The 112,086-nt window shown below is 43.6% G+C and overlaps 1 protein-coding gene across 1 annotated transcript; it reads right to left on the bottom strand.

Moving 5' to 3' along the window:
• Positions 1-7,362: 7,362 nt before the first annotated feature.
• On the bottom strand, positions 7,363-103,941 carry LOC106611164 (protein Daple). The gene is given in 33 exon segments (XM_014211076.2): positions 7,363-9,949; positions 17,487-17,722; positions 17,943-18,011; positions 18,172-18,237; positions 19,499-19,708; positions 23,444-23,721; positions 24,497-24,586; positions 24,676-24,821; positions 25,099-25,285; positions 25,904-26,047; positions 28,686-28,963; positions 29,260-29,421; positions 30,118-30,303; positions 30,503-30,644; positions 39,440-39,567; positions 41,452-41,691; positions 41,823-42,362; positions 42,526-42,801; positions 42,956-43,093; positions 43,478-43,659; positions 43,970-44,114; positions 44,343-44,489; positions 45,264-45,422; positions 45,893-45,974; positions 46,185-46,327; positions 46,330-46,380; positions 46,578-46,718; positions 47,137-47,220; positions 48,904-48,962; positions 52,141-52,210; positions 93,260-93,368; positions 99,119-99,219; positions 103,521-103,941. Coding segments are annotated over 33 exon segments (6,027 nt in total). The 5' UTR covers positions 103,581-103,941; the 3' UTR covers positions 7,363-8,971.
• Between the last annotated feature and the right edge of the window lie 8,145 nt (positions 103,942-112,086).

Raw genomic sequence — 112,086 nt, 5'->3', positions numbered from 1 at the left:
AAAAGATTTGGCATGGGTCCCCAGAGCTTCAAACAGTTCTACAGCTGCACCATCGAGAGCATCCTGACCGGCTGCATCACCGCCTGGTATGGCAACTGCTCTGTATCTGACTAAGGCGCTACAGAGGGTAGTGCGTACAGCCCAGTACATCACTCGGGCCAAGCTTCCTGCCATCCAGGACCTATATAATAGGCCGTGTCAGAGGAAAGCCCATAAAATTGTCAGAGACTGCAGTCACCCAAGTCATAGACTGTTTTCTCTGCTACCGCACGGCAAGCAGTACCAGAGCGCAAAGTCTAGGACCAAAAGGCTCCTTAACAGCTTCTACACCCAAGCCATAACACTGCTGAAAAATTAATAAAATGGCCAACGAACAATTACATTGACACCCCTCTTTGTTTTGTACACTGCTGCTACTCGCTGTTTATTATCTATGCATTGTCACTTCACCCCTATCTACATTTACATTTTAGTCATTTAGCAGATGCTCTTATCCAGAGCGACTTACAGTAGTGAATGCATACATTTCATTTCGCATTTTTTTTTTTTTTTTTTACATATACAAATTACCTCTAACCTGTATCCCCGCACACTGACTCAGTACCGGTACCCCCTGTATATAGCCACGTTATTGTTATGTTGTTGTGTTACTTTAGTTTATTTGGTAAATATTTTCTTAACTCTTCTTGAACTGCACTGTTGGTTAAGGGCTTGTAAGTAAGCATTTCACGGTAAGGTCTACACTTGTTGTATTTGACGCATGTGACAAATAAAGTTTGATTTGATCACCATAGCTTCTCTATTTCTGCTGTGTGTGTTTTGTGTTCCCCCACAACTCCAGGCCTCCAATTAGAGTGATTTTCCTGTGAGGGACATCAGAAGGACTGAGGAGATCAGGGAACAGTTTTCCCCACTTTCTCTGACTAGGGCTATGTCCTGATTTGCCAACCATCTCCTGAAGTGTGCACTTGCACACTTTCTTGCATTAATTTCGCAATGGAGGAAACTGCCTCCTGACAATTCTTACACCAATGCCATGCAAGTGCACACTTCAAGAGAAGGGTGGAGAATTCAGACATAGCCTAGCCCTCCACAACAGGCCTCCACAACAGGCCTGCAGGACAGAGAAGAGATCAAGATAACATCGTCCCAGTCATGACTTCACAGCCATATGCTCTTTTGTAAAAAAATAAATAATTTACCTCAATGATAAGCCTATTGAAATCAAATAAAATTATACCTGTGTAGTAACGTTGTAATTACACGAGTAACATTGTAAAAACATTCATTGTGTGACCATGATTAAAATACAGGGCATTGCTCTGTTCAGGCATGATGAATCCCACACACTAGCTCATGTGACTTGCCTAGAGCTTTTGCTGTTCTATGTGAAATTACCTCTGGTTCATCACACAGACAGACACAGCCAGGTGAGGTCTGCGCTCTACTAGCTGGAACTTAATAAAACCCATGTACTACATGGATATCGATTGGCCAGGCCTTGCTACCAGGTGACTAGTGAGCCTGCCAACAGCCCTATGCATGTAACCTTGGCAACCTAAACTGAAACTATGGAGGCTGTATATCAGAAATACAAGACAGTCAATACAAAGGGAAGACAGCACGGTGACCATGGAAACAGGGCAAGCATGATAGTCAAGAATGTAGTGATGAAATATTAAAATGCGTCATTACCCTCACAGGTCCTTCCTACTTTGTGATAATATCCCATAATGAAAATATCCAGAGTTACTCTGCTCTTACCTTTGTTCTCATAACATGTCTGAATGGGCCCATCTGCAGATGGAGATATAAGTCAACACAAAACCATAAACCATCACCACTGATACTGATGAGTGTAGGAAGCGGTGTGTTCAGTAGGCATCAAATGTTTTGAAGCAGAGTGAAAAAGGGCGGTACTAACTGCAATTATCAAATTACAAACACACGTTTGTTTTTTGATGTAAAATGCTTAATGGTCCAATGCAGAACATTAGCTACTGATTGATATTGGATTAGGATTTCTAGTATGAATATGTTAGATCAATAACAGAATCCCCCTGTCCTTTCTGCAGGATGTGGCTGGCATTATGTTATGGTCATAAAGACGACTGTGTAGGTCAGAGACTCTTGAAAGACTGGACAATCTGACATTTCTTCCCATAAATATTTTTCCTTAAAATCAACATTTGAAATATATATTTTTTACAGACCAAAGTACCAGCTATCACACCATGTAACACCACAACCTCATTCTTTACTTTTTTCATCAAGTGCAACTAACTGGATTTCTCTCAACTCCGTCAGACCACATAAAATGCATTTCATTTGTACAATTATTGCCCAACAAGTGTTTAAAGGCCTTGTTTGTTTAATTCTAACAGATTATTTAAATATGTAATACAAATCTCCAAATGTATTTTTGTTTTATAGCACTATTAAATGCTACAGGGTATGTTTTTCTAGACTTAGAAAACAAAACACTTAAAGCAAGCATTATACCTTAGGTCTAGCACATCAAATACTTCAATAGTTTAAGCATCTGAATAGTACTTTATTTTTCCAGAATATTGACCCCCTCCAACCACCCCCCAAAAAAAGACATCTATACAAAAATAGGGAAAATTATTCATTTGATGATCCCTAATAACCATTATTAGAACTTTCAGCACTCTGAATGAGTTGATGTTAGACAAAAATCTGACAGTTGATGTCTTACAGTGTTGACAAATAAAAAATGTCTTTATTCAAATCGTATACAAAGTAGCGATTGTTTTTCCTCAGTTGCTTTATAACTCTAGAACCTAATTTACATTTTAGTCATTTAGCAGATGCTCTTATCCAGAGCGACTTACAGTAGTGAATGCATACATTTCATTTCATACATTTGTTTTCCTGTGCTGGCCCCCCGTGGGAATCGAACCCACAACCCTGGCGTTGCAAACACCATGCTCTACAAACTGAGCTACAGGGAAGACTAATTAAATGTGGCAGTGGGGATTGCAATAATTGTTTAAATCAATCAAAAGTACAGAACTTTACAGACCATGGGTTGTCTTGTTGCACTAAACTCAGCAAAAAGAAACGTCCTCTCACTGTCAACTGCGTTTATTTTCAGCAAACTTAACATGTGTAAATATTTGTATGAACATAAGATTCAACAACTGAGACATAAACTGAACAAGTTCCACAGACATTGACTAACAGAAATGGAATAATGTGTCCCTGAACAAAGGGGGGGGTTCGGGTTCAAAATCAAAAGTAACAGTATCTGGTGTGGCCACCAGCTGCATTAAGTACTGCAGTGCATCTCCTCCTCATGGACTGCACCAGATTTGCCAGTTCTTGCTGTGAGATGTTACCCCACTCTTCCACCAAGGCACCTGCAATATCCCTAACATTTCTGAGGGGAATGGCCCTAGCCCTCACCCTCCGATCCAACAGGTCCCAGACATGCTCAATGGAATTGAGATCCGGGCTCTTCGCTGGCCATGGCAGAACACTGACATTCCTGTCTTGCAGGAAATCACGCACAGAATGAACAGTATGGCTGGTGGCATTGTCATGCTAGAGGGTCATGTCAGGATGAGCCTGCAGGAAGGGTACCACATGAGGGAGGAGGATGTCTTCCCTGTAACGCACAGCGTTGAGATTGCCTGTAATGACAACAAGCTCAGTCCAATAATGCTGTGACACACCGCCCCAGACCATGACGGACCCTCCACCTCCAAATCGATTCCGCTCCAGAGTACAGGCCTCAGTGTAACGCTCATTCCTTCGACAATAAACGCGAATCCGACCATCACCCCTGGTGAGACAAAACCGCGACTCGTCAGTGAAGAGCACTTTTTGCCAGTGCTGTCTGGTCCAGCGACGGTGAGTTTGTGCCCATATGCGACGTTGCTGCCGGTGATGTCTGGTGAGGACCTGCCTTACAACAGGCCTACAAGCCCTCAGTCCAGCCTCTCTCAGTCTATTGCGGACAGTCTGAGCACTGATGGAAGGAGTGTGCGTTCCTGGTGTAACTCGGGCAGATGTTGTTGCCATCTTGTACCTGTACCGCAGGTGTGATGTTCAGATGTACCGATCCAGTACAGGTGATGTTACACATGGTCTGCCACTGCGAGGACAATCAGCTGTCTGTCCTGTCTCCCTGTAGAGCTGTCTTAGGCGTCTCACAGTACGGACATTGCAATTTATTGCCCTGACCACATCTGCAGTCCTCATGCCTCCTTGCAGCATGCTTAAGGCACGTTCACGTAGATGAGTAGGGACCCTGGGCATCTTTCTTTTGGTGTTTTTCAGAGTCAGTAGAAAGGCCTCTTTAGTGTCCTAAGTTTTCATAACTGTGACCTTAATTGCCTACTGTCTGTAAGCTGTTAGTGTCTTAACGACTGTTCCACAGGTGCATGTTCATTAATTGTTTATGGTTAATTCATTGTTTACACTTTACAATGAAGATCTTTGAGTTGCCCAAATTTTGGAATCTCAGTTTTGAAATAAATATTCTTTGAATTCAGATAGGGCTATTGCAAGAAACTACATAAGATCCTTTTTCAGTTAATATCCATTTGGATAGTTTGAAATTGGGATCCTTTGCTCCGGACAATGTCATTTCCAGTCAGAGAGCCGATATGGAATTGAATAAGTATTTTGAAAATTCCCAGAACAAATATTTTTCCTTATAACAACATGTCGTCGGTAAATGTAAATTTTAATCTCAAATAATGCAAAAAAAATCTATAATAAGGTTTCCCTGCCGGACAAGGAGTGTCCTGACTTTCAAGAACCACCAAGGTGCATATCATAACTTTCTCCATCAGAATCCCCCCCCTTTTGTGTGAATGCCCACACACTCGATTCTTCATTGCTGCGACTTGCTTGAAGGGGGGGGATTCTTGCAGGGGGGAACTTTTCGGCACAATAAAGACTGCAGACCACAAACATCACAGCACAATTAGCAGCAATCAGACGTTAGAGGTAATGTCTAACTGAAAGCACTCCTGTGCTGTGAGTCAGCCATGAGTATAGAGATCCAATTCATTTCAGTTTAATTTCAGCAGTATCTAATCGGCTTTCCAAAGAGCCACTTGCTTGAGGCAAGTGTGTGTTTGTGTGTGTGTCAGTGACTAAATCCAAACCAGTTCATAGCTCAATGCCAGTCAACCTATTCAGTCATAGACCAATCATTCATAGACCAATGCACCAGAGACGAAGACTGGTACCCTGAGGGCATTACTTGGCCCACTAAGAAAAACTCCAAGTGACTGGGGGACCACAAAAAGAATGCATTGCCACATTGACTTGTGCTCTTAGTTTGACTTCCTACTTCTTGTCCTAAACGCCCATAGAATAATTATTCCAGCATACTCACTTGCAGAGGTATTGGACAATGACAGCTTGGACAGTGTAATATTTTAAAAGCTAGAAAAAATTATATTACTCACTTAACAATATAGACAAACCTTTCCAAACCTTGCACCTGTTATCGCATTGGTCTTCAAGCTGAAATCTGTCCACAATATATATAGTCTGGCTAAATACTGTCCACAACACAGCATTCTGTTTTGTAATAAGATAATTGCATTAGAAGAAGCTAAAATTGGATACATACATGTATTCTATAATATACACAATGTAGACTACTTCCCTCAGACAACCACCACTGGAAAGCCTATTGTACAATTGCAATAGCACAGCATTTAGGAATTATTTGCAAAGATGGTCATTTCAAACAATAGTTTTAAAAACCAATTAGAGCTACCAAGGCTTAGCCTATACAAAAAAAATACATAGAATGAGTCTGTGGGGCAATGGACTAGGTTTAGAAGATATAGTTGACTAAATAAAGCACGTGTTACAAAATAAAGCACGTGTTTGCATTATTATAAATATAGGATAAATCAAATAAAAATAAGTTTACCTTATCCGCTCCCCTTCTAATTGGCTGCGCGCGCGCTGTCTGATGGTGAGTCCATAGGTTTCTCCGTAGCAACTCGGTCAGTGCTCTGAAGAAAGAATCGCTAATTATTTTACTAATCCGAAAGTAACGCTGCTGTACCACACACGAGTGCCACTGAAGAACGTCAGAGACAAGCGGTCCCAAGGTGTTCCCTTCAGCGCCACAGAGCAGTTTCCCGAGAAATGTGTGGTAGGTGAGACAAATATATATCAAAACCACACTTTCATGATAAGAATGCTCGTTGCGCCAGTGCAGGACATCTTGAACTGCATCTATCATCATGTGAGTGAATTCCCTGTCCTCCTCCTTCCAGTAAACTACACTCCTACTGTGTGTCTATTCATGCGATAAATGCTGGGACTGACACTCTAATAATATTTTAACTTGCATCAGTTGCATGGTGTGGGTAATACCATCACATATTACCCTGACTATTGTCACACAGTAACATAAATCGGCCTACAAAGACAGGCAGGAGAAACTATATTTTACAAAACATTATTTAAAAAGGTTTCAATTGTTTTTGGACAAAAAAGGTCTATGCATCTTCATTAAGCTATGAAAACAAATCAAAAACATTTGCAATATTTAAATTTCAGTATCTTTGCACGTTTGTAGGTCTGTCATAACTAGTCATTTTTTAGTAGTGTTTGGTCACGATTATCAAACTCCAATCTCTAACCTACTGTACAATATACACAGGAAGTACCAGTCGGACAAAACAGTTGGTGATGGAACACCTATTGTGCATAGAAAAGAGAGGAAAGAAAGGAGGATACCTAGTCAGTTGCACAACTGAATGCATTCACCCGAAATGTGTCTTCCACATTTAACTCTGAATCAGAGCGGTGCGGGGGGCTGCCTTAATCGACATCCATGTCATCAGCGCCCGGGGAGCAGTTGTTGTTGGTGGTTAACTGCCTTGCTCAAGGGCAGAACGGTAGATTTTTCCACCTTGCCCGCTCAGGGATTCAAACCAGCAACCTTCCGGTTACTGGCTCAACGCTCTTAACTGCTAGGCTACCTGCCTAGGCCTGTGTGTGATCCACAGCAAACAGCTGATATTTCTCTTGGGAATGCCAATCATGCCAACCTTTGATCAATCTGTTTGGTATCTGAAAAGAACAAGTTGAAGGGAGATTTGAGTGCCAAATATTTTCATGCTCTACTACATAAATGTTTACATATCTTACAGTATATACAGTTGAAGTCAGAAGTTTACATACACCTTAGCCAAATTAGGCAAATACATTTAAACTCAGTTTTTCACAATTCCTGACATTAATCCTAGTAAAAATTCCCTGTCTTAGGTCAGTTAGGATCACCACTTTATTTTAAGAATGTGAAATATCAGAATAATAGTAGAGTGATTTATTTCAGCTTTTATTTCTTTCATCACATTCCCAGTGGGTCAGAAGTTTACATACACTCAATTAGTATTCCGTAGCATTGCCTTTATATTGTTTAACTTGGGTCAACCATTTCAGGTAGCCTTCCACAAGCTTCCCACAATAAATTGGGTGAAAACGCATCAATACTTTAAGAGAATGAGAGGTTGTACACAATTCAAAATGACACCACCCTTAGTGAACCACACACTCAACTTCACAACAAACTCATTTAGGTGAGAAGATAAAAACACAAACAAGCAGACATAGTTTTGTCATTGGAGTGGAACATAATAAAGACATTGAGTCTTACTGACATTTTAGAGCTGGGTAGCAGTGTAAAGAAATATATACAAAACGTAATAATTCCAACCCTATCAATAATTCTAAACTAAAAAGACAATCCTTTAATAGCCTCTTGTCGATAATGTCACCGATTAGTTTTCTGTAATAAAAATGTTTCCAGTGTTCAGACACGTCTACTTATTCATCCTTGTCTTATAGTGCTCTTCGGATTGGATTGGGAAAATAAGATTTATTTTCTGCACATACAAGACATCACACCGACAGTGTTCTATTGTATAGGGATCCGTTTTCTGGGGGCATTAATGGTGGTTAGTCATGGAGAACATTATACATTTCATTTTTTAATTCTTCAACCTGACCAGTGTCTCTGAAACTCTCATTCATCCTTCTTAATTTCTCTCTCTGTCCATCATCACCATTATGTCAATCAGCTCCAAATCGCTGTCTTTCTTCATCTTAAACTCACTCAATCCTTTCCTCCAGAAATGGTCCCCTCTTGCTACAAAAAGCCCTGCTTTGTCTCTCTTCATGAGTTGGTCAGTCTGGTGTTCCCTCCCTCTATGGTATATCTGGCTGTTTCGTCCTGCCTCGCGTACACAAAAACAGATATGGGATGAATTACATGCTCCCCACAAGCCAGTTTCACTTTGAGAAGAGATATACGAAAAAGCCCATAGTTTGGGTCACCCACAGACGCAACAGAAAACAGCATGTTCAAAGTGGGAGCGGACCCATTTCCAGTAATGTGTCACTGAGGCTGTGTTGAGATAAACAAATCTGTCCTCAAGCTCCTAAAGATGGAGGACAGACGGTACCATGCAATTACTCTAGGAGTGGTCTTTCTCTCCTTCCACAAAATGTTAGTTTTTCAGATTCAGAATAGAACTCATTGGACAGGGCCAGACCCACTGTGCTGTGCATAGAGCAACCAGTGTTGTCCAATAGAAAAAAATAATAGAAAAATACATTCGTTGCTCTCTAGTGCTTTTGCCTTCCTCAAAGCATTCCTGTACACGTTAATGTAACTGCGGCACTGGCAGTCCCAAGTACCATGCCCACGTGTTGGTCATGCAAATCAAACCAACCATATGTTGCCAGCTGGGTACAGCGCCCTGTGGTGTGGTGGTCTCTTTGGGGTAGAATTTCCTTTATGAAGCTTTAAAAGCAGCTAGGAAGTTTCAAATGGTCAGAAACAGAAAGGACGTGGTCCAGTACAGTGAGGACCAGCCTAGCGGTGCCAGACCAGGCATCCTGTGGTTTAGCAGGAAGAAAAGATGTTGTACAGTACTGAGGCCTGCCACTACAATAACGGCTCCTAGACACAGCCGTACTCATACCACACAGTCTGAGGGTCGTTGTTGGGGTCTGGGGAGGCGGAGGTGCTCCTGGGGTGCTCCTCTGTGCTGCAGCTCAGCCCCCCTCCTCCTTCCCCCACCTCTGGTTTCTTCAGCAGCGGGCAGTCAGCCTGTAGCCTAGCATCCCCCTCCTGTGGCTCCTCCAGCCTCAGAGCCGGCGCTGCCCTCAACATGGCAACCTCCCCACAGTGGTTCTTCTGGTGGGTGGGCTGTCCTTGCGGCTGCAGTCCGGCGCTGGGGCTGTTGTTCCTGGGGGTGGAGCCTGGTGTTGTTCTCCCTCCGTAGCACTTGGGCTGCAGTGACAGGGAGGAGGAGTGGTGCTGGGGAGGGGCCAGGCTGAGAGGTTCCTCTTTGGGTGGAGCCAGAGACAGTTTGCGGGGGTCTATGTCCAAGGGTCCTGCTAACCTGGCAGACTGGGGGCGCTCCCTGGCCGTGGCTCCAGCCCCAGGCCTCCTGACCACCCCATCCCCACCACCTCGGCTGGGCGAGCCTCCTGCCTCCATGTCTGGCCGGTAGCTACCTGGACCATTGGAGCGCAGCAGGTCAGCGGAGGCCAGGCTGAAGTTCCGAGACAAACTGCTGCTGCCCAGACCACCTCCACAGGGTTCAAAGGGTCCCAGGGGTAAAGGCCGCCCCCCTGTCCCTAACCCGTTGCTGGTCCGGTTGGGTAGGGTCTGTGAGTGGGACTGGGGCATGGAGGTGGATCCCTCTTGTAGCCCGACGCTGGGCTTGACACACTGGCCTGGTTTGGAGGTCCTGCCTGGCCCCTCGCCAGACCGGTGGAGGTCTGTGTCTCTCTTCACAGTGGGCGTAACATAGCTGGTGGGGGTCTTGGCTCCATCTCTCAGAGGAGAGTGCCGACAAAGGGTGGATCGCTCTCTCTGTTCTAATGGGTTGAAGTAGTTCGCCACCAGATTTTCCCGACTGCCTGACTGCACCTGAGGGGAGGGAGAAGGGAGACAGAAACAGTATGTAGACAGATTCATCAAGGAAATAACCCCTCATCACCCAGGGAGGGAATCCATCCAGAGCTATAACTCTCCATGCTCAAATTCCTGGATTACTGTACAGACAACATCAGACTGATCCAATCAGTGTTTATTTAAAATGGTGTCTGTTAAACAGCATTAAAGATTCCCCGGCTCACTGCTCGCAGGGCTAACAGCCAATGAGACGATAAGAAAACTAATATAAGAAATCCTTTTATAAACAAAGTGAAGTATTGATTTGGTCTCACCTACCTGCACCATTAAGAATACAGGGACTGTGAGGTAACACTACTGCTCAGGTATCAATCAATACAGCACTTTGGGATGTTGGTGAATGGGAGTGTTTAGGCATCAACAGGGCTCAATCAAATTTAGTTAAGTGTCTTAATTGGTTAGTCAGGATCAGAGGGGCACAAAACAATCAGATTGGTCTATGCATTCAGAGAGATAGAAAGAGAGCAAGGCGTTAATCTCTTTCTCAAGGGGCTTTATTGGCATGGGAAATGTTTACATTGCCAAAGCAAGTGAAATAGATAAACAAAACTGAAATAAACAATAAAAATGAACAGTAAACATTACTCACAAAAGTTCCAAAAGAATAAAGACATTTCAAATGTCATATTATGTCTATATACAGTGTTGTAACGATGTGCAAATACAGTACCAGTCAAACGTTTGGACACATCTACTCATTCAAGGGTTTTTCTTTGTTTAAGAAAAATTCTACATTGTAGAATAATAGTGAAGACATGAAATAACACCTATGGAATCATGTAGTAACCAAAAAAGGTGTTCAACAAATACAACTATATTTTATATTTGAGATTCTTCAAAGTAGCCACCCTTTGCCTCGATGACATCTTTGCACACTCTTGGCACTCAACCAGCTTCACCTGGAATGCTTTTCCAACAGTCTTGAAGGAGTTTCCACATATGCTGAGCACTTGTTGGCTGCTTTTCCTTCACTCTGCTGTCCAACTCATCCCAAACCATCTCAATTGGGTTGAGGTTGGGTGATTGTGGAGGCCAGGTCATCTGATGCAGCACTCCATCGCTCTCCTTCTTGATCAAATAGCCCTTACACAGCCTGGAGGCATATCGCTGCAGAATGCTGTGGTAGCCATGCTGGTTAAGTGTGCCTTGAATTCTAAATATATCACAGACAACACCATCACACCTCCTCCATGCTTCACGGTGGCAATCACACACGCAGAGATCATCCGTTCACCTACTCTGCTTCTCATAAAGACACGGCAGTTGGAACCAAAAATCTCAAATTTGGACTCATTAGACCAAAGAAAAGTTTTCCACTGGTCAAATGTCCATTGCTCGTGTTTCTTTGCCCAAGCAAGTCTCTTCTTATTATTGGTATCCTTTAGTAGTGGTTTCTTTACAGCAATCCAACCATGAAGGCCTCTGAACAGTTGATGTTGAGATGGGTCTGTTACTTGAACTCTGAAGCATTTATTTGGGCTGCAATTTCTGAGGCCGGTAACTCTAATGAACTTATCCTCTGCAGCAGAGGTAACTCTGGGTCTTCCACTCCTGTGGCGGTCCTAATGAGAGCCAGTTACATCATAGCGCTTGATAGTTTCTTAAAGTGCAGTTGCAAAAACTTTCTAAGTCCTTGAAATTTTCCAGATTGACTGACCTTCATGTCTTAAAGTAATGATGTCCTGTCATTTCTGTCAATCAGCAACAACGAGCTTCAGCTGTGCCTGATTGGGAGCCACACACGGCCCAAAACAAAGAAATACAAAAACAAGGAAAAAATAACATAGAATGCCCAATGTAACACCCTGGCCTAACCAAAATACAAAACAAAAACCCCTCTCTATGGCCAGGGCGTTACAGTACCCCCCCCGGACTCCGGCCGCAAAACCTGACACTGAAGGGGAGGGTACGGGTGGGCCTTCTTACGGCGGCGGCTCAGGTGCGGGACGTGGCCTCTGTTCCACCCTTGGCGTCGCCCTAGGTGGCGCACCTGGCCGCGCCGAAGGTCTGGTGGGCGGCCCTGGCTGCGCCCGGCTGGTGGGCTCTGGCACCCCAATGGTGGAACAAGCTCCCTCACGACGCCAGGACAGCGGAGTCAATCACCACCTTCCGGAGTCACCTGAAACCCCACCTCTTTAAGGAATACCTGGGATAGGATAAAGTAATCCTTCTAACCCCCCCTTAAAGATTTAGATGCACTATTGTAAAGTGGTTGTTCCACTGGATATTATAAGGTGAATGCACCAATTTGTAAGTCGCTCTGGATAAGAGCGTCTGCTAAATTACGTAAATGTAAATGTGGGCGGCGATGGCTACACCCGGCTGGCGGGCGGCGATGGCTGCGCCCGGCTGGCGGGCAACCCTGGCTGCGCTGGCCCAGGATTCACCAGGCTGGGGAGACAAAGGAGGCCTGGCCCTGGGCGCAGGCACAGGACTCACCAGGCTGGGGAGACATGAAGGAGGCCTGGCCCCGGGCGCAGGCACAGGACTAACCAGGCTGGCGGGCGGCTCTGGCGGCTCCGGACAGGCGGGCGACTCTGGCAGCGCTGGCCCAGGATTCACCAAGCTGGGGAGACATGGAGGCGGCCCTGGGAGCAGGCACAGGACTCACCAGGCTGGGGGGCGGCTCTGGCGGCTCCGGGCAGGCGGGCGGCTCTGGCGGCTCCGGACAGGCGGGCGGCTCTGGCGGCTCCGGACAGGCGGGTGGCTCTGGCGGCCCCGGACAGGCGGGCGGCTCTGGCGGCTCCTGACAGGCGGGCGGCTCTGGCGGCTCCTGACTGGCGGGCGGCTCCTGGCTGGCGGGCGGCTCCTGGCTGGCGGGCGGCTCCTGGCGGCTCCTGGCTGGCGGACGGCTCTGGCGGCTCCTGGCTGGCGGACGGCTCTGGCGGCTCCTGGCTGGCGGACGGCTCTGGCGGCTCCTGGCTGGCGGACGGCTCTGGCGGCTCCTGGCTGGCGGACGGCTCTGGCGGCTCCTGGCTGGCGGACGGCTCTGGCGGCTCCTGGCTGGCGGGCGGCTCTGGAGTGTCGAGGCTGGGCTGATGCACTAGAAGCTTGATGCGTGGGGCTGGTACTGGACGTGCCAGCCTGGAGACACGCACCTCAGGGCTAGTACGTGGAGTGGGAAACACTGGACCGTAGAGGCGTACTGGTGGTCTCGAGCGCAGGACTGGTATCACCCGTACTGGCTGGATGCCCACTTTCCCCTGGCACATGCGGGGCGCTGGTACTGTGCATACCGGCCTGAAAATACCCGGCCTTGCCACAGCACCCATCACCCCAAAGCACGGGACCTGTCCAGTATGTCTCTGCCCAAAAAGGGTACGGGGAGCTGGCCTGGGGCTCCATTCACGCCCAGCCAAACTACCCTTGTGCCACCCCCAAAAAAATTATTGGGGCTGCCTCTCAGACTCCCTTAACTCCTCCTTAGCCCTGGAAATGCTTATCCTTAGTTCTGTCCATGTCTCACGATAGTCCATCCGTTGCTTCCTCCTCCGCTGCTTGGTCCATTTTTGGTGGGTAATTCTGTAAGGGTTGTCGTCGGAAGAAGACCAAGGTGCAGCAGAGGATGTGATCATCATTAGAATTTTAATAGAACAACGTGAACACTATACAAAAAACAAGAAAACTGACAGCCAAAACAGTCCTGTCAGGTGCAAACACTAACAGAAACAATTACCCACAAAACCCAAAGGAAAAACATGCTCCTTATGTGTGACTCCCAATCAGCAACAACGAGTTTCAGCTGTGCCTGATTGGGAGCCACACACGGCCCAAAACAAAGAAATACAAAAACAAGGAAAAAATAACAGAACGCCCACCCAATGTAACACCCTGGCCTAACCAAAACAAAGAACAAAAACCCCTCTCTATGGCCAGGGCGTTACAGGTTCGAAATAATCCATAGTTATATTGATATAGCTCCGTTTTGTTCGTGTGTTCAGGTAACTATGCGAAGGGTGACACGCGAGCGCATTTCGTGACAATTTTTTTAAAATATTCCATTACCGTATTTCGAAGCATGTCAAACGCTGTTTAAAATATTTTTTTATGCGATTTTTCTCGTAAAATAGCGATAATATTCCAACCGGGCGACATTGTATTCGTTCAAAGAGAGAAAGAAAAACATGGAGAATTCACATGAACGCGCATCTCCAGTGTCACTGTTCTCAGCCTGACCAGTAACAAACAGAGCTGCTGTACTTAGCCAGGAGACTGGAGAGACATCATTCCACTTTCTGGCGCCTTCTGAGAGCCAATGGAAGCCTTAGAAAATGTCACGTTACAGCAGAGATGCTGTATTTTTGATAGAGATGCCAATGAAGGACAACAAATTGTCAGACAGGGCACTTCCTGTATGGAATCTTCTCAGGTTTTGGCCTGCCATATGAGTTCTGTTATACTCACAGACACCATTCAAACAGTTTTAGAAATTTTAGAGTGTTTTCTATCCAAATCTACTAATTATATATATGCATATTCTCATTTCTGGGCAAGAGTAGTAACCAGTTTAAAATCGGGTACGTTTTTTTATCCGGCCGTGCAAATACTGCCCCCTAGCCCCAACAGGTTAATTGAGCTGTTCTTGCATTAATATGGACTTGGTCTTTTACCAAATAGGCCCATCTTCTGTATACCACCCCTACCTTGTCACAACACAACTGATTGGCTCAAACGCATTCAGGAAAGACATTCCACAAATTAACTTTTAACAAGGCACACCTGTTAATTGAAATGCATTCCAGGACTACCTCATGACGCTGGTTGAGAGAATGACAAGAGTGTGCAAAGCTGTCAAGGCAAAGGGCGGCTATTTTGATTTGTTTAACACTTTTTTTGGTTACTACATGATTCCATATGTGCTATTTCATAGTTGTGATGTCTTCACTATTATTCTACAATGTAGATAATAGTAAAAAAAAAAATGTAATGAGTAAGTGTGTCTAAACTTTTGACTGGTAATATAGTTAAAGTACAAAAGGGAAAATCAATAAATATGGGTTGTATTTACAATGGTGTTTGTTCTTAACTGGTTGCCCTTTACTTGTGGCAACAGGTCAAATCTTGCTGCTGTAATTGCACACTGTGGTATTTCACCCAATAGATATGGGAGTTTATCAAAATTGGATTTGTTTTTGAATTCTTTGTGGGTCTGTGTAATCTTAGGGAAATGTGTGTCTAATATGGTCATATATTTGGCAGGAGGTTAGGATTTGCAGCTCAGTTTCCACCTCATTTTGTGGGCAGTGTGCACACAGCCGGTCTCCTCTTGAGAGCCAGGTCTGCCTACTGCGGCCTTTCTCAATAGCAAGGCTATGCTCACTGAGTCTATACATAGTCAAAGGTTTCCTTAATTTTGGGTCAGTCAGTGGTTAGGTATTCTGCTACTGTGTACTCTCTGTTTAGGGCCAAATAGCATTCTACTTTGCGCAGATTTTTTGTTAATTCTTTCCAATGTGTCAAGTAATTATCTTTTTGTTTTCTCATTATTTGGTTGGGTCTAAATGTGTTGCTGTCCTGGGGCTCTGTGGAGTTTTTTTGTGTACAGAGCCCGAGGACCAGCTTGCTTAGGGGACTCTTCTCCAGGTTAATCTCTCTGTAGGTGATGGCTTTGTTACGGGAGGTTTGGAAATCGCTTCCTTTTAGGTGGTTGTAGAATTTAATGGTTATTTTCTGGATTTTGATCATTAGTGGGCATTGGCCCAACTCTGCTCTTCATGCATTATTTGATGTTTTATGTTGTACACAGAGGATATTTTTTGCGGAATTCTGCAGGCAGTCTCAATTTGGTGTTTGTCCCAATTTGTGAATTCTTGGTTGGTGAGCGAACACCAGACCTCACAACCATAATGGGCAATGGGTTCCATAACGGATTAAAGTATTTTTAGCCAGATCCTAATTGGTATGTCAAATTTGATGTTTCTTTTGATGGCATAGAAGTATTGTTTTAGTGATTCACCATAGTGAAAGCGTAGGCACAGGTTCAGGGTCTAAGTTTTTGGTTGGATAAGTTTCAATTTCTTTTAGGTTTTTGCATTCGTCACAAACCATTTGTCATTGTTAATTTTCTTAGGTTGTCTGCTTGACATTTTTAGATTTAATAGGGAAGCTGAGAGATCAAATATACTGGTTTAGGCTTTCTACTGTTCTAAGTTTACACCTTCACTATTACAGTAAAACATTTTGTCCAGGAAGTTGTCTAAAAGGGATTGAATGTGTTGTTGCCTAATTGTTTTTTGGTACGTTTCCACACTACTTTCCTTCCATCTATACCATTTAATATTATTCAGTTCCTATGGCTTTGATGAGTATTGCTCTGTTCAAGTAGACTGTGATTTTGCTGTGATCTGATAGAGGTGCCAGTGAACTGACTGAACACACAGTCTCTGGGTTGAGGTCAGTGATAAAGTAGTCTACGGTACTACTGCCAAGAGATGAGCTATAGGTGTACCTACCGTAGGAATCCCCTCGAAGCCTACCATTAACTATGCACATAACCAGCGTGCGACAGAGCCTCAGGAGTTGTTGATTATGTTGTCGTAGTTGTGCCTAGGGGGGCATATGGGGGAGGGAATGATGTCACCTCCAGGTAGGTGTTTGTCCCCCTGTGTGCTGAGGGTGTCAGGTTCTTGTCCAGTTCTAGCATTTAGGTCGCCACAGACTAGTACATGTCCCTGGGCCTGGAAATGATTGGATTTCCCCCTCTAGGATGGAGAAGATCTCTTCGTTGAAGTATGGGCATTCTAGTAGAGTATTTCTCTCTGTTGAGATCATTTCCTTTTGAATTTTTTGCCAAATTTAAAATGTTCCTGTTTAGATTAATTTAATAGAGTTAGGTCTGCTCTATACAAAATTAGCATACCCCTGAGTCCCTTCCCTGTTTCACACCTGGTAGTTTTGGTGGATGGGACTACTACCTCAGGCCTTGGATATTCTAGGATGAGAGCTCTCGCTCTCTCAAAAACGTGCTTTACATAGTATCACTCACCACATAACTAGACCTTACCTTATATCTGAAACTGGGGACTTAAGAGAGAAACCTGTTCAGTATTCCTCATTTGCAGATGTAAAAAACAAACTTAGTTCAGACCATTCATATTTTAGAGGCTCTTTTTGGGAGATAGTTAAATAATTCAGCCAACCTAGACTAAATGATTTCACATCATAATTTAAAACATGAGAATTGGTCATAAGAAGCCACAACGCCTTCATCCATTTCCGTATGACACGGTATGCTTATAGTGGCTGGTGAAATTTAACAACCCAGAATATGTGTCAAATAAAACTACTGGCTATATCCACAACGCCATTCATGCCAAACCCCCCATACATCACTTTAAGGCATAGTATGTGCCAGATCTTCCAGTTGTTGATGAATATGTTTAACCATACTAAGTTAGTACCCCCACATCCCAAACCCTTCATCCATCTCCCCATGACACATTATCTCTCTATGCTTACAGTGGTTGGCACGTGTGTGTGTGTCAATGCTTACAGTGGGTGGTGACAGGGTGTTGCTCTCTTCCAGGAACTCTTCCAAGGTGACCATCTCGCTGCCAGGGGAGGAGGTCCGGTGGCGGCCAGTCCTCTGGACCGGGGTGTGGGCGTGTGTGCCGTAAGGGACAATGGCGCTCCAGGGGAGGGTCAGGGAGTGGGACACATCGTGACTAAGGCCCACTACGTCATCACTGGACAGACTGGCAGAACGGTCCTGCAGGTGCTCCAGGGAATCTGGATGGACAGAGGGAGGTAGAGATAGACAACTGCTGAAAATGACTTCATTAAGTCCGTAGTTGGGGATAGTACCAAAAAGCAGGCTAAAATAGCGGTTGGAGATATGCTTAGTGTAACATCAAGTCTGGTATAGAAAGAAAAGATTGTTAAAAATTGTAAAAATCTATTGAATAGGTACTTTGCAGGGTTTACAGATAGGAATAGATGCTGGTTGTACCTTTGCAGTTGACAGGGGAGTTGCTGCTGGAGGTGTTGCGACTGAGCTCAGCAGAGCCTGGTCGATAACCTGCAGAGAAAGAGATGGAGGGGACTACATTTTCACTATGGCTCAGAGAGGTAAGGGAGAGAAAGAATGAATAAGAAAAAAGAGTGAGCAAGAATGAAAGAAACCTAGTGAGAGGGACACAGAGCCGTCTGAACATGTATTGAACATCCTTGTTCTTTACCTGCGTTTCCATGGACAAAATGAGTATCAGGGGAGTGAACCCGAGAATCGTCCTCATATATTAAACCTGCAGAGGACACAGACAGGAAAGGGGGAAGTGAGAGTTACTCATTCACGTCATCACACATTTATAGAGCAATAAAGTTACATGTTATGAGTCATTGGTCTTAACAGACGTTTCCCCACAACAGTACCACATCATTGCACCAACGTCTCTTATTAACTGTTCCTGTCCCACTTTACAACTGAAAGTGCACACTGAAAGGTCTGGAGTGTATAGGGCGATTAAGGGTAATCTCCAAGCTGTAGGAAAAAAAAAAACGGATTTACACACAGTAGGAAGTGAGCCGCCTGTATTTCAAGTATAGCTCATAAATTTAAAGATTTTCATATTACATGAGCATAACCATAAGCTTATGTCTCTCCACACGCTTCAACCCTAAATGACATCCTATAGATAGTCGACTTAGTATCTACATACTGAATCCAAATGTTGCTCCTGTATAATATCATGTAGAAACTGGCTCTGCAAGATGATGTAGCCTAAAACCACAAGGCTCCTTCCTGTAAGTGTTTGTGTATCTATTCCCCAGTTGATGGGACAAGGTTCTGAGATTCGACCAGAAGGTTTCAAGCAAAGTAAACAAACTTTCCATTAGACCGCGACTGTGATTATTGACTGAGGACAGCAGAATTATTCCATTAGAAAGCACTGAACACTGATTGTCAGCCAGAATTTCAGCACTGTGTAAACAATGCATTCTGGGGGATTAGGGATTTAAGTCACCTGTTTGGTGTTATTCTAGAACACTAGCTAGGTTTCTATCCAATTGGCGACAGATTGTCATGCAAATATTTAAAAAAGATGCGCATTTCCCCACCAAAGGGGTTTCCATCAAACTGACTTGTTACAGATAAAATGCTGTGCGTAAATACGTAGTGCACATAAAAATCACCTGTGTGATAAAGTTTCCATGTACTGAATAACATTCATTTAACCCTTATTTTACCAGGTAAATTGACAGAACACATTCTCATTTACAGCAACAACCTGGGTAATGGTTACAGAGGAGAAGGGGGATTAAAGCAGAAGTTCAATGTGTTCCCATCGCATTTTCAACTCTCGCAATGGTTTTGTCACAAAATTGGATGCAGTAAAATTGCAAACTTGCCCAATCTGCCACAAAACTGTGGATGGAAACCTGGTTAATGACTTTAAGTAGAGACAGAAGCAAATTTGTTTCATGACATAGAAAGGACATACTGCGGGCCTATACTATGTCATGGTCATTGAAGATGGCAGTGCATGGGCATTGGGCCCACTGTACCTTTGGGCCTGCATCCAGGCCTGGAGCTGGAGTTGGGTGTCAGGCCTGAGGTGGAGGGGTGGTTGGCAGGGGTGGAGTGAGCAGCAGCCCCCCCTAGCTCCACACCTCTCCGTCTGGCGTACAGCTCCTCAGTGCCATTCACACCCTCACTGCTGCCCCCTGAAGCACGGAACCACTCCCTGCCTCTGGACACTCCACTGTCGTTTAGTGCTAGGGAAACAATGACAGAGCAGTTAGTATCTATGATGGTACCACATCCTTCCAAACAAACCCCATTCTGGACACAGCAGACGCAGGTGAGCTGGAGGCTGCTGGACAGTGGACACAGTTAGGGCAAGTGGACTATACATTTGTTAAAGCAGAGAAGGGTTACCGTCAGCAAAAGCTTTCTAAGGGAACAAGTTGACTCCTGGCCTTTGGCGTATTTACTACGGCACAATGCTATACAGTAGTCTCAATTACCACTTCTTCAGTCACAGACCTTTCCAAATGACAAGGTATATACGCCAATGGTTTCCAGAGGCATTTTGGACCTACCAATGTTGCTATCCGATTATAGTCATAATGAAAGTATAATAGGCTAAATCCAATTTTAGTTATTCAGGCTGAACCTTGGCCTGCTGAGACAGAATAGAACACAGACAGTTCTAATTCAACAGGAAGTGAAGGCAGTTTCCTGTCTGATTAGATCTTAGAAGAGAGAGAAAGATCACCAACTACTTCTCTGATAGAGTTCAGTGTGTCAAATCGGAGGGCCTGTTGTCCGGACCTCTGGCAGTCTCTATGGGGGTGCCACAGGGTTCAATTCTCGGGCCGACTCTTTTCTCTGTATATATCAATGATGTTGCTCTTGCTGCTGGTGATTCTCTGATCCACCTCTACGCAGACGACACCATTCTGGATACTTCTGGCCCTTCTTTGGACGCTGTGTTAACTAACCTCCAGACGAGCTTCAATGCCATACAACACTCCTTCTGTGGCCTCCAATTGCTCTTAAATGCAAGTAAAACTAAATGCATGCTCTTCAACCGGTCGCTGCCGACACCTGCCCACCCGTCCAGCATCACTACTCTGGACGGTTCTGACTTAGAATATGTGGACAACTACAAATATCTAGATGTCTGGTTAGACTGTAAACTCTCCTTCCAGACTCACATTAAGCATCTCCAATCCAAAATTTCACAACAAAGCATCATTCACTCATGCTGCCAAACATACCCTCGTAAAACTGACCATCCTACCGATCCTTGACTTCGGCGATGTCATTTTCAAAATAGCCTCCAACACTCTACTCAACAAATTGGATGCAGTCTATCACAGTGCCATCCATTTTGTCACTAAAGCCCCATATACTAACCACCACTGCGACCTGTACGCTCTCATTGGCTGGCCCTCGCTTCATACTCGTCGCCAAACCCACTGGCTCCAGGTCATCTACAAGTCTCTGCTAGGTAAAGCCCCGCCTTAGCTCACAGGTCGCCATAGCAGCACCCACCCGTAGCACGCACTCCAGCAGGTATATCTCAGTAGTCACCCCCAAAGCCAACTCCTCCTTTGGCCGTCTTTCCTTCCAGTTCTCTGCTGCCAATGATTGGAACGAACTTCAAAAATCACTGAAGCTGGAGACTCATATCTCCCTCACTAGCTTTAAGCACCAGCTGTCAGAGCAGCTCACAAATCACTGCACCTGTACATAGCCCATCTGCAAATAGCCCTACCAACTAACTCATCCCCATACTGTATTTATTTATCTTGCTCCTTTGCACCCCAGTATCTCTACTTGCACATTCATCTTCTGCACATCAATCACTCCAGTGTCTAATTGGTATATTGTAATTACTTTGCCACCATGGCCTATTTATTGCCTTACCTCCCTTATATTACCTCATTTGCACACACTATATAGATTTTCTTCAACTGTATTATTGACTATGTTTTGTTTATTCCATGTTTAACTCTGTGTTGTTGTTTTTGTCGCACTGCTTTGCTTTATCTTGGCCAGGTCGCAGTTGTAAATGAGAACTTGTTCTCAACTGGCCTACCTGGTTAAATGAAGGTGAAATAAAAAAAGAGTGTGTGTTGATACACTAAACAGACAGCAATGTCTCAGTCAGTAGGGTGTCTGGTAGGCTACTGGCTGGCCAAAGCCTTTGATTCCCTTCCCTGCTCCCTCGCTCCCTCAGTCAAGCATGGGATTGGTCATTGATGCAAAGCGTACCGTGTTTAGTAGTCGCAGACATCAATAGATCCAATAGAACAGTTATTCTGTATTTTAGCACAGCCATCGTCATTAAGGTGGGCTGAGCGAGGGGATAACAAGAATGGTGTGGAGGGAAAAGAGATGGATGGTGAGTGTAAAAAAGCATGGCAGAGTGACAGACACACAGCACACAAGAGTACAGGATATGGAATAAAGGAAGCTGTGAGATTGTGGTGTTTGGGTGTGAGACAAGGAGAGTATAGTGCTAGCTGGAGGCAGTCATTATCAGCAATGCAACACAGGCTAACGCTTAACATGGAACAACGTGGCACAGAGAGCATGTGTACACAGGCAACCTAAACACTCAATCACTCCCTAAGTGGTATTTATATCACTCCTGGGGGGGAAAAGCAGAAATCCTTTGAATAGCAGTAAATATTGCAGATTTCAGATTGCCTCCAAGTAATTCTCCTCTCAACATTCCTCCATCCATGTGGAACATGGAATTGATACTGGCTGCCAGACTAAGAGACAGAGCAAACAGATGAACTGCCTTTATTGGGATGGTAGGCATCGCTCTTCACAGTTACATTTTAGTCATTTAGCAGACGCTCTTATCCAGAGCGACTTACAGTAGTGAATGCATACATTTCATATTTTTTTTTAAAAAAGTATTCCGTACTGGTCCCCCGTGGGAATCGAACCCACAACCCTGGCGTTGCAAACACCATGCTCTACCAACTGAGCCACACGGGACCTTTACATGATTAACCTAAACATATCAGGTGACATACAGATATCTCATTCTCACAGAAGTAGGCAAAGCTGCTGGCTGGCTGCAGTGAGGGGGGGCTCCAATCCAAAACAAGGCTACTTACTGCAGGGTCTACCCAGAGTGGAGTGCCTGGTGTGAGGCTGGAGGCCTCAAACTAGCCTGTACAGTGTGTGTGTGAGTGAGAGAGACAGTGTATGTTGTGATGGGAGGAAAGCTTGATAAGTGTGTACATGTGTGCATTAAGATGTCTGTTTTCTGTAAGGAAATAATGACAGAGGGCCAAAAAGTAAAGATGTTACAGATAAAAGAAGGGGGTAAATAAAGAGGAATGAGTGAAGATGGTGGTGTTATTAAGAGGAATGAATGAAGATGGTGGTGTTAGAACTGTCCGATGATGAGTGGGAGGGGCTCGGTGGTACAGGTGGGGATGTCAGAGGAGGACCAGAAGCGAAGGCGTCTAGAGCGAGAACGTTATGAGGGAGGCGTCTTGGGAACCTTCTCCTGGCTCCTAGTCCTCAGAAAGCCAAACCGCTTAGCTGCAGTGACAGGGGGTACTGCTGGCAGGGCTCGGGCAAGGAATGGGGGTACTGAACAGGAGGGGGTTATGTTTTACATACATACAATGACAAAGAGAAGAGGGAGAAAGAGTGAGTGAAAGTAGTTAACTGCATGTATTATATAAATGAACAGGGCCTGAAATTGCCCAACAAAGTTGACGAGACAAAGTATTAAAATGTTTAGTCATGCAATAGATCCCCATTGAACTAGTAGAGAATGAAGAACAGACATTAAAAAAAAACAAAGGCAAGATGAGTTTGAGGGGGAAGACATTTTAGATTTTGCGTAGCTAGTTTACAGCTACCTCTTGTGGAAAAAAAGAGGACTTGTAGAACTGTAGGGCCAGGACAACTTCCATTATTCAGGGATAGAACTACCCTGGATGAGTAGACATCCCCTCTGTCTGTCTTACCTCTGCTGGAGTATGTGGGGGTGAGGGCAGGGAAGTGTCCCTGTCCATGGTGGTTCTCCTCCAGAGAGTGGTTCCGTACAGAGTCCAGGCTGAGGCAGGACTGGCGGGGGGGCAGTGGAGGGGGAGGCGTGGGGGGAGGGACGTCAGGGAAGTCCAAGGTGGGAGGTTCGGGCAGGGGAATGTCAGGGGCGCTCCGCACCCTCTCCCTGGAGCTGTCCTGTCTGTTCTTGGGCTTGATGAGTTTGGCCAGAGCCTTGGCCCCGGCCCAATGGTTCCTCCTGACAGACACAAAGGAAATCACAGTTACACTCAGACATCCATCTAACTTCAGCCCATAGGTCACAATGGCGTAGTGGAAAACTCCGCAGCAAAGCTACCACCTCATCCTCGACAGACGAAACACCATGGCAGGTGGAAGCTAGTCGGCCTACTGATGCAGTACTAGCAGCCTGCCAGTCCCGTCAGAGACCTCACTGCCCGGGCCCGGCAATGACAGTAGCCTTGTTCTTCCTTTTCTACCACCTCTCGAGAATAGTGCCAGCCCTCCTCCTCCTCTCCCAGAAAACCAAGATGATGACTACCAGAGGCCCAGCGGCACTCATGAGAGCGACCTCCCCTTCTGTGAACACTGGTAAGCCTACGAGTGATGAGAAAGATCACTCCGACAGCGTGGAGTCCAAGTTCCAATGTGTAATATAAAAAGGATACGTGCTAAATACTGTAAATACAGAAGCTATAGATAGGCTAGTAGGCTAGACTACATTGTCTGCATAATGAAACAATCCATAGTAAGCTATTGTTTTGATGGTGGACTTTGGCATTAATAGACAGGTTTTATGCAGCACAAACTTTCTATCCAAGCTGTGAGAGAGCATGATGACAGCTAGGGTAGGCTATAGGCATACAGGACAATTGGGCAGGAGGGTTTACTGACCATGTGACCTGACCAGGAAAAACTCTGGGACCTAGGGCTTGCTAATGGATCCATTTGTCATCCTATTCATAGTTCATTGACGAAGCTACATTAGCAAATCAAAATGTAACAGTACTAACTTTTTAGGGGTTGGATCATAAAACCTGTACTGATCCATGATCTTCTCCTCCAGTTTCTCCTTCTGCCTCCGGAGCAAGTTCAACTTGTCACTGGAAACACAGGAGTTGTTAGATTTATTTATGACATTCAAAATGACTTTCCTCTATATACCTGCATGCACACACACACACCTACTTACATGTACTGTTTCTGCTCTTCGTGGTAGAGCTCCTTGTTCTCCATGGTTCTCTCCTGAAGGGTTTGGTTCTGTTGGCTCAACATCTGGATCTGACTCAGTAGGTGGTGGTTCTCCTCCTCCAGGTTCCCCTTCAGACGGGTCAGCAGCTGGAGACAGAACACATAGATACACACTGTTGCTAAAACTGCAGCATGTACACGTGTCACTACAATACAATTGCATTATATCCAACTTTAGAAATGCACTAAACATTTCATATGGTTTAAGTCAATGGTTACACTGACCCAGATGAAGTTGTATATTAAAGATTAGGACACAAATTAAGCCTACTTCTGGACAAAACTGCACTTTCAAGTCTCTAAAGCATAAAAGCTGTATGTGCAGTAGCTGATTGCAGTCCCCGAGAGTCAGTGGTCTGTGTACCTCACAGTGGTTGTCCAGCTTGGTCATGGAGATGTCCAGGCCCTGGTGCTGCTCCTTCATCGAGTCGTATCTGGCCTGCCAGCGGTTCACCTCCAGCTGAGCTCTGTTCAGACCGGTCTTCAACTCCTTGGTCTGCACCTGCAGCCCGTCATACTCCGCACGCAGTTGGGAGTGAGTCTGGGTCAACCTACAGGGGATGTCAAGAGACAGTATGAAGAGACATATGAGGTCCTGGTGCTTTGCAAAATAAATCACTCTTCAAAAGCCTAATTTTAGGGTCAGATCGTCAGTTTTGTAGTTAGTTAATTTTGTTCTATTTTTTTGCGTCGAGTTCAGTCATACTGATTGTTTCAGCCTATTCACAGACTTTTCCACTTGGCAACAAGAGTTTTATCTGATTGTAGTGTTACATGACACGTGGTAGTGTGTGTATACGGAGCAAGATAAGGAGAAAGTCAGCCATTACAGTATGCAACCACCAGAGGGTACCAGAGTCAGGCTGTACTCTACCAGTGTTTCTGCTGCACTCATATTTTCCATTGGAAACCCGGTTCTCTACATTTTAGTCATTTAGCACACTCTTATTCAGAGCGACTTAGGGCATCAATTAGAGTAATGTGCCTTGCTCAAGTGCACATTTCTTCACCTCGCCGGCTTTGTGGATTCAAACCAGTGACCTTTCAGTTACTGGCCCAATGTTCTTAACCACTAGGCTACCTTCATTCTCTCCCATATGGTGACGTTTGTAAAGCTGGAGTTAGTAGGTGTGAATGAATAGAGGTGCTGCTGTGCTGACTGAGCTCACCTGTCCACCTCCCCCCTCAGACTCTGGTTCTCCCCCAGAATCAGCGCATTTTTGTGGATCTCCTCTCCTAGACTCTCCCTCTCCTTCTGAAGGGTGGACTCCACTGCCTCCATGGCATCTTTCTGCTTCAGCAGCACTATGTACCTGCACAGACAAAGACACGGAGACTGGGTTAAAGATAGAACCTCCACAGAAGTCACATAAACAGATATGGTGCCCAATTAACTGTCCCCAGGTTGTGTGTTGTTACATCTAAAATAGGCCATGGTGATCCCATCCCTTATAGATTCCTAATGATCACCAAACCACCTAACCTCTCTTCACACTCAATAAGAGAGACAACAATAGCGATGTTAGATTGGACAAGAGTTGGTTGGAAAAGTCATGAGATATTGAGCGCCTGTGACGTGGTGGTTTGTTCTAAGAGCTGCCATGATCACAGACCTTGGCTATCCCATCAGGGTCGTTTCATTCATTTTCACCAAATGAAGAAGAAAAACACTGACCGAAACAGGGAGGGACGACCTCAACCTGTCCAATAACCACTAATTTTAGTTCTGTTCAAAAAAAAATTGCTACAGCTTGCCCTAACAAAAATACAACCCAGGGCTTTGAGGCATACATGGACCAGCTGACATTCCAGCTGATTAGGCCCTTGACGGTACAGCAGGCAGACTCTTCAACCCCAGGCCCCTACTCCATTACTCATAAAGGACAGAAGGATAGGAGGAGAGACTATTAGTCAGCCAGATCAGCCAGCCCACAGTGCCTCTCACATCACTCCATTTAAACTGAACTGATGGTAAGGTTCACAATAGAGTACCACAGTATGAGTCATAATACCCATAAAACCTAGCGGTCAAACAGGAAAATGGTTCCAATCGCTTTTCCACCATTCATTTTTTTCCCCATAGGGGATTTTAGAAACACTTAAAATAAGGGCTGTGTTTTGTGTAGGCTTACCCTGGCGTGACGTTTTAATAACCATGTAAATCTCTCTAGGACAAGGTGACTTTTATCAATATATTTGCATGTATTTACCCCCCAAAAATGAAACGCTAATTAGCTGCTAATGTGGCTATCATAAAGAACTACAAATACCATGATGATTTGGACAAGACTGCTGAATCAAGGCAAAGGTAAGAATTTCTGTATTAACTATCTAATGTTAGCTAAATGTAGTAATGAATAAATTGGCATATGTCTTTAAAATTGACAATTCTGTGAACAGTCTTGTGCAAGTTTTAAATAGACACAGTACCTGTTAAGAAAAGGTGTCAGCTACAGATTACATGCAGGTGCTTGCAGTGATTTGTAGTTTTGCATGTCTACTTTGATGCTAATTTGCATTTTCAAATCTGAGAGTAAATAGAGCTGAATATATTGATAAAAGTAATCTTGTCCTAGAGAGATTTAAACGGTTATCAAAACGTTATGCCAGGGTAAGCCTACACAAAACACAGCCCTTATTTTAAGTGTTTCTAAAATTCCCTATGGGAAAAATGAATGGTGGAAAAAACAATTGGAACCAGTTGCCTGTTTGAACGCTAGGTTTTATGGGTATTATGACTCCACCACTGTGGGGCTCTATAGGACAATCTTTCCAGTACAGGAGGGACGGTGGAAAAACAAGGGTGTGTGGTGTGTGCAGACAAACAAGAGAACAGTTTCCATGGAAGAGGGTGATATCTGAAACCACTATCTGAACACCAACTGACTGAAACTAGTCTCCCAGAGTTATTGAACAGGCATAGCTCTGGTCTGAAGCCATCTACAGCCCACCTGTCCTTACCTAGCCCTAGTGATAGGCCGGCCACCTGTCTCCTCCACCCAAACCAACCGTTGCTGTGCCAGCAGTCTCTCCCAGCACCAGCTCCAGTCTCAGAGTGAGAACAGACCCAGCCTGTTACTGTACTGTCGCAGCCTGGTGCCATGGAGCTGTGGGGAGTCAGGGGGAAGGAGGGGGGAGGCATGAATGGCACACAAGAACATCCCCTAAGTCACTTCCTCAGGTCGGTCTCTCAAAGTCCCAGAGCCAAGTCAATATGGAAGGACATACTTTCACTAACCTATATGGTATGGCTGTTTATATGTGGCTTATCAAAAGAAGCACTCCGTTATTGGAAAATTAACTTCAGGGGAAAAAAATGATCACAACTGCTCTTGATGACCTGTAACCAATTGACATTTTACGCAGATACACCAACGTCAATACACATGACATGGACATGAACCACTGTCATTTGACCACTGTAAACCTCTCACCTGATCCTTTTCTATTACACCCTCTCAGTGTGACTTCTTGTGGTGTGTGTGTGACCATGGTAGCTGACCCCCTGGTGTGTATGACCCATTTCGGTCTGACCCATATGTGTGCAATCACTTGGTGTGTGAGGTGTAAAGAAAATGATTTATTGCCTTTTTTTATCCTTTTGCCTAGAAGACCAGCATCCCAGAGTCACCTCTTCACTGTTGACATTGAGACTGGTGTTTTGCAGGTACTATTTGATGAAGCTTCCAGTTGAGGACTTGTGAGGCATCTGTTTCTCAAACTAGACACTCTAATGTACTTGTTCTCTTGCTCAGTTGTGCACCGGGGCCTCCCACTCATTTCTAAGTGACCCCAAACCTTTGAACGGTAGTGTATATAAATAAATGTGTGTGCCCAGTGGTTTGTGCCCAGTGGTTTGTGCCCAGTGGTTTGTGCCTAGTGGTTTGTGCCTAGTGGTTTGTGTAACCCCTGTGAGTGTGTGCATGTATGTGTGTTCTGTGTGTGACCCACTTGTTCTCCAGTGCACGGTGCTCCTTCTCCAGGGCTCTCTGGTTGCCCTTCAGGGCGGTGTGTTGGGTGATGAGCTGCTCGTACTCCGCCGCCTGTCTCTCGTGAACGCTCAGTAAGCGCTCGTGGTCCTGCAGCACGCCCTCCCTACCCACCCGCGCTTCCTCCCGCTGCCTCTGCCATGCCTCCGACTCGCTCTCCAGAGCCCCCACCTGGCCCTGCAGCACGGCATTCTGGGCCATGAGAGATGCACTCTGGGAGTTGAGGGTGGAGTTCTCCACCTAACGGAAGGATACAAAGGAAGAGTACCACTCTATTAAACCCATTAAGATGTTGTCTGCGTCAGCTGGCATTCAAACACACCACAGAGGTATAATTCTCAGATTATCACAACATCTACATCTCAAATTGGTCATCCTACAACATCTACATAGGCAACAACTGACACAGCTACTCTAAGAATGCAAACAAGGGGGTGAAAAACAAAAACAACCACCAGACCACCACACAGCCAAGCTCAGAGCGAGATGCACAGTAGCATGTTGGAGTAGAGCCACTGTAGTATGTATTTTAGTACCTGTAGTTTGGCTGTCTGTTTGTGCAGGGCTGTGTTGTGCTGCTGCAGTGCTACAGCCTGCCTCTGTAGGGCCACATTCTGGGCATTCAGCTGGCTGTTCTGGTTGTCTAGCTGTCTCAGCTGATCTTTCAGTAGGTGCTTCTCTGTCTGCAAGGTTGCATTCTGAAAGGAAAAAGGGAAGTGGGTAAGATTATACATGGACAATACACTGAGTGTACAAAATGTTAAGAACGCCTTTCTAATATCGAGTTGCGCACCCCGTTTCGCCCTCAGAACAGCCTCAATTCGTCGGGGTATGGACTCTATAAGGTGTCGAAAGCGTTCCACAGGGACGCTGGCACAAGTTGACTCCAATGCTTCCCACAGTTGTGTCACATTGGCTTGATGTCCTTTGGGTGGTGGACCATTCTTATTACACATGTGAAACGGTTGAGCGTGAAAAACCCAGCAGCGTTGCAGTTCCTGACACAAACCGGGGAGCCTGGCACCTACTACCATACCCTGTTCAAAGGCACTTTAAAAAATATTTTGTCATCTTGCCCACACAATCCATGTCTCAATGGTTACAAGCCATCAAAATCCTTCCTTAACAGGTCTCTTGGTCAGTCATGGAAAAAGCAGAGATTCTTAATGTTTTGTACACTCAGTGTATACCATTTGTATAACAGTTTGCCACATGCTTATGCCAGTATGTTTTGACAGAGACTGTAGTTGCTGTTTAGCTACTCATGTTCTAAGCATTCACAGCCATTACTGAGGAATCCTTATCAGAAGCTCAATCAAACATTTGAACCTTGCCTGTAATTTAATCCTATCCTTTATCACCCATTCCATCCCTATAAAAAGAACACCACTCACGTTTTTCTCTATGTCGATGAGGCAGTCCTTGAGTTGGAGGAGCTCTGCGGTGGCCTCTCTCGTCACTGTCTCCCACTTCTCCTGACCCTGGCTGTGGCCCTGGACCTGAACTGCAGCCTGCTGTGTGGAGCTGTGGGAGTGGGCCTCTTCCTGCCTCTGTCTCAGAGCCTCCAGAGTCTTCTTCAACTGATCACCACAACACAGAGGTCAACAGTGTGGGGGGAAAAAAGATTGTAAGTGAACAAGTTACATAAAAGAGAGTAAAGTAAGAGTGTGTGGGTGTGTGTGTGTGTGTGTAAGAGTATGATTAGTAGAGAATGTGTGTGCTCCAAATATGTAGGAGTGTGTGTTTCTGTGTGAATGAAAGAGGTGTATAGGTACGTACGGTGCTGAGTTCAGTGCGCAGCTGCTGGTTAAGACTACTAGACTCCTCCAGTCGAGACTCCAGACCATGAATCTTCTCCTCACGGATCTCCAGTGTCTTTTTCAGCGTTGACTCGATCTTACTCTCCAAGATCTTGTACTTACTGTGACAGGCATACAGTATGTCTAAATGGCATATCAAGTCCAATAGACAGTTCCAGACACAAATTACTTAATTGATTCAAATTAATCAGGAATGTGGTGCTTTTATTTAGGTGCCATGATCAAACAATGGAAATTCCTGCAGAACGATGCAAATTTACATATTACACATACACACTAATGAGGCTGAATGTACCATTTATTTGAGCTTATTTCTTCTAATATCAAGAGTGAGACTGTGTGGCAGATAAATCCTTGACTTAGAAAAGACTAGAGGAATACTATGGGATTTTGAATTTGTGACAAAGGTTTGCTTGCTGAGGTCATGTTTAAAAGTTTTACAACCATATGACTTTCATCCGTACTAGCTTTGGGCTAAGACAACTATGAGGGGAAAAAACTGAAAAACCCTTGCCAAGAGGTGGAACACAATATCATCATGAGTGTGCAGTGCACACATGAGATTACTAAGCGGTGTTAGAATGTAACTCAGGGTAGTGAATTTCTTTGAGGTTAACTGATTAGTGGCAGCTTGGGTTTCATTGAGCACAAATAGCTGGAGAAGGAATGTCTTTGCTTTGTAATCCAACTCCTCTGGGTAACACTCGCTTGGGTCTCTAACTCTTTACCTCTTAACACATCCTCAGAGACTCTTAAGAAAAACCCTCAAGAAGATGCCCTACTTTGGGGTAATACAGGTCTTTTAAAAAGTGTCTTATTTCATAGTTTTTGGAGTTCAGGAGTGTACAGTACAGCTATTCCCACAGTGCTGTCCTGCTGTGCTCGCCTCACCAGACCTGGGGTTCAAATAGTATTCATTTTCTTTCAAATATTTTAGCTGCACTTGATTGAACTTGTCTGGTACAATTGAACCAATGGAATAGTCCTAAAAGTATAAAACCTCACCCATCTGGCATTCTAGGCAGGCTCAAACAAACACTCCAATTATTTGAATAACTAAATAAATAAAATTAAAAAAGAACATTACTTGAACACAGGTCTGGTGCTCACTGTGACTGTATGCTACCTCACCCGGCAGGACTAGATTCTCTGTTTTCCAGGGAAAATTAAACTGCTGCAAGCCACACAGGAAAGGAAACCATCTTTCCCCTGTAATTTTGCTATTCCCCAAACAGTCTTAGAAATTGGTTATAATAGAACACTGCACACATGGCGCTGTAGTTATTCTGACCCCTTTAGAGAGGAGTATTCAGCGACGCGCGCACACACACACACACACACACACACACACACACACACCACTAGAAATAGAGAGCCAAAATAAAATATGGAGAAATAAAGCCAGAGATAAAGAGATTAAACAATTTCAACACACTTTTGAACATAAACCCGGACTCACCCAATATACCTGGCACAGGAGGTAGGTAGGTAGGTAGGAAGGTTGGGCTGCAACCACTAAAGCAAATAACACTGGCTTAACATGAAAAGCCCCTTTACTTTGAGCTTTACAAAACCCAACATGACCCCTGTTCCTCATCCAAAGTGGACATTGGGAACACATATTTTCACAAGGGGCCAAGAAGCATTTCAGCACACACGCACATGCAATAAATTACAAAAATACCTACTACAAAATACTCAAAAACACTCGGTTCCCATGTAAAAAAATATTACAAAATGGCTGCAGTATTATGAGGGTAGGATATTGAGGCCTACACATGGTTATGTGTCTGAGACACTGGTAGTGTGGTGGCATACTGGGACAGTGTAGACGTAAAGAATTTGGTAGTATGATACCAGTCGAGGCTCGCATCCACTACAAGACCATGGTGCTTGCCTACGAAGCAGCAAGGGGAACTGCCCCTTCCTACTTTCAGGCTATGCTCAAACCCTACATCCCAACTCGAGCACTCCGTTCTGCCGCCACTGGTCTCTTGCCCCCAAAAAAATATAATAAATAAATGTCTTTCCCCACCGTAACTTCGCTAAGGAAATGTTATTATTATTTTTTTTTTTACAGTCGCAACTAAGTCGCTTTGAATAAGAGTGTCTGCTAAATGGCAAAAATGTAAAATGATGCGTTCTGGTAGGTCAGTGGAGGCTCCTCTGAGGAGGAAGGGGAGGACCATCCTCAGTGAATTTCATAAAAATAGTAAAACATTTGTTTTAAATTACTTTTTAGATAAAACTATACTAAATATAAACACACCACCAAATAATTGATTAAAACACTATTTTGTAATGAAGGTCTAAAGTGGCTTAACCTGTTAGGGCTAGGGGGCAGTATTGACACGGCCGGATAAAAAACGTAGCTGATTTAATCTGGTTACTACTCCTGCCCAGTAACTAGAATATGCATATAATTATTGGCTTTGGATAGAAAACACCCTAAAGTTTCTAAAACTGTTTGAATGGTGTCTGTGAGTATAACAGAACTCATATGGCAGGCAAAAACCTGAGAAGATTCTGAACAGGAAGTGGCCTGTCTGACAAGTTGTTGTTCATCTTGGCTCTTTTTTATTGAAGACTGAGGATCTTTGCTGTAACGTGACACTTCCTACGGCTCCCATAGGCTCTCAGAGCCCGGGAAAAAGCTGAATGATATCGAGGCAGCCCCAGGCTGAAACACATTATCGCGTTTGGATAGTGGCCGGTCAGAGTACTCTGAGAATCAGGCTCGTGCACGAGATGTTTTTATTTTCTCTCTCTTTGTACGTATACACGCTTTCCCGGTCGGAATATTATCGCTTTTTACGAGAAAAATTGCATAAAAATTGATTTTAAACAGCGGTTGACATGCTTCGAAGTACAGTAATGGAATATTTAGAATTTTTTTGTCACGAAATACGCCATGCTCGTCACCCTTATTTACCCTTTCGGATAGTGTCTTGAACGCACGAACAAAACGCCGCTATTTGGATATAACAATGGATTATTTGGGACCAAACCAACATTTGTTATTGAAGTAGAAGTCCTGGGAGTGCATTCTGACGAAGAACAGCAAAGGTAATAACATTTTTCTTATAGTAAATCTGACTTTGGTGAGTGCTAAACTTGCTGGGTGTCTAAATAGCTAGCCCTGTGATGCCGGGCTATCTACTGAGAATATTGCAAAATGTGCTTTCACCGAAAAGCTATTTTAAAATCGGACATATCGAGGGCATAGAGGAGTTCTGTATCTATAATTCTTAAAATAATTGTTATGCTTTTTGTGAACGTTTATCGTGAGTAATTTAGTAAATTCACCGGCAGTGTTCGGTGGGAATGCTAGTCACATGCTAGTCACATGCTAATGTAAAAAGCTGGTTTTTGATATAAATATGAACTTGATTGAACAAAACATGCATGTATTGTATAACATAATGTCCTAGGGTTGTCATCTGATGAAGATCATCAAAGGTTAGTGCTGCATTTAGCTGTGGTTTGGGTTTATGTGACATTATATGCTAGCTTGAAAAATGGGTGTCTGATTATTTCTGGCTGGGTACTCTGCTGACATAATCTAATGTTTTGCTTTCGTTGTAAAGCCTTTTTGAAATCGGACAGTGTGGTTAGATTAATGAGAGTCTTGTCTTTAAAATGGTGTAAAATAGTCATATGTTTGAAAAATTGAAGTTTTTGCATTTTTGAGGTATTTGAATATCGCGCCACGGGATTACACTGGCTGTTGAGTAGGTGGGACGCAAGCGAATAAAGAATAAACCTAGTACTGAAAGCATAAACTACAGCTAGCTAGCACTGCAGTGAACAAAATGAGTAATAGACTCAGAGAGATAAAGACAATAGTTCAACAGTTTTGATCAAATCAATTTCTTCCAAAATAAAGGAGAAGCAAGAGAGTCATTTTTCACATTCAGTTTCACTTACTTAGCTAGCAAATGCAACTAGCTAGTTTATCCTACTCAAACACCCTGCTCAAATAGAATTAGCTAGCTGGCTATGACTAAACAACAACAACACTGGAGCTTTTGATCCTTTGTTCAAACCACCACCCAGGACAATGGAGCTAATTCCAGTAGGCGATCCAAAACAACAATGCCGCAGAAGGGGCAGACGAAGCGGCCACCTGGCCAGGCTCCGTAGACGTGCACACCGCTCCCGAGTATACTACTAGCCAATGTCCAGTCTCTTGACAACCAGGTAGACAAAATTCAAGCAAGGGTTGCCTTCCAGAGACATCAGAGATGATAACATTCTCTGTTTCACAGGATATGATGTCGGAATCGGTTCAGCCACCAGGCTTCTACATGGATCGTGCCGACACAGATGAACCCCGCTATGGGAAAAGGAAGGGTGGAGGTGTATGCTTATAAATGCATTACACGACTCATGGTGTAATAATAACATACAGGAACTCAAGTCCTTCTGCTCACCCGATCTAGAATTCCTTACAATCAAGTGCCGGTCATTTTACCTACCAAGAGAATTCTCGTCAGTTATAGTCACAGCTGTGTACATTCCCCCTCAAGCAGACACCAAGATGGCCATCAAGGAACTTCACTGAACTATATGCAAACTGGAAACCATACATCTTGAGGCTGCATTTATTGTAGCTGATTTTAACAAAGCAAATTTGAGAACATTTCTACCTAAATTCTTCCAGCATATTGATTGCCCTACGTGCATGCGCAACACCCTCAATCACTGCTACTCCAACTTCTGCGATGCATACAAAGCCCTCCCCCCGCCCTCCTTCCGGGCAAATCCGACCACGACGCCATCCTGCTCCTTCCGTCTTGTAGGCAAAAACTCAAACAGGATGTATCTGTGACGAGAACCAGTCAACGCTGGTCCGACCAATCGGAAGCCACGCTTCAAGATTGTTTTGATCATGCGGACTGGAATATGTTCCGGTCAGCCTCAGAACAACATCAACCTACAAGCCGACTCGGTGAGTGCATTTCTAAAGAAGTGCATTGGGGAGGTTGTACCCACTGTGACTATTAAAACCTACCCTAACCAAAAACCGTGGATGGCGGCATTCGCGCAAAACTGAAAGCGCGATCCACCGCATTTAACCATGGAAAGAGGTCTGGGAATATGTCTGAATATAAACAGTGTAGCTATTGCCTCCACAAGGCAATCAAACAAGGCCAGTACAGGGACAAGGTGGAGTCGCAATTCAACGGCTCAGACACGAGACGTATGTGGCAGGGTTTACAGGAAATCAGACTACAAAAAGAAATCCAGCAACACCACGCTTCCAGACAAACTAAACACCTTCTTTGCCCGCTTTGAGGATAATACAGTGCCACCGTCGCGGCCCGCTAACAAGGACTGCGCCCCAACAGGTCCACAGATGCAACGCAATCGCCATCACACTGCCCTATCCCATCTGGACAAAAGGAATACCTATGTAAGAATGCTGTTCATTGAACACCATAGTGCTTCCAAGCTCATCATCAAGCTGGAGGCCCTGGAACTCATACCTCGCCCTGTGCAATTGGGTCCTGGACTTTGACAGGCCGCCCCCAGGTGGTGAAGGTAGGAAACAACATCCCACTTCACTGGCCCTAATCACTGGGGCCCCACAAAGGTGCGTGCTCAGCCCCCTCCTGTACTCCCTGTTCACCCACGACTGCGTGGCCATGCACACCTTCAACTCAATCATCAAGTTTGCAGATGACAACAGTAGTGGGCTTGATTACCAACAACGAGACAGCCTACAGGGAGGAGGTGAGGGCCCTCGGATGTGGTGTCAGGAAAACAACCTCTCACTCAACGTAAACATAACAAAGGAGATGATCGTGGACTTCAGGAAACAGCAGAGGGAGCACCCCCTATCCACATCGAAGGGACAGCAGTGGAGAAGGTGGAAAGTTTTAAGTTCCTTGGTGTACACATCACGGCCAAACTGAAATGGTCCACTCACACAGCCAGTGTTGTGAAGAAAGTGCAACAGCACCTCTTCAAACTCAGGAGGCTGAAGAAATGTGGCTTGTCACCCAAAACCCTGACAAACTTTTACAGATGCACAATTGAGAGCATCCTGTCGGGCTATATCACAGCCTGTACTGCAACTGCACCGTCCTCAACCGCAAGGCTCTCCAGAGGGCCAGAGGGTGGTGCGGTCTGCACAACGCATCACCGGGGGCAAACTACCCACCCTCCATGACACCTACATCACCCGATGTCACAGGAAGGCCAAAAAGATCAAGGATATCAGCCACCCAAGCCACTGCCTGTTCACACCGCTACCATCCAGAAGGCGAGGTCAGTACAGGCGCATCAAAGCTGGGCCCGAGAGACTGAAAGCTTCTGTCTCAAGGCCATCAGACTGTTAAACAGCAATCACTAACTCAGAGAGGCTGCTGCCTACATTGAGACCCAATCACTGGCCACTTTAACAAACTAATCATTAGTCACTTTATACAATACACTCTAAATAATGCCACTTTAATCATGTTTACATATCTTACAGTATACACAATTGAAGTCGGACGTTTACATACACCTGAGGCAAATACATTTAAACTCAGTTTTTCACAATTCCTGACATTAATCCTAGTAGAAACTCCCTGTCTTAGGTCAGTTAGGATCACCACTTTATTTTAAGAATGTGAAATGTCAGAATAATAGTAGAGAGAATGATTTATTTCAGCTTTTATATATCTTTCATCACATTCCCAGTGGGTCAGAAGTTTACATACACTCAATTAGTATTTGGTAGCATTGCCTTTAAGTTGTTTAACTTGGGTCAAACATTTGGGGTAGCCTTCCACAAGCTTCCCACAATAAGTTGGGTGAATTTTGGCCCATTCCTCCTGACAGAGCTGGAGTAACTGAGTCAGGTTTGTAGGCCTCCTTGCTCACACACGCTTTTTCAGTTCTGCCCACAAATTTTCTATAGGATTGAGGTCAGGGCTTTGTGATGGCCACTCCAATACCTTGACTTTGTTGTCCTTAAGCCATTTTGACACAACTTTGGAAGTATGCTTGGGGTCATTGTCCATTTTGAAGACCCATTTGCGACCAAGCTTTAACTTCCTGACTGATGTCTTGAGATGTTGCTTCAATATATCCACATAATTTTCCATCCTCATAATTCCATCTATTTTGTGAAGTGCACCAGTCTCTCCTGCAGCAAAGCACCCCAACAACATGATGCTGCCACCCCAGTGCTTCACGGTTGGGATTGCGATCTTTGGCTTGCAACCCTCCTCCTTTTTCCTCCAAACGTAACGATGGTCATTATGGCCAAACAGTTATATTTTTGTTTCATCAGACGAGAAGACATTTCTCCAAAAAGTACGATCTTTGTCCCCATGTGCAGTTGCTACTGTAGTCTGGCTTTTTTGCCGGTTTTGGAGCAGTGGCTTCTTCCTTGCTGAGCGGCCTTTCAGGTTATGTCGATATAGGACTCGTTTTACTGTGGATATTGATACTTTTGTACCCGTTTCCCCCAGCATCTTCACAAGGTCCTTTGCTGTTGTTCTGGGATTGATTTGCCCTTTCGAACCAAAGTACGTTCATCTCTAGGAGACAGAACGCATCTCCTTCCTGAGCATATGATGGCTGTGTGGTCCCATGGTGTTTATACTTGCGTACTATTGTTTGTACAGATGAACGTGGTACCTTTAGCCATTTGGAAATTGCTCCCAAGGATGAACCAGACTAGTGGAGGTCTACAATAGTTTTTCTGAGGTCTTGGCTGATTTCTTTTGATTTTCCCATGATGTCAAGCAAAGAGGCACTGAGTTTGAAGGTAGGCCTTGAAATACATCCACAGGTACATCTCCAATTGACTCAAATTATGTCAAATTATGTCAATTAGCCTATCGGAAGCCATGACATAATTTTCAGGAATTTTCTAAGCTTTTTAAAAGGCACAGTTAACTTAGTGTATGTAAACTTCTGACCCACTGGAATTGTGATAGATTATTTCACTTAAAATTCACTGTGTCTGTAAACAATTGTTGGTAAAATTACTTGTGTCATGCATGAAGTAGATGTCCTAACCGACTTGCCAAAACTATAGTTTGTTAACAATAAATTTGTGGAGTGGTTGAAAAACGAGTTTTAATGACTCCAACCTAAGTGTATGTAATCTTCCGACTTCAACTGGTACATGTGATATGACTAATTTATTTTATACCATCTATTGCACCTTGCCTTTGCTGCTCGGCCATCGCTCATCCATATACTTACATGTACATATTCTCATTCACCCCTTTAGATTTGTGTGTAGTTGTTGGGGAACTAGAAGCACAAGCATTGCTACACTCGCATTAACATCTGCCAACCATGTGTGTGTGACAAATAAAATTATATTTGAATACAACGTGGCTGCTATGAAAGTTAACTGTTTTCACGCGTGATCAGGGGTGTATTCTTTCTGCAGATTCTGTTGAAAAATGTTTCTTAAAACGGAAGCAAATGGAACAAAACGGGGATAAACATACCTGAATTTGCCCAATAGAAACTCTTGTTTGCAACTGTTGGACTAATAATTACATTCTATATAATCTAGATGCAGGCAAGAGTGTGCATGGCGGTATTGAATGTCACCGTCTGTCCCATGTGTCCCTGTCTGTCACCTCGAATTTGTTTCTCGACCTGTGTGCACCTACGTTGTAAACTTTCATTCATAGTCTAGGTTGTTGCAACCTCATGATGGGCATAGGGAAAATTTGAGTATCATGTAGTAGCCTGAACCTATCTCTGTTACATAGAACTGGTTGAATGGAATATGAATGACAGTCATCCAATGTTGTAATAGAAATAGGACTATGCTCATAAAAAAAAAAAATCTTAAACGGCACAGACCGCCACTGTGGTAGATGTATTGTCGAAAATCTGGTAGTGTGATGCATGCTGGTGGTGTAAAGCCACTTACTTGTCTTCACAGCTGTTCGCCTCCTGCAGTAGTTTCTCTCTGTTGAGGCCGATCTTCTCCAGCTCGTCGCTCAGTATCTCCAACTCGTTCCACTGCTGCTGCACCTTCAACTTCTCATTCACCAGGTCCTGGACAGGACACACACAATAAAACCCTGACTCTATTGACCTGTCTACCAAACAGTCAGACACACCGAGAAATCTGACTGGCGATAGGTACTTAGCAACTCCGCCCAGAGTGTCGGCAGTTAACTTGTCGTTGTTCATATAGAAGAGTTTGACCTCAGATTTGCTTAGTTTAATACTCCAGGCCACAAAGTGGCACTAACTTGTTTGGCTTATGCCTGCTGCCGCTGATGTACACTAACTAGCAACCTACGCTAATTTTGTTGCTAGCCAGCTAGAATTTGTAGTAAGCCCTTGTTGATACTAACCAGACGGCCACAACTAGCATAGCTAGCAAAATTATAATTACATCACAATATTTGTTTTTCGACTGAAGTAGCTGCCTATTAGCTGTCGAGAGTCGGTGGAATAGCTAGCCAGCTATGTTGTGCTAAATGGCAATGCTAACCGTTTAGCTAACATTAGCTAGAAAGCAGACTGACACTGGCAGTATGGGATAGTGAATTAAATTATTTCTTCATCATCTTGCTAACAGTAGATAGCTAGCTTGGTAGAGCATTTAGTGTTGTGTGCATTGTGCTGCACTGAACACCCCATTCATTTCATATGAAGTGTGTGTGACTGCCTAGCTCAGTTAGCAAGCTAACATTATCTAACTAATGAGCAGGTGCTTATTATCAAACTGAACCTTACAAAAAATACTTCAAGCACAAAACTCCTTAGCTAGATGTAAAGACATGCTCTAGATAAAACATTTTATTATGCAGTTTTATTGTTGTAGTTACAATTCTAATGAAAAGGTGGTGGAGTACACCTGGAAAAGTGCCCTATTTTTTTTTGTCACTGCTGTCGGCTCCCTTACGAAAAAAGATTGCAGTTAGAGTGCAGCATAACTGCAGTACACTGCAATTACTGCGTCCAAAATACCACAGTCGACTGCAGTTACTGAGCTTTACTGCAGTTTCAAAACTGCCATCTTTTTTTGTTAGGCTTCCCTAGGTGGAATTTTGTGCTCTCTGATTGGCTCAAAGTCAAGTTCTCGGCCACTGACGAGCATTGTGATTCTACAAGTAGAAACGTCAGGTTCGTCGGTACTAGGTCTGTACATAAGATATCTGTTTTTATTTTTGAAAAAATATCTAAAAACCTGTTTTCACTGTTGTGTGTAGATTGATGAGTTTTTTTTATTTATTTTTATACATTTTAGAATAAGGCTGTAACGTAACAAAATGTGGAAAAAGGGAAGGGGTCTGAATAGTTTCCGAATGCACTGTATATGCCTCAGCCTACTAATTATAAAAATGTAAAATATGCCCTTTTACATAAAAAGTAAATATACCCTAGACTATAATTGTGACTTTGTAGGCTGCATGTCCTTCACCCAGCTTCATGGTTTGAACAAGATGCATAATTCCAGTCCAGTATAATACAATAAAGTACAGTAATAAAGTCCCACAAAAAGATTAGCCTACTGGAGCTAGTTTCATTTATTAACCCAAGAGAGCATAGCTACATCTATGGGCTTTTATGTTTTCTGTCGTGTGTAATGTGCGGTAGACTATACACTGAGTCTACAAAACATTAAGAACACCTGCTCTTTTCATGACAAACTGACCAGGTGAATCCAGGTCAAAGCTATGATCCCTTACTGATGTAACTTGTTAAATCCGCTTGGGCTCATAAAATGTCCTTAATGTATGGCTCATCAGGCTCAGGTAGTATATTTATATGCTTTAGAATGACATTTCTGGTTAGGGTGGTAAATACCGGATTTATTCTTGGGATGTAACATTTTTAAAATACATTTGAAAATATTCAACCCTAGTATGGTACACCTATCACTTCAACCTACTGTACATTGTCCTCTGACCTCTTCCCCATACATACCTCTCGGAGTGTGGCCAGGGTCCTCTTGTCGATGGTGGCCTGTTTCTGCAGCTCCTTGTTCTGACTCTCCAGCTTTTTGACCATCCCAGCCACCTCCTTTAACCTCTCCAGCTCCTTCTCCTTGGTGATGCCCTCCTTCTCTAATGAGGCCAGCTTTAGAGCACTCTCCTCCAGCACCTCTTCCTTCACTTCCAGCTGCTGCCATAAACGTTGCGCCTCTTTCTCCAGCTGCTTCCTCTCCTTAAAATCAATTCCATTCAATTCAGTTAAATTACATTTGTATTATCCCATCAAGGAAATTCATTGTGCAGCCAGGAGTGCGTAATACTCCACAACTACAGTATACATGTAGCATATACACGCAGACGTACCTTCTCTGACTGGCCCAGCTCCTGTTCCAGCCCCCTCTTCTCCTTCTCCACCGCCTCCAGGCGTTTCCCCGCCAGGCGCACCTCCTCCAGCTCCCGTCTCAGAACCCCGGTCTCCGCCTGCCTCAGCTCCCTCACCAGCCCCTGGATCTTAGTGGAGCTGTTCTCCAGGCTCTGCTGTAACCTCTGGTTTTCCTGGCCCAGGCTGCTGATGCTCAGCTCCAGCCGCTCCGCCCTCTTCCCCTGGGACCGCAGCTCCTCCACAGAGCGGGTCAGATCCTCCCTCTCCCTCTCCAGCTCCCTGTTCTCTTGCTGGAGCTGGGCCAGGCGCACAGCAGCTGGCCGGAGGGACTCCACGGTGCGGCGGAGCTCCAGGTTCTCCTCGTCCAAGAGGCTGTGGTCATTCTCCAGCGTGGCCAGGCGCAGGCTCACGTTCTGGGCTGTCTCCACCTGCTTCTTCAGCCTCCGGTTGTCCTGTTCCAGGCTGGTGTTGTCTCTCTCCAGGGCCTCAGCCCGGTCACATGTGATCTTCAGGGAGGCCACCTACGTTTACATTTACAGTTCAGGCATGTTACAACGATTGTGATATGTAGTCGATTTAACTACCTAAGTTGAATGCACTGATTGCAACTCACAATTCCTGCAAGTAAAACAAACAAAAAAATAGCTGCAAATATTGGCGAAACAAGTGCAAGACCTCCCTCACCTCCCTCTGCAGCTGCTCCTTGCTCCTCTGCAGACGTGTTGTCTCCCTCTCCAGCTCCTCCCCCCTCTCCCTCAGTGTCTCCAGCTCCTCGGTGGCCTGCTTGCCCTGGGCTTCTAGCCGGGCCAGCTTGGACCCGGTGTTGGTGATGGTCTGGTGGAGGACGCGGTTCTCTGTCTCCACCTCCCTGACTCGGGCCTCGCTGTCGACCTGGGCGCGCTGACCCCGGGAGCTCACCGCCTGGCTCAGGTGCTCCTTCTCCTGCTCCAGCTCTGAGATCTGGGGAACACACAAAGACAGTCAGGTGGGATAATGAGGACATAAGAGGGACCACTGAGGACAACATGCCACAGACAGTTAGGACCCGCAAGTTTTCCTCCTGGCCATGAAATGGTGCATTTAGCATGTGTAAAGGTAGAAGTACAGTTTGTGCCTGTCTGTTCTTGTCTGCCTGCAGTCTCTCCAGAGTCTTCTCCAGTTTCTGCTCGTCTTTGAGCAGGTCTTCTTCCAGACCCTCCATGTCCTGGGTGGTCTGCTTCTCCTGGTCCAGCAGGGTCTGCATAGGCTCCAGCTATAGAAGACACAAAATGGATGACAATCATGATAGAAACCACAGACAAAATAGATTCAATTCATCAATCCACATCAAAGACGTCATACATATGAAAGCTCAACATGTCAGAAGTATGTGTGAGATATGTACATTCAAAACATCCTCACCAGTGCTGGGACAATGACATATACTATGAATAGAGAAAGATAGCACTCAGTATATGTTGCTCTGCTCCCACCCGCATTCATTTAACTGCACCACAATACATACTGCAATGCATTCTGCTGACTATCTATATAGGGCATGTGGGACCAGCATAGTATGCCACAACACAGACTGCCATTCTATAAAGCATGTGGGACCAGCATAAAGTAGCGTCTGTCAAATCAGTGTGTACAGTACCTTTTTGCTGAGGCCCTGGTTCTCTCTCTCCAACTCCATGGCGTTTAGCTGGTCCTCCTCCAGACTTAGTGAAGCCTCTCTGAGCTCCTGGATGGTGCTCTGCAGACCCTGGTTCTCCTTCTCCAGCTTCAGCAGACGGCTCGACGCAGACTCGTTCAGCTCAAACCCAAACGACTTGCACACTGGGGGGAAGAGAGGGGTGCTTGTTCAGTTCTGTTTGTGAATACATTTTGTCCGATAAAAAAAAACTCTGACATCTTTTATTTGGAGATGCTCTGTGCATGTGATCATGGTAGTGCCACACTGTGTAGGTTTGTATACAGTTTGTTGACAGAGGAGTGAGCACTGCTTTGTGATTAATGTAAAACAGTCATTTTATCACCAAAATATATGAAGTCTGTCTTTTCAGCCCTTTTGCATCCAAAAACACCATCAACAGCTAATGGAAGAGGATTAATATGGGCTCTCTGCAGTGTGTGTGTGTCCCCTTACTGTCGTTGTTGTTGTTGTTCTTGGCCAGCTGCTCCAGTTCCCAGCCCAGGTGGGCAGACTCGTTCATGCTCTGTTTCTGAGAGATCTCCAGCAGCATGTTCTCCTCTATCAACCCCTCCAGGCGCTTCTGATCTGTGTCCCGGTCCTGAGAGGGACAGCAGAGTGGGCCAGACACACACATATCCTTTTCACACTATTGTGCCAACCCTGACCATTATTGTGTTAGTGTTCAAATATTCTCTTGTTACATTTTCAATTCCAGAATAGGTCCAGCAATTACGGTGGATGTGTAACTCAGTATTGTCAAAAGGGTAAAGACATACACAGACCGTGTGATCCAGTCATTGATAGACACCGGGTTCAATTTTCTCACCATCTCCACGTCGTGTAGTTTTGAGCGCAGCTGCATGTTCTCCTTCTCCAGCTCATATAGTTTGTCACAACGCCCCCTGGAGGCTCCCAGCTGTTCCTCCAGCAGGGTTTTGGTCTCCATCAGAGTGGCGTTATCTTCTCTCAGCTCCTTTAGACATATAATACAGACAGACACACAGTGAGATGGAGACAGAGGGACATATACAGCATGTGAGGAGATCGGCATGAGCAATACGCTGTGCAGATTTGCTCATCTTGATCACATAATGAGTAGTTCATTGGGGATGCAAAGTGATTTGTAGATCAGTGATTCCACTGCAATGTAGTCGATCTCAAACAAGCACACAGTAAGATGGAGTGTGTGAAATATAATGAGGCTGAGATGGAGACAGAGGGACATAGTGATTCAGAGGCCTGCCACTGACAGCTGTGGAGACCCATGCCTGGACAAACCCATAAAACCCAGGGCCTGGTCATTCTGCTGATCAGGAGATGCCATTGTTCCCCTGTGAAAGAGACAGCAGGGGTTCTAGTCAATGTTGTAGTCAATGTTGTGGAACTAATTTGACCCAGAGACATGAAAGATGTGCTGCTAAGGATTATGGGTCTTAATATGCACCACCAATCACCTTATTCTGTACTCAGTGTGTCTAATGTGTCTTGACAGACGAGATAGGCTAAACATGTGGATGTGTGTTGATAATGACAAAAATATATGTTGTCCCTTTCAAACAAAAGGTGCATGAACAGTGGAGCATGCTGAAGATATGGTACTTTTATTATTAAACCCAACTCGTTTTGGCAAATTCCTTCACCAGGTTCTTTTCCTTAAATGTACAGTATTATTTGATTTCAGGTGTCATTAAATTGATGGTGAGTCACAACGTTTATTCAATTAAATGTAATGATCAGTGTGAATCACCTCGACTCGTGTCTTGTAGAAGTGGACGTCGTGTAGCCTCTCCTTGCAGCGGCTCAACTCTGTGTCCAGTCTGTCCACCTTGGCTGCCTTCTCCCTCAGAGCGTCCACTTCATCCCTGTACGCACGCACCGACCTCGCCTCTACAAGTAACTGCATGTTCTGCACAGGTCACAAACACACACAATGGAGCTGGTCTCCGCATGGCACATACACAACACTATGGACTAGATGTGAACTGCAGTGAGGTTATGACAAAACTAGTTATGAAATCTTTCCATTTTAGAATTTGCTGGTCTCATGGGAATATCTTAAAATGGTACTGTCTTTGACAGCTAAAAATGTCCCCTTCTGTGAACATTCTGAAGACAGAATAAATATGATATGCTTTCTAGCATGTAATTTGTGGTCAAGATTTGAAACGTCTGGGAACCATTTTTCCTGACTGGAAAAAGAGGGGAATGTTGGGTCTCAGAGCATATTTGTGAGCAAGAGAAACCGGGGGAGAGAGTAACAGGGAAAGAAACGGGGAGAGCATGAGAAGGAGATAAACAGGCAAAGAGAGTGAGGAGAAGAAAGGGGGGGAGTGTGAGGGGACACAGGGAAGCCAAAGTGAAAGAGGAAATCTGCACCTCCTGCTTGAGTTTCTGCATCTCTAGATCCAGCCTCTCCACCTCATGTTTGGTATCCATCAGCTGCTCAGTCTTCTCCTCCCTGGGAGAGACACAGCATACATTAGGTTGGCAAATCCATTTGTTCAGACATATCTACATTGTAATTATAGAGCACTTATAGTAAAAGTTAAGCTAAAATCTTGGAAAATAATTTGTCTAAATAAAATAAATATGTTAAATGCCAAAATATCCCAAAATCTAGCCTCTAACTCTAGCCTGTCATGGTAGAGATTTCCTTCTCCTGACTCACAGTTCCTGTCGCGAGCGTCTCAGTTTGGCTTTAGTGTCGGCCAGCTCCACAGCCAGATGCTGCCGGTCCTCTTTGGACAGCCGGGAGATAGGTCCGCCCAGGCCCAGGTCGGTCCTCTCAGGGTTGGGGTAACCCAGGTGGTTAGAGGGCTGCTGGACTGGAGGTAGTCCCTCTCCTGGGTCAGCTCCACGATCGCCTGGAGGGTAGAGAAGAACTCTGTCAGTCTGTTGGCTGTGTGTAAAAAGAACACAAATCAAGTCTGAATGACATACATATATCCATTAGGTACATATAATGTACAGGTGCATCATTTACTTTTAAAGGTATTGTGAGTAATACAGTTGATTTTAAAAGTCGTAATTGGGTGTGTTTCAGACCGTCTTCAATACCAACCTCTGCACATTCATCTCTTTCATCTATGAGTTTGCGGAGGTGCAGGGCCATGTTTCTGGACAGGGGATCCAGCTCCTCAGGGGGCATATCTGGCAGCTCCAGCCACTGCAAGTCCAACACATTCTCCTGGTTTTGGGTCACCTGAAGGGGTAGACAGACAATATCACTACACAGCACTCTCTGTAGCCTGAGGAATGAGATTTGAATGTGTCAGTATATGAAGATTCGCATACATAAACTTGAGAAAAAGATTCACTATAAAAAAAAGTGGACTGACATGCATGAACATCAGTGTCTAAATGTCAATGGGAATGCCACACTGTGGGAGAGTAGGCCTGGGATTAATACCTTTATGTGGCTTTCCTTTACTAGATATATTTGACAGCGACCGTGCACATAAATCAATATTTCTGTAAATGTGCAAGACGCCTAATTTTTAACCTGTGTTTTGAAGCGTATCTGAAGATAATGTGAGGAAAATAATCACGATAAAAAAGGAATTGCTGATGCGCATGAACATATGTGCCTGCTTTGACGTGAACACACCTGTACTACTCACCTCTTGAATGTGGGAGACGATGGCTGCCTGCCTCTCAATGTCGAGCAGTTTGATCTTCTCAATGATCTCTTCTTTCCTCTCACACTGCAGAGAGAAACAATGACAGACACGTCTATTAGATATCTATAGGTACTATAAACTATCAGAAACATATTCTGATTCAGACTTGGTTTTCCCATTCTCTGCGGAACACAAAGACTGGGTGTGTGAATGGTCATAATTACACATAAGCAAGAAGAAAAGGTTTAAATCTTGTAGAAATACTGTATAGAGTAACGTGGAGAACCTGAGGCAGCACGTGTCTAATTGTCAGCTCAGGGCTTGTTGTTGGACTCAAGTAATTTTCATTCAATGGATAGGAAAAAAACTGTGTTAGTGCAATAATAAGATGCATAGATAACACATTGACCTTTCGATTGTGGTTTAAATCCCATCCATTTTATCACCAAAGCCCCATATACTATCCACCACTGCGACCTGTATGCTCTCGTTGGCTGGCCCTCACTACATATCCGTCGCCAAACCCACTGGCTCCAGGTCATCTATAAGTCTTTGCTAGATAAAGCCCCGCCTTATCTCAGCTCACTGGTCACCATAGCAACACCCACCCATAGCACACGCTCCAGCAGGTATATTGCACTGGTCATCGCCAAAGCCAACACTTCCTTTGGCCGCCTTTCCTTCCAGTTCTCTGCTGCCAATGACTGGAACGAATTGCAAAAATCTCTGAAGCTGGAGTCTTATATCTCCCTCACTAACTTTAAACATCAGCTGTGAGAGCAGCTTTCCGATCACTGTACCTGTACACAGCCAATCTCTAAATAGCATACCCGACTACCTCATCCCCATATTATTACTTAACCTCTTGCTCTTTTGCACCCCAGTATCTCTACTTGCACATCATCATCTGCATCACTCCAGTATTAATGCTAAATTGTAATTATTTGCGCCTCTAGGGCGCAAATATTGCCTACCTCCCTACATTTGCACACACTGTTCATAGATTTTTCTATTTTTATTTTCTTTTGTGTTCTTGACTGTACGATTGTTTATGTGTAACTCTGTGCTGTTGTTTTTGTCACACTGCTTTGCTTTATCTTGGCCAGATCCCAGTTGTAAATGAGAACTTGTTCTCAACTGGCCAACCTGGTTATATAATGGTGAAATAATTTTTTGGGGACTTACATAATGCATTCCATCTATGCCCGACATTGACATTTTTTGATTGTATCATGATTTGAAAAGAAATTACTCAGGACAATTCAACAACTATTCAAATTGAGCGAGAGGCCAGGAGTTTGGGAGGGAAAGAAAACAATAGTGTACATAGCCAAGATAATGGCACAGTACAGCCTCTGGTGCTGGCACAGGTGGGTGGTCCCTGTCCTGCACCATTTAACCCTTTATATCTCAGAGCCACTGCCATGCTCTGTGGTTTTGGTGCTACATTGGACATGTCGATTTCAAAGAGAAATTCATCTCAAACATTTGAGGGCCATTTTGAATTGATTCATAGAATGTTGATAACATGCCATTGCTGATGCACTGTAGGCTACTGTTTTCAGTTGCAGTTAATACAGTTAAATACCCTTTCCCTTTCCATATTGAGCTTGCCTGAATACAGTGCCAAATGGGTGGGCTTTGCACTTTGTCAGACTATTCCATTGCACCAGAAAAGCTCAATCAAGGAAATCTGAAGTGTTTGAAAGACTTGGAATACTATTTGAGTCCAGATCTGCTCGTCTCAATTAGTGTGTATTGTGTTACCTGCACAGCACAGCCTAGGATCAACAGCAGCAGTCTCTTCACCTCTTCCATGCTCTTGCCTGTTGAAGAGAAAGATGAAGACATAACTGATTAAAACCACATTTTCTTTTAGCAGATTGATTTTGAGATCAGATTCGACTTTGGTTTAAATCCCACAGGTGGGCAGCAAATCCCAAATGACAGCTTCGTGGGTCTCTCCCATCCCCCAGTTCTTACACTAATGGGCTGAAGGATCTCTCCCATCCCCCAGTTCTTACACTAATGGGCTGAAGGATCTCTCCCATCCCCCAGTTCTTACACTAATGGGCTGAAGGATCTCTCCCATCCCTGTTGGTTTGGTTAGGAGCCATCAGTCAGTGGGTCACTCATTAAATCAGCCTCAGCTCAGGGTTATGTTTGGGTGTTTTTGAGGATGTAGCAAGCCTTTATGTTGCAGGTTCACAAGTACAGTGAAATGCCTTTAATGCAAGCTCCCACCCAACAATCCAGTAATCAATATAGCAAAAAAAATACCACGGTAGAACAAAAACAGAGGATATAGAAAGTAGTACAGGAGAAAGTAAGACGCTATTTACAGGGTCAGTTCTAATACCATATTTACAATGTGCAGGGATACTGGAGTATAGGGGTAAGGCATCAGGATATATGATAAACAGAGTAGCAGCAGCGTAAATTATGATTGTATGCACGCATGTGTGTAGAGACATAACATGCACCCACATTTATTCTGTGTGTTGGCTTGTCAGTGTGTGTGAATGTGTACAGTCCTGTGAGTGTGCATAGAGATGGTGCAAAAATAAAATACAAGGGTCAATTCAAGATAGTCCATGTAGCCATTCTGTTAGCTATTTAGCAGTATTATGGCTCAGGGACAGAAGCTGTTCAGTAGTCTGTTGGTGTCAGACTTGATACACCGGTACCGCTTGCCGTGCAGAAGCGCTATATATCTTTTTTAAAAGATACATATGATTTACAAAAGTCTTTACTGCTTCATTTTTTACAGGGTTTGTATGGGATCAGCTGTGTATGTGTGTGTGTGTGTGTGTGTGTGTGTGTGTGTCCTTGCCTGGAAGGAACTCCTAAAAAGCTGGATCAGAACTCTGGGGAAAAGGGCAACAAGGTTACCTTGGAGACCATGTCTGAGACCCAGCCCTGCCCTTATTCCATTGAGACCAACTAAAAAGACAAGAGAGGTATACATATAGGCAGGCAGTGGTGTCGCCCTGAGAGGAGCTTTTCACTGTTTCTACAATCTACACTGTACATGGGAACTACACTGAACATGGGAACTCATTGAAAAGCTAACTTCCAAAGGCCATTCCATACAAACATAACATAACATAACACAACACATCCATCCACAAACAATAATATGAACACATACCCCATTAAGCACTATTCAGATTAAGTTCACATACCAAGGCTGGCTTACAGCAAAAGCCTCCCAACAACCCCACCACTCCCATTCATAGATCACTATTGTTCTTGACTGCTAAACACGTTTTCATATTAGGGCCAATCAAAGGCCTAGATCTAGTTCAATTGGCACGTTGTAGGAAAATAAAATCTGCCAAATGGGTCCTGATAAATAAAGTTATTTTAGTGTTTGACAGACAGTTGCAGGAAACATGCAAAACAAGCATGTGCGTGGCAGGGTAGCAGCCCAACCCATGAAAGGCCTAGCCACTGGGAGAAGAAGGCACAACAGTTTGTCTGGCGGTGAAGCTGAACACTTCAAAACATGATGAGCCAATTTAAGACGGCATCATCCTGGAGATATTTTATCTCACGCCAGCACAGTCACAAATGCCATGGAAATAACTGCTCTGGTGATCCTTTTATTAATTCATGCACAGAGTACAGCACTGTACTGCATTAATTATACTGAACATACATATAAATGCAACATGTAAAGTGAAGGTCCCATGTTTCACGAGCTGAAATAAAAGATCCCAGATTTTTTCCATACGCACATAAAGCTTATTTAGCTCAAATTTTGGGCACAAAGTTGTTTACATCCATGTAAGTGAACATTTCTCCTTTGCCAAGATAATCCTTTCAGCTGACCGATGTGGCACATCAAGAAGCTGATTAAACAGCATGATCATTACACAGGTGCACCTTGTGCTGGACACAAAAGGCCACTCAAATGTGCAGTTTTGTCACACAACACAATGCCACAGATTTCTCAAGTTGAGGGAGCTGTGCAATTGGCATACTGACTGCAGGAATGTCCACTAGAGCTGTTGCCAGAGAATTTAATGTTAATTTCTCTATCATGAGCCAATGTCGTTTTCGAGAATTTGTGAGTACATCCAACCGGCCGCAGACAATCTGTAACCACGCCCGCCCCGGACCTCCACATCCAGCTTCTTCACCTGTGAGATCGTCTGAGACCAGTCATCCTGACAGCTGATGAAACTGAGTAGTATTTCGCTCTGTAATAATGCTCCTCTGTGGAGAAAAACTCATTCTGATTGGCTGGGCCTGGCTCCCCAATGGGTGGACCTGGCTCCCAAGTGGGTGGGCCTATGCCTTCCCTTAAGTAAATAGAGGAGGCCCCAAGAACCACACTAGCTAGATGTAATCTCTCGTGACAGAGTAGCACACACAATATATGGTTCTGTGTTCGAGATTAAATTAGATAAGGAAACAAAAACAAACCTTCCTTCTCATAAAAGTTTAGTTTGTACTAAATCAGACTATGGTCCCATCAAGGCCCAATACCATAGCAGCATTACGTGAACTATCCCCAGCTGTGCCTATGTCTTGAGGACAGCGGGCCTCTGTATCTTCCCTCTCCTCACCCACTATATCAGGTCTGACCCTCTCCATAGCCCCAAACATACAGCTAGCCATATCAAGTGTGACCCTGAGAGGTTGTCGACACCAGGCCGGAGGCCCCACACACACTCAGCACTCTCCATGGTCTGATTAGCCTCCTACATGCAGAAAGACAGGCTGCAGGGTTCCAATGGGTCTTTTCCTGCCTTTCCCACTTCCTGACTGTGCATCCTTCCCACCCAACAGAGAACGGGCCCTCAGAGTACAGTATATTAAATGGCATGCGATGACAAGGGGATATGTAAGGTAGGTTTTTAACAACTTGTTAGTATGTAGGGGACAATGTAAGCACTTGTTGTGAATCTTGCACTAGCTAGCTAGTCAACTGGATTGAGGTGTAGCTACCTGAGACTAGTTGTGCGTTTGGGAAAAAGAGACTGAACTCCACAGTACCTGAGAGGGGGTCCTTAGCCATGGTCAGCACATTAGGCAGGGTCATCAGGATGAGCTGCTGGAGACTGTCCTGAAATCACAGATGAGAACATAAGAGGTTAACTAACAGAAGTACCAGAAGAAGGAAACAATAGCAGCAGAAGTCCTGTGTGCCAGCCTACCTGCCACCATGCAAAGCCCCAGCCTCCAGCCAGAACAGAACAGGAAGCTTCCACTGGCGTGAATATGGAGGACGAGGTCACTTACAAACCTCGGGAAACACGCAATAACAGACAATCTTGATGGAAATTAGCCCGTTTTCAACTTGTGGAGAACATGTTTGGAGAGGGGAGTTCACACAGCAATCAATGCAGTGCCCAGCTGTAACCCTCTCCTAGTGACAAAAGATTGTTATTGTAGCCTAGTGTTCAGCCAAACACATTCACAGAGACTTTTTATTTGACCCTTATTTTACCAGGTATGTTGACTGAGAACACATTCTCATTTATAGCAATGACCTACCTAGGGAATAGTTACACGGGGGAGGAGAGGAGATGAATGAGCCAATTGGAAGCTGGGGATGATTAGGTGGCCATGATGGTATGAGGGCCAGATTGGGAATTTAGCCAGGACACCGGGGTTAACATCCCCTCTTACGATAAGTGCCATGGGATCTTTACGAGACTTGTTTCTACCATCATGTGCATTAGTAGCACAATTTCTAACTTATTTGCATTCGTTGTTACTTACACTTGTATGTTGACTTCTCCATTGATGTTTTTACGTTTTCGCAGACTTTTCTTAGCGGATGTACAATCGTCGCAAATTTAATTTTGGGGAGTTTCAGGCCCCTGAGTGAACATAATTATACACTCGCAAAGCCGACTAAAAACCAGGGCTGAGGGCCTTATGTTGCAAACTTCCCTTGCTTTGCTAATCATTTGGACCACCCTCCAAGATGGCGACAGGGATTCCCCCAAGGACATAAGGCGGGGTAAGTGGACGAGGGTGTGTCTTAAGTGTTTGGACCGCAGCCAGGGAATTTAAATTGAATTGAGACAGAGAGAACTGACACCAAATCAGCAGTACCTAGTCACAGAAGTTGGCCTTTGACATCACTCCTTTTCTTTCCCTCCTTTCCCCTCCAGACTCTGGAGGAATTAGATTAGAAAGGCCTTGGGTAGAATCAAAGGAGCTGCCCCCCCTTCAAGAGAAGAGAGGGGCCTCCTGTATAGAGGGGCTGGGTGGTGTTGTGATGACCACTCTCTCTCCCTCCCTCCCTGCTATTCCAGCAGACCCTTGGCAGAGGACCCGGCCTAGCTACAGCTCTATTGTTAGGTGAAAACTGTTGAACATTCCATTTGTTACCCTTGTCATCATGAGAAGCCTAAAAAAAAACAGCCCCCCTTCTCCATTTCAAATGCTCTGAACTAGAAACCAGGACCGCACAATCAGTTTAGAAAGCGCAGAGCAGAGCGGTCTAACTAGAGGTCAACCGACTAGGATTTTTCGACGCCAATACCGATTATTGGAGAACCCAAAAAAGCTGATAGATGAAATCGGACGATTTTTATATAAATATATTTGTAATAATGACAATTACAACAATAATGAATGAACAATGAACACTTATTTTAACTTAATATAATACATAAATAACATCTATTTAGTCTCAAATAAATAATGAAACATGTTCAATTTGGTTTAAATAATGCAAAAACACAGTGTTGGAGAAGAAAGTAAAAGTGCAATATGTGCCATGTAAAAAAGCTAAAGTTTAAGTTCCTTGTTCAGAACATGAGAACATATGAAAGCTGGTGGTTCCTTTTAACATGAGTCTTCAATATTCCCAGTTAAGAAGTTTTAGGTTGTAGTTATTATAGGACTATTTCTCTCTATACATTTGTATTTCACATACCTTTGACTATTGGCTGTTTTTATACACACTATAGTATTGCCCGCCTAATCTTGGGAGTTGACAGGCTTGAAGTCATAAACAGAGCTGTGGAGGTCGAGCATTGCGAAGAGGTGCTGGCAAACACAGGAAAGTGCTGTTTGAATGAATGCTTACGAGCGTGCTGCTGCCTACCACCACTCAAGTCAGACTGATCTATCAAATATCAAATTATAGACTTAATTATAATATAATAAACACACACAGAAGGTCATTAATATAGTTAAATCCGGAAACTATCATTTCGAAAACAAAACGTTTATTCTTTCAGTGAAATACGGAACCGTTCCGTATTTTATCGAACGGGTGGCAACCCTTGGTCTAAATATTGCTGTTACATTGCACAACCTTCAATGTTATGTCATAATTATGTAAAATTCTGGCAAATTAATTATGGTCTTTGTTAGGAAGAAATGGTCTTCACACAGTTCACAATGAGCCAGGTGACCCAAACTGCTGCATATACCGACTGCTTACACTGAACGCAAGAGAAGTGACACAATTTCAGGCACCGCATTGATTATATGCAACGCAGGACAAGCTAGTTAAACTGGTAATATCATCAACCATGTGTACTGTAATTAACTAGTGATTATGTTTAGATTATTTTTTATAAGTTAAGTTTAATGCTAGCTAGCAACTTACCATGGCTCCTTGCTGCCTGCACTTGCGTAACAGGTGGTCAGCCTGCCACGCAGTCTCCTCATGAATTGCAATATAATTGGCATCCAAAAATACAGATTAACATTGTTATGAAAACTTGAAATCAGCCCTAATTAAAATCGGCCATTTGGATTAATCGGTCGACCTCTAGGTCTAACTGCCTGCTAGGGTTCTCATCTTACACTAGTAGCACCTTACAGATGTCACGAGAATAAAAAGACAGATGTGACTTTTCCTTAGCTAAGGTTACATGGTTGTTGTGAAAATCTGGGTCTGGGTGCATATTTGGAGATTTACCAATAACTTCTTCAAGAGTTACGGCCTACAACTTCGTAATAGTAAGTATACATAACAGTCAAATCAACTGAGTGACACTGTTACGAACAGACGATTGGGTTGGGGGGGGGTCACAGCAGATAAGCATGGTACATCTGGACTGGATCCTCCGATTCAGAGGGGTTGGGTTAAATGCGGAAGACACATTTCAGTTGAAGGCATTCAGTTGTACAATTGATTAGGTATCCCCCTTTCCTATGGCCATAAAACATAACGACTAACTGTGTCTGACTAGAGGACCCCATATATCTGTTACACCTCATCAATACTCAATAAAACACCTTTTAATTGAATGGCTACTTAACTAAATCAATTTAGGGAAGCAACAACATTAAACGATGTCCAATTACCAGCTTTGTGTCATGTGGCTAGCACTGGGGCTTTGTGGAGGTGTTACAGGCTTCATGTTTTTTTTCCAATCCAAGTTGGCATAGCAGTCAAACGTCCTTTGTCCTCGTCTTGTCGTGTGCCGTGTAGATATACACTGCTCCAAAAAATAAGGGGAACACTAAAAAAACACATCCAAGATCTGAATGAATGAAATAATCTTATTAAATACTTTTTTCTTTACATAGTTGAATGTGCTGACAACAAAATCACACAAAAATAATCAATGGCAATCCAATTTATCAACCCATGAGGTCTGGATTTGGAGTCACACTCAAAATTAAAGTGGAAAACCACACTACAGGCTGATCCAACTTTGATGAAATGTCCTTAAAACAAGTCAAAATTAGGTTCAGTAGTGTGTGTGGCCTCCTATGACCTCCCTACAATGCCTGGGCATGCTCCTGATGAGGTGGCGGATGGTCTCCTGAGGGATCTCCTCCCAGACCTGGACTAAAGCATCCGCCAACTCCTGGACAGTCTGTGGTGCAACGTGGCGTTGGTGGATGGAGCAAGACATGATGTCCCAGATGTGCTCAATTGGATTCAGGTCTGGGGAACGGGGGGGCCAGTCCATAGCATCAATGCCTTCCACTTGCAGGAACTGCTGACACACTCCAGCCACATGAGGTCTAGCATTGTCTTGCATTAGGAGGAAACCAGGGCCAACCGCACCAGCATATGGTCTCACAAGGGGTCTGAGGATCTCATCTCGGTAGCTAATGGCAGTCAGGCTACCTCTGGCGAGCACATGGAGGGCTGTGCGGCCCCCCCAAAGAAATGCCACCCCACACCATGACTGACCCACCGCCAAACCGGTCATGCTGGAGGATGTTGCAGGCAGCAGAACGTTCTCCACGGCGTCTCCAGACTCTGTCACATGTGCTCAGTGTGAACCTGCTTTCATCTGTGAAGAGCACAGGACGCCAGTGGCGAATTTGCCAATCTTGGTGTTCTCTGGCAAATGCCAAACGTCCTGCACGGTGTTGGGCTGTAAGCACAACCCCCACCTGTGGACGTCGGGCCCTCATACCACCCTCATGGAGTCTGTTTCTGACCATTTGAGCAGACACATGCACATTTGTGGCCTGCTGGAGGTCATTTTGCAGGGCTCTGGCAGTGCTCCTCCTGCTCCTCCTTGCACAAAGGCGGAGGTAGCGGTCCTGCTGCTGTGTTGTTGCCCTCCTACGGCTTCCTCCACGTCTCCTGATGTACTGGCCTGTCTCCTGGTAGCGCCTCCATGCTCTGGACACTACGCTGACAGACACAGCAAACCTTCTTGCCACAGCTCGCATTGATGTGCCATCCTGGATGAGCTGCACTACCTGAGCCACTTGTGTGGGTTGTAGACTCCGTCTCATGCTACCACTAGAGTGAAAGCACCGCCAGCATTCAAAAGTGACCAAAACATCAGCCAGGAAGCATAGGAACTGAGAAGTGGTCTGTGGTCTCCACCTGCAGAACCACTCCTTTATTTGGGGTGTCTTGCTAATTGCCTATAATTTCCACCTGTTGTCTATTCCATTTGCTCAACAGCATGTGAAATTTATTGTCAATCAGTGTTGCTTCCTAAGTGGACAGTTTGATTTCACAGAAGTGTGATTGACTTGGAGTTACATTGTATTGTTTAAGTGTTCCCTTGATTTTTTTTTAGCAGTGTATATATTTACATATTTTCTTTGCATATCTTTTTATATATTTTTTTCTAAAAACTCAACTTCAAAACACTCTCCTGCAACCTGCCTTACCAATAAAAAAATAAAAAAATGATTTACCTCAAATCTGAAATCCACAACAGAAGCTAGCCAGTTCACTAGCTAACATTAGAATTCAGCTAACCACAGTTGGCGGTCATCAGCTATCCCTTAGCTCGAAAAGCTATCGCCAGTTTTGTACAACGCGACTCAGACCAGAGCATACCGGACCTATTTTTTTTCTCCATATCCTCGGATTTCTACCGCAAGCTCTGGACATTCACACCTGGATCTTGCAGTTAGCTAGCTGCTATCCAAGTGACTATTGGCTAACGTCGGTCCCGGAGCTAACGTCAATTATTTCGGAGCTAGCCAGCTGAAGAGTTCCATCAGCCACTCCTGGGCTACAATCACCTATCCGGACCCGTTTTACTGCCGATGCGGAGCCCCATCAGGCCTTAACGACTGGACAACCGACGTCATCTGCCCGAGGGAGTTATCCAACTGGCCTCTCCGTCGCGACGTAACCTGAACGCCCATCTGCGGCCAGCTAATCGTTAGCGGTCTTATCGGCTGCTATCTGAATAGGTCTATCGGCCAATTTTCTTGGGCCACTATAACTATTTTGCCAATTGGATTGGTCCCCTCTACCACACGGAACCCCAGTAATCTACCAACGGAAACGCACGAGGTGGCTAAAACAGACGATCTTCTGCCAACTTGTTACCCATGGCCCGGCTATCTGTCTGAATCGCCGTGACCTCAACCGACCTCACTACTCAATGGACCCCTTTGATCACTTGGCTAAGCATGCCTCTCCTTAATGTCAATATGCCTTGTCCATTGCTATTCTGGTTTGTGTTTATTGGCTTATTTCACTGTAGAGCCTCTAGCCCTGCTCATTATACCGTATCCAACCTCTCAGTTCCACCACCCACACATGCGATGACATCACTTGGTTTCAATGATGTTTCTAGAGACAATAGCTCTCTCATCATCACTCATTGCCTATGTTTATCTCCACTGTATTCACATCCTACCATACCTTTGTCTGTACATTATACCTTGAAGCTATTTTATCGCCCCCAGAAACCTACTCCTTTTACTCTCTGTTCCGGACGTCCTAGACGACCAATTATCATAGCTTTTAGCCGTACCCTTATCCTCCTACTCCTCTGGCGATGTAGAGGTGAATCCAGGCCCTGCAGTGCCTAGCTGCACTCCTATTCCCCAGGCGCACTCTTTTGATGACTTCTGTAACCGTAATAGCCTTGGTTTCATGCATGTTAAAATAAATACAAGTAAAACTAAATGCATGCTCTTCAACCGATCGCTGCCTGCACATGCCCGCCCGTCCAGCATCACTACTCTGGACGGTTCTGACTTAGAATATGTGGACAACTACAAATACCTAGGTGTCTGGTTAGACTAAACTCTCCTTCCAGACTCACATCAAACATCTCCAATTCAAAGTTAAATCTAGAATTGGCTTCCTATTTCTCAACAAAGCATCTTTCACTCATGCTGCCAAACATACCCACGTAAAACTGACCATCCTACCGCTCCTCGACTTCAGCGATGTCATTTACAAAATAGCCTCCAATACCCTACTCAATAAATTGGATGCAGTCTATCACAGTGCCATCCATTTTGTCACCAAAGCCCCATATACCACTGCGACCTGTACGCTCTTGTTGGCTGGCCCTCGCTTCATACTTGTTGCCAATCCCACTGGCTCCAGGTCATCTACAAGACCCTGCTAGGTAAAGTTCCCCCTTATCTCAGCTCGCTGATCACCATAGCAGCACCCACCTGTAGCACGCGCTCCAGCAGGTATATCTCTCTGGTCACCCCCAAAGCCAATTCCTCCTTCAGCCGCCTCTCCTTCCAGTTCTCTGCTGCCAATGACTGGAACGAACTACAAAAATCTCTAAAACTGGAAACACTTATCTCCCTCACTAGCTTTAAGCACCAGCTGTCAGAGCAGCTCACAGATCACTGTACCTGTACATAGCCCATCTATAATTTAGCCCAAACAACTAACCCTTCCCCTACTGTATTTATTTATTTAGTTCCTTTGCACCTCATTATTTCTATTTTAACTTTGCACTTTCTTCCACTACAAATCTACCATTCCAGTGTTTTACTTGCTATATTGTATTTACTTTGCCACCATGGCCTTTTTTGCCTTTACCTCCCTTATCTCACCTCATTTGCTCACTTTGTATATAGACTTATTTTTCTACTATATTATTCACTGTATGTTTGTTTTACTCCATGTGTAACTCTGTGTTGTTGTATGTGTCAAACTGCTTGCTTTATCTTGGCCAGGTCGCAATTGTAAATGAGAACTTGTTCTCAACTTGCCTACCTGGTAAAATAAAGGTGAAATAAAATAAAAATGTTTCAGTTGACAGGTGATCATAGAGAGGAACATGAGGGGGAATGACAGCTCTGATACAGGCTGCTTATCAGTTTACCCTCTGGAGGACAGGCCAGTGAGGACTAGTGATGTACGAAGGGCTATATAAATAAATTTGATTTGATTTTTGATTTGATTAGACTAGCCAACACCTTAAGTAGTTGCAGGTGTTGGCTATGATGCATATCTAAATATACGGAACAAAAATATAAAACGCAATATGTAAAGGTCACATGTTTCATAAGTTGAAATAAAAGACACCTGAAAATCTCCATTAAAAAAAGCTTATTTCTCTCAAATTTGTTTACATCCCTGTTAGTGAGCATTTCTCCTTTGCCAAGATAATCCATCCACCTGACAGATGGGGCATAAATAAATACATTAAACAGCATCATTACACAGGTGCACCTTGTGCTGGGGACAATAAAAAGCTACACTAAAATGTGCTGTTTTATCACACAACCCAATGCCACAGATGTCTCAAGTTGAGGGAGAGTGCAACTGGCATGCTGACTGCAGGAATGTGCACCAGAGCTGTTGCCAGAGAATTTAGTGTTCATTTCTCTAGCATAAGCCACTTCCTCCAATGTAATTTAATAGAATTTGGCAGTACTTCCAACCAACCAACCACGCCAGCCCAGGACCTCCACATCCAGCTTCTTCACCTGCTGAGGGGGGGACGACGACTCATTCTGATTGGCTGGGCCTGGCTCCGAAGTGGGTGGGCCTGTGTCCTCCCAAGTCCACCCTTGGCTGTGCTCCTGCCCAGTCATGTGAAATCAATAGATTAGGGCATCATTTGTTTATTTTGATTGACTGATTTCCTTCTATGAACTGTAAAATCTTTGAAATTGTTGTATGCGTTTATATTTTTGTTCAGTATAGTTCTTCCCTAACTCTCTCCCTGTTTACATCCAAAATGGCACCCATGCTCTGGTCAAAAGTAGTGGACTATAAAGCGAATAGGGTGTCATTTGGGAAGCACTCTTTTTGCCTTGTCAACTCCTGCAGTCAGCCAGTCCCAACCATAAGAGGAGAAACCAAACCAGAGTAAATTAAACTTGACAGCAGCCTGGCAGATGATACCTCTAAGGCTATAACTAACCAAAGAGCACATCTCCATGTTGTTTCTCCAGTACTGGCTCATTAGGCACTAAACTGAAAAAATAAAGAGGGGGAAAACACACATTTTCATTTTATTGTTTAAAATCTTTTGCTATGGTGGGCTTAACTGAACATGACCCTGTGGTATTATCCATGTTATTGGAAAACATTCTAACTGCCTGGGACACACTAATACACTAACAAAAAGGAGGTCCATTTTACATTATTGATGAATTTCAGCCTTCAGGTAAGTTCAGGTACTAGAGTCACATCTCTCCTATTCTATCCACTTTGCCATTACCCACCTAACATTGATAATTACTTGAAGTACAAAAACAAATATGTTTTTTTGCTGACCTCATACCTTTGTGTGTGATGCAGTAGGTAGGAACGTCCCTTGACAACATCCATTTCCACTCTCAAATCTACCTTTGTTTCCCCTTCCCACTTCCCTGTTTAAACAAACGACTAGTAGCAGCAGTAGCTCATTAACATTCTGGAAACATCGTTGGGAAGAATGGCTATGTAGAACCGTTAGGTCAGAAGGTCAAAGTAAGATCTCACTGGCAAGAAATGTTGGACATTTCCCTTTGATGTCAGGGTCCATTTCCTCTTCCTCTGTTGCTATGCAGAACTGTGCAATCTAGGAAACCCATAGAAATGCATTTTTGTTTGGTTTGCCAGACCTCTGGCTTGATGTGTTTTGGTGAGAGATAAGTCTGTTCACATTAAGCTCAGAGAGGAGCTGTAGACCACAGGGTACTACCTACACTATATAAAGCGGTACATTCTGAGAGACGGGGGATTGGGAATAACTGCCTGTGCAGATATACTGTACAGAAAACAGACAGAACAGAGGAGACAGAGAGAGGCATGGAGGAAAGACAGTGATCATTAATTGCAAAGACAAAGAGGGCTAAAATAAGAAGCAACAGAGCTATTATATTTCTCATTCAACAATGGATTGAACAAATGACCAAGCTTGTTGACCGAGTGAGTAAACATGCTACCTATATCCTGGTAAACAAAATGGGTGTTTAGGGGAGCCAATGAACCATACAGACATCTGACACACCAATCATCAGGTTTCGTTCCATTCTGTCACATCAAATCAAATTTTATTGGTCACATACACATGGTTAACAGATGTTAACGCGAGTGTAGCGAAATGCTTCTGCTTTTAGTTCCGACAGTGCAGTAATATCTAACAACTCCCCAACAACTACCTAATACACACAAATCTAAAAAGGGGTGAATGAGAATATAGAAGGAAATGGATGAGCGATGGCCGAGCGGCAAGGTGCAATAGATGGTATAAAATACAGTATATACGTGATATGAGTAATGTAAGATATATAAACAGTATTAAAGTGGAATTATTTAGAGTGAATTGAATAAAGTGACTAGTGATCAATTTATTGAAGTGTCCAGTGATTGGGTCTCCATGTAGGCAGCAGCCTCTCTGAGTTAGTGATTGCTGGTTAGCAGTCTGATGGCCTTGAGATAGAAGCTGTTTTTCAATCTCTCAGTCCCAGATTTGATGCACCTGTACTGACCTCTCCTTCTGGATGATAGCGGGGTGAACAGGCTGTGGCTCGGGTGGTTGATGTCCTTGATGATCTTTTTGGCCTTCCTGTGACATCGGGTGCTGTAGGTGTCATGGAGGGTAGGTAGTTTGCCCCCGGTGATGCGTTGTGCAGACCGCACCACCCTCCGTAGAGCCATGCGGTTGAGGGTGGTGCAGTTGCCATACAGGCTGTGATACAGCCCGACAGGATGCTCTCAATTGTGCATCTGTAAAAGTTTGTCAGGGTTTTGGGTGACAAGCCACATTTCTTCAGCCTCCTCTTCACCACACTGCCTGTGTGGGTGGACAATTTCAGTTTGTCTGTGATGTGTACGCAGAGGAACTTAAAACTTTACACCTTCTCCACTGCTGTCCCTTCGAAGTGGATAGGGGGGTGCTCCCTCTGCTGTTTCCTGAAGTCCACGATCATCTCCTTTGTTTTGTTGACGTTGAGTGCGAGGTTGTTTTCCTGACACCCCACTCCGAGTGCCCTCACCTCCTCCCTGTAGGATGTCTTGTCGTTGTTGGTAATCAAGCCCACTACTGTTGTGTCATCTGCAAACTTGATGATTGAGTTGGAGGCGTGCATGGCCACGCAGTCGTGGGTGAACAGGGAGTACAGGAGGGGGCTGAGCACGCACCCTTGTGGGGCCCCAGTGTTGAGGGTCAGCGAAGTGGAGATGTTTCCTACCTTCACCACCTGGGGGCGGCCCGTCAAAGTCCAGGACCCAATTGCACAGGGCGGGGTTGAGACCAAAGGCCTCCAGCTTGATGACAAGCTTGGATGGTACTATGATGTTGAATGCTGAGCTGTAGTTATTGAACAGCATTCTTACATAGGGCAGTGTGCAGTGTGATGGCGATTGCGTCATCTGTGGACCTGTTGGGGCGGTATGCAAATTGCAGTGGGTCTAGGGTGGCCGGTAAGGTAGAGGTGATATGATCCTTGGTGATATGATCCTTGGTGAATGCTACGGGGCTGTAGTCATTTAGTCCAGTTATCTTTGCCTTCTTGGGTACAGGAACAATGGTAGCCATCTTGAAGCAGGGACAGCAGACTGGGTTAAGGAGTGATTGAATACGTCTGTAAACACACCAGCCAGCTGGTCTGCACATGCTCTGAGGACGCAGCTAGGGATGCCATCTGGGCCAGCAGCCTAGCGAGGGTGAATACATTTAAATGTTCTACTCCCGTCGGCCACGGAGAAGGAGGGGGGGCAGTCATTGTCAGCAAGCCGCGACGGGGGCACTGTATTCTCCTCCAAGCGGGCTAAGGTGGTGTTTAGTTTGTCTGGAAGTGTGACATCCGTGTCCGTGATGGGCCTGTTTTTATTTTTGTAGTCCGTGATTTCCTGTAGACACTGCCATGTCTACAGTTAACTAATATAATCTCTTTTCTGTATTAAAAACTTCTTTATGTGGCCATCATAAACTAAGAACACGGAGTGTTTTACTAGCTGAAGATGTATTAATGTGTGTCTATATAGCACTGTTAGTCTATTTCCATAGAGGGACTGCTGGCCAAGTCTTCCCAGCTTCTCAGGCACATGACATCAACAAACACAAGGCTGACTGGGCGGTTCACCACACTTCTCTTTGTAACCAATTCATCTGTAGTCATTCATAAATAAGTGTCAAAAGTTTATTTTTGGCCGTCAGCCATATTTCAAAGCCAGGACTGCATATAGGCCTCTTGCCAAGAACTGTTGCAAGGACACCACAGTTGAAAAGAGAGACACACTGCTCACAAAGAACACGACTGAAGCAATGTCTGAGACCCCATAAATACCACTGTGTGTGTGTGTGTGTGAGATCCCTCAGAGACAATACACCCACCACTAGGCCTATTAACTCTCCATTCAGTGTGAATATAACAGCATGTTGAAAGAGGCATTCCTGCCACCATGGTAACCCCACCCCCATTGAAAGAATGCCAAGAGTGTGCAAAGCAGATATCAAAGCAATTTTATTTTATTTAATCTAATCTTTATTTAACTAGGCAAGACAGTTATGAACAAATTGTTATTTACAATGACGGCCTACCCTGGCCAAGCCCTAACCCGGACGATGCTGGGCCAATTGTGCGTCGCCCTATGGGACTCCCAATCACGCAAAGGGTGGCTACTTTGAAGAATATAAAATAAACAAATAAATATATTTTAACACTTGTTTGGTTACTAATTGATTCTGTATGTGTTATTACATAGCTTTGAAGTCTTCACTATTATTTTACAATGTAGAAAATGTTAAAAATAAAGAAAAGCCATTGAATGAGAAGGTGTGTTCAAACTTTTGACTGGTACTGTATATGCATCTTAGCTCTTACTGCAGGACTCTGAAACCAATGAAATGAGCCAGGGTGTACAGAATGTTCAATACGATATGATTTCCCACAGTCAAAGTCCTGGAATAAGAGCTAAAATGCTAATAGTTGTGTAAACCTAAGAATTCTAAAATGTTTTAAAAAATAAAAATGTAATAACGAAGTCGTTGCATAGGGATTCAGCTCGCTGAATCAATCTACACTGAACAAAAATATAAATGCAACAATTTCAAAGATTTGTGAGAGTTACAGTTCATAAGGAAATTAGTCAATTGAAATAAATTAGGGGTTTTACATGACTGGGAACACATACGAATCTGTTGGTCACAGATACACACCCCAAAAAAGGTAGGGGCGTGGATAAAAAACTAGTCAGTATCTGGTGTGACCACCATTTCTACACATGCAGCACGACATCTCCTTCACATAGAGTTGATCAGGCTGTTGATTGTGGCCTGTGGAATGTTGTCCCACTCCTCTTCAATGGCTGTGCTAAGTAGCTGGATATTGGCGGGAAGAGGAACACGCTGTCGTACGCGTCGACCCAGAGCATCCCAAACATGCTAAATGGGTGAAATGTCTGGTGAGTATGCAGGCCATAGAAGAACTGGGACATTTCAACTTTCAGGAATTGTGTACAGATCCTTGCAACACGGGGCCGTGCATTATCATGCTGAAACATGAGGTGATGGCAGCGGATGAATGGCATGACTATGGGCCTCAGGACCTTGTCACGGTATCTCTGTGCATTCAAATTGCCATCGATAAAATGCATTCGTGTTGGTTGTCCATGAATAGCTTATGCCTGCCCATACCATAACCCCACCATGGGGCAACTGTTCAGAACTTTTACATCAGCAAACAACCGCTTGCCCATACGACGCCATTCACGCTCTCTGCCATCTGCCCAGTACAGTTGAAACCAGGATTCATCAGTGAAGAGCACACTTCTCCAGCGTGCCAGTGGCCATCAAAAGTGAGAATTTTCCCACTGAAATCGGTTACAGAACTGCAGTCAGGTCAAGACATAGGTGAGGACGACGCGCACACAGACAAGGTTCCCTGAGACGGTTTTTGACAGTTTGTGCAGAAATTCTTTGGTAGTGCAATCCCACAGTTTCATCAGCTGTCTGGGTGGCTGGTCTCAGACAATCCTGCAGGTGAAGAAGCCGGATGTGGAGTCCCTGGGCTGGCGTGGTTACACATGGTCTGCGGTTGTAAGGCCAGTTGGACGAACCGCCAAATTCTCTAAAACGACATTGGAGGCGGTTTATGGTAGAGAAATTAACATTACATGATCTGGCAACAGCTCTGGTGGACATTCCTGCAGTCAGCATGCCAATTGCACGCATGCTCACTCAACTTGAGGCATCTGTGGCATTGTGTTGTGACAAAACTGCACATTGTAGAGTGGCCTTTTACTGTCCCCAGCAAAAGGAGCTCCCCTGTAATGATTGTGCTGTTTAGTCAGCTTCTTGATGCGCCACACCTGTCAGGTGGATGGATTATCTTGGCAAAAGGAGAAATGCTCACCAACAACGATGTAAACAAATTTGAAAGAAATATGTTTTTTGTGCAAATTAAGAATTTCTGGGATCTTTTATTTCAGCTCATCAAACACTTTACATGTTGTATTTATATTTTTGTTCAGTGGATGTTAGAAACACCTTAGGCATCGATTACAGCTGTGAGCCTTCTTTTGTAAGTCTATAAGAGCTTTACACACCTATATATTATTCTTTTCAAAATTCCTCAAGCTCTGTGAAGATTTTGGGGATCATGGCTAGACAGCAATGTTCAATTCTTGCCATAGTTTTGAATAAAATCTGCTTGAAAATCTAACTTGGCCACTCAGGAATTAATGTTTTGTAAATATTTGTATACTTCATGTCACCTATTTAGGTCATTACAATGTTGATCCATCCTCAGTTTTCTCCCATCACAGCCATTGAACTCTTAACTGTTTAAAAAAAAAAAATTACAAAAAAAAAAAATAAAAAAAAATAATCACCAAATGTTATCATGGTAACATCCCTGAGCAGTTTCATTCCTGTCCTGCAGCTCAGTTCAGAGGGACAACTATCTTTCATGTGTCTGGGTGGTTTACTACATAATCCACAGCATAATTATTAACTTGACCATGCTTAAAGATATGTCCAAAGTCTCTGATTTGTTGTTACCCATCTACCAATCACTGTCCTTCTTTATGAGGCTTTCAGAAAGCTCCCTGGTCTGAGCTTAAAATGTATTACTTGACTGAGGGACCTTACCGATATTATGTGAATGGGGACAGAGGAAGGGTTAGTCATTTAAAAAATGATGTCAATCCCCATTATTTCACACAGAGTAAGTCAATGTAAGTTGTGTGATTTGTTAAGGGCTGACCCTAATTCGTTTTTTTGTTTTTGTCAAGCAGTAGCAAATACACATGTATTTTTTATGGCACACAATACACTCGTCTTATTCGCGCCCATCTCAGTGAATTAATCCATTGCGGAGGCCGCGGGGATGGCACAGTCCAAGAAGAAGGGAAGTGTTGCCAAGATGCAAGTCTCGCTCCAGATTGTGCTCTCTCCTGCCAATTTGTGCACATTCATTGATCCATAACTTCATTGTGTGAGTTGTTTGCATTAGATTTCTTGTGTTTAGAGGTTACGGAAATTTTTGTTAATGTATTCAATAAATTATTATTCCTGTCTTTTACCGTGCTCATTGTCGGAGTAAACACGTTTGCAGAGCGCACAACCTATGCTACACTTGTGATAAACAAGTTTTGGTTTATTTAATTCCATTTACGAGTTGTCAATTTAGTCATTGTCTTTTGTTTGAAGTGTTCCTGTCAATGTTGAGTAAAGACTCGCACCTGATTATGCATAGAAGTAGGCCTATAGGCAGCCTGGCCGGCGAGCAAATGTAGGCATATACAGTGCCTCCGGAAAGTACTCAGACCCTTTGACTTTTTCCACATTGTTAGTTTACAGCCTTATTTTAAAATATATTAAATATGTTTTCCCCTCAGCAATCTACACACGATACCCCATAATGACAAAGCGAAAACAGGTTTAGAATTGTTTGCCAATTTATTACAAATAAAAAACAGAAATACCTTATTTACATAAGAACTCAGACCCTTTGCTACAAGACTCAAAATTAAGCTCAGGTGCATTCTGTTTCCATTCATCATCCTTGAGATGATTTTACAAGTTGATTGGAGTCCACTTGTGATAAATTCAATTCATTGGGCATGATTTGGAAAGGCACACACCTGTCTATATAAGGTCCCACAGTTGACAGTGCACGTCAGAGCAAAAACCAAGACATGAGGTCAAAGGAATTGTCTGTAGCACTCCGAGACAGGATTTTGTCAAAGCTCAGATCTGGGGAAGGGTACCAAAACTTTTCTGCAGCATCGAAGGTCCCCAACAACACAGTGGTCCCCATCATTCTTAAATGGAAGAAGTTTGGAAACCACCAAGACTCTTCCTAGAGCCCCCGCCCAGCCAAACTGAGCAATCAGGGGAGAAGGGCCTTGGTCAGGGAGGTGACCAAGAACTAGAGGTCAACCGATTAAGATTTTTCAACACCGATGCCGAACCAAAAAAATCCAATAACGATTAATCGGACAATATATAGATAGCTATCTATCTAAATATACGTAATAAATGACAATTACAACAATACTGAATGAACAATGAACACTTATTTTAACTTAATATAATACATAAATAACATCCATTTAGTCTCAAATAAATAATGAAACATGTTCAATTTTGTTTAAATAATGCAAAAATAAAGGTGTTGGAGAAGAAAGTAAAAGTGCAATATGTGCCATGTAAAAAAGCTAACGTTTAGGTTCCTTGCTCAGAACATGAGAACATATGAAAGCTGGTGGTTCCTTTTAACATGAGTCTTCAATATTCCCAGGTAAGAAGTTTTAGATTGTAGTTATTATAGGACTATTTCTCTCTATACATTTGTATTTCACATACCTTTGACAATTGGATGTTCTTATAGGCACTTTAGTATCGCCAGCCTAATCTCGGGAGTTGATAGGCTTGAAGTCATAAACAGAGCTGTGGAGGTCGAGCATTGCGAAGAGCTGCTGGCAAACGCAGTAAAGTGCTGTTTGAATGAATGTTTACGAGCCTGCTGCTGCCTACCACCGCTCAGTCAGACTGCTCTATCAAATCATAGACTTAATTATAATATAATAAACACAGAAATATGAGCCTTTGGTCATTAATATGGTTAAATCCGGAAACTATCATTTTGAAAACAAATTGTTTATTCTTTCAGTGAAATACAGGTGGCAACCCTAAGTCTAAATATTGCTGTTGCATTGCATAACCTTCAATGTCATAATTATGTAAAATTCTGGCAAATTAGTTCACAACAAGCCAGGAGGCCCAAACTGTTGCATATACCCTAACTCTGCTTGCACTGAACGCAAGAGAAGTGACAATTTCCCTGGTAAATATTGCCTGCTAACATGAATTTCTTTTAACTAAATATGCAGGTTTAAAAAAATATACTCCTGTGTCTTGATTTTAAGAAAGGCATTGATGTTCATGGCTAGGTACATTTGTGCAAATATTGTGCTTCTTCGGGCAACGCGCTTTTGTTAAATCATCACCCATTTGGCGAAGTTGAAGTAGGCTGTGATTCGATGATGAATTAACAGGCACCGCATTGATTATATGCAACGCAGGACACGCTAGATAAACTAGTAATATCATCAACCATGTGTAGTTAACTAGTGATTATGTGAAGATTGATTGTTTTTTTAGAAGATAAGTTTAATGCTAACTAGCAACTTACCTTGGCTCCTTGCAGCCACAAGGTTTTTTTGACGCTGCACTCGCTTAACAGGTGGTCAAGCCTGCCACGCAGTTTCCTCGTGGATTGCAATATACAGGGAGGTGACCAAGAACCGGTCAACCTCTTCCAAGAACCCATTAATATACATACTTGTATTTTTAAAGTAGGGATTAGATAAACAATTAATATTGCAGATACAGTTGAAGTCAGAAGTTTACATAAACCTTAGCCAAATACATTTAAACTCAGTTTTTCACAATTCCTGACAATTAATCCAAGTAAAAAAATTCTGTCTCAGGTCAGTTAGGATCACCACTTTATTTTAAGAATGTGAAATGTCAGAAGTAGAGAGAATGATTTATTTCAGCTTTATATGTTTCAGGTAGCCTTCCCACAATAAGTTGGGTGAATTTTGGCCCATTCCTCCTGACAGAGCTGGTGTAACTGAGTAAGGTTCGTAGGGCTCCTTGCTCACACACGCTTTTTCAGTTCTGCCCACAAATTTTCTATAGGATGAGGTCAGGGCTTTGTGATGGCCACTCCAATACCTTGACTTTGTTGTCCTTAAGCCATTTTGCCAGAACTTTGGAAGTATGCTTGGGATCATTGTCCATTTGGAAGATCCATTTGCATCCAAGCTTTAACTTCCTGACTGATGTCTTGAGATGTTGCTTCAACATATCCACATAATTTTCCCATCTCATGATGCCATCTATTTTGTGAAGTGCACCAGTCCCTCCTGCAGCAAAGCAACCTTACAACATGATGCTGCCACCCCATTGCTTCACGGTTGGGGTGGTGTTCTTCGGCTTGCAAGCCTACCCCTTTTTCCTCCAAACATAACAATGGTCATTATGGCCAAACAGTTCTATTTTTGTTTCATCAGACCAGAGGACATTTCTCCAAAAAGTACGATCTTTGTCCCCATGTGCAGTTGCAAACCGTAGTCTGGCTTTTTTATGGTGGTTTTGGAGCAGTGGCTTCTTCCTTGCTGAGCGGCCTTTCAGCTTATGTCAATATAGGACTCATTTTACTGTGGATATAGATACTTTTGTACCCGTTTCCTCCAGCATCTTCACAAGGTCCTTTACTGTTGTTCTGGGATAGATTTACACTTTTCGCACCAAAGTACGTTCATCTCTAGGAGACAGAACGCGTCTCCTTCCTGAGCGGTATGACGGCTGCGTGGTCCCATGGTGTTTATACTTGCGCACTATTGTTTGTACAGATGAACGTGGTACCTTAAGGCATTTGGAAATTGCTCCCAAGGATGAACCAGACTGGAAGTCTACAAAAAAAAATTTGAGGTCTTTGCTGATTTCTTTTGATTTTCCCATGATGTCAAGCAAAGAGGCACTGAGTTTGAAGGTAGGCCTTGAAATACATCCACAGGTACACCTCCAATTGACTAAAATTATGCCAATTAGCCTATCAGAAGCTTCTAAAGCGATGACGTCATTTTCCCAAGCTGTTTAAAGGCACAGACAACTTAACGCATGTAAACTTCTGACCCACTGGAATTGTGATACAGTGAATAATTTGTCTGTAAACAATTGTTAGGAAAAATTACTTGTGTCATGCACAAAGTAGATGTCCTCACCGCCTTGCCAAAACTATAGTTTGTTAACAAGACATTTGTGGAGTGGTTGAAAAACGAGTTTTAATGACTCCAACCTAAGTGTGTGTAAACTTCCGACTTCAACTGTACATTGTAGCTTCCATCAATGTAATGGTCTGCAAACTTTCAATCCCCCATATATTTTTTGCACAACATTTTTTTTGTTATTAGTCCCAACCTTCAGCTCCATTCTATCCCTCCCATCTATCTCTTAACACCATCCAGATTGGATTTCTATTTGCCATATATTGTGCTGTTTCACAAAAGTTCTGAACCTTTCTATTCTCACTGTTTCTACAGATTGTATATTGAAAATATTTGTTTGCTAAAATAATTATATTATTGATCGATTGACTATGCCTTTTCAGATAGCACTACTTGGCTATCTGCAGGGTTAGCTCCAGGTAAATATTGCAATTCTTCAGCCATTCCTGGACCTGTGACCAAAAACAAGCTACATATGGACAGTACCAAAACAAACGATCTAATGATTCTGCCTTGTCGCAGAACTCTTTGGCCTGAATGCCAAGCGTCACATCTGGAGGAAACCTTGCACCATCCCTACGGTGTAGCATGGTGGTGGCAGCATCATGATGTGGGGATGTTTTTCAGTGGCAGGGAGACTAGTCAGGGTCGAGGCAAAGGTGAACGGTGCAATGTACAGAGAGATCCTTGATGAAAACCTACTCCAGAGCGCTAAGGACATCAGACTGGGGCGACAGTTCACCTTCCAACAGGACACCAACCCTAAGCACACAGCCAAGACAATGCAGGAGTGGCTTCAGGACAAGTCTTCGAATTTCCTTGAGTGGCCCAGCCAGAGCCCAGACTTGAACCCGATCGAACATGTCTGGAGAGCCCTGAAAATAGCTGTGCAGCAACGCACCCCATCCAACCTGACAGAGCTTGCGAAAATCTGCAGAGAAGAAGGGGAGAAACTCCCCAAACACAGGTGTTCCAAGCTTGTACAGTGGCTTGTGAAAAAATTCACTCCCTTGGCATTTTTCCTATTTCGTTGCCTTATACCCTGGAATTAATTTTGGGGGGGGGGGTTGTACCAATTGATTTACACAACATCCCTACCACTTTGAAGATGCAAAATATTTTTTGTGAAACAAACAAATAAGACAAAAAAACGGAAAACTTGAGCATGCGTAACTAATCACCCCTCCCCCCACATTTTTTTCATACTTTGTAGAGCCACCTGTTGCAGCAATTACATTACTCTTGGGGTATGTGTCTATAAGCATGGCATATCTAGCCACTGGGATGTTTGCCCATTCTTCAAGGCAAAACTGCTCCAGCTCATTCAAGTTGGATGAGTTCCGCTGGTGTACAGCAATCTTTAAGTCATACCACCGATTCTCAATTGGATTGAGGTCTGGGCTTTGACTAGGCCATTCCAAGACATTTAAATGTTTCCCCTTAAACCACACGAGTGGTACTTTAGCAGTATGCTAAGGGTCATTGTCCTGCTGGAAGGTGAACCTCCGTCCCAGTCTCAAATCTCTGGAAGACAAACAGGTTTCCCTCTAGAATTTCCCTGTATTTAGCGCCATCCATCATGCCTTCTATTCTGACCAGTTTCAAAGTCCCTGCCGATGAAAAACATCCCCACAGCATGATGCTGCCGCCACCATGCTTCACTGTGGGGATTGTTCTCTGGGTGATGAGAGGTGTTGGGTTTGCGCCAGACAACGTTTTCCTTGATGGCCAAAAAGCTACATTTTAGTCTCATCTGACCAGAGTACCTTCTTCCATATGTTTGGGGAGTCTCCCACATGCCTTTTGGCAAACACCAAACGTGTTTGCTTATATTTTTCTTTAAGCAATGGCTTTTTTCTGGCCACTCTTCCCTAAAGCCTAGCTCTGTGGAGTGTACGGCTTAAAGTGGTCCTATGGACAGATACTCCAATCTCCACTGTGGAGCTTTGCAGCTTCTTCAGGGTTATCTTTGGTCTCTCTGATTAATGCCCTCCTTGCCTGGTCTGTGAGTTTTGGTGGGCAGCCCTCTCTTGGCAGGTTTGTTGTGGTGCCATATTCTTTAAAAACCTTTTATAATGGATTTAATGGTGCTCTGTGGCATGTTCAAAGTTTCAGATATTTTTTTATAACCCAACCCTTATCTGTACTTCACAACTTTGTCCCTGACCTGTTTGGAAAGCTCCTTGGTCTTGATGGTGCCCCTTGCTTAGTGGTGTTGCAGACTCTGGGGACTTTCAGAACACACACACACACAGATCATGTGACACTTAAATAAAAGTCCACCTGTGTGCAATCTAACAAATGCTGTGACTTCTGAAGGTATTTGGTTGCACCAGATCTTATTTAGGGGCTTCATAGCAAAGGGGGCGAATACATATGCACAAACAACTTGTCCGTTTTAAAAATATATACTTTTTTGAAACAAGTATTTTTTTTCATTTCACGTCACCAATTTGGACTATTTTGTGTATGTCCATTACATAAAATCCATTTAAAATTACAGGTTGTAATCCAACAAAATAGGACAAACGCCAAGGGGGATGAATACTTTTGCAAAGTAGCGTCATACCCAAGAATACTCAAGGCTGTAATCGCTGCCAAAGGTGCTTCAACAAAGTAGACTAAAGGATTTGAATACTTACGTAAATGTGATATTTTTTATTTTATAGATTTGCTAAATTGTATAATAACCTGTTTATGCTTTGTCATTATGGGGCATTGTGTGTAGATTGATGAGGAAAAACAATGTAATACATTTTACAATAGGGCTGAAACGTAACAAAATGTGGAAAAAGTTAAGGGGTCTGAATACTTTCCGAATACAGTGTAAATGTGCCCATTTGGGGATCTGATAGTATTTCTGATTGGCTTAACGCACCACCTCTAATGAGCTGTGGAGCTTCTCAAAGTAATGTTTTCATCTCAAACAGCAAGCAAATTAAGTCTGTTTATACATCCATTGAGAATTACAAAAAAAAAATAATGTCCAGCTCTCTCCCTTTCGATAAGCACTCAGCGTGAAAAGGGAAAAATGTCATGCTCTGATCCGGTGGAAACGTCAGAAAGATTACTTCTTATCCCTTGCGCAAATAGCCTAGAGCTTTGTCTGTCCCAAGCTCACTGGCATGGGAAACTCTGAAGGCCCAGAAGTTTTTCATACAATGTTGCAAGATTACTAGAGCAAGCTTTGGCCAGACCCAAGTTAATAGTTGATACAATGTTTCAAGTTTGTTGCAGACAGGCCTTGTGTAGCCAATGTGATTTATAGGATATATACATTTTTTTTTTAAATCAGGATATTTTCATCCTGCAATGTTTTTATTTGTTGGCTTTATGTAGTCTATTTTTATATAGTTGGCAATAGAAGTACATTTTTAGGTTTGTATCATTTTCATTTAGATATAATTTTAACCACATGAGCACGATTGAGATACGAAAACATAAATTAAACAGTTCCATGAAAATGTGCATTGGAAAACCATAACTGGCAAACAGATCAATAGAAATAGTAAGATAAATTGTCATTCCACATGAGAAAGGACTCCTCGTGTAGCCTATTACCGGCAACTTCAGGAGAGTAAAGCCAGATTCTGAGACAGCCAGTAGGAGAGGATGTAGAATGGTCGTGACAGGTTAAGGTTTTTTTCTTCTGGTTATCTTGATCTCTGGCTCCCTCGACTCATGTGTCTTATTTCATCAAACATTGCGCTTAAAGCATCAGACACGCTCTATGCACATATAGGTGATTTTAGGGTGTGTATATGAAAACATTTCAACCAAGATTTTCATTTAGGCGGGGATAGCCCTAGATGTGTTAAGCCAAACTTTACTCCATAACCAAATTTAGGCTTGCATAAACAAAGGGGCTGATTACTTATGCAACGACTCGATTTTAGTTGGTCTTTAAAAAAAAATCTTAATATAAAAACAATTATTCTTCCAATTGACAGAGTATTTAGTGTAAATTGCTGACAAAGTCAATCCATTTTAATCTCACTTTGTAACACAAAATGTAAAGAAATCCAATGGTTCGGAATACTTTTGCAATGCACTATACTGTAGACATATAGATAATTGAAGCACACACGCATGCACACTCAGAGAGGAATAGCTCATGAGCTTCACCAGCAGCATATTTCAATTTAAAATGGAAAATGAATGCGTTTATGCAACAAATAATAGTGCATTGTGTCGCTTTGAATCAATTAGTTTCTCTAATCAAACGGAATTGTTTCAAACTAAAATGTATCGTTCCTGTCTTGAAAGGGAAATATGTAGGTAGGAGCATCCTTTAATAGCCATTTCCACTCTCAAATCTACCTTTGTTTAAATAGGGAAGTAGGGAGGAGAAACAAACGACATCTGCAGATCAGTTACATTCTGGAAACATCGTTGGGAGGAATGGCTATGAATAACTGTTAGGTCAGAAGGTCAAAGTAAGACCTCACTGGCAAGAAATGTTGGACATTTCCCTTTGATGTCAGGGTCCATTTCCTCTTCCTCTGTTGCTATGCAGAACACTGCAATCTAGGAAACCCAAAGAAATGCATTTTTGTTTGGTTTGATAGACTTCTGGCTTGATGTCACATCACCCCGCTCCTCCGCTCTCTCCACTGGCTTCCAGTCGAAGCTCGCATCCGCTACAAGACCATGGTGCTTGCCTACGGAGCTGTGAGGGGAACGGCACCTCCGTACCTTCAGGCTCTGATTAGGCCCTACACCCAAACAAGGGCACTCCGTTCATCCACCTCGGCCTGCTCGCCTCCCTACCTCTGAGGAAGCACAGTTCCCGCTCAGCCCAGTCAAAACTGTTCGCTGCTCTGGCACCCCAATGGTGGAACAAGCTCCCTCACGACGCCAGGACAGCGGAGTCAATCACCACCTTCCGGAGACACCTGAAACCCCACCTCTTCAAGGAATACCTGGGATAGGATAAAGTAATCCTTCTAACCCCCCCCTTAAAAGATTTAGATGCACTATTGTAAAGTGGTTGTTCCACTGGATATTATAAGGTGAATGCACCAATTTGTAAGTCGCTCTGGATAAGAGCGTCTGCTAAATGACTAAAATGTCAAATGTTGATGTGTTTTGGTGAGAGATAAGCCTGTTCACATTAAGCTCAGAGAGGAGATGTAGACCGAGTGTTTCAAATTCAACATCATTAGGGTGAGACTTACCACCACAGATAAAAGTGAAAGGTAGATGAGAATCTCCATCACAGATAAAAGGAGAAAGAGGAGTGCTCCAGCCACACACCCACCCTCCCCCACCAAGATCAAGGAGACAGAGGCAGGCTGGGTAGCTCTGCTCCGCTCCAGCGCTGGGCTCAAGACAGTAACGTCAATCAGAGCATTCCCACAGGCCACACAGCCCTCCATTGGCCACCCTCTCCCCCCTCAGCACAGACCATGGAAACAGCAGGACTCCTGCTTCCATCTACTCTGCCTGGGCTGCTTCAAAGCACCACTTCTACACATACTAATTTGAGTAACTGGGCGAAAGCAGAAACAAATCCCATTCAACAGACATTTAGTTATTACCCTTAAAATACAGAAATTCCCTTCCCCATTCTATTCCAACGTATTGTAGGTGTTCAGTGTAAACAATGGGCTGTATATACAGAGCTCAATGAGCAGGTATTATCAGAGGTGAAAACCCTAAACAGTTTTCCTGAGGAGAAGGCAACACTAGTCTATAGTAAACATTGCTTCTGCTGTTGTGTTAGGGCAGCCCTTCAGTGTTCTGCTCTTGTACTATGGGAGGAGGCCCCACAGGCACATAGAAGTCTGCTAGCAGCTAGTTGGTAGTCCTGAGCACCAGACTTCTGCAATAGCCTGGGGACACAGCTGGCAAGCTAGAGGCCCTTGAAGGTGTCACAGTTATGAACAGTCTGGCGATATGCCCAGCCAGTACCCTGCACCCAACTGCTGCCCACTACCTACCTAAACAAACAGCAGACTGACTGACGATATTACCAGGCTATACTGGAAACATAAAGCCAGACTCACAGGGAAAACACACACTGGCTAACTGGGTTGTTTTTGTCACAGACTGAGAACAATTAATGAAGCATGCTAAAAGGTTCAGGTCCCTCAATATGATCCAGGTTTTGTTCTGAAATGTGCATAATATTCTGTATAAAGGTGTAATAAAATAAAATTGTATTTGTCATATGAGCCGAATACAATGTGAAATGCTTACTTACAAGCCCTTAACCAACAATGCAGAAAATAGAGTTAAGAAAATATTTACTAAATAAAATAAAATAAAATATAAATAAAAAGTAAGAATAAAATAACAATGAGGCTATATACGGGGGTACCGGTACCGAGTCAATGTGCAGGGTTACAGGTTAGTCGAGGTCATTTGTACATGTAGGTGGGGTAACGTGACCATGCATAGATAATAAACAGCGGGTAGTAGCAGCAGTACAGGGGGAGCTCAATGTAAATAGTCTGGGTGGCCATTTGATGAATGGTTCAGCAGTTGTATGGCTTGGGGGTAGAAGCTGTTAAGGAGCCTTTTGGACCTCGACTTGGCGTTCCGGTACCGCTTTCTGTGCGGTAGCAGAGAGAACAGTCTATGACTTGGTTGACTGGAGTTTGACAATTTTTGGGGCCTTCCTCTGACACCGGCTAGTATACAGGTCCTCAGAGTTGTATATAATTTCTGTGAAGACTGTTTGTGTGAACAATGTAAAAAGGAAAAAAATGTACAAAAAAAAGAGATTAAGAATGCTACATAAATGTTTTGATCCAGGTATTGGTTGAGTGGATGAAGTCATCATGTTCAGTAAAATCACAGAGACTGGATCAATAGCCATAGTAGAACAGACCAGCCTGGTGAGGATTCCAATATATTAAATCTACCAGTGACCCATTTAGAGAAAACACCCTACACCCCCTTTGGTCTGACCTCTGATCCAGGCTAGGATCAATAACACAATCACCAGCTATGCACACTCACTGGTGGAGCTCAATCACATGGGCTGAGTGTGTGTGTGTGTGTGTGTGTGTGTGTGTGTGTGTGTGTGTGTGTGTGTGTGTGTGTGAGAGGGCAAAGAGAGAAACTAATATTCAATTCCCCCCATGTTCAAGGCCCATCCACCTTGCTAACTGTCCCACTGCACAATATTCCCTGTTGGGTAAACACACACCATTCCCTTCCCAGAACTGACTACACATCTGTAAGCACTCATACATACAACACTTCTGTATGTACACATTTTAACATCGATATTCAGTGAATGCTTCAGAAATCATACAGAAAGCTTCTCTCTGCAGTGTACTGAGCATTCCATCAGCAGAGCTTCAGTGGCTGTGTGATCAAAGCTTCACACTTCTGACCACACCGTACTGAATGACTTCTCTCCTGGGCTCCTCTGTCTAGTCTACAGGTATCTCACCAACCACAGGGTACTACCTACACTATATAAAGTGGTACATTCTGTACTAGCAGCTTCATTAAATAGTACCCGCAAAACACCAGTCTCAACCTCAACAGTGAAGAGGCGACTCCGGGATGCTTGCCTTCTAGGCAGAGTTCCTCTGTCCAGTGTCTCTGTTCTTTTGCCCATCTTAATCTTTTCTTTTTATTGGCCAGTCTGAAAGACAGCTTTTTCTTTGAAACTTTGCCTAGAAGGCCAGCATCCCGGAGTCGCCTCTTCACCGTTGATGTTGAGACTGGTGTTTTGCTGGGACTATTTAATAAAGCTGCCAGTTGAGGACTTGTGAGGCATCCGTTTCTCAAACTAGACACTAATGTACTTGTCCTCTTACTCAGTTGTGCACCGGGGCCTCCCACTCCTCTTCTGGTTAGAGCCAGTTTGCACTGTTCTGTTAAGGGAGTAGTACATAGCGTTGTACCAGAGCTTCAGTTTCTTGGCAATTTCTCACATGGAATAGCCTTCATTTCTCAGAACAAGAATAGACTGACGAGTTTCAGAAGAAAGGTCTTTTTTCTGGCCATTTTGAGCCTGTAATCGAACCCACAAATGCTGATGCTCCCAGATACTCAACTAGTCTAAAGAATGCCAGTTGTATTGCTTCTTTAATCATGACAACAGTTTTCAGCTGTGCTAACATAATTGCAAAAGAGTTTTGTAATGATCAAATTAGCCTTTTAAAATGATAAACTTGGATTAGCTAACACAACGTGCCATTGGGAACACAGGAGTGATGGTTGCTGATAATGGGCCTCTGTACGCCTATATAGATATTCCTTTAAAAATCAGCCGTTTCCAGCTACAGTAGTCATTTACGTCATTTAGCGACTTAGAAATTGGTGCATTCACCTTATGATATCGGGGGGGGGTTTAGAAGATGACTTTATCCTATCCCAGGTATTCCTTAAAGAGGTGGGGTTTCAGGTGTCTCCGGAAGGTGGTGATTGACTCCGCTGTCCTGGGGCTGACTAAGACAGGGTGACATGACCAAGCCCTTATGAGTGGGGAGTGTGGAGGTCTGGGGGCCAGGATGAGTATGAAACTAGAGCTGACAGGGATAGGGTGGCATGATGACCAAGCCCCTCTGGGGGTACAAGCAGGGCTCTCCCACACACCCACGTTCCTACAGCCTTGTGGCAGCCAGGCTGCTGATATTCGTGCCTGGATCACTGCTTCTATTGCCTTTGAAGATCTATGAACACAGGAAGCAGTCACTTCTCTACATGTGTGGAACACCGTACTAATGTGCTAAGCCTTCTTCCAATTTCCCTAACGTCGTTCTAATGTTTGGGACCAATGCCACAGAGGACGTTGGCAGCAAATGTTGTGCTAAAGTAAAACAGATGCCTCTCCAAGACAGTTAAATAACAGACATGGCAGAACCGGCCCATATGGCAATTAAACTGTGGAGCCACACAGACAGACGTCGCCCACTTAGCAATCTGGAGCAAAGACAAAGAGTGAGATCACTGACACAGACCGCCCACCCAGCCATGCAAACAAAAACACACTGGCTGCCTGTGGCCTGAAATAACTTGGACAATAACTCAGTCAGGATGTGGACTGGCTGAATCTAGACTAGATAGTGTTCTTCACGTGTCTCACATGCAAACCTCACCAGCCATGTTGCGTGCGCGAGCGTTGCAAAATACAAGTACACAAGTCAAATTCAACGAGCGTCTGCGTAGCCAAGACCTAAAACAGAACTTGGTTCTATTTGAGACGCTCCACGCGCTTCAAGTTCAAGCCTCATTGGATATGGAAAATACAAATCCACATGGATGCTTGAAAGAAACAATGAGCTATTACTTAAAGATAGTTTTTAATTAACTAGGTTTCCCTTTATATTTGCGGATTAATCATCTGAGTAGAGAAAACACACGATTTTGTATGACTCCGGGTCAAAATTATACAAATAACTAGGGATGGGAGTTTGAAATAATTTCACTATTCAAATAGAATCATACATTTTTGTAGGATATCCGGATATTCAAAATACATGTGGCTTTTTAAAAACATAGATTTTTAACCTTATCACAGCTGCGTGACGGAGAGGCTGGTACTCAATTGCTGCAGCTCTCATCTGTGTGATCAGATGGAGGGAGAACTCGGCTACAGTCATAACAGTGTTGACTGGAGTAGCCTAGAGAAGCTAGCTAGGCTTTGAGGCCACATGCAGTGCTTTCTCCACAACCCCATTTAGATAAAACTACCCCATTTAGATGGGGTAGCCAACTCTTCATTTCACAAACTTTTAAATCAGTAATTTTATTACATCTTGCATTGCATTAGTGAACTCTCACTCCCTTTGATACACATTGAGCCGCTTTGATTGGCCAACATTACTCAATTAATAATTTGACATGTCATGGAATTTCCTTGTATGTAACAATGTCACATGGATATTTTAATTTAACATTTTTACAAAGAACCAGCTAAAAATAGTACCACATGCATGTCAGGTAAAATAACAACCCAGGACAAACTAGTTAGGAACTTTTAGCTAGCTAGTTAAATTTCCATGAGTGTCTGTGTTTCGACCTGCCCCTAAATTAATATAGTTGGTTTCGATATTTTAACCTGCGTGTCCTGATCGATCTGGTGTGGATAGACAAAATCCACACGCGCACACATGGCCCGTGTAGTCAGCATGTCAGACCTGGGGTTCTTTATACATGTTGGATCAGCCATGAGCCTCATAACTATCTAGAGGGTTCTCCATGTCCCCCAGACTGATGATGGAGCATCATTACAGAGGTCACCATAAATGACTTGGATTTGTGTCTTGGAGACAATGGAAAAAATCTCAAATGCATACTTCTCGCATCCTCTCCTTCTTAAAACCCATTGGATGAGAAAGCCAGAGGTCGCTCCCCTGACCACCTTCTCCAATGGGTTTTGAGGAGGCGAGGAGAAAGGAGGCAAGGAGGATGCAATTGAGATTCTCCCACACGACCTAAGAACCTCACTCATCAGTTTCACACAGAGACAAAGCTGTCTTTAAAACCAACCAGTTACTGCACAGAATGGAGCTTGTGCATTCTGTGACGACCCTCCCACTCTGTCTGCCATATTCTTTCTCTGCTCGTTTTCCTTATTAGGATGTCGGTGGGTGGACCCGGGAGGGTCGTCAGCGAAATGGGATGTGGGATGAAATGGGGTGTGTCCTGGGATAAATACTAGAGGTCGACCGATTATGATTTTTAAACGCTGACACCGATACCGATTATTGGGCGCCCCCCCCCAAAAAAACGATGCCGAATAATCGGCCAATTTTTTTTTTTTGTAATAATGACAATTACAATAATACTGAATGAACACTTATTTTAAGTTAGTATTTATGTATTATATTACTATATTATCAATTTAGCCTCAAATAAATAATGAAACATGTTCAATTTGGTTTAAATAATGCAAAAACAAAGTGTTGGAGAAGAAAGTAAAAGTGCAATATGTGCCATGTAAAAAAGCTAACGTTTAAGTTCCTTGCTCAGAACATGAGAACATATGAAAGCTGGTGGTTCCTTTTAACATGAGTCTTCAATATTCCCAGTTAAGAAGTTTTAGGTTGTAGTTATTATAGGAATAATAGGACTATTTCTCTTTATACGATTTGTATTTCATATACCTTTGACTATTGGATGTTCTTATAGGCACTTTAGTATTGCCAGTGTAACAGTATAGCTTCTGTCCCTCTCCTCGCTCCAACATGGGCTCGAAGCAGGAACACATCGACAACAGCCACCCTCGAAGCAGCGTTACCCATGTAGAGCAAGGGGAACAACCACTCCCAAGTCTCAGAGCGAGTGACGTTTGAAACGCTATTAGCGCACACCCGCTAACTAGCTAGCCATTTCACATGGGTTACACCAGCCTAATCTCGGGAGTTGATAGGCTTGAAGTCATAAACAGCGCAATGCTTGAAGAATTGCGAAGAGCTGCTGGCAAAACGCACGAAGGTGCTGTTTGAATGAATGCTTACGAGCATGCTGCTGCCTACCATGGCTCAGTCAGACTGCTCTATCAAATATCAAATCATAGACTTAATTATAACATAATAACACACAGAAATACGAGCCTTTGGTCATTAATATGGTCGAATCCGGAAACTATCACGTTTATTCTTTCAGTGAATTACGGAACCGTTACGTATTTTATCTAACGGGTGGCATCCCTAAGTCTAAATATTCCTGTTACATTGCACAACCTTCAATGTTATGTCAATATTATGTCAATATTATGTAAAATTCTGGCAAATTAGTTACGGCCTTTGTTAGGAATAAATGGACTTCGCAATGAGCCAGGCGGCCCAAACTGCTGGATATACCCTGACTGCTTGCACGGAACGCAAGAGAAGTGACACAAATTTATGTTAGCAGGCAATATTAACTAAATATGCAGGTTTAAAAATATATACTTGTGTATTGATTTTAAAGAAAGGCATTGATGTTTATGGTTAGGTACATTGGTGCAACGACAGCGCATTTTTCGCAAATGCGCTTGTTAAATCATCACCCGTTTGTCGAAGTAGGCTGTGATTCGATGAGAAATTAACAGGCACCGCATCGATTATATGCAACGCAGGACACGTTAGATAACTACACAGGGTTGAGGTGCAAAACGCACCTTCGTGCGTTTTGCCAGCAGCTCTTCGCAATTCTTCAAAATGCACTAGTTTAACTAGTGATTATATTAAGATTGATCGTTTTTTATAAGATAAGTTTAATGCTAGCTAGCAACTTACCTTGGCTTCTTGCTGCCCTCGTGTAACAGGTAGTCAGCCTGCCACGCAGGCTCCTCGTGGAGTGCAATGTAAGGCAGGTGGTTAGAGTGTTGGACTAGTTCCCGGAAGGTTGCAAAAATGAATCCCCGAGGTGACAAGGTAAAAATCTGTTCTGCCCCTGAACAAGGCCCCTGTTCCTAGACCGTCATTGAAATTAAGAAAGTGTTTTTAATCTGACTTTCCTAGTTAAATAAAGGTGTAAAAAAAATAATAATAATTCTACATTTTTGTATTTTTTTTAAATATCTTCTTTTTTTTTTCTCTTTTTTTTTGGGGGGTAATTTGGTGTCCAAATTTACCGATTGTTATAAAAACTTGAACTCGGCCCTAATTAAAAATCGGCCATTCCGATTAAATCGGTCGACCTCTAATAAATAAATACACCTCTTCCCCATTCATTGAAGAGACTCTCTCCATGCAGACACACTGATTTTGGTTGTGGCATTTATTTTTTTGTGCCTGTTTTGTTTGGGCACCTTTCAACACCCCTCATTATCACATATATGCATGCAACCACTCACTTACACTACATTCACCATTGTTTATAGGTCACTTCAGTTATTAAATATTTTTTGTTATTCCTTTTTTTTTTTTTTCTTCAAGCCGGTTTGTGGCAATTCACTTTGTCATATGACTACATTGGCAGGAAGAGGGGAACCAAGAGTGACACCAGGGCGTGAGACTGAGTTGTAACTCATAGGAAAGCAGGTGAAGTTTGAAGGGCAAAAGAGGGTGTGGGGTGTGCATCCTGAGAGAATGCAGGGCAAGGAGTGGGAGATGTGTAGAGCACCCAAAGCAGGTTTCTACGTGTTCTGTGCCACTTTGCAGGATGATGCCGAGCTTCCAGAAGTTCCATGACATGTTGTAGGCTAAATGCAAACACTAAAGTGACAGTGTGAAATATGAATGTCCTACAAATCTTGTCTCTGAACAGTTGTGTATCTTCTCTCGGTCTCTAATACTTGTTATAGTCACTGAATTGTCGTCAAGAGTAGGCTACTATTTCAACGTTTTGTCAGGCCTCGTCTGTAGTTATTTTTATTTTTTATTGTCTCTGAATAGTTAGCATTTTGATGTTGTTAAAGACGTAAGTATCGTTGTCAAATAGTCTACTTTGTGTGGGTTTTGAAATACTTCCGTAAATATTGTCCTAATAATACAAAAAAAGTAAATATTTATGAGTATAATTATACTTGGTGCAATTTAGTCAAATTTACTACAATTTAAATACTGTAGGGTTTTTTGAGTGGAAGGCAAAATGAGTTACTCCTATTGGCATGAGTGTGGTGTCATTAACAGGTTGTGCTCTTAAACAAAGTGAGCTAAAAAAATTAAAAAATAAAACAGAACAAATGTAAATTAAAGTTGCCCATTGTGGTCTAAAGGGTTAATCAACATTATTTAAAATGATGTGTCTGATGTATATAAAGTTAAATATTGAGACTCAAAACTGAATACATTTCAATGATTTTTTTGTAAGACCATAACCATGGGTGTGAGGTGTATACTTTTGTTTGAAAGTAGATTTATTTAAGACAACCAAGAAACACCCCGTGTGACCCTGATTTATCCCACGCCGGTCAGGCATTCTCCCTCTCGCAGACAAACGTCAGAATGGTCAACAAAACACTAGGACTCGTAATCTACGACACAGGAATGTAAAAAAAATCTAACTCTAAGGCCTTGTTTTTGTGTTTCCCACAGCAGCAGTCTCAGGAGGGTGGTTTCCTGTACTCTGGGTGAGAAGACATTCAGGCTTCAGGAGGTAGGCGAGCAAGAAGAGGGAAAGAGGGGTGTGGTAGGTAGAAAAAAATCCAGTGGCTCTTGTCCTGGTCTCTAGAGCTTTACAGATGTTTTGCTAGTGAGCAGGTTGAGAAACTAAACACCGCTTGGAACTGGGAAAGCAAGCCATTTGGGCACCTGCACAAAAGGGGAGAGGAAGGTAGTGTAGAGCCAGGAGGCCAGCTCAGGGATGCCCCTCCCTCTGCCCCAACCCCAGCTGCAATGCAGAGCAAGACACTCCATACTGCGCCAAGCTACAGCCAGACAAGCCAAAAACCATCTGCCTAATGCATTTGCTGGCTAGGCTGTTTTCAAAATATGTATGCCTGTGCCATATGTAGGTCCATTTGCATGTTGATATGAGCATAACATATACACCAACCTACACACAGCACAGGGGATATATAAACTCAGCAAAAAATGTCCTCACTGTCAACTGCGTTTATTTTTCAGCAAACTTCATGTGTAAGTATTTGTATGAACATAACAAGATTCAACAACTGAGACAAACTGAACAAGTTCCACAAACATGTGACTAACAGAAATGGAATAATGTGTCCCTGAACAAAGTGGGGGTCAAAATCAAAAGTCAGTAAGTATCTGGTGTGGCCACCAGCTGCATTAAGTACTGCAGTGCATCTCCTCCTCATGGACTGCACCAGATTTGCCAGTTCTTGCTGTGAGATGTTACCACACTCTTCCACCAAGGCACCTGTAAGATCCCAGACATTTCTGGGGGGAATGGCCCTAGCCCTCACCCTCCGATCCAACAGGTCCCAGACATGAGATTGAGATCCGGGGTCTTCGCTGGCATTGGCAGAACAGACATTCCTGTCTTGCAGGAAATCACGCACAGAACGAGCAGTATGGCTGGTGGCATTGTCATGCAAGAGGGTCATGTCAGGATGAGCCTGCAGGAAGGGTACCACATGAGGGAGGAGGATGTCTTCCCTGTAACGCACAGCGTTGAGATTGCCTGCAATGACAACAAGCTCAGTCCGATGATGCTGTGACACACCGCCCCAGACCCTCCTCCAAATCGATCCCGCTCCAGAGTACAGGCCTTGATGTAACGCTCATTCTTTCGACGATAGATGCAAATCTGATCATCACCCCTGGTGAGACAAACCGCAACTCGTCAGTGAAGAGCACTTTTTGCCAGTCCTGTCTGGTCCAGCAACGGTGGGTTTGTGCCCATAGGCTACGTTGTTGCCGGTGATGTCTGGAGAGGACCTGCCTTACAACAGTCCTACAAGCCCTCAGTCCAGCCTTTCTCAGCCTATTGCGGACCGTCTGAGCACTGATGGAGGGATTGTGCGTTCCTGGTGTAACGCGGGCAGTTGTTGCCATCCTGTACCTGTCCCGCAGGAGTGATGTTCGGATGTACCGATCCTGTGCAGATGTCGTTACATGGTCTGCCACTGTGAGGACGATCAGCTGTCCGTCCTGTCTCCCTGTAGCGTCGTCTTAGGCGTCTCACAGTACGGACATTGCAATTTATTGCCCTGGCCACATCTGCAGTCCTCATGCCTCCTTACAGCATGCCTAAGGCACGTTCACGCAGATTAGCAAGGACCCTGGGCATCTTTCATTTGGTGTTTTTCAGTCAGTAGAAAGGCCTCTTTAGTGTCCTAAGTTTTCATAACTGTGACCTTAATTGCCTGTAAGCTGTTAGTGTCTTAACGACCATTCCACAGGTGCATATTGATACATTTTTTATGGTTCATTGAAAAAGAATGGGAAACCGTGTTTAAACCCTTTACAATGAAGATCTGAAGTTATTTGAATTTTTACAAATTATCTTTGAAAGACAGGGTCCTGAAAAAGGGCCGTTTCGTTTTTTGCTGAGTTTATTTGGTACAAATCATTCCTTAAGTTCTAGACCTCAGCTGAATCTGGTAATGAATGGTGTGGCTGTTGAACAAGTTCAGGAGACTAAATTACTTAGCGGTACTTTAGATGGTCAAACATATATAGGTTCAATGGCTGTAAAGATGGGGAGAGGTCTGGCCGTAATGAAGAGATGGTCTGCTTTTTTGACACCACACTGCAAAAAGCAAGTTCTGCCGGCTCTAGTTTTGTCTAATCTTGATATTGTCCAGTCGTGTGGTCCAATGCTGCGGTCCAGTGCTGCAAGGAAAGACTTAGTCAAGCTGCAGCTAGCCCAGAACGGCGCGGCACGTTTTTTCCTTCATTGTAATCAGAGGGCTGATATAAATACTATGCATGCCAGTCTCTCTTGGCTAAGAGTTGATGAGACTGACTGCATCACTACTTCTTATAAGAAACATTGTTAAATCCCAAATTGTTAACATAGTCAACTTACATAGACTTATCCAACCAGACATGCCACCATCTTTTCAGTCCCCAAATCCAGAACAAATTCAAGAAAGCGTACAGTATTATATAGAGCCCTTATTGCATGGAATATCCTTCCATCTCATTACTCAAATAAACATCAAACCTGGTTCAAAAAAACAGACAAAGCAACACCTTGCAGCACAACGCCTCTCCCCTGCTTGACCTAGATAGTTTGTATGCGTCGATGTAGGCTACATGTGCCTTAATTATTTTTTTTATGTATTTCTGTCTTTGAGCAGCTCTTATCTATTGATGTTCTGTATTATGTCATTCTGTATTATGTTTCATGTTTTGTGTGGACCCCAGGAAGAGTAGCTGCTGCTTTTGCAACAGCTAATGGGGATCCAAATAAAATACTAAATACCCTGGACACTGACTCGGTACCGGTACCCCCCGTATATAGCCTCGTGTTACTTTTAATCATTTGTATTTATTTTATTTGGTAAATATTTTAACTCTTCTTAAACTGAGCTGTTGGTTAAGGGCTTGTAAGAATTTCACAGTAAGGTCTACACTTGTTGCGCATGTGACAAAGTTTGATTTGATACGTCAAATTATGGAGTCATGTTACAGTGAGGGGGGCACTGCCTGACTCTCCAGACAATAGCTGGGGTGAGTATGAGGAGGGAACCAAAGAAATCTGCCACTCCCACCGTGTTCCCACTGTCTGTGTTCTGGTAGGACACTTTATGGTGCAGCACAGAGTGTAATTTTGGAGCTAATCTAATTTGGGGAGAGAATAGAAGGGGTGAGTCAGGGTGACAGACACAGATGATCCCTGTGAATGAATAGGGGCCCTGCCTGCTGTCTGACTTACAGTGTGTACTGTCTATAGGGCTCAATGGGATAAGAGCAAGTCATCATCATATCTTCACATGCCTGTCTCCCATTTCTGGATGGAATTGAGGCACCAACAGCCCAGTCTGGGTGGCTTAAGCAAGGAAATGTGAGACAGGCTTTAGCCTGAATTTAGGTCTAAACCTATGCTGGTATATGTATTAGATTTGGCAGTTATTGTTAATCCTGGAAGGGATGCCACAAAGAGGACCCCACCCCTTGCCACACGCACAAATAGGGTCACATTCATTCTACATACACACACACACACACACGGCTGGCCTTTTAACTTGTAAACTGGTGTTTTAAGCGTACTATCAATCCTTACGGTGCATAGCTTAAAGCATTTATAACAGCATAGGGTCTAGATGAAAGGGAAAGATACTACTTTTTGGTCAAGTTGCCAGGTCACCACCACTTGTAGTGTATAGTTAGGGGTTGGTGTGAGGGATTGTAACACTGCCTTCTAGGCCATGCTTTCTATAAGCATGTCAGACGTACACTGGGTTTGGTGAAGCTGTGAAAGCTGAAAAGTTTTCGGTTTCTCTCTACCTAGGCTCATTATCAAATAAATGTCCTATGTGACTAATACACATGCACACATACCTGCACACACAGGATTGGTGCCTTAGATTTCTGGTTAACAAACAACCTCAATAGAGAAGTGATAGGTTGGTGAGAGATTAGTCATTATACTGCCCTCCTACCAACATCCTTCACAACTGAAGAGTGATCTAACTGCATCCCAAATAGCACACTGTTCCCTACATAGGGCTCTGGTCAAAAGTAGTGCACTATGGGGGAATAGGGTGCCATATGGGACACAGCCATTATATTACTTTACTTAGCAACTGTAACTCCCTGTCACAGCCACTAACCGTTTCTCTCAGACGGTGGCACACATACAAAAGGCCATTCTGCAGTGACCATTTCTTATCTACCCAGGCCTTCTGGGCATGCGCTTGTGTGGTCATAACTCCTTTTCAATGGAAATGTGTGTGATCAGATCATTGTCCAGACCTCACTGAACTAACACAGGAACCCTAAGGGGGTAAATGAGGGGATGGCAGAAGAGAGGAGGCCTGCAACCAGAGAGCTGCATGATGGTAATTTGCTATGTAGTATGCTGATTGCCATAGATCCATCTAGATCAATCAATGTCAGGGTCAATATGGAATCATGGTAAAGCACAATCAGATCTGTGTGACGTATGATTGTTAATGGGAACCTGAGGTTAAAAGGTCAATGAGGTTGTTTCTGTTCACTTGGAGCTCTGTCCTCTACTCTGCTTTATCTAACTGCGTAAACACAAAAACAGGTAACATCACTTTTGCCTCGCCTTGGCTCCAAGTCAGAGCAGGTCCACCAAAGTCATGGTGCAGTGAAACATGGGTGCCGAACCACCTAGAAAAGTCTGAGCCTTTAGGGTAAAACACTGGGGTAAATCCTCAGTGGAAATGCATCAACAAAAGGGAGATAACGGAGTTTGTGTGAAAGCAGACCAGGCAGAGTAGAGGACAGGACACCACTGGGACCAATTTAAGATCAGTCGTCTGAAACTTATGGAGAGATGCATCACGAGCACACTCACAGATGAGGCTGTGATGGGTGTTAAAACAAGAACCTTGTCCTCACCCGCCTGAATGAGGGGAGATTAGCCGTTAGTGTACCAGGGACAGCGTGAGCCAGTACAGGACTGGAGTGACTTATACCAAGAGTGTGCAAAGCTGTCATCAAGGCAAAGGGTGGCTACCTTGAAGAAACTCAAATATAAAATATATTTTGATTTAAACCTTTTTTTGGTTACTACATGATTCCATGTGTGTTATGTCATAGTTTTGATGTCTTCACTATTTACAATGTAGAAAATAGTAAAACAAAAAAAAGTAAAAAACAGAATGGAATGAGTAGGTGAGTCCAAACTTTTGACTGGTACTCTATACTAAATAATGTGATGTTTTGTTTGTTTTGATTTAGAATGGACCATAATCATGCACCAGTATTGAAACGAGCAGGGGGGGGGGAAAAGTGTTGGTCCCATGTTTCATGAGCTGAAATAAAAGATCCCCAAAATGTTCCATATGCACAAAAACCTTCTCTCAAATTGTGTATACAACTTTGTTTACATCCCTGTTAGTGAGTATTTCTCCTTTGCCAAGATAATCCATCCACCTGATAGGTGTGGCATATCAAAAGCTGATTAAAACCACATGATCCTTACACAGGTGCACCTTGTGCTGGGGACAATAAAAGGCCACTAAAATGTGCAGTTGTGTCACACAACACAATGCCACAGATGTCTCAAGTTGAGGGAGCGTGCAATTGGCATGCTGACTGCAGGAATGTCCATCAGAGCTGTTGCCAGAGAACTTAATGTTAATTTCTCTATCAATATTATTGGCAGTACGTCCAAAGTATTTGGCAGTACATCCAACCGGCCTCACAACCGCTGACAGCATGTAACCACGCCAGCCCTGGACTTCCACATCATGTGGAAGTGTGAAAAATTAATCCATGCTTTTGTTACTTCTAGGCTGGACTACTGCAATGCTCTACTTTCCGGCTACCCGGATAAAGCACTAAACAAACTTCAGTTAGTGCTAAATACGGCTGCTAGAATCCTGACTAGAACCAAAAAATGTGATCATATTACTCCAGTGCTAGCCTCCCTACACTGGCTTCCTGTTAAGGCAAGGGCTGATTTCAAGGTTTTACTGCTAACCTACAAAGCATTACATGGGCTTGCTCCTACCCATCTTTCCGATTTGGTCCTGCCGTACATACCTACACGTACGCTACGGTCACAAGACGCAGGCCTCCTAATTGTCCCTAGAATTTCTAAGCAAACGGCTGGAGGTAGGGCTTTCTCCTATAGAGCTCCATTTTTATGGAATGGTCTGCCTACCAATGTGAGAGACGCAGACTCAGTCTCAACCTTTAAGTCTTTACTGAAGACTTATCTCTTCAGTAGGTCCTATGATTAAGTATAGTCTGGCCCAGGAGTGTGAAGGTGAACGGAAAGGCTGGAGCAACGAAACGCCCTTGCTGTCTCTGCCTTGCCGGTTCCCCTCTTTCCACTGGGATTCTCTGCATCTAACCCTTTTACAGGGGCTGAGTCACTGGCTTACTGGTGTTCTTCCATGCCGTCCATGGGAGGGGTGCGTCACTTGAGTGGGTTGAGTCACTGACGTGGTCTTCCTGTCTGGGCTGGCGCCCCCCCTTGGGTTGTGCCATGGCGGAGATCGTTGTGGGCTATACTCGGCCTTGTCTTAGGACGGTAAGTTGGTGGTTGGAGACATCCCTCTAGTGGTGTGGGGGCTGTGCTTTGGCAAAGTGGGTGGGGTTATATCCTGCCTGTTTGGCCCTGTCCGGGGGTATCATCGGATGGGGCCACAGTGTCTTCTGATCCCTCCTGTCTCAGCCTCCAGTATTTATGCTGCAGTAGTTTATGTGTCGGGGGGCTAGGGTCAGTCTGTTACATCTGGAGTATTTCTCTTGTCTTATCCGGTGTCCTGTGTGAATTTAAATATGCTCTCTCTAATTCTCTCTTTCTCTCGGAGGACCTGAGCCCTAGGACCATGCCTCAGGACTACCTGGTATGATGACCCCTTGCTGTCCCCAGTCCACCTGGCCATGCTGCTGCTCCAGTTTCAACTGTTCTGCCTGCGGCTATGGAACCCTGACCTGCTCACCGGACGTGCTTGTTGCACCCTCGACAACTACTATGATTATTATTATTATTATTATTATTTGAACATGCTGGTCATTTATGAACATTTTAACATCTTGACCATGTTCTGTTATAATATCCACCCTGCACAGCCAGAAGAGGACTGGCCACCCCTCATAGCCTGGTTCCTCTCTAGGTTTCTTCCTAGGTTTTTGGCCTTTCTAGGGAGTTTTTCCTAGGGAGTTTTTCCTAGCCACCGTGCTTCTTTCACATGCATTGCTTGCTGTTTGGGGTTTTAGGCTGGGTTTCTGTACAGCACTTTGAGATATCAGCTGATGTACGAAGGGCTATATAAATACATTTGATTTGATTTGATATGCGTGGGATGCTCTGGAGCGACGTGTACGACAGCGTGTTCCAGTTCCGGCCAATATCCATCAGCTTGGTACAGCCATTGAAGAGGTTTGGGACAACATTCCACAGGCCACAGTCGCGCTGCTTGAGACAAATAGTGTTCATACCAGATTAGGACTGCTTTTCTGGTCCACATCCTACTTTTTGTTTTAAAAGGCATCTGTGACCAACAGATGCATATCTGTATTCCCAGTCATGTGAAAACTATAGATTATGGCCTAATTTATTTCAATTGACTGCTTTCCTTAAATGAAGTAACATTTTTGTTCAGTGTAGTTGGGAAACCGAGGAGACAAAGGAGGAATGTTGTTGAAAGAGGTCAACCAAGAACCAATGGGTCCCTCTTCTCTGCCTCACCGTGTGTGTGTAGTGGATTTCACCCACTCAATTACAGTGGACAGAAAGTGTAAGCCTTTCCTCGGGAGGACTAGCAATCATGATCCATAATGATCTCTGAGAGAGAAGGCCTTTCCTCACACTTTCACTTTTTCAAGATTACTTTAATTACAGGTCATGAGTAAAACAGACTACCATTGTTTTCAGTTATGCAAAGATTTGATGTAGGTTAATTTTCATTAATGACGGACCTACCCACCACAAATATTGCAAACATTTCAACACCACAACATTTTCGCTCATTAAAACACATTGATTTTAGTAGTTGTTTGAGAATCGAGATATCACTGGAAGGACAGCAGACAAAACAATAAGGAGAGAAAGAGATTCCTCCAGGGATAACTACCACACCTCAGTAGCAAGGCCTAATCCCCATGATCAGGATGCACACACACACACACCACTGTCTGATCACCAAGACCACACACACCTCCTGACTCTACCTGTGGACAAGGTGTAAGTGAGTGAGTAAGCAGCTATATTTTCGGTTTGATATGGTGAGCAGCATTCAAAGCGATCAGGAAAAAAGGGAACGTGCGTGAGGTGAGTGAACAGGAAGTGGATAGACAGAACTGGGCTCACCTGGTAGTAGTTCTTGACGTGCCTGATCACAATGTTGAGGTTCTGGATTCGTAGGTTCACATCATTGTTCACATTCTTATTCACTCTCTGGTTGGTGGGGCTGGGGTCTCTGGATAAGACGAGACAAGAAATTACATGACAACCTAGTTTCCAACAACTTTTTTAACCTCAAAAACAAAACTACAGCATTTTCTTTCACTGAGTATTATTTTAGCTATGCATATTTTCTCCCAAAAGCTGCTTCATCTGGCATTATTATGTATATAATCCTATAGGTTCCTAGGCTATAAGACTTCCTTTTTATGTGCACCAACTCCAGTGAATGAGTTCCTTTAATCAAATATCCACACAAAGGAAAATACTAGATTACTTTGAGGGATTAGGCTATACTTTAGAGCGGAACAGCATATATAATATGAAGTTAATTAAGAACACGCTGACAGAGCTGGGACGATTATCGACACCGACCACCAGTGGTGTAAAACTACTAAAGTAGTACTTTCAAGTATTTTTACTTAAGTCGTTTTTTGGGGGTATCTGTACTTTACTATTAATATTTGACAACTTTTACTTCACTACATTCCTAAAGAAGAATTATGTACTTTTTACTCCATACATTTTCCCTGACACCCAAAAGTACGTGTTACATTTTGAATGCTTAGAAGGACAATAAAATGGTTTAAGTCACACACTTATCAAAACAACATCCCTGGTCATCCCTACAGCCTCTGATCTGGTGGACTCACTAAACACATGCTTCGTTTGTAAATGAGGTCTGAGTGTTGGAGCGTGCCCCTGGCTAGCCGTAAAAAATGTAACAAAATGATGCCATCTGGTTTGCTTAATAAGGAATTTCAAATGATTTATACTTTAACTGTTGATATAAGTATTTTATCAATTACATTTGATACTTAAGTATATTTAAAATGAAATACTTTTACTCAAGTAGTATTTTACTGGGAGACTTTCACTTGAGTCATTTTCTACTAAGGTATCTTTACTTTTACTCAAGTATGACAAATTGAGTACTTTTTCCACCACTGCCAATCACTTATTGCAGCCATTTTGCTGATAACGCAACGAACGTTATGTGGCCTATACAACAGAAAAGTTATACATTAAATACATTTGCTAATATGGGTGATTTGTTAATGGGACAATTGATGGCTACAACCATCAAACTAGTAGCAGTAGTTTAAAGGATCACTAAAAAAGTGGTGCACATTAACGTTAAACATACCGTTCTATTTATCATTATCGCATCAATTCAGGCAATTTATCACAATATAGATTTGTCCATATCGCCCAGCTCTAACAGACATGATTAGGAGGCCAAGAATACCCAATTGTTTTATTGAAACTTAATAATAATAATTATTAATGCACATGGCTTTTAGGAATGGCATTGTTAACCTACACAATCTGGAAATACACATCAGGGTCCCCCACAGGAGAGGGTTCAACCCTCAAAGCCAAACATTTAAAATACATTGACTTGACTTTAAAATGTTGTTGTGTTACAGCCTTACTCGAAAATGAATGAAATTGTTTTGTTGAAGCACCTTTGGCAGTGATTACAGCCTTGAGTCTTCTTGGGTATGACACTACAAACTTGGCACACCTGTATTTGGGGAGTTACTCCCATTCTTCTCTGCAGATCCTCTCAAGCTCTGTCAGGTTGAACGGGGAGCGTTGCTGCACAGCTATTTTCAGGTCTCTCCAGAGATGTTTGATCGGGTTCGAGTCCGGTCTCTGGCTGGGCCACTCAAGGACATTCAGAGACTTGTCCTGAAGCCACTCCTGCGTGGTCTTGGCTGTGTGCTTAGGGTTATTGTCCTGCTGAAAGTGAACCATCTTCCCAGTCAGATCCTAAGCACTGGGAAGCAGGTTTTCATCAAAGAGCTCTCTGTACTTTGCTCCGTTCATTTTTGCTTCGATCCTGACTAGTCTCCCAATCCCTGCCGCTGAAAAACATCCCCACATCATGATGCTGCCACCACCACCATGCTTCACCGTAGGGATGGTGCCAGGTTTCCTCCAGACGTGACACTTGGCATTCAGGCCACAGAGTTCAACCTTTGCTTCTCATGGTCAGAGTCCCTTAGGTGATTTTTGGCAAACCCCAAGCTGGCTGTCATGGGTATTTTCTGGCAAACCCCAAGCGGGCTGTCATGGGTATTTTCTGGCAAACCCCAAGCGGGCTGTCATGGGTATTTTCTGGCAAACCCCAAGCGGGCTGTCATGGGTATTTTCTGAGGAGTGGCTTCCATCTGGCCATTACCCTAATTTGGCCTGATTAGTGGAATGCTGCAGAGATGGTTGTCCTTTTGGAAGGTTCTACCATCTCCACAGAGGAACTCTGGAGCTCTGTCAGAGTGACCATTGGGTTCTTGGTCACCTCCCTGATCAAGACCCTTCTCCCCGATTGCTCGGTTTGGCCGAGCGGCCAGCTCTAGGAAGAGTCTTGGCAGTTCCAAACTTCTATTTAAGAATGGAGGCCACTGTGTTTTTGGGGACCTTCAATGCTGAAGACATTTTTTGATACCATTCCCCAGATCTGTGCCTTGACACAATCCTGTCTCGGAGCTCTACGGACAAAACCTTCAACCTTACGGCTTGGTTTTTGCTCGGACATGCACTGTCAACTGTGGGACTTTGTATAGACAGGTGTGAGCCATTCCAAATCATGTCCAATCAATTACATTTACCGCAGGTGGACTCCAATGAAGTTGTAGAAACATCAAGGATCTTCAATGGAAACAGGATGCACCGGAGCTCAATTTCAAGTCTCATAGCAAAGGGTCTGAATACTTATGTAATTAAGGTTCCTGTTTTTTATATTTAATACATTTTACCTGTTTTACCTGTTTTCACTTTGTCAAATTTAGAATAAGGCTGTAACGTAACAAAATGTGGAAAAAGGGAAGGGGTCTGAATACTTTCCAAATGCACTGTATATAGTGTAAAACGTTTGACCAGAAGGGTCCATTTCAGACGGAGCCCCGGTTCCTGGCTAGGCTAGGCTGCATTGAGGGCCTTCTCTGGATAGGCGTTGTTTGTGCCAACCTCATTTACATATGTTTTGTGGGCACACCATGCAAATACTGCCAAGCTTGGCCCAGTATTCCAGTATGTCTCTGAAAGGGCTTTAGTTTAAAAACAAGGAACAGTTTTTTTTTATTCAGGTCAACTTGTGTACCGCTTGCCTTTAGTTCTACCTTTACAGCCTTCTCTGACATGACCCATGCCCATTTCCAGTTCCCACTGGGCAGCTGGGAAAGCAGCGCAAGGTCTGTATCCAAAACGCCCCTCAGAGTTGGAGGGCTGATCTAGGTTCAGTGCTCCCCTGTCAATCTAATCTTATGTATTATCTAGAAGGTAAAGCTGATCCTATATCAACAATACTAGAATACAGGCCCAAAGCATGCTTGAGTAGTGGAGAAACATTCCCATGACGAATAGAATGTATCTGGAAGAGTCAGAAGGGTCTTTAACCACATACAAAAAAGCTGAGAACATTGGTACACATAGGTCTGTATACACATAGGAAATCCATAAGCTTGCATGTTGCCATGCAGTAGGGCAGGCTATAGCAATAGCCCTGTGGCTGATTATGGAGTCTGATGAGGTCTGGTGGGTAATGAGAATAGGCAGAGGGGCTGTGTGTGTGTGGAGTGAGTTCTGCTGCTGGAAATGCTGGCCTTGAGGATTCCAGCTCTCCACTCATCTGTGGAATAGGTTTAATGTAAACAGCTCAGACACCTGTGTGCGTTCGCCAGAGACCAGAGGGGAACTAGGTTATACACTGAGCGTTAAAAACATTGTCACCGCTGCTCTTTCCATGACAGCTTTCACCTGGTCAGTCTATGATCCCTTATTGATGTCACTTGTAAATCCACTTCAAATCAGTGTAGATGAAGGGGAGCACATAGGTTAAATAAGGATTTTTAAGCCTTGAGACAATTGAGGGGGCCTGTCCAGTTAGCACAGCTGGGAGCAACACAAAGGGACAGACACTAGGCATGAGAAGAGAATGAGGGAAAGAGAAGAGTAATTAAAATAGAGAGAAGTGGTAGCCCACGTCAGAAACCATTACTTGAATTAGTCAAACTAAACAAATGAGCACATAATTGGAATAGAACTGTTGAACTTGATTACTTTGAAGTATGTCAATAAAGTAAAGAGTGTCAACACTAAAGAACTTGGTTTATGTGATGGAAGCAGACCGAACAACACACACACACCTGCACTTCAAGACGTCAAATGGGAAACAAGACGTCTGTCAAGTTGTTCAACGCAATAGTTCCAGAGAACAGTCGAGTCAGACCTTCTGGATTTACTTTTTCACAGGTTGAATTAAGCTTCTATGACACAGTCACAGCATTACAGGGAGTTTTTACACAAAGTGTGAATGTTCACTGACTGCACAGGCTCAGCCTGCAATTCAGAGTAGGCATACATAGCTACCCTTTGAAGTTACAGAGCACAGGATGTGGTTCAAAATCCTGAGACTTGTGACGGGTTTAGAGAAAGCCTGAGCCATATCATTTTGTCGGACAATGTCTGGACAGTCGTTTTGCCAGAAAAGCAGCCATTTCGGTGTCAGAGCAAACTCTCTATCATAATCATTATGTGAAAAAGAATACATACTTCAATATATTCAAATACATTTCCCCCAGCAGTGAGATGGTTGTGTTCCCTGTTTTCAGTAGACAGACAATTCATCTCTGAGCTCAAGAGTTGTGACACTGTGAGAGGGCCTCCTAGTCCTAACCAAACAGACAGAAACTAAATCAATATACTTAAAAATGACAAAAAACAAATAAACTGTAAAAATCAGTGTTGTAAAAATACTTTAAAGTACTACTTAAGTATTTTTTGGGGGTCTCTACTTCACTATTTATATTTTTGACCACTTTTACTCCACTACATTCCTAAGGAAAATAATATACTTGCTACTCCATATATTTTCCCTGACACCCAAAAGTACTCGTTACATTTTGAATGCTTAGCAGGACAGGAAAATTGTCTAATTCACACACTTAAAGAGAAAATCCCTGGTCATCCTTACTGCATCTGATCTGGCAGACTCAGTAAACACAAATGCTTTGTTTGTAATGATGTCTGAATGTTGGGGTGTGCCCTTGGCTATCCTAAATGTAAAAAAAAAAAAAGTTGTCTAGTTTGCTTAATATAAGGAATTTCAAATGATTTATACTTTTACTTTTGATACTTAAGTATATTTAAAACCAAATACTTTTTTATTTTGACTCCAGTAGGATTTTACTGGGTAACTTTCACTTTTACTTGAGACATTTTCTATTAAGGTATCTTTACTTTTACTCTAGTATGAAAATTAGGTACTTTTTCCACCACTGGTAGAAATGATAGTGGAGTTATAGTATGAATATAAGTCCATTATCATTTCTAAACAGCTTCGTTTTCATAAAAATGTCAACACATTTTCTTCCATCACAGTTTCTTGACCATCCAGCTCACTACTAAATCAGTAGACAGTCAGGGAGCATAAAAAAAAAGAATACAAAAAAATAAAAATAAAAGATAGATATTTTGCCAATTTTCAGTTCAGCCTTCCGGACCTCGTTGAAGACCAAATGTGGCCCGTGGGGAAAATGAGTTCTAGAGCAAGAGAGGCACAGACAGACACAGAGAGAGACAGAGAGAAAGAGAGACTATGATCACATTGACTCATGAGGGGCAGGAAAGGAGATAAAAGAGAGTGAGAGTCCAGTCAGTGAGCCATGAAGGCATGAGGAAGGTTTCTGAACAGTCAGATAACAGGGGAATCCATGCCAGGATGTGGTTACGAAAGGAGGTAGATTGAGGCCACACACTCACATGTGTGTCATGATTTTGTGCAGGAAGACCCCATCCACCAGATCCATGAACATGGAGAGCTTGTCCTCTGAGCCAGAGCCCAGTGGTCCAAAGGTCTTCACCTGCAGAGAGGGAGGAGAGAGGGAAGACAGGAATGGATTACTAAGAGCTCAGCTATGAAGAGATGGGTCACATTTCCTGCTCTGACAGCCATCAATGCAAGTTCAATACTCTCTATATGTCTAAGACTGAGCATGTAAAGATATTTAGACTGTAGATATAGGAGCCACGAGGTACTGTAGGTGGGAAAGGGGACACCTAGTCAGTTGCACAACTGAATGCATTCAACCCAAATGTGTCTTCCGCATTTAACTCAACACCTCCGAATCAGAGCGGTGCGGGATGTTGCCTTAAATCGACATCCATGTCATCGTCGCCCAGGGAGCAGTTCTTGTTGGGGGTTAATTCCTTTGCTGGCTCGGGGGTTTGAACTCGGGATGCACGATATATCTGTGAGCATATCGGAATTGGACGATATTAGCTAAAAATGCCAACATCGGCACGATGTCTAGTTTAACGGAGATGTGCAAAACTGATGTCAAAGCTGACGTGCATACCTATATAACGTAGGTACATGACGTAGTGACACCACATAAAATGTAGCACTACACGTGCAACACAGCATTCCTAACCTAGCCCACAATGTCTGCTGTGTGGATTGAGCAGTCAACAAGTCGAGCAGTCATTTGAAAGAGTAAGAAAATTTCAGCAAGACAACTCAAAAGGTGAAATCCATTAACGCCAAGATAATGGAATTCATTGCCCATGACAATCAACCATTCTCTGTCGTGGGTGATGTTGGCTTTCGCCTACTGGTCGAGCACCAGTACACACTACCAAGTGCGCTATTTTTCAGATGTTGCCCTTCCGGAGTTACACAGTAATAGCGTCACTGCTATCAGCTTCATGACTGACATTTGGACCAGCGATATCAGCCCCATGAGCATGCCAAGTCTGACAGCAGTGGGTCTTCGAGGATTTCGTACTAAGGAAAGTAGTATTTCATGCTCATGAATGTGTTGGTTGCCATACCGCTACTGCCATTTCAATGGCATTTGAGAACATGTTTGAAACATGAACACACTAGCTAGCTCCATTCGAACAACTGACTGGAGAAATAAGCTCATCAACTTCGTCTGCAGCAGACGTGATACCCTCTGTCATGGCATTGAAACGCCTGCTCAACAGAACTGCCCACAGACTGAACAAGTGATTCAGGGGCATTCTCCCTTTACTGTGTCGCCACCATGCTCGATGCTAGATACAAGGACCGCTACTTCGATGCAGACAAGAAACAGGGTTTACGTGAAATGTTACACACACACAGCTGGACAAGATGGAAACGGACACAGTGACAGTGCGCACCGAGGAAGAGGCGCCACGGACAGACAGAGCTGAAACTTTACTGCTTGACATGTATGATGAAATCCTGGTTGAGAATGAAACGACTGAACAAACGAATAACGAAACAGCACAGCAAGGAAGTGAAAGAAATAGGTTTTGATTATGTTTTACTGGAAATGGGGACATATGTAAATGCCGACAAAATAACTGTTGGTCAGTGGGGTGTGTAACCTTTCAACTAGGCAAGTCCATTAAGAACAAAATCTTACTTAAAATGACGGCCTACCCCGGCCAATTGTGCACCGCCCTACAGGACTCCTAATCATGGCTGGATGTGATACAGCCTGGATTCGAACCAGGGACTGTAGTGGTGCCTCTTGCACGGAGATGCAGTGCCTTAGACCGCTGCGTCTGTGTGTTTGAACTATTTAACTGTACTAGAATGCTTAAAAGGCCGCTAAAATTTAAAATATCATTATTGACCAAAAATGTCACATCGGTGCATCACTAGTTTAAACCAGCAACCTTTTGGTTACTGGCCCACGCTTTTAACTGCTATGCTACCTGCCGCCCCGGAATCTGCTGTTATCAGTCTAAGGTGGGTCAGGGCTAGCAGAAAGGATGCCAGAGCCCAGTGAGAGAACAAAGACCATAGGAGAGCAAGTTAGAGAGGAAAAAGCAGCCGCCAGTCCAGTTGACTGGCCAAACAGGAGGGTCCAGCCAGGGGAAGTACTGCAGGTACAGCAGGTTTCCCTGACTCCCACCTGCTGCCATTACCCTGGGCCTTTCAAATGATGCTGTAGGCCTGCCATTACACTAGTCTACTCAAATGATGCACTCTCCCACCATAGCCTGGTGCCATACTATATGTGCAAAAAGCATAGCTTGGTGCCATGGTGTATTGTACTGTAGTCGTTGACTGTCATACATGTGCTTTAGCCATAGCCTGGTGCCATAGCCTGGTGCTCTACTGAATGTGCTTTAGCCATAGCCTGGTGGCACAGTGTAACCCTATGTGCCGTAGCCAACACGCCTACCATTGTCTGTCATGCCATGTATCCACGTGGCCGTGCCATGTATCCACGTTGCTTCATGTGGCCATGCCATGTATTCACGTTGCTTACCAGTCAAAAGTTCAGACACACCTACTCATTCAAGGGTTTTTCTTAATTTCTACATAGTAGAATAATAGTGAAGACATCAAAACTGTGAAATAACACATATGGAATCATGTAGTAACCAGTGTTAAATACAAACATATTTTATCAAATCAAATTTAGTTGTCACATGCACATGGTTAGCAGATGTTAATGCGAGTGTAGCGAAATGCTTGTGCTTCTAGTTCCGACCATGCAGTAATATCTAACAAGTAATTAACCATTTTTTATATTCTTCAAAGTAGCCACCCTTTGCCTTGACAGCTTTGCACACTCTTGGCATTCTCTCAACCAGCTTCACCTGGTTTTTACAACAGTCTTGAAGGAGTTCCCACATATGCTGAGCACTTGTTGGCTTCTTTTCCTTCACTGCGGTCCAACTCATCCCAAACCATCTCAATTTCATTGAGATTGGGGGATTGTGGAGGCCAGGTCATCTGATGCAGCACTCCATCACTCTCCTTCTTGGACAAATAGCCCTTACACAGCCTGGAGGTGGTAGCCATGCTGGTTAAGTGTGCCTTGAATTCTAAATAAATCACCGACAGTGTCACCAGCAAAGCACCCCCACAGCACCTCCTCCATGCTTCATGGTGAGAACTACACATGCAGAGAACATCAGTTCACCTACTCCACGTCTCACAAAGACATGGCGGTTGGAACCAAAAATCTCAAATTTGGACTCATCAGACCGAAAGACAGACTGTTGAGATGTGTCGGTTACTTGAACTCTGTGAAGCATATTTGGGCTGCAATCTGAGGTGCAGTTAACTCTAATGAATTCATCCTCTGCAGCAGAGGTAACTATGGGTCTTCTGTTCCTGTGGCGGTTCTCATGAGAGCCAGTTTCATCATGGCGCTTGATGGTTTTTGCAACTGCACAAACTGACTGACCTTCATGTCTTAAAGTAATGGACTGTCGTTTCTAAATTTATTTGAGCTGTTCTTGCCACAAAATGGACTTGCTCTTTAACCAGATAGGGCTATCTTCTGTATACAAACCCTACCTTGTCACAACACAACTGATTGCCTCAAACGCATTGAGGAAAGAAATTCCACAAATGTACTTTTAACAAGGTACACCTCTTAATTGAAATGCATTCCAGGTGACTACCTCATGAAGCTGGTTGAGAGAGTGCCAAGAGTGTGCAAAGCTGTCATCAAAGCAAAGGTTGGCTACCTTGAAAAATCTCAAATATAAAGATATTTTGATTTGTTAAACACTTTTTTGGTTATACACGGTTCCATATGCATTATTTCATAGTTGATGTCTTCACTATTATTCTACAATGTAGAAAATAGTAAAAATTTAAAAAAAAACTGGAATGAGGTGTCCAAACTTGACTGGTACTGTATATTGAAAGCAGTTGTTTCCACAGGTGTTGTTACTTAATTAAGCAATTCATGTCCAATCATGCTTAGGGTCATGTATAAAAATGCCCAGTCGCTCATTATTTTGGCTGCCATGACTAGAAGATCTATCTATAGACTTTGAAAGAGGGGTCTCAAACGAGGATAGGGTGTTTAAAGTGTGTGTGTCAGTCACCAGAACTCAACCCAATTGAAATGGGAGATTCTGGAGCAGTGCCTGAAACAGCGTTTTCCACCACCATATGACGGAATTTCTCGTGGAATAATGGTATTGCATCCCTTCAATAGAGTCACTTACTCTGCTACTGTATGTGAGAAACAGAAAAACGAACAAGTGAAACATATCACCAGGACTGGTTTAGGAGATGGACCAGTTCAAAATGTAATACATTGGCTAACAGTAGGTTACTAAGACACACCAACACAGCGGAATTATTCTCAGCCATGGATCACTTGCTCCGAGTGTACTACATTTAGTCTAGGCTACTTACCCACACCACAAGCGGGGTATCCATGAAGTTTTCCATCAACTCTGACACTGTAATATCCATTTTGAGAAACTTCACAATTCCTCCCAGTTTTTAAATCCGAAAATTAGTGGTCACCGCCCAAACGTTCGCAGTAAGTCATTATTCTTCAAGGGACCTTGGTTGCCTGGTCAAGACGGAACAATGCCGTGAGACATCGAAGATAAACCGCACGTTGTTGGGGCTCTACCCATAACAAATCATCACGGCAATATATAGTTTCCCATGACCGAAAAAATGCTGTGCATGTCACAGTCTTTCAAAATGTAGATGGCGTTTTCCGAGTTAATCTTAAACAGTAATAAAAGCAGACCGAAGTAAACGCGTTCACACTTGCATCAACACTTGTTTCACACACAGCAAAACCTCACTAGTGGGCGCATCATCCAACCATCTAACTATGAATAGCGCACTTCAGTGACAGCATGGATAGCCAATCAAATACGGTATACGACCCCAAACAAATAACAGCCAATCCACAACCCCAGAAAACTGAACAAAACATGAAATATTTTAAATTGCCCAAGAGTACTCTCCACTGTCCAGAACCAAAAACTGCAGTTATTGGCTATTGAGAATGGGAAACACTATTTTCATTACACTTTGGTACTGAGGTGACTTTTTCGTAGCAGGCTAGGAGCCTGAGGTTAAGGTTAGAAAATGTTCTCCTAACCTGCTACGAAAATCCCTGAAGAGTGTGTCCCTCCCTATTGAGTGTGTCCCTATTGAGAATATGTCAAGCAGAGGTTCTGGTAGAAATTTGGTGTCATACATTTCCAAAAATGTAGGTGTATCACACTCATCACAGCAGCAAAATAATAAATGAAGGGTACACAAGACTTTTGATTCCATAAAGGTGACAAAACATACTGTAAAAATGTTCATTCTTTCCCAGACATATTTTAGGAAAAACATTTTCAAAATGGAACACATATGTGGTAAAATAGCAGAATGGGACCTTGCATAAGGGGATAAACATATTGGACTGTACAGAAGAAAAAATGAATTGTGTGAGTACATAAAACCATAATTTAGTCAACCTACCAGAATCCAATTGGAAGCACTGCTGCTATACTTTCATGTAGTGTCCATGGTGCATCTCACTGTTGCCCCAACTGTCCAGAGGTTAACATGTCAGCTAGTTTTCCCTGTGGCTCAGTTGGTAGAGCATGGTGTTTGCAACGTCAGCATGGTGTGTGCAACGCCAGGGTTGTGGGTTCGATTCCCACGGGGGGCCAGTACAAAAACAAAATGCATGAAATTAAATGTATGTATTCACTACTGTAAGTCGCTCTGGATAAGAGCGTCTGCTAAATGACTAAATGTAAAATGTAAATGTAGTTTAGTAGAAGTTGTGCCACTTGGGAAGCAGTCAGTGTTATCAATAGACAATCAAATAGAAAACAAGGAAAAGAGTTGCGCTTTTACACTCACATTATTTAATGCAGTTCTCACAATGTATTAAACCACGGAGGTACGTGACTTTTTCTTTTTTTCACTTATTTACATTTTTGTTTCATTATATTTTATTATACACACACACACACACACACACACACACACACACACAGTACCAGTCAAACATTTCGACACACCTACTCATTCAAGGGTTTTTCTTTATTTTTACTATTTTCTACATTGTAGAATAATAGTGAAGACATCAAACTATGAAATAATACATTTGGAATCATGTAGTAACATAAAAAGTGTTTAAATCAATATACACTGCTCAAAAAAATAAAGGGAACACTAAAATAACACATCCTAGATCTGAATGAATGAAATAATCTTATTAAATACTTTTTTGTTTACATAGTTGAATGTGCTGACAACAAGATCACACAAAAATAATCAATGGAAATCCAATTTATCAACCCATGGAGGTCTGGATTTGGAGTCACACTCAAAATTAAAGTGGAAAACCACACTACAGGCTGATCCAACTTTGATGTAATGTCCTTAAAACAAGTCAAAATGAGGCTCAGTAGTGTGTGTGGCCTCCACGTGCCTGTATGACCTCCCTACAATGCCTGGGCATGCTCCTGATGAGGTGGCGGATGGTCTCCTGAGGGATCTCCTCCCAGATCTGGACTAAAGCATCCGCCAACTCCTGGACAGTCTGTGGTGCAACGTGGCGTTGGTGGATGGAGCGAGACATGATGTCCCAGATGTGCTCAATTGGATTCAGGTCTGGGGAACGGGCAGGCCAGTCCATAGCATCAATGCCTTCCTCTTGCAGGAACTGCTGACACACTCCAGCCACATAAGGTCTAGCATTGTCTTGCATTAGGAGGAACCCAGGGCCAACCGCACCAGCATATGGTCTCACAAGGGGTCTGAGGATCTCATCTCGGTACCTAATGGCAGTCAGGCTACCTCTGGCGAGCACATGGAGGGCTGTGCGGCCCCCCAAAGAAATGCCACCCCACACCATGACTGACCCACCGCCAAACCGGTCATGCTGGAGGATGTTGCAGGCAGCAGAACGTTCTCCACGGCGTCTCCAGACTCTGTCACGTCTGTCACATGTGCTCAGTGTGAACCTGCTTTCATCTGTGAAGCGCACAGGGCGCCAGTGGCGAATTTGCCAATCTTGGTGTTCTCTGGCAAATGCCAAACGTCCTGCACAGTGTTGGGCTGTAAGCACAACCCCCACCTGTGGATGTCGGGCCCTCATACCACCCTCATGGAGTCTGTTTGTGACCGTTTGAGCAGACACATGCACATTTGTGGCCTGCTGGAGGTCATTTTGCAGGGCTCTGGCAGTGCTCCTCCTTGCACAAAGGCGGAGGTAGCGGTCCTGCTGCTGGGTTGTTGCCCTCCTACGGCCTCCTCCACGTCTCCTGATGTACTGACCTGTCTCCTGGTAGCGCCTCCATGCTCTGGACACTACACTGACAGACACAGCAAACCTTCTTGCCACAGCTCGCATTGATGTGCCATCCTGGATGAGCTGCACTACCTGAGCCACTTGTGTGGGTTGTAGACTCCGTCTCATGCTACCACTAGAGTGAAAGCACCGCCAGCATTCAAAAGTGACCAAAACATCAGCCAGGAAGCATAGGAACTGAGAAGTGGTCTGTGGTCACCACCTGCAGAACCACTCCTTTATATATATATATAGAAACGACAGTCCACTACTTTAAGACATGAAGGTCAGTTTGTGCAGTTGTAAAAATCATCAAGCGCTATGAAGAAACTTTCTCTCATGAGGACCGCCACAGGAACGGAAGACCCAGAGTTACCTCTGCTGCAGAGGATAAATTAATTAGAGTTAGCTGCACCTCAGATTGAAGCCCAAACAAATGCTTCAGAGCTCATGTAACAGACACATCTCACCATCAACTGTTCAGAGGAGACTGCGTGAATCAGGTCAAATTGCTGCAAAGAAACCACTACTAAAGGACACCAATAAGAAGAAGAGACTTGTTTGGGCCAAGAAACACAAGCAATGGACATTAGACCGGTGGAAATCTGTCCTTTGGTCTGATGAGTCCAAATTTGAGATTTTTGGTTCCAACCGCTGTGTCATTGTGAGACGCAGAAAAGGTGAACCGATGATCTCCGCATGTGTGGTTCTCACCGTGAAGCATGGAGGAGGAGGTGTGATGATGTGGGGGTGCTTTGCTGGTGACACTGTCTGTGAGTTATTTAGAATTCAAGGCACACTTAACCAGCATGACTACCACCTCCAGGCTGTGTAAGGGCTATTTGTCCAAGAAAGAGAGATGGGGTGCTGCATCAGATGACCTGGCCTCCACAGTCACCCGACCTCAACCCCATTGAGATGGATTGGGATGATTTGGACCGCAGAGTGAAGAAAAAGCAGTCAACAAGTGCTCAGCATATGTGGGAACTCCTTCAAGACTGTTGGAAAAGCATTCCAGGTGAAGCTGGTTGAGAGAATGCCAAAAGTGTGCAGAGCTTTCATCAAGACCAAAGGTATTTTGATTTGTTTAACACTTTTTTGGTTACTACATGAATCCATACAGTGAGGGGAAAAAAGTATTTGATCCCCTGCTGATTTTGTACGTTTGCCCAATGACAATGAAATGATCAGTCTATAATTTTAATGATAGGTTTATTTGAACAGTGAGAGACAGAATAACAACAAAAAAATCCAGAAAAACGCATGTCAAAAATGTTATAAAATGATTTGCATTTTAATGAGGGAAATAAGTATTTGACCCCTCTGAAAAACATGACTTAGTACTTGGTGGCAAAACCCTTGTTGTCAATCACAGAGGTCAGATGTTTCTTGTAGTTGGCCACCAGGTTTGCACACATCTCAGGAGGGATTTTGTCACACTCCTCTTTGCTGATCTTCTCCAAATCATTAAGGTTTCGAGGCTGACGTTTGGCAACTCGAACCTTCAGCTCCCTCCACAGATTTTCTATGGGATTAAGGTCTGGAGACTGGCTAGGCCACTCCAGGACATTAATGTGCTTCTTCTTGAGCCACTTCTTTGTTGCCTTGGCCATGTGTTTTGGGTCATTGTCATGCTGGAATACTCATCCACGACCCATTTTCAATGCCCTGATTGAGGGAAGGAGGTTCTCACCCAGGATTTGACGGTACATGGCCCCGTCCATCGTCCCTTTGATGCGGTGAAGTTGTCCTGTCCCCTTAGCAGAAAAACACCCCCAAAGCATAATGTTTCCATCTCCATGTTTGATGGTGGGGATGGTGTTCTTGGGGTCATAGGCAGCATTCCTCCTCCTCCAAACACGGCAAGTTGAGTTGATGCCAAAGAGCTCCATTTTGGTCTCATCTGACCACAACACTTTCACCCAATTGTCCTTTGAATCATTCAGATGTTCATTGGCAAACTTCAGATGGGCATGTATATGTGCTTTCTTGAGCAGGGGACCTTGCGGGCGCTGCAGGATTTCAGTCCTTCACGGCGTAGTGTGTTACCAATTGTTTTCTTGGTGACTATGGTCCCAGCTGCCTTGAGATCATTGACAAGATCCTCCAGTGTAGTTCTGGGCTGATTCCTCACCGTTCTCATGATCATTGCAACTCCACGAGGTGAGATCTTGCATGGAGCCCCAGGCCGAGGGAGATTGACAGTTCTTTAGTGTTTCTAAAGGTCTTCCCTGTGGCTCAGTTGGTAGGGCATGGTGTTTGCCACGCCAGCATGGTGTGTGCAACGCCAGGGTTGTGGGTTTGATTCCCACAGGGGGCCAGTACAAAAAAAAATGTATGAAATGTATGCATTCATCTGGATAAGAGCATCTGCTAAATGACTAAAATGTAAATGTTTCTTCCATTTGCGAATAATCGCACCAACTGTTGTCACCTTCTCACCAAGCTGCTTGGTGATGGTCTTGTAGCCCATTCCAGCCTTGTGTAGGTCTACAATCTTGTCCCTGACATCCTTGGAGAGCTCTTTGGTCTTGGCCATGGTGGAGAGTTTGGAATCTGATTGATTGATTGCTTCTGTGGACAGGTGTCTTTTATACAGGTAACAAGCTGAGATTAGGAGCACTCCCTTTAAGAGTGTGCTCCTAATCTCAGCTCATTACCTGTACAAAAGACACCTGGGAGCCAGAAATCTTTCTGATTGAGAGGGGTTCAAATACTTATTTCCCTCATTAAAATGCAAATCAATTTCAAAAAATGTTGACATGCGGTTTTCTGGATTTTTTTGTTGTTATTCTGTCTCTCACTGTTCAAATAAACCTACCATTAAAATGATACACTGATCATTTCTTTGTCAGTGGGCAAACGTACAAAATCAGCAGGGGATCAAATACTTTTTTCCCTCACTGTATGTGTTTTTTCATAATTTTGATGTCTTCACTATTATTCTAAACTCAGCAAAAAAAGAAAGAGCCCTTTTTCAGGACACTGTCTTTCAAAGATAACTCAAATAACTTCACAGATCTTCATTGTAAACACTGTTTCCCATGCTTGTTCAATGAACCATAAACAATTAATGAACATGCACCTGTGGAACGGTCGTTAAGACACTAACAGCTTACAGACGGTAGGCAATTAAGGTCACAGTTATGAAAGCTTAGGACACTAAAGAGGCCTTTCTACTGACTCTGAATAACACAAAAAGAAAGATGCCCAGGGTCCCTGCTCATCTGCGTGAACGTGCCTTAGGCATGCTGCAAGGAGGCATGAGGACTGCAGATGTGGCCAGGGCAATAAATTGCAATATCCGTACTGTGAGATGCCTAAGACAGCGTTACAGGGAGACAGGACTGACAGATGATTGTCCTCGCAGTGGCAGACCACGTGTAACAACACCTGCACAGGATCGGTACATCCGAACATCACACCTGCGGGACAGGTACAGGATGGCAACAACAACTGCCCGAGTTACACCAGGAACACACAATCCCTCCATCAGTGCTCAGACTGTCCGCAATAGGCTGAGAGAGGCTGGACTGAGGGCTTGTAGGCCTGTTGTAAGGCAGGTCCTCACCAGACATCACCGGCAACAACGTCGCTTATGGGCACAAACCCACCATCACTGGACCAGACAGGATTGGCAAAAATGCTCTTCACTGACGAGTCACGGTTTTGTCTCACCAGGGGTGATGGTCGGATTCGCGTTTATTGTCGAAGGAATGAGCGTTACACTGAGGCCTGTACTCTGGAGTGGGATCGATTTGGAGGTGGAGGGTCCGTCATGGTCTGGGGCGGTGTGTCACAGCATTATCGGACTGAGCTTGTTGTCATTACAGGCAATCTCAACGCTGTGCATTACAGGGAAGACATCATCCTCCCTCATGTGGTACCCTTCCTGCAGGCTCATCCTGACATGACCCTCCAGCATGACAATGACACCAGCCATACTACTCGTTTTGTGCATGATTTCCTACAAGACAGGAATGTCAGTGTAAAGAAAATCCATTGAATGAGTTGGTGTCCACATTCTTGACTGGTAATGTTCTATTTTATATATATATATATATAACAGGACATAGACAGTAACACTTAACATTACATAGTCTCTCGTGTCAGCTTAACGAGTAGCTGATTTGGTTATGGGTGTTGGGATTACAATAATAGATCATATTCAGCATAATATTTTTAACAACCACACAACCACTTACCAACAAGTCTACATATATACACACTGACACACATTCACACGCATACAAGCACTCACCTACTTGCGTACACACCTACATACTGTACATCCACAGCTCAGTTTTTTCCCTCTGCTATGGCTTTTTCTAGTTGTAGATAATATAACATCACACCCCAGTTCAAAGTATGGGGCTAAGTTTATTTCAGGTTTTGGACTATGATTATTGACAAAACAAAGACAATTAAATGTTGTCTTGGAAAAGACATGAATAAGGTTTTAGTGTTATTTACTCTAAGTTATTTTTTTATAAACTTAGTTGTGAGTGCTGGGGTGACTGAAGGCTTCACATGCTTGATAATCCTCTCCTACAGTCAGAGCAGTGTTAAAGGCTTCTTCTATCCTGTACTCTCTGATGATTGGTTAGTTTACATGACGCAGTGATGGTATCTCTGATGATTTCGCTGGTGAACTTTGAGCATACTTAATTGAGAGATACTCACCCAACAGGAGTAAGGGCTTTTCTCCAGTATGTATTCACAGATGTTTTTTCAGGCTACACTGTATTGACAAACTCACCCCACAGTCAGAACAGGAGTAAGGTTTCTCTCCAGTTTGTATTCGCTGATGATTTTTCAGGCTAGACAGTTTTGAGAAACTGTTCCCACAGTCAAAGCAGGAGTTAGGTTTCTCTCCAGTATGTATTCGCTGATGTATTTGGAGGCTAGACTGGTGTAAGTATCTCCTCCCACAGTCAGAGCAGGAGTAAAGTCTATCTCTCAGATGAGAATCTTCGAGTACTCCACGCAAAGCTATGGTGAACAAAACAAATGTAACATTTTTTTGGCAAATCATATTAGTATCATGATGAGATAATATCTACCTCTATCAATAAAATGGGGATATAGTAATTTGGTCAAACTATTTACCCCCTCTTGTTAAGGCCTGCTCTTACCTCAATAAACAGTTTTCCCTCCTCCTCTTCAGCTTTAATAGCATTCAGCCCCAGAATTTGAATGCAGTCTTCCAGCTTCACTGATGCCATCTCTGGATCCTGAAGTGCACACTGGGCTCCACTGTTACAATCAGGACCCAATAGGTTTGGGTGTGGCAGGAGAGCAGCAGGCTGAGTTTGTCCTCACCACCCTACACCAAAGACTATACAACTACATCTTGGATTGAATTGAATTTATTTTGGGTAGCAGACATATACAATAAAATGTACAATGTGGACACAGAGGATATCACTTGAAAGTAATTGCACATCATACCGATCCTTGAAATAAATACACCTGACCAGAAGTAGGGTGCACAAGGGGCAGTGGAGTGGTTTCTCTTACTAAGACAACCTTATCCAAATGAACATCTTTGCCTGCTTTTTAAAGCTATTTTACTTTTTCTTTGCTTGATCTCCAAGGGAAGGCTAGTCCATAGACAAATGCCTGTATGGAAAAACGTCCTCCTCGCAGTACTGTTTACTC

The sequence above is a fragment of the Salmo salar genome, chromosome ssa09 (genome assembly GCF_905237065.1).
Source record: "Salmo salar chromosome ssa09, Ssal_v3.1, whole genome shotgun sequence".
In the NCBI taxonomy this organism is placed as follows: domain Eukaryota; kingdom Metazoa; phylum Chordata; class Actinopteri; order Salmoniformes; family Salmonidae; genus Salmo; species Salmo salar.
Note: the sequence above shows the minus strand (reverse complement) of the source record. Positions and strands in the feature narration are given on the sequence as shown.